This window comes from Leptosomus discolor, chromosome Z, assembly GCF_034619465.1.
Source record: "Leptosomus discolor isolate bLepDis1 chromosome Z, bLepDis1.hap2, whole genome shotgun sequence".
NCBI lineage: Eukaryota > Metazoa > Chordata > Aves > Leptosomiformes > Leptosomidae > Leptosomus > Leptosomus discolor.
The window spans coordinates 52558663-52702841 of NC_141419.1; the positions used below are offsets into that span (position 1 = coordinate 52558663).

Genomic DNA, 144179 nt, shown 5'->3' on the forward strand with positions numbered 1-144179 from the left:
GTCATTAGGAGCTGTCAACATGTCTTTACCAAGGAGAAGTCATGTTTGACCAACCTGATAGCCTTTTATGAAGACATAACCAAGTGGATAGATGATGGTAGTGGAGTGGATGTGGTTTATCTTGATTTCAGAAAAGCATTTGACACCGTCTCCCAGAGCATCCTCGCAGCTAAACTGAGGAAGTGTGGTCTGGATGATCAGGTAGTGAGGTAAATGGTGAATTGCTTGAAGGAAAGAGGTCAGAGAGTTGTGGTCAATGGGACAGAGTGTAGCTGGAGGCCTGTATCTAGTGGAGTCCCTCAGGGGTCGGTACTGGGACCAGTACTATTCAATATATTCATCAGTGACCTGCATGAAGGAACAGAGTACACTGTCAGCAAGTTTGCTGATGACACAAAACTGGGAGGAGTGGCTGACACACCAGAAAGCTGTGCTGCCATTCAGAGAGACCTGGACAGGCTGGAGAGCTGGGTGGGGAGAAATTTAATGAAATACAACAAGGGCCAGTGTAGAGTCTTGCATCTGGGAAAGAGCAACCCCATGTACCAGTATAGGTTAGGGACTGAGCTGTTCGAGAGTAGCTTAGGGGAAAGGGACCTGGGGGTCCCGGTGGACCGCAGGATGACCATGAGCCAGCCATGGGCCTTCGTGGCCAAGAAGGCCAATGGCATCCTGGGGTGGATTAGAAGGGGTGTGGTCTGTAGGTCGAGAGAGGTTCTCCTCCCCCTCTACTCTGCCCTGGTGAGACCGCCTCTGGAATATTGTGTCCAGTTCTGGGCCCCTCAGTTCAAGAAGGACAGGGAACTGCTTGAAAGACTCCAGCGCAGAGCCACAAAGATGATTAAGGGGGTGGAACATCTCCCTTATGATGAAAGGCTGAGGGAGCTGGGTCTCTTTAGCCTGGAGAAGAGGAGACCGAGGGGTGACCTCATCAATGTTTGTAAATATGTAAAGGGCGAGTGTCAGGAGTATGGAGCCGGGCTCTTCTCAGTGGTGTCTAATGATAGGGTAAGGGGCAACAGGTGCAAGCTGGAGCACAGGAGGTTCCACATTAACAGAAGGAAAAACTTTTTCACTGCGAGGGTGTCAGAGCCCTGAAACAGGCTGCCAAAGAGAGGTTGTGGTCTCCTTTTCTGGAGACATTCAAAACCCACCTCGACATGTTCCTGTGTCATCTACTCTAAGTGGTCCAGGTCTGGCAAGGGGGTTGGACTAGATGGTCTTTTGGGGTCCCTTCCAATCCCTCACATTCTGTGATTCTATGATTCTGTGAAATGTGTCTTGCACTGGCTAGCATGCCTGCAGCAGCATGCTCCACAGATGTGGAGCCACCTGTGTGTGGGCCCTGTTCTTGCCCCCATAGCAGGGCCATTCACCATGTCCATGTTGTCACGTATTTGGTATGCAGGTCCTAATCCACAAAGCATCTCATACCGTCCAGTGGTAGAGCACGGTGCAGCCTTGACCCCAGTGAGCCACGCAGCACACTAGAGTCAAACATGGTTTAAGTACCTGGTGTGGCATGGGCGAGTTACCAGGGGCGTAGTGCTGGGACTTCTGACCCCATGGACGGACACAGAGGAAGATGGTACACTCTGCCATGCCCGGGCTGCCCATGGTACTGCCTCCTGGGACTCGAGATGCTGCGCACCGGGAATCGACTCAGCCATCACACCTGCCTTCTGGAAAATAAACCACAGCTAGTTCAAAATCCCGTAGTGCTTTTTGCACTGACATATCCGTTTAATTTCGCTATTTTTCCCGATTCTGCCGTGGGTGTCCTTGGAGCCCTGTCCGAGGACAAGCGGGCGGTGCGGACTGTCTGACTGCTATGAAAAAGCTGCGGATATGGCTTGTGCCGGGGCGGGCCCGCCTGGCTGAGGCCCCTGCATCACGCCGGCTGCCGTGCTACGCGCCCCGCCCCAAGACCCCCGCCTCCAGCCTACCCGGACCCGCGCGGGCCACACGCGACCCCTGGTGGCGGCGTGTGTCACTGCGGACCCTCTCGCCGCGTGTGTGGCTGCGGAGCTATTCACCGCCGCGGGGAGCGCCGGGAGCCACCGCGGGCCGCGCGCGACCGAGTGACGTAAGTTGGCGGCGGGCAGGCGGGGCCAGTGGGCGGGGGAGCTGGGGATACCCCTCCCTCTGAACCAGCTCCGGTCCGGGGGGCGGGGACGTACCAGCTGCACGTCGTGGGGCTTGTCGGACAGGCCGTACAGCCAATGAGAGGCGGCAGGCCGGGCGGGGCCGGGGTGGGCGGGCGTCGTGCGGGGCGGGTGCGGCAAGGGGCGGGAGTCTGCTCTTGGCGGTGCCGGGCCTGCGTTTGCTGGACGCTGCGGGCCGCTGCCGGCCGCTCACCTTCGCTTCCTCCTTCCATCCTTCGCCCGCTCACCGGCGCCTTCCCTTTGTGCTCGTCTCCTCCTGCCGCCATGGCGCGCCGCCCCGTGCCTGCCCCGTTGTAGCCCGGCGGCCTCCGCTCGTCGTCTGAAGGAAAAGGAGGGGGAGGAGGAAGCAGCGATCAGGAGGTTGCCCGTCCGTCGTCTCATGCCGCGGCCCCGTCCCGCCACTGGCCCGGGGAACTGCATGGACGGGCATGGGGAGAGCTGCGCCTTCCTGCGCCGCCGGGGCTGAGCCGCAGCACCGCCACGGGCTGCGACGCCCGTTGCTTCCCGACTTCGGCCTCCTCCTCGCCCTGGAGCTGCTACTGCTGGTGGGCTCAGGTACCGGTGTGGGTCTCACTGCGTGGGCCCGCGGCTCGGCGGAGACCGCCGCCGCGGCGCAGTGCAGCAGCAGCCCCGGCTTGGCCACAGGGGGACCGGGGCGGGGGAAGGGTGTTAGGCGCTCAGGCGGCGCGGGCTGGTGCGGGGTTGCGAGCGAGCGATGTCTGCTTGGGCCCGCCGTGCCCCGCCGTAGGAAGGCTTATGCAGTGCTGGAAATGATGGGAGCGAAGCTGGACAGCGCCAGGCTGTGCGGCGTCCTGCCTGAAGACACGGGGAACTGCTGTTTCTTTTTGCTTTAGGTAGAGCCTGCATTTGCTTGGCAGTTTGGAAACTGTGGAGACAGTGGAAGGTGCTACGCACACTGCAAATGCCTGCTAAAGTGGCCTGTATTTTCAACTCAGAAGTGATCTGAGCAGTTATAATTCTGTGAAAATGTTTCTCTCTAGCTTGAGCGCTTTTATATATTTATAGTTTTAGTGAACTAAATTGTAGGGAGAGGTCGTCTGATTTGGGTCAAATTGCTGTTCATTCCCCACTCTCTGTACATAGAATCCACTGAAAGCAGCAAGTTGCAAGGAGTGTGGAGGGACAGATTTATTAGATTATTTGATAACTTGACTGACTTGCTGAGCTAGACTAATTTATATGTGATTAAAATATTGCCACAAATCATAACTGAAGGTAAATAGAAAAAAAGTTTTGATCCTTTGAAAGTCAGGCTCTGGACCAGCATTGCCTTTTTCATTTTGCTTGATATAGGTCTCTCTTCATGTGTCTGAAAACACAGAATTTGATTGTGTTGGGTTTTTATGTGCTTTTGCAAAGCTACATATCACTTGCACAAAGATCAAGTGAGAAACTTGCTGCTTACTCATACAATTCACGGTTGTACTTGGCTGTAGGTTAGAGACTTCCTCCTTCTACTCTGTGTTATCTTGGGATTTTGACAGATTTGTGGTGGCTAGCCGTCACTGGCAAAAGATGTTGCCCTTACAAATTCATGATTTGGATATTCAGAGTAAGTCATGTGAGTACTGACATGATGGAGTGATGACATCAGTGGACAAGGGAAGACCTACGGATGTTGTCTGTCTTCTCTAAGGTCTTTGATGCGGTCCCCCACAACATCCTTCTCTCTTAATTAGCAATATATGGATTTGATGGGGGATGAGGAATCGATTGGATGGTCGCATCCAGAGGGTAGTGGTCAACAATGTGCAAATAAAGATCGATGACAAGTGGTATCCCTCAGGGTCTGTACTGGGACTAGTGCTGTTTAATATCTTCATCAGTGACATAGATGGTAAGATGGAGTGCACCCTCAGCAAGTTTGAAGATGACACCAAGCTGAGTGGTGCGGCGGGCATGCCTGAGGGATGGGGTGCCATCCAGAGGGATCTGGACAAGCTTGAAAAGTGAGCCCATGTGAACCTTGTGAGGTTCAACAAGGCCGTGTGCAAGGTCCTGCACCTGGGTCGGGGCAATCCCCAATGTCAATACAGGCTGGGGGATGAAGGGACTGAGAGCAGCCCTGCCAAGAAGGACTTGGGGGTACTGGTGGATGAAAACCTGGACATGAGCTGGCAATGTGCACTTGCAGCCCACAAGACAAACTATGTCCTGGGCTGCATCAAAAGAAGTGTGGCCAGCAGTTTGAGGGAGGTGATTCTGCCCCTTTGCTCTGCTCTAGTGAGACCCCACCTGGAGTACTGTGTCCGGCTCTGGAGTCCTCAGCACAAGAAAGATGTGGACCTGTTGGATCGAGTCCAGAGGAGGGCCACAAAAATGATCAGGGGGCTGGAGCACTTCCTCTGTGAGAACAGGCTGAGAGGTGGGGTTGTTCAGCCTGGAGAAGAGAAGGCTCCAGGGAGAACTTACAGCGGTCTTCCAGTACTTAAAGTGGGCCTAAAAAAGTGAGTCTACAGACGAGAGTAATCTTTTTAGCAGGGCCTGTTGCAATAGGACAAGGAGTAATGGTTTTAAACTAAAAGAGGGTAGATTTAGGCTAGAAGAAATTTTTTACAATGAGGGTGGTGAAACGCTGGAACAGGTTGCCCAGAGAGGTGGTAGAAGCCCCATCCCTGGAAACATTCAAGGTCAGGTTGGACAAGGCTCTGAGCAACCTGATCTAGCTAAAGATGTCCCTGATTATTGCAGGGGAGTTGGACGAGATGACCTTTAAAGGTCACTTCCAGCCCAAACTATTCTATGATTCTGTAACTCACAGGAGGGTCAGCTAGGGGGCAAGCAAAAAAATTGCTAGTGTCCTGCCATGACTGTGTGACTTGCGGAAAAAACCCTGTGTTTAAAAATGAACATTACTATTCAGTCCATTTTCCACCGCTAGTGTTTTAATTAGGCTGTTAAAATCAGATTGGACCCATGCCTGTTTTACTTTAAGGACGCACAAAACAAGTGGGCAATGTTCTAAAGAGGGGTTTGAGGGCAGGAAAAAGAGTATCTGTTAGGTATTTTGTATTTACCCTTTTTTTCCACACTTCCATGTATCTTTGTAAGCATTTTTGTGGTGTTGAAAATCTGCTTTATGACAGTTTGAAATTACAGATTAATGTAAGCACAGCTGAATTTTACAGGTTGTAAAAGGAACAACTAAGCATGGCATGTTTTTAGTAGATAGTTTTGCATCTTGGACAGCTATTGCATGAAGTCTTGCATGTGTTCTTTATGAAGGTCTATTTTCTGTTATGGCTGTTTTCAGCTCTTTGGATAGGAGAGAACCCAATCTCTCCTTTGACTGGGGTCCTCCTAGTTTTAACCCCTGTGGAATGCGTGTCTCTGTTTCCTGTAGTGCAGCATGTAGTCTTGTTTGTTTTGTTTCTGCTCCTCATGAGTTCTTGTGTAAAATTTACCTGCAGAACATGAGAATCTGGAAGGATTTCAGATCATGATAGTGAGAGGTGTGGAGGAGAGGGCTGTAAAACTCCAGTTTGTTTGCTGGGATGGTTAATTATGCTTTCTTTGGCGAAATCAGGTGACCAGATAAGGTCTAACTGTTTCGTTCACGTAAACTGAACTGTGTACCTGTTGCATACATCAGGTAAGTATTTCAGGTTTTCATGGGGAGAGGGTTTCTTTGCCCTGTGTCATCTTACTGAATTACACTATAAGAGGTGCTGCTATGGCAGTGTATGGATTCCTTAGCTGGCAACTTGCTCTTCAGACAGCTGTGGGTTTTTCTCACTCGTTAGTCCCAGAAAGCAAGCAGTGAAGCTTTAGCTATTGGCAGTGCCAGAGAAATAAAGCAAACTGGATTTATGGCCTGCCTGCTTCCCTACCCTTCTTTCCTCCCACACTGCTTTCTAGAAGAGAAACTTTGATTTCTGCTTCATTCAGTCTGTCTTTGTCTAAACGTGGATGGCTTGCTGCCTTTACCACATCCTTCTGAGGGGCAGGATTCTGTTTAAAAGTTCAGTAACTTGTGTAAAGCACTGAAAGACTAAATGGAGACTTGGCTTATTGACTAAGTGATTAACTTAAGCACAATGGCGTCACCTTGATATCTGGAAATAAATGCTGGGCTCATACTTGGAGGGAGTTAGTGCTCTTAATTTTCATATAGACAATATCAAGTAATGGATTAAGTCATGCATGGGTCATCTCAGCCTTTGAGGTGGTCTGTATTGCTATCGTTCTGCCTCCCAATCCCTTTTTCTCTATTACGTAGTGTTTCCCAATGGGTGAGCACTCTTAAGTTGTCTTCAAGTTGTTTTCTACAGTACCTGTGGGTGTGGAATGGGGTATTGCAGTCTAAGAGGTTTGCTTGATTTCCCTCTGCTATCTGTTTTGTGCTTAGGTGACTGCCAGCTGCAAACACCTTGTCGAATCCAGAAGTGCACCACCGATTTTGTATCCTTAACTTCACATCTAAACTCTGCTCTTGAGAGTTTTGATTTGGAGTTCTGTAAGGCCCTGCGAGCGTACTCTGCCTGTACCTATCGCAATTCCAAAGTATGCCGTGGAAACCTAGTCTACCATTCTGCAGTGCTTGGGATCAGCGACCTCATGAGCCAGAGAAACTGTTCCAAAGATGGACCCACATCCTCCACCAGCCCTGAAATGACGCGTGATCCCTGCACTTACAGTGGCTACACAGAAGCCAGAGAACATCAGGGAGGTGAGAAGACTTCTCCTCCTACTTACCTATTTTGTGGCTTGTTTGGTGATCCTCATCTGAGGACTTTTAAGGATCACTTCCAGACATGCAAAGTGGAAGGTGCTTGGCCCCTCATAGACAATAACTTCTTATCAGTGCAAGTGACCAACGTGCCTGTGGTCCCAGGATCCAGTGCTACTGCTACAAATAAGGTATGGATTGTTCTTAAACATTGTGCATGCATACAGAAGTAAAAGGCCAAGACAGCAGAGTAAGTCAGTTGGCCCTTAATGGTTAAGAACTGTAGCAGCCTGAGAATCTTCTGTGCAGCCGTCTAAGAAAGCAAAACTGTTAGCCTCTTCTGAGAAGCAAACAAAACTTAAAACAGGTCCTTTTCTTCCTTCTCCTCCCCACCACAAGAAAATCCTGTATGTATCACCACATAAGCCTTCAAAGGTTTTAAATGTAATACTTTAAAACAGTTACCAGATTGTAGTGTCTGTGACTGCCTCTGCACTAAGTAGAAATTTTAGGCAAGGAGCAAGGAAAGAGTGTAAGTCTCCGCTTTTCATTAATTCTCTAAATTGTGTAGCCATAACAGTATAAAACAAAAAATATTGATGGAGTGGCCTAACAAATGAGTTACCAAGATGCTGAGGGTTCAGAGCAGGGACAAGAAGGGGAACTGTGGAGAATTGAGAGGAGGTAGCAAAAAAATTACATTGATGCCAAATGGTTGACGGAAGGTCTTAGTACTCTGGCTTTACTAAAGCAGCAGCAACCTGAAAATTCTGCTGAGAGTCCCTGTTCAGGCTGGCAGGACTTAAGTTTGCTCTTCTCTCAGCCATTTGAGGTGGCTAGAGAAGGAATACATACGCTAGTGTTGATAGTTTATGACATTTCCTTACGTTAAGAAAATTAGTTGTCTCTTTCTGCTGAAAGCAGATAGCAGTTGTGTCTGTAGGAAGAAAATGAGGAGGTATAAAGCGTAAGCCTGGCTAAGGTGTCCCTAGGTTTACCTCCAGAGCCAGGGTGAAAAATGCTCTGAAATGCTTTGGGGGTATCTTTCTATCAGTAAAAGAAGTTACTTGAACATACATTTGAAGCTCCTGCTGTCACATACCTCGTTCCCTTTTTGGAGTGAAATGGCCTTTTTAAACTGTGGTAGTTTAGCTTTTGTATTGTCAAGGTATGTCAGGCTATGTGTACACAGTTTCAAGACCATCAATACCGGAGAATTTTCACAGTTTGTTAAGCTCAGAAGCAGGTTTTTTATTATCAGGGTCAAGAGCAGATGGTGTCAGTCCCAGCAGGTTAGATCCTGCACATCTTCTATGGAGATGGCTGTGTAGTAATATTAATAAGTGAAAATGAGTTTTGCTATTTCACTTCTGCTGGATTCTGAGGTACTGACTAATGTCGATGCTTGTATGAGTGAAGCAAATCTTTTACATTTGCCAGAAGCCGAAGGTCGGACTGATATATCATTGAAATTTAGAATGACCTTTTCTTAACTTCTGCTGTTCCAAGAAGAGTCTGCATTGCAAATGAGTTCTGGAGGAGTATAAAATGAAGGAATGAGGCTAACCTGAGTAAGTTTTGCAGAAGAGTCTTAGGTCCCTTGAAATCTGCTCCAGTGCCTTTTTTTAGACTCTTAAATAAGTACAAGAAAAAGCTGCATTTCATAATCTGCAGTGAGCTTTTATCCTCAGTTTTGCTGAAGTCTTGCAGAATGTTCTTTATTTCCTTGTTTCTTGTAGTACTGGAGGAAAAAGTTGAGTTGTCTTGTGTACAAATTGTGTGGGTGGCTAGGGTATGATGGCAGTATATAAGTGATCTTATTTTACCCTTTAGCCAAATTCTGAAAATGATTGACTGTGGTAGCATGTTATGCCGGTATATGTTTTCTCAAACAGATAACCAGGAGGAGAACTTAGAGATAAATATCTGTATGTACCGGGGGTGTACCTTCTGTCTTTATTTATTCTCAATGTTTGTGTGTTTTTCTTTGACTTGTCATTCTGGAAAAAGTGGTAGTATGTTCTTCTCCTTTCTAATAGTGATTTAACTTCCCTGCTGTTGCACAAGTACAGCTAAGTGTGCAGAAGCAATTAAATAAAATGTATGGTTTAGGATATTAGAAATGTTTCTAATGGTAATCTGTTACATATTGTACAGTCCTTGAGTTTTTTCGTTCTTTGGCAGGTAATCAAACGTATCAGCACACCTCTTTGTAGGAAATGAAGGTGTTTGAATATACAAGTAACTTAGTAATATAAGTTTTATTATCTAATGCATCGTCTTGACTCCTTTGTTTGTTTATGAACAGGCTGCTATAAAAGGCACAGAAAAAGCTTGTTAAACTGCACTGCCACTGCTAGTTTCATTCCTGTAACATCTTTATCTGCAAGTATTCCATTTTAGTTGTGGTGGTGTACTATCTGGTCCTGAGTATACTTTCCTGACTTTGGCCATAGGGTAGCTTAGGGCATCTTTAAAGAGCTACCAAGAGAAGTTCAGTGGCTTTTATCTATGTAGTGGTTTTTCACTAGCTTAGAACATGCACATAGGTCTTCTACCTTCTTTATAAGAAAAGTTTCCAGAACATTATCCATTGTTAGTCTTACTGCTTTTTCATTGCAGATATTTGAGATAGATGTTTAATGGGAAATAATAGCAGAGTTTTATGCTGAACTTAAATTGTCAAGAAGCCAAAGCAAATACTGAATTGCTAACTAGCCTACTTTCGACTCTAATGAAAGACCTGATGAGGGCAAAGACAAAAAGAGTAGAAAATTGTTTGTCCTGAATGCCCTTTTTTTAGGGGAAGCGATTTAAGAAGCTGTAGGTACAGAGTATTTAATCTTTACCCTATATGCAGTGTGCTTGTGAAAGGGGCATACCATTACTTGACCTTGTTGGTAGTTATTACTGTCAAATTTGTCATAGCTTTGAGTTGGGCAGGAGTGTTGATCTGCTTGAGAGTAGGAAGGCTCTGCAGAGGGATCTGGACAGGCGGGATTGATGGGCTGAGGCCAATTGTATGAGATGCACCAAGGCTCAGTGCCGGGTCCTTGCTCTAAGGTCGTAACAACCTCATGCAATGCTACAGGCTTGGGGATGAGTGGCTGGAAAGCTGCCTGACAGAAAAGGACCTGGGGAGTGTTGGTCAACAGCTGCCTGAATATGAGCCGGCAGTGGGCCTAGGTGGCCAAGAAGGCAATAGCATCCTGGCTTGTATCAGAAATAGAACGGCCGGCAGGACTACGGAAGTGATCGTCCCTTTGTACTCAGCACTGAGGCCACACCTTGAATACTGTTTTCAGTTTTGGGCCCCTCACTACAAGAAAGACATTAAGGTGCTAGAGCATGTCCAGAGAAGGCCAATAAAGCCGGTGAAGGGTCTAAAGCACAAGTGCTACAAGGAGCGGCTGAGGGAACTGGGATTGTTTAGTCTGGAGAAAAGGAGACTTGGGAGACCTCATCGCTCTCTACAATTACCTGAAAGGAGGTTGTAGCACAACAGGTATCGGTCTCTTCTCAAGTAACAAGTGATAGGACAAGAAGAAACAACCTCAGGTTCTGCCAGGGGAGGTTTAGATTGCTATGAGGAAAAATTTCTTCACCAAAAGGGTTGTCAAGCATTTAAACAGAGGCTGCCCAATGAAATGTTTGAGTCATCACCCCTGGAGGTATTTAAAAGACATGTAGAGATGTGGTGCTTGGTGCTTGGACATGGTTTAGTGTTGGACTTGGCAGTGCTAGGTTAATGTTTGGGCTTGATGATTTTAAGGGTCTTTTCCAACCAAATTGATTCTATGATTCTATGAAATGCACAGTAAAATAGCAACATACAGTCAGACCTACATCATTGTTATTGCATTATGGCACTAGTGAAGACTAGTACACGAATTCAAGAGTTGAAAGTTTTGTTTAAGGCACACAAGCCAGGCACGTTCTACAAATATGTGAAGGCCGCCTAGAAACTTCACTTTGGCAGCTCAGTAACACCGTCCTTGAAAGGCTTTACTTGTTCAGTGGGAGTTAAGTAATCTTTGTGATCGTATACTCAGTGAGGATGATGTTACTGGCATCAGTAGGAGTGGTACAATGAAGTCCAAAATGAAATATTTGAAGTGTGGATTGAATGTGTGGGTTGGGTTTTTTTGTTTTGATTTTAGTACTCTTAATATAGCTGATGTTTGTGTATTGTATCTTCAGATAAGTCTCTGGAACAACCTTATTTTTATCTTTTAGGGTTTCTCACTGCAGTGAGCTCTGTGTGTGCCCAGAGAACAAAGCTCTGATACTTTCGGAAAAAAATTCCTTCAGCTGAAGATTCTGGCATTTTGATTTTTCTGTTGTAGATTTAGGAAGGGCAGCTAGTTCCTAGTCCATAAATGGTGATATATGAGCAGCTTTGTGGGGGTGTTAACAACCTATCCAAAGTGTAGAAACTACTGTGGGTACATGTGCATGTACAACACGTTACATCTGTTTGAAATAACCTTTTTCATAATTTAATGCTTTCTGTTACCTTGAGAACTTACAAAGAGAAAGCTTTGCAGTGAAATTTGCTTCATCTCCCTTTGCAACAAAACTCTTGAGTATCCCTCAGTACCAGGGTGTGAAATTGAGGTAGGAGTGGGTGATAAGGGAAGGAACTTACAGAACTCTGGTTTTACTGATATGGCCTATGGATTAGATGGATGTCACATGACAGGAAACACAGTATCCAAACCAAATGCCTTGAGCTGCAGTGTTACATGAGTATGTCTTTGGAAAGCCTTAATGGTCTTGGTTGATTCTGTTTGGAGCATCCTTGCAGGGTATGTGGAGGCCTTCCTTCACTTGATAGTCACTCAGCATGTAGTGTTATTGCTAATCTTGCCTTGGGGTGAAGGCTCCTGTTCTCCCTGTCTTGTCCCTGAAATTGTAAGCATTTCATTCTTGCAGAGGAGGGAGCTTTGTAGAGAATAGTTTGGTGGCTGCTTTGTGATGAATTTTGCCAGGTGCTTTAACTTGTTTTATCAAGTAGAGGTTTTATTCGGATTATCTGTAATCAGCTATTTAACCTCTAGCTCTTACTTCAAAGCGGAGGGGCAGGAAACAAAAGCTGTTGTGCAGAAGTGTTCTGGTTAACTGAAATTAAAATGTGAGGTTGCTGTAGAGCAGATTTTAGGAAAAAGTAATGTTAGATTGAAAATGTGTTTTAATATGTTTTAGAGTACTCTGAAACTTGTAGCAGACTGCTTAAATCATAGGTAAGTAATTTTGTTGAAATCACTCGATGAAAATAATGATTAAAATACCTATTCCTGGTGCAAAATTCCCTTTGAACTTTGCAAGAAGTCAGTCCCCTCTAAAACTATAAAGGAAGTAGCATATCTCTTTCTAATATTTATATGTGATTCCTCATTATACTTCTTATTTTAGGAAAAGCCACTGGACACTCCAAACTTGGTCTGCCAAATAGCCTAATTATTCCCTTCAAGTAAGACTGGAGGACCTACTCTTTCTGTTGTGGCTTACTACAATAAGTATAAAGGTTTAAAGGGCCAGTTGTAGTCTCAAAAGAATAAGTAATTGCATTATATGCTCCTAGTTTCTATGTTGGAAGTCCCTCTTCAAAGGCGTGTCTTTCAAAGTCTTGCTTTGTTTTTCCATGGGCACATTTTCTAGCAACAGTGGACTGAAGTGTCAAATCTCCCAGTTCCAAGGACTAATGGTCCAGGAGCCCTAAGTAGTTATTTGACTATTTCTTCCTGGTTATTCATCTCTCTCTCACTGCCTGTTGTGTTGATGGCTGATAAAGCACTAAATATGCCAGTGCTTTTAAAGTAGTCTTACACAGCTAATCCTGGCACCACATCCACCAAGTTTACAGTATCCCAACAAGGGTCATACAGTCACTGTAAAAGAAGTGATGAGAATATTGTGAGTGGAGGAAGTGGAGTTCTCTTGTATCTTTCTGTGATTTTGCAGTCTCATTCTGGTTTTGCTATAGTGGCTAGCATTGTGGGAATTACTTGACACTTAAACTTCCCTGTGACTGGAGGATGCATTCCAAAGTATTAAGAAACCGTCAGGCAAGAGGGACTTTTGATGCTTAATTAAATATAAAGCCTTTTCCTTTCCTGACCTTGTGGCTGTTGCCACATGCTGTTAGTCTTGCTTCCAGGCCAACCTAAGAACAAATTTAACAGTTGCCATCTGGTAAAATATTGCTTTAAGCATGTGTACAGACTGTTTTCCTTCAGTCATGAGTTGAGGACAACTGTCAAGCTCTGAGGTAGTAGGCGGTCTCAGATGTGTTCAGCTGCAAAATGGAAAAGGGGTTGAAATAATGATATTTTTCCACTAACTTTGCCTTTTTCCTTCCCCCCACCCCTCCCCCCAGATAACTGTTATCTTTAAATCCTACCAAGACTGTACAGACCAGAAAGTATATCAAGCAGTGACTGATGACTTGCCGGCAGCTTTTGTTGATGGTACAACAAGTGGAGGTGATGAGAATACCAAGAGCTTGCGAATTTTGGAGAAAGTCAGTGGCGAATACGTTGAAATGCACGCCAGGTACATTGGGACCACAGTGTATATACGCCAGCTTGGGCACTACTTAACGTTGTCCATTCGCATGCCTCAAGAGTTGGTCATGGCCTACAAGGAGAGCCAGGATCTGCAGCTGTGTGTGAACGGTTGCCCTTTAAGTGAACGTATTGATGATAGTGGCCGCTTACCATTGCCTGTGATGGGGCAGTTGCTCCCTCAGGGTGGTGCTGCTCATGCCCGGCCAGTGTACACACTGGATACTGCCACCACCAAATGCCACGAGAAGATGCTGGTGAAGGACATCTATTTTTACTCATGTGTATTTGACCTACTCACCACTGGTGACACTAACTTCACAGCTGCTGCTCACAGTGCCTTGCAGGATGTGGAGGCACTGCACCCCAGGAAAGAGCACTGGCATATCTTTCCAAGCAGTGGAGGTGGTGGTGTGGGCAAGGGTAGCAAATTCTTTCTTGGTCTTGGACTTGTGTGCTTGATCTTTGTTGCATTTCTGTAGGTTTTTTGTCTATTAACAAAGCTTTGAAATATATATTGTCATAATATATTGAGTAAAGGTGAGTATATATGTTTATACCATGTATATGAAGGGATGTTTTGTCTTGGGACACCCACCAGATTGTACATACTGTGTTAACTGTTTTCATGTATGTTTGATGTAATATTCTTTGTATCTATTTGTTTTGCAGTTTATAATGTCCCTGCATTGGGACCTGATAGAAAGCATTTTATTTTTTTATATATTAAATATTTATGTGTGTATGTGAGTAACTATGAATTGTACAGATAAACATGTACATACAATGCTCAGCGTTCCCTGTAAGTGTTGACGGAAGGTCTCAATCATGACAAACTTATCTACCCAATTGCAGAGAAGCAGGAACTTCTTTGTTACAGCGCTGGGAAGCACGGGGGATAGCTCCATCTGATGTGCTTCAAAGTTACATTGAAAATTCAACATTTTGTATCCTTTTTCTGCAAAGTCATGTTCTTTAACATAAGCGTGCGTGTTATGCCCGCTATTAATTTTGACATTTACAGTGATTGGTCCACCCTATTAAATAACTTCATTAATATTCCTATACTAATATAATCATTGGTTATCCTACTGATCAAAATCTCTGATATACAAATTAGGATAGGGAGGATGTGAGGGTCTTCACAGTAACATTCCTTTGTTTCTATGGTTTCATCACATAAGATAAGAAAATGTGCTAAGAATGTGCACTTTCATTCCCTGTGCCTGTCTCCCTGCCTCCCTGTTCTGTGTTCTGGACAATTTCACAATCCGCAGCAGCTTTAGCTTTGACCTTCTTCGTAAGGCCTGCATCTGTTGTCTCTTAGCGTAAGTGAGGTTTTGTATATTTCTTACCATAATGTAAACTGATCAAATCAGGAAATTAATACAAAATGTTAGTTTAGTATCATTAAAGCAATTAAGTTGTTCATTAAAAGCAATTATTTATCAATGAAAAGTAATTACCTATTCAAAATTCAAACCTGATTATAACATAAGTACTACTTGGTTTAACACTTTTTTTAAATGGATTAATTTGTGGAGGTTTTTGTATCACTTCTCTTAGTCTAGGCATCATGTCTCTTGTCTTGTAACGATACTGGTGATTTGCTGGGTTAACTAGTTAAAATCTTTATGAATTGGACTGTATTCTGTCCCTCAAACAAATGGCTGCCCTTTCTTTGGAGGGAGTGAGTGAAGTGCTCAGATGACCATCTTGGATAACATGAATTACAGAATCTTCCTTTAATTCTGAGATTTCCTAGTTTCATGGCATGAGTTTCAAAAGAAGAAAAGGGAATGAGTGAGACTTGTGTAGCTTTACAGAACCACTGGAGAAGATAATTTTAAAAGATGCTAATGGTACAGTTGTGTAAGCATGTAACGTAACTATTGCAGCTGCCTCTAAGCTTGAGGGTTAAGTCATTCTCCAAGATGGACTGGAGAAATCACAAGCCTGAATAGCTTGTGTTTTCCCTAGCTTAGGTGCTAATTTTATCTGTGCACTCAGAAGAAATAGGAGAGATGAGGCCACAGCCTCTGACTACTGAGGAGCTAGGAGAAGAATGATTTGATGGCGTGAAGGTTGGTTTTACTTAGTGTGTTAATCTGCTGCAAGAAGTGGAAGCTTTAATACATGCTACAATAAACCCAGCTTCAAGGTGAGCTTGTTTTGGTCTTAAAGCTGTTCATGAGACTGAACTGATATGTTAGAAGTGCTATCTGAGTAAGTCTCAAAGAGCACTTGCCTTTGTTAAGCAGACTTGTGCTAGTGTTTGCCTTGGTGATGGGAGATGGAGTTTATTCATGGAATGAAAGCTCCTAGTTTTTATGAAGACTCTTTTGGCTAAGTTAAGGATTGTTGATGGGTAAGTAGAGCACTAGTCTTCTCAAATAAACTAATTAATTTGCTGTATGGATGGGTACCTGTGTAGAGGTGTTATTCTGGGAATACTTGAGATGAAAGTAATCAGAACTGAGTTAAGGCTGAAGGTAAAACTTTAGTTTAGACTAAACTATTGGCAGGTTGTTCTGTCTGTGCTGTCTGATGGTGCTGTTTCAGATGAGTTGGACTTGTGGATTTATGGTATGTGTAATAATGTGGCTGCTGCAGTTTTGTAATAATGTGGCTCCTGCGGTTTCACCTAATGATGACAGGCTTCTACCTATTTTGTATGGCTGAATTTCCTCATCAAAGCTCTGAATTTAAAGTTCTCATGGCTGAATGCTGATGGATGAACCTAGTGTTGCTTGTAGTGGTGCACATACTGGGCAGACACCATATACTAATTTCCTCTGTCTCTGGATCCTGCATGTATATACATGTATGTGCTATATACATGTATACTAGCATTGAGTTGTGAGCCTCTCGGGTAAATAATGTTTCAGAAATGTATTAATTCCCCTAAAGAGTTTTCCATTTTTGTGTTCCTACTGTGGGATTTCTTGAGAAAATGTTATTTGCCCATGTTCATTCTTGAAGTCTGCCATTGCCAAGAAAGCTTTAGTTAATGCCAGATGTGGATATCTTGAAGATAGTGAATCATCTCTGGAGAGAACTTAAGCTTAGAGGGAATGCCTTTTTTTTTTTTTTTTTTTTTTTTACAGGCCCTCCAAATGGCTGTCTTTTAGAAGGCTACAGATTTTTTTTTTTTCTTCATGCTTGGAAACCACACAATGTGTCAGTCTTTGCAAAACCTTTTAGATGTGTTTCATGAATATACCAGTAAGTATATGTTTGTGTAAAAGAGTGGCTATGCAGTGTGTACGTACTTTAAATTATTATGATAGAAGAATGAAGTTGCCTACCCTGCTGAGGAACATCTGTAATACGGTGTTAGTGACCCCTGGTGGGGTGCAGAGAAATTTGGGATGTAAGCCACGTACTGGGCAGGGTATCTAAAAATAAAGCCCAAATTTGTCTCCCAGCCATCACTTGTTGGATAGGAATGTGCTGAGTACAATCATTATACTTACTTGCAGATGCTTATTTCCCCTCTGCTAAATAAGCTGTGTGGTGAAATTTGACCAGCAGCTGCAAACCAGGCCAGTTTATTGAAGAAACAATATGTGGGAAACCAACAGCAGGAACAATCCCCTCAGGATCCCACTTGCAGAGTTCTTTTGCAGTGTTTGCAGAGATACTTAGAAGAGCTTTAACACAGTTGATAACTGCTGCGTCCATCTTGAGAGGCATTATTCCTGGAGAACTTTCAGAGCAGAAGAACTCTGGAAGAGAAAATGACTTGCTGTAAAACTGAAAAAGAGATTGAGGCATTGAAAAGACATATAATTATATTAATAGTTATATGGAAGAGTCCATAAGATAGCAGAACTTTGTGTAAGATGATCTGCTAAGTATACATGGGAGCTGCAAGGCTAATGACACAGTATGAAGGTAAATTGAAAGTGCCAAAACTTAAAACAAGTTATGTCACATACATACCAAGAAAGATAGACCTAGTAAACACAACTTTGAATGTTTTGCTTGTGTTACAGCTAGAATTTGAAGTGTGTGGGGAACTAAGTGAAAGATAAGATTATTACAGTGCTTTGTGGAAATGACTGTAGAAAACAAAGGGAGCTTTAAATATGTATATGCTTGGTGATGCAGAAGGCGGCCATCATATCTATAAGGCTTGCTTTCAAAGGTGTTGATCTGTTACCACGAGCTCTGCAGAAGGCAGTATAGCATGATCATTGGTATTTTAATGCAACAACTACTAAGCTGTTGCTGATGCTATGTGTTGTTGGCCTTTGTCTTAGCAAACTTAGCTAATGCCTTGGATATCAGTGGCTTGTTTAAAAGGTTAAGTATCTTCTGGAACATTTCTAACCAGATGATTTCCTGGTCCAATGCAACAGAGCTTTTGACAGCAGCTGAGGATAGTTCTCTGTAGTTGTGGAGTCTGACAACTTCCCTAGGAAGCATTTCACAGAACTGAGCAGAGAATTGGGTGCTTAGTCCTTCATTTTGCATGTATATATGGCGCCTAAACAAGGGTATTATAAAAGGAACTAGTATGCTCAACTGACTGTCAAACCAAAAATTTTTTTCTCTCTTTTCCTGGAAAACCTGTCTGGAAGAATAATCTGCAAAGAGTGCCTGTTAAGTGGAACAGAACCTGAGAGCAGCCTGGCTTTTGTTCTTAAGGTCAAGTTAGGGCCCTTCAAGTAGTGCATTTCCTTTCAAACTGCTGCTCTACTGCAAGAAAATAGATCACCAGTTATTTACATTCTCTTAGCTTAGCATTACGGATACCATGCATTTATAAGGGTTTTGAGGACATGGCTATTTACTTACATACATCCTGCAGTGAACCAAGCAATGTTGCAAGCTTTGCACTGACTAATGAGGGTTTCATTAGTGGACAAGTTTCAAAAAAACACCCAAGTGGCTTCTGGCTTTCTTCTCTTTTGACAGACTCAGCACAGTTTCAAGTCTTGCATTCATTTTTTTCATGGAAGTACAGCTGTGGTGTTTTACACTGAAGTTTCCATGCGGAGGTTATTTTAATTCCCATCTGTGTCTGGACTGATGAAAACTGTATTCCTTTCTGTCTTTCCCTGTTCCAGCTATTAAAGACTGCTAATTATACAATACCTAGACATGACTAGTAATGACTCCTTTTTTTTTTTTTTTAGCAAGTATTCTTTGTTGTTTACAAGATAAGTATTTTCTGTGTTGTGCTGCTAGTTCTCTCCATCTATATTCAAACCAAACAATGATTGTGTGGGTCAATGTTGTTCATTAGATTTTATCATTCTTATTAATTAGCTTGTTTCGGAGATCAACATAGCCACAGATCAAGTACAAGTATACAGGTAAATTTATTGTGTTGCTGATGTAAAACAATTACATCCGATCTGATTCAGAACTCTTTTAATCTCACTACGTTGTGAATTGCACTTCATTGAAATTAAAAAGCTGCTGATAGTAAATCAACTATGAACAGTAAGATTGATTACAGACTTCAGATACATGCAGGCATATGTATCAGAACTGATAACTAGATATAAAAAGGACTTAATATGTCATATGTGGAGTGCCAATAACTTTTATTTATAGGAATTATTTTTGTGATTACTGCAGTTTTAAAGCTTAATTTCCACTTTTTTCTACACCGTAACAGTAGAAGAATAATCCATTGTATACATGAAAGTTGTATGTGTCATTGGTTCTAGTATGTGCTGAGGGCTGGGTCCACAAAACATTTTATGTCTAGTTGGTGTGTGAAGTGTTTAAATCCAAAACTGAGATACACGATAAAGCCTTGTCAGCTTGAACCCAGATGTTTCTTTTAGGATCTTTTGTTCATCTAGTAAAGTCCCTCACGGAACCTGTATTTTTGCTGTGGAGCAGAGAAAACAAATGCAGCCATGAGAGTTTTACCTGCACCCTAGCCAGAGTCAAATGTTGTTCATCTGCCTGGTTTACTTGCAGGACCTTTTTGTTAGGTACCTGACCTCCTCACTCATGTTTGGCAGGTGATGGTAAGAGTTGTTTATAGTATAGGGGTGGTAAGCATTTTGACAGAATTTGGGAGAGGCAAGTTAAAATTCCTTTTCTGCCTTGATATTTCACATCTTGCGAGAGTGCCAATCCTCTAACAGTCAGGAGTTATTACCAAATAAATGTGATTCTGCATTGTTATAAAATGATGGCTTTATCCAAACAAAGATCTTAGGTGCCTTGAAAGAGATTGGAGGCATACTTTATGCTTGAGAGTTATTCCACCTAAATTCAGTAAACTAAACATGTAGGCCTTCTCTGTAGTCAGTGGAGTAAATGTCAATATTGTAGGGTGGATTGAATTGTCGTCTGGGGGTGCCTACTGATATCCTTTCATAGAGGGAAAACCCAGGCAGCTAATTTTTAAGTAGCTGAAGTCTGAAGAAATTAGTCTGGCTCTGATGGTTACATTTTAAATTCCAGACTAGGTTGCTATTCAGGAGCTACCTATGTTTGCTAGAGACAAGCCAGCATTTCCTGCGCAGCACCACATCTGTCTCCCAGGGCTGTGATGGATACACCTTGGGCTCTGAAAGCCTCACACCTTACCTTCTTGGCCTGTCCTGTACACTGAAACTCAGTATCTGATTTCTCTTGAAAGCATATATGAAGAAGGCAACAAAGCCATCCTATCTGTTCTGTACTGGCCTCTTCTCCCCTCCCAACGCAGCTCTATGTGGGGGAAAAAATAGAGAAAAAAGAAGCAGGAGTCAGGGGACAAAGAGGAAGGAAGAGACTGAGTGGGATCATAGTCGGTAAGGCTTCTAATCTTTATTTTAGCCTTTAATTCCCGGACTGTGTACATTTTCCAATGAATGACACAAAATACATAACATAAATCTGCATAGGAGCAAGGGCTGTGTTTTCTAATTAGTGTGTTTTATCTTTTAGGCTGTCCTTTGGTGTCTCCCTTGCTGCCATTACCAAACAAATGTTTTCTAGAAAGCAGAACAGTTCAACAGGTAAGACTGCAAAACCTTAAATACTCTGCAGTAAAATTATTAATATATTTGACTAGAAAGTAAGAGATCTGTGTTTGTTGGAATCCCCACTGTAAATTATGTAAAGGAGATGTTTAAACAAAGGTTTCCTGCCTTCTCGAGTGACTGTAATAATCATTATCCTACTGCGTTTATCAGCTTTTTCTGTTAGTGATAAATGAAAGTGCAAGCTGCCCCCTTAGCTGGGAACTCTTGTGGAGAAGAGCACTACCTCTGAGCTAGAGTCGTCAAGTCCAGTCCTATGAGAATTTTCCCCAGTATTTCCTACTGGATAGCTAAAAGCTACACAGCTCTACTGTGGATCCTGGCAGTCATACTTTCTCCAAGGTCTCGCACTCTCAAAAAGTCCAGCTAGATAGCAGTGCAACCCAAATGTCTGCAAGCTATGCTTCTTAGCACTGCAGTGCATTAACAGTAGGTCCAGAATACGACTTGAGTTGTTTTCAGGGGTGAGCTAGTTTTTAAATCATTGCAGATGCCTGTAACATCCTCAATACAAATAGCTCAGTATCTAGGTATATCTGATTAAATCCTTTAATATGTCTCCCCTTTTATAAGATCCCCAGAGGCCTGATCCAGCAGCTGTCCTTTCTCAGAACAAATGCTCAGCTTTTTCATATTAGTCTGCTTGGAAGCATATGAGACCTACCTTTAAAAACGGTGTTAGGATTGAAACACATCACTCCCACTTTCTATAGGTGGGGTACCATCTCATGTCAGAAGAATACTCCTGTTAACCCTGTGTCTCTGTAGAGAGAGCCCAACAGTGGCAAACTCTCCTGGTGGCTAGGTCAAATTAAAAAGTAATGCACATCACTGTCTGTGGTGCCATCTCTGATCCCTTTGTCCTGACCTTGATGCCATGCCAGTGGCTTGGCATGACCTGCCTTCATCTAGTCTTTGCATCTTCAGGTGCTGGCAGTCATCTTTCCCCAGCTTGATTAAAACACGATGAACTAATTCCCTGTAAAATAAGTAAGTTGATACTAAGCTATGAGAGATAGGTGATACCAGAGTAGACTTTTTGAAAAAATAAAATTTGGGTTTTTTTTAATTTAGTAATTTTACAATACTTTAGCAATTATAAATTCTGTTAAAAGGCCCTAGTCGTTAAACTGTGGCTTGCACAAGTAGTGTTTGTGATTCTTTCGAATGCCACCATTTCAGAATATATATATTTTTCTAATGTGCATATAAAAAAGTCACCGTCTCACCTCTTCTTGCAAATGAGATGGCCTTTCTGTATGCTAAAGACATCAAATAGTCCCATTGAGAAATCAGATCTGGATCTTCCTCTATAATAAGAATAATAGGTGAAAAATAATTTCAGATGCACCTATGTCAATGGCAATCGGAGTCTTTGGCTCTCTCCCAGCAACTAGTTAAGGCTCCTCAGTCAAAAAATACCGAGTCCTTCAGTGATGACCCTCTGTGTTTTGAGTCCTTGAAAGTTTTCTGCAAGTAGACAGAAATGCTAAGACTTTCTTCTTTGTCAGCAGAGCTTCAGCTAACCCTTGTAAGATTATGGATTACTTACCGGCTTTCTCTAGATGCATTGTGTTTTATTGTTGACCTGTTCAGAAAACCTAGTAATCCTGATGTGGCTGTTTCACTTACTGAAATAGAGGCCCCTTACAAATGGAAACATTTTCTACTTCTGGGTTTAGCCTCTGGTAGAAAGTCTAACTTCAATTATGAAAGAAGAGACAAATAGAACTTTGTTCAAAAAAGTGTTAGGATATTGCTTTTACCTTGTCTGATGTGAGCAGAAGTGTATAGTGAAATCTTGAGTTCTGCACATTTCAGAGGATTTTGGTTTGGCTTAGTGCTACACTGACTCGAACAGAGCAAACAGCTGTCAGCCGCTGGAGTGCATTACAGGATCTTCTGGAACACTTCTTTGCCTTTAGTTTCACCAGGAAAGATCCATTTCATCCAGTCAGAGATGTGAACGCTAGTTATAAAAAATGTGTCTCTGTCATATGTGAAGACTGAATAGCAGAGTAAAAGAGAAAAGAAAGTAGATCCTGTTACAAAGACTACCTAATATAAAGTGAATTTACAAAACAAGATGAAGCTAAGCTCAGTAAATAAACATCTTGCCCTTCAACCAGTGCTTTCTGATTAGCAAATAGTGGAGTAGTTTCTGCTTATTCATAAAAGCCTCTCCATATTTTCACCTTCTAAAATCATGTTAAAAGGCAAAACAAAGAGCAGTTAGTGCCTAAAAAATGGTCATAGAAATAATAAAGCACTTGAGAGATTTGAAATGTATGAACAAGCATTTACAGTAGTTGCCACAGGGCTGTTTCCTGGTGATGTATATGAAGGGCAGAAATAATCATGAAGAAGAAATTAGGGTAATCCAACAAAACCTGTCTTTTCAGGATGTTCCACTTAATCAATCAACTGCATTCAATAAGTACTGTAAATTGTTCTGTCTAATATTTTTTTTTCTGAAATGACAGAACAAAGCTTTTTTTTAATATAATACAGAATATTTGGTGCAAATGGAGAGTAACTCACTATCTCATTAAAATTCTTAACTGATAAGCTAAAAGCTAACAATGCCTAAACCAGCTGGTACTGTGGCAATCTTTTCTCATTTGCACCCCTGTATGGGAGACCTGGAGTAACCATGAAAGCATTGGAGTTGGCTCAAAAAGGACAGACATGACATCCCTGCATTTGCTGGGAAGCATCAATCTGACAAGGATGGGGTGTGTGCAAAAGTTTCTCAGTTTTTCTGCACTCTTTCACTGCTTTCCTTAGGGGGAAGAAAAGCTATGTCTACATTAGCAAGTCATGCAGTGCAGTAGGAGTTGATCTGCAGAGCAGAAAAAAAATTAGTTGAGGACCCAACATCCACACCCTGCACCTTTGGGAATGAGGGGGTTACATCTGTTGAGCTTTAGTCTGCTTCTGTGTCCTGGATGCTTGGAGAGTGTCTTCACCTTTGGTTTCATCTGAAATTGACCAGCCCTGTGCAGGGGAAAACTGCTCTACAGTGCATCAAAGTGCAGAGCGTGGTAGGCATCAGGAAATGCACTTCAAAAATCCCCTCCTTAATCTAATATCTTATTGTAGATGCATGGGGTGTTTCAAATACATATTTCACATTTTGTGGAAGCTTCTGTACTTCCACAGCAATAACATCAGGCACCTGGCTCAAATGAGTCTGAGAAAAGTAAGGAACTCAAACCTTTTAAGCCAATGTTGTTAAAGTTCTGAGTTACTGAAAGTAATAAGCCAGAAATGACAACAGATATTTTGGGACAAGAGGATCTGAAAAAAATACAAAAAAACCCCTAACTTAAAAAATTAAGGTATTTCTTCATTACTAGGCTCCCCAAAAGAATATTTCTACTAATAACACAGAATTTCCTTTTACATATGACTAAATGGATATCCTGTTACCCAAAAATCTCAGACTCCGTAGAATCTGAAGCCTCCAAATCTAGGTGGTCGAATGATTATTAAATAAAGTTATAATTACTGACTTGTGGGTGCTATAGCTATTTATCCCCTCCATAGTAATTACGATTCTCAAAGGTGTTGCAGTTGAAGAATTGAAGTTGTGACAGAATGAATAACTTTCTGTAGCATCCACTGGTCTGCTATTTGGGTGACAAGGAGAGGACGTTGGTGGAGGATGTTTTGTGTTTCTTTAAATAGCTGTAACCACACAACTCCTGTCTAAATTCCTGGTTTCTCCCATGCTCCCAGGAAGCATGAATGGAGGGGCAGCTCATGAGAGCCAGGTGCTCTTGGCTGCCACAGAGCACATGTGCTTTTTTCATCTGCAGCTGTGTGCTAGCATTCTCATGAATGAGTGTGGAGCAACTTCTTTCACAACCAGCTGAGATTCAGATTTTTTCACTGTCTCTGTGAAACAGTTATTTCAGGGCCAGTCTTCCAAACCTGGTATCTGCCTTGCAGCTAGGTTCAATATTTGGCAAACATCAAAATATTTGATGCCTTATGGATATCCTTTGCTGTCACACTCCTAAAGCAGATGCAAGATATACTAGAGCAGTCATCCAGAGTGTTTGGTGAGAACTAACTACTTTGAGAAAATGCTTTCCACAGGTGATGCCAACTACATAGCCCAAAGGCTGCTTACTCTCATTCTGTGTAATTTTGGCATCTGGGAATACCAAGGTGTTTGTATGTGGGACACTAACAAGGCCAATAACCCGATGACTAATGTGTTTAGTTTTAAGATTGTATTCAACCACTCGCCACCTCTACTACAGATGGGAAGAGAGAGCCAAAGAAAGTTTGCAGCTTTCTGTATTTGCTCCCTCACAGAGGTAAAGGTACGAGTCTGAGTCTCACTCTTGACTGTGATGGGCATTTCTGTTAAAAAAAAATTCCACAAGAAGCAATTTTACCAGAAAAACACAGGTGCACTGGAACTCTGAAGCTGAACTTTAAAATTCTCATTCAACTTAGCACTCAAGTTTCAAAGAATGAAAAAGAGAGGAGGAGAATTACATATGAGTTCCTACCATAGAGAAACAGGATCACGTCTGTACCCAGTTCGTTTCCAACATTTGTAAAGTGATGTATAACTCAGAACAGGTTTCCCTCAGTATGCCTGCTTTCAGCTTCTTCATTTTGTTTCTCACATCTGCTAGCAGAGTATTTTATTTTGAAGTCAAGAGCAAATGAAAATACTTGGTTTAGTAATGAGAATTCCCACATGCTGTTTTTCAGACAAACAAATGAGCTTGTCTTACCTCCCAGCTTGTCCCAACAGGAACACCTGGCACCAGCCATTTTTGCCTTCCTGCTGCAATTGGAAATCCGTCCTGGAGGGCTTAGAACAAGCTAGAAGAAAAAAATCCTTTGCCAAGAGATCTGAGTCAATCCTGATGGCTGAAAGAAGATATTAAGGGATAAAGAAACACTGAATAAATTGTAGTATTTGGAAACACCAGGTGAGGGTAAAATAAAATACATTAAAGTATTTTGGTATTCAAAAAGTACTACTACTAATGGATGTGTGTCTCATATCCCCCTTTGTTATGCTGAAATAACACCAATTTATCTCATAAAGCATACATTTTAAAGTATTTGCAGTACTAAACTGAATACATCAATGCACCTGAGAAGAAATTATTAGTTTTTTAGTCTGTGATCATACACTGAATAATGATAGAAGAAGTACTGAATTTGCTTAATGCAATCTCTGGAATGTACTGTCATCATGTACTTTTTGTAGTGGATGAAGTGGGCTTCCCTAGAAAAAGTGGTTTGGGGCTATGTCATTAAAATTGCATCATAAGAATTGCATAGAGGGGTCTGAATTAAGATTATGCAAGCAGGAATCTCCTAACTTTTAAGTGATTTGTTTTGCAATTATGCAAAAAAGGTCAATTGCATCCTGGCCTGTATCAAGAGATGTGTGGGCAGCAGATCAAGAGAGGTGATTCTCCCCCTCTGCTCTGGTGAGACCCCACCTGGAGTGCTGCGTCCAACTCTGGAGCCCTCAATACAAGGACATAAACCTGTTGGAGCGAGTCCAGAGGAGGGCCACAAAAGTGATCGGGGGCTGGAGCACGTCCCTGATGAAGACAGGCTGAGAGAGTTGGGGTTGTTCAGCCTGGAGAAGAGAAGACTCCAGGGAGCCCTTACAGCGGCCTTCCAGTACCTGAGGGGGGCCTACAGGGATACTGGGGAGGGACTGTTTACAAGGGCATGTAGTGATAGGACAAGGGGCAATGGTTTTAAACTAGAAACAGGTAGATTTAGATTGGACATTAGGAAGAAGTTCTTTACCATAAGGGTCGTAAAGCACTGGAACAGTTTGCCCAGAGAGGTGGTGGAGGCCCCATCCCTGGAGACATTCAGGATCAGGCTTGATGGGGCTCTGGGCAACCTGATCTGACTCACTGCACGGGGGTTGGACTAGATGACTTTTGGGTGTCCCTTCCAGCCCAATGCATTCTATGATTCTATGAAATATTAAGTCTCTTTTACATTTATGGAAAAAAATTGTAAATACTGTAATCTAAAAATATTCTTGCCTCAGTTTTGACTGTTTACAGTGTATTTATTGAAAACATTTATTTTGTAAAGTAATGATAGGCTTCCAGTCTATCTGTTTATTCTCTATCTTGTTATACTACAAACCCATATATTAAGCTTTTAGGTTATGAATGGAAAAATAACTTGACTTACAGTTAATGTAAGCAAATTTGCAATTATAATGACAATGTCTTTTTGGTAATTATGGAAACATTGGTGGTTGTTGTAATAATAAGGTTTGTTTTGAGTTTCATACTTAAATAACAGTCTGTTCTCCCTACTGATAATTTTCCACCAAATTACAAGTGTGATCTTAAGTACAGATGGAATATTCAAAAACGTAAAAGCAAATTGGATAACTTACAAGGAAATTGATGCTATAAGATACATCATACTTCCTTGTTTTCAGTACTGTAACTTGAAATAATACAAACTCTTTAAACTTCATACATTCTCTGTGACGTGACTTCATAGATGTCTCTATGACAGAGCAACTAGGGTTGTTTTTTTCCCCACTTGCAGTCGTGATTATGGAGTTTCTCTAGAATTTTAAAACTGCAGAAAGGCAGTCATCTATGATTGTCTGAGGCTATGTCCTTGAACTTCGCAAAGGTGACTATGTCAAGAGATATACATACTTGCAGACTGTAATAACTGGCCATACTGCACCTTTCAGATAATTTCATATTCATTTGTTCTAGTAGTCTGTCTGAGAGTAAATATTAGTCACCTTACAATGAATTCACTTAATTAAAACAGAATGGGCTATCAAAGATAACATACCAGATAGAATGGGAATGTATAGTTTTTAAAACTTAATCAGAACATTCTGGAATATGGAGGACCTACAGGGTGATCTGTTCTGTTAGCTGATGGACATACACTCCAAACATCTCTCTTCAGTCACTAGCTAGAGACTGTCTGAGTACAATACATTTGAAGGGAAGAATACATTTTTAAATCACCAAACTAGAGAATGCAGTGCTTCATGTGCATTTTCTTTTTCATTAAAGCTTATGGAGTATCTCTTTTCCTGCACATGTTTCCCTCCAGCATTATGGTTAATGAATATCTGGATCCTAACTCTTCAGATGTATTTATTTCGAATTTGACATGACTTAGTGAGCCCGTAAGATCTTGGGAAAGTAATGGAAATTTTCTAGCCCTGTTTACTTTCATGCCAGGAAAAAGACTGGATTAGACCGTACCCTTCTAGATTTGATAGTTTGATAGTGAGGCAGAACTATACTTTTCTGTTAGAGATATTTTAAACTGATCTGCTGCCTATTCTGTTCTGGATAGAGAATCCATCATCTGCACATTTAATTACAGGAAGAATTTAATCACACACACCCACACACCCAAAAGTAATTTATTTAAAAATTTAAAACAGAAAGCTATCTCTCATATTAACAAATCCTCTGCAAAAAAGATGGAGCAGTTGGTTCCAGACAAAGGAACTGAAAGGCATGTAAGGCTGTAGCCTTCTCATAGGTTTATTATTATGGATGCTCAGTGCCAGGGTAGTTGTGTGTGTTGCTATTCATCAGCTACATTTCACAATTCCAAGATTCACAAGACACAGCACTTAATTATGGTGTTGATAAGCATAGATAGTTTCAGAGAATATATTCTTAGTATCTCCGAATCATCTAGTAAAAGATTAAATTAATCTTCACATAAAAGAGCAATGATTTGATATGCTCACAAAAATCAGAGTTTTGAAGTTCTCCTTGCTCCTTTGTCATTAAAAGGATTATTAAGGAAACATTTGTTAATTTTAATTCGTCTATACACTACAGGTAGTCACTTAACAATACTAGGATTACTGCAAACCAAAACCAGTAGCCAATTTTAAGGAATGAGTGAAAAGATTATTTTCCAAATGCTCCCATATTGCAATTAAAACTCAGCTGAGGTCTTATGAGTACTGCAGTAATAAAAGCATGATTAATTTCTTACCTGTGATTAATGGTATGTGATTTTCTGACATGATTTCTGGATGTTTATTTTCAGAGAAGACATACTTGAGTTTGCTGAAAAACCTGTGACAAATAAAATATTTATTTTTAGCAAATAGCTATTAATAATGTCCAAGTATGTTATTTGGGCTTCAGCCTTAGTGCTCAATCTAGATCTAAATTTAAGCCTTCTAATAGGACCAAAATTTTATTTTTTAAAACCTCTCAAAAATCTGGCATCAGCTGTTTCCTAAGTCTTGAGTAATTATGTATTTTTCAGCTCACGTTCAATAAAGCTCATCAAATGCATATTGACAGTAGCTGCTTTTAGGACAACTTTTTGATTGTAGTATTTCAGCCACCATTAAACTACTTTGATGGTTTGCAGAACTGTCAAAACCAAGGCTCTTGCAATGTTAAGCAGCATCTGTATTGAACCTTTGTGCTCTGGAGCGCACTGGTTTTTACCTGTTCTAGCAGTTTTGCCAGCTCCTTGTTAACAGCCTAAGAACAGACTTGTAGCATATCTCACCTTCTCTTTCTCACCTTCATTCCTCTACATGGTTTTTAGCCTAGCAGTTATTACAGTAAGACCCCCATCTTAGAGGATGAACTCAGCTGTATGAACGTGTCAGATATGACCTCTTCATTACACATTTCCCAAGAACATAACATGCTTCACATAAGTTCTACGTATGTTACATGAATAACTTTTCTGCTGGGATAGCTTCCTTTTCTGTTCTCTGAAAACTCCCTTGCTTGATTTTGGGAAAGAGCCATCTGCTTGGGTTTCCAAAATAGTCACCAATGAGAATTCAAGCTTCAATTTTACAGGGATGCACAAGCTTCACTAACTGCAACAGCCAGCCAGGAGTAAAGGTGGGTGTTGGCTGGCAATAGAAACAGCACACTTCAAAAATTCAGCCGTAGAGAGGCTGCGGGCTATGTGCATGAGTGCACAGAGTTGGAGGCCCTGGAGAAAATAAATTGATTGGAGCGTGCTGTTAAGGGCCTTTGTAGAAGGCTGGAATAGGGTTGGGAAGCAGAAGCAGAGCAATGGTGAGAGAGAGAGACAGAGAGAGACAGAGACAGAGAGAGAGCAGTACCCTGGGGTACCATCTCCCTTCTAACAGGACCAAAAGTTTGTACTTTAAAACCTCTTAAAGTCTTGCATCAGCTATCTACTAGGTCTTCAATATTTATTTCTTTATTATCTGTCCTGTTAGATCTCTTGGCTGGCATCCAAGAAATACATGGTCGCATGACTCCTCTTCCCCACAAAGTGTAGCCACACCCCCCACACACAGTTGTAAGACAGTCATCCTTCCAGCAATTCCTTTTTGTTGGTGCAAACATGTTACCTGTAACTATATGGGATCAACTGTGGCGATGCCCAGCTCTCACAATTACTTACACCAATTTGCTCAAGTTTAGGATTAATATTACTGGCAGGAAATCCTAAAAAGAAAAATATTTCATAAGGCTTTAGTCAGTGTATTTTCACTGGCTTTCATTTCAGCCTTCACACAAAAAGGCACTATGTTGTATTAAAAATTTGCAAATCAGTTCCAGAATCCAGCTGGTACTGCTGGATTGGTTTTCTCGGTAAGAATGGTCCCATGCTGTGGTTTGCCAACCACATCTGGCCCATGCCTTGCAGAGTTCTTTACCAGAGGCTCTTCAATTGTTGCCCAAGATTGACCTGAGTAATGTATGAATTGTTCTGGCAGTCTGTGTCTTGCTGCCCTTTTCTCAAAGTGCTGCAATGTCCTTTGTGGCCATGTGGTGGGAAGCAAATTGATCAGTATCTTTATATTCAGTCATGTAACAGATAACATATGCTGCCAAGGAAGCACTTTAGGGGAGGGCTAGGTGAAATAGACCGCTACTGCCTGACCATTGGTACGTCCATGATATGTGCAAGAGGTGACTTCTATGTTGGTTCCATAATGGAAGAGAGGTCCAGGTGCACAGGAACTTCCGTATGAGGCCATGTTACTTGTTGTGGCCAAAGGTTGTGGGTCACTTGTTACAGAAAGATTAAGCAGTTCAGAGAGCTGCTACCTCACATACAATTCACACATATTACTGTAGACCATTACATGGCTACAATTTTCCTTATAGCTAAAATAAAAGAAGTACTGTGATGAATCAAGCTTGAACTAAGTGGTTTGGAGTTACGGTTAGATTTCAGGTGTTGACTAAACCTAGAACTTTAATTAATCTCTTTAAAGTTTCTTCATAAAAGCCAGATTGCAATTAGGTAGCCCAGAGGACTGTTGCTCAGTTTACTTCCTGTGAATTAAGATTCATGAAGATAAATCATATTATACAATGGAAGAAAAACTTGAAATATGGTCTTGATAATCCACAATAAATGCATGTAAATTTTCTGTGACAATTTATGTAAATAATGAAGTTTTGGAGTAAATTGAAAATTACACACTTGACCAGGACTTGCCACTTTTCTGTAAAACACCCCCCCCTCAATTTTTTTCTACAGTATATATCACAGAATATGAACAAATACCAAAGATCTTTTAAAAATTTATTCAGCTGCTATATTTTAAGAGATTTATATTGACGTAATATAAATCAAAAGCCTAATGCTGAGCTTTAGAGTGTAAAACAAAGTAAGCAGCTTCCACAAAAGGTTTATAAACATGCTACAAAAAATTTAAAAAGCATAATTATTTTCTATGTATGTTAGGTCTAGAAATAGTTATTTTCTTTTTAACAGCAAAATGGCAATTCTTACTTCTTTACACAAATTAAAAATAATCATTAAATGTCATTATTTATCCCAAAGCAATTTTTCACTTGTTAAAAGTTCTGAAAATAAAACAATTAAAGATAGTTACCAATAGATTGGTAGGGCTAGGGGGTTGGAAAATACATGCTAGAAACATTCTTTTAGTATTGGCCAAAGGAAGGTCTTTCACTGACCCCATACAGTGTGAAAGTATAAGGATGGGTGGACCAGAATGTGCTCTCCATTACTCAGTTGTTCTCAACTTTCATATTAATAATTGGACTACAGAGAAAAATGAAAAGGATAAGAAACAAATAATAACTGCCATGAACCTCCTCTTCTGCTCCTAGCAGTGTCTTGCACAATTATACTTCTTAGCTACTTCTTCTGGAGTGTTTTACAAATAAAAGCTTCAGCATCAAGTTTTAAGAACAGAGCTTAAACTTCAGGTGCAACTGCACTAGCTTGTTGGAAGAATGAAGAGATACAAGTGACACCACTACATACAGTCCCAACATAGTTCAGTAGAACAAACCTTGATCTACGATGATTCATACCAGCTGTTGCCTAATTTAATAGTCTTTATTAGTCATTAACGAAAGCAAGAGATTGTCTACATTTATTTCTGTAAAGGTAAAAATGAAAGTACCTCATTCAGCCATAGTACACAAAAATAAACTGATTAATTTGCTGTTCAAATAAAACTTGATCATGGAGAAACTTGCAATAAAATATCTCATCAGGAAGAAAAGCTGTATCAGGATGATGTCCTTTAGTGTCTTCAGTCTTGCCCATCTTCGTAAGTAATCGTGAGCTAATTTACTACTGAAAAAAGCTATTGTCACTGAACACAACACTAAGGATAACACTGGAGATTGAAACAGCTCCTTAAAAAAAGTTACAAGAGTATTTCACTGGGATTTTACACTTTAACTAGGAACCCTGCAGCTTGCTGTTTTAAGGGCTGTGCAGGTGACAAGATGCATTTGTTGATGACAACATCATACAGGGACAAAACAAGTCAACTGAGCTCCAAAAAGAAGGAAGGCAGACATCAAAAGTATTGAGCCTAGGGACTCGGTGCTCTAGGTTGCTGTCCTGTCCATGTCTCAAAGGGCAGTCAGGGTACGCTCCTTTTGTAGAACCATCATGTTTCTGCAGAAACTTGTGGTTGGTGCTTGAGTCCTTTGCAAATCCGGTTCTTGATAGTGGTGAAAGGCTCTCAGAAACCAGAAGCTCTTTGAGTGCCACTCAGACACCGGGACATCTGCTCAAGATGGGGAATACACAGAGTGACTGTGAACTTGTAAATGGTAATGCCAACACGGCAGCTGATGAACTAATGGCGACCAGTCAGAGCATGCATTTCTCTGCCCTTAAAACTAATAGCAGCAACACATTTTTTTAACATGCTTTTTCTGACTGACCAACAACCTGCTCTTTTTAGGTACTACTGGGAATGGTAGACTGGAAACACACAACAGGATTAAGATAGAAATCTTAAAGACTTCTATGCATGGTAGATGTAACACCTGAATCCTTATTAACTGCCATATGAGGAGTTCTCATGCAGTCACCAGACTTCTTACTTCCCAAAACCTCTTACAGACACGGAAAGTTAGTATCTGATGCATGCTTTGGTACTAGACACACTTTTCATTATAAATGAACAACATAAGGATCAAATCTCACGTGCATGGAAAATGAATTCTAAGTGGCTTATTTGCAGAGGATACGGGATTCTCTTAAATAGGAAGATACAGCATAACAGACTGATAAGCAATGGAGGCTCCACCATCAAACTTTATGCTTAAGACTTAATTGAAACCAGAGAAAAATTTTAAACAGTTGCAAATGTGATTTGTAAATCTGTGAATGAGATTGAATAAAAATTAACACATTAAGTAGACTAATTGCCAAAGATCCTAATCATCAAAGCCACCAAGTATTTTGTCTTGCTTGTTTCAGAGACCTGAGATACCTTTAACAAAAATAGATGCAGACTATTCATGTCATGTAAGACATGCTCAGCCATACTGATGGTGAATGAGGCTTACTGGGACTGCTGTATTGATGGATCTGTGCACTACCCAAGCAGTAAGAATCAGTCAGTGGCTAGAGATGCTCGAACTTCTAGATTTTCACCACTGGAAACAGAAGACGCATCGCACACATGCACAACCTTATCAGACATCACTCCACTGCCTAAACATGGCTTCAGCAATTAAGCTCAAAAGCAGAACAACACAAACCCCTCCAGATTCTGGGAAGATAAAGAGTTAAGAAATGAAGTGGCATTAATTAACTGAGTCCCAGACTTCATTAAATAAGCTTAATGTGCAGCAACTGTGCCTGCAGTGAGATCCTAACAGATACTCTGGACAGATTTTGGTTCTGCATTAATGCTTTCATATAAACATGTGTAATTGGAAAAAAATGCTCAACATGGCAAGAGCAGACAAAAATTGGAGCAACAGATATAGCTCTGACCACATGATGCGAGATATCCTCCCTAATTATCACATTGCATATTAAAATTTATTACTTAAGAGTTTAATGTTTTTATGGGTAAACCTGAGAAAAAGTAATGCTGCAGAGAAAAAACACAGCAGAAAACTACAAGAGCCCACATATCCTTTTGGTTTAAATTTAATTTGTCAGATATAAGCTGTCTATGTACAATCAGTGTGCATTGTAACAATTCTGTCAATAAAGTAATTCAGATCTTTTAAAATATTAACTGGCTGCATAGCACATTTGACATTATTGCCCATGTTGAAGAGGGAACACAAATGGATTTACAGTAAATTTTGCTGATTTGGATTCTGAAGTGTTCAGATATTTAACACTCCTTTAAAACCAATGCACCTGAAAAGCTTTCCAGAGCACAGTTTAGCTGCATATTTCTTACCATTTCATTACAATCACAACACTGACAGTTTAATGGAGGAAAGAAAAAAACCCTCACAAACAAAAAACCCCCCAAACCCCCAAAACATGTATTTAAAATAAATGAAAGAAAAGGAACACTAAATGGAATAAAATGTTCCCTTTCCCCATTTTTACATTCTGAACAGCTATTCCATCAAGATACTGTATTAAAACATGTAAGTAGACTGATTTCATTTCATACTTGTGACAAGAAGGCCTGAGTTGGTGGGGAAAGGAACAGTCAAAAAAGGCCTGAGAGGGGAAAAAAGCTCATTTAATTAATTTACAATAATTTACAGCCATTTGTGTTCTGTTTTTTTACTTTTTTGTTTGTTTGTTTTTGTAAAAAGGCATTATAACTGATCACAAACAGGAGAAATCCTGGCTATTTTACAGTTATAGGTACAGAATTTAAATATTCAAGCTTGTGATGAAAAGCGGCAAGGTGGTCGCAGTGTACAATGTAAACAAGTAGCTTTGGAAAGTGAACAAAGTCCTTGACAGTTCTTTACTAAGAAATAAAAGAAAATAAACTCCTCATTCCTTCCTGAAATATAAGCACAGATCAGTGTTTAAAAGTTCATTTACAAACATAATTTAAAACACGTTCAGCCTAAAATCACTCTGACATGAAGAGTTTTATAGTAAGATCCAGTCTGAAAGGGGCAGTGTTGAGGTCCCTGTAAAAGTAAACATCTTCCATTTCTTAAAAAAGAGTGCCACAGCATTTGCAGCACAGTGCAGCATAAACTTTAAATACAAAAATATTTTTCTTCTGTTGGGATAATAGACCTTGCATCCTGGAAAGAAGTAACAATACTACTACTGATAGAACATCCAGTCCATATCTTTCAAGTCATGTAAGGCAATTACTGTGTTAGTTTACTGTATATGGCTAAAAGAAGGTCCAGAATATGTCAGTCTTTGTTATGTTTTCCGGCTACTCCATGTATGTTCAGGTGTACTTTTGTGATCTGATGAGTGTTCAAATGGAGATCTGTGTCCTAGGGGAGATCTTGAACCATAAGGAGACCTCTGATCTAATGGTGACCTTGGGCCACTACCCGAAGCTCTGTGGTCCATTTGCCAGTCTGAGAGGTATCTATAATCTCTAGAAGATTTATGATGGCTGTACTCTGAAGTGGAACGGTGATCTGAATGTATCCTGTGGTCGGAATGGGAACGGTGATCTGAATGAGCTCGGCTGTCTTTTAAACTTCCTTCCGGGTTTGACCTGTGGTCTCTGCTCCTGTAGTCATCTAACTTTCTGTGTTTACTATCACTGTAGTATCTAAAAAATAGAAGTTATTTTTAGTAGTGTTACTGAACACACATTAAGAGCCACAACTATGTCAAATCAACAGAACTGCATTAGAGAGATATCATCATTGCAATTTTGCATTACTCAAAAAAGACGTTTTAGTGCTTGCTACAAGCATACTACAAAAACGGAAAGGGAATGCTGAACAAATTTTAAAATTGCTCAAGAAACTTACCTACTGTCCTGTTTGTAGTGATCCCAGTCTCTGTGATCTTTTCCATTGCTGAAGGCTGAATAGGGCCTTTTCCTAGAGTCACTTTTCTTGTAAGCATCTCCCTGATGCCTGTCTTTAGGATGATCGTGGTATTGTGACAAATGTCTATCAGAAGAGTAACTGTCCCTGCTACTGTCATCATGGTTTGTATTCTCCTTCAGTCTTTCCACATCTGTTTAATAAAGCAGAGGTTCAAAGGAAGTCTCATAAAAGTCTTTTCTTCATCTAATTCAAATGTAAAGCAGTATGAAAGTGACATTATAATTTGACAGAAACAAGATCTAAATAGTCGAAAGACAAATTCATTAACACGAGTGAACTGAAAGAAACCTCAGAAGAGGGGAGCAAGATAGAATGTAGATATGTAGGACTCAGAAACTGAACTTCTCAACCTCTCCATTCAGTCTATGAAGGTAAGTGTGGTCCAAATGAGCAGTGAGTAGAAGTGCCTTTAGTAGAACAATTTTAGACGGAATGGTAGCAACTTCCTCTCTAAAAACCGATGGCCTTAGCATGAGTAAGAGTTTTAAAGGTACACCTTGTTAATAAAAGACTTTCACTGGTATGCCTAAAATATATTGTGATGACTTAAAAGTCCACGCAAATATACTTGAAGATTTACATAACACGAGATAAAGGCAAATATTACAAGGAAAGAGGTGTGGGAGCATAGAAAAATCAGTGAGTTTTTTAACAATAAAAGGCAGCCTATGTAACGAATTATAAACTGTGACTTCAAGGAATAGCTTGCTTTCTTTACATGGTAGTGACTTTACAGCAGCTACAAATAGGCACAGAATTTCCAATAAATTTAAAGATTTTGAGTAGACTTCTCTCCCTTTCCAAAATTAAACAAACAAAAAAATGTTTCAAAAAAATTTATCAAGGATGGCCATATAACTTGCTACTAAAACCAGTAAGTATCAGCTTCAGTCTACACTTTTCTGGATTTCATCAGCAAACTACTGAAGTTTTGCTATCAGCCTGTCTCTATGGTACTCACCAGTGTGGGAAACAGATCTAGGAGACATGTGAAATGAAAAAACCATGAAAACTAAGATATCTAATACAAAAATATACTTGAAGTTTCTTACCTGGATTTCTAGTTACATGTGTATTCACACTGCTGCTAGTATTCTGGTCATTGTGTTGCTAAAAGACACAAATACAAAAACTCATTGCTAAATCCCAAAGTTCATCTGGATTCATTAGAAAAATATCCTAACAAAAGAGACTTGTTTACTACAAACGCAAATGCTACTTGAAGTGTGTTTCTGTGTCCTTATAATCCTTTAAATCTAATAAAAGAGTTATAATACTTAACATATGTATTTAGAAAGGGTCTGAAAATATTACCTGAGACTCTTGGCGTTTTTTGATTGCATGTTTATACAGTTTGTGCAGCTTTCTGGCATCAAATTCTGTAAACTTAGAGACAAAAATCCACAAATTTCTGAGGAAGAAGAAAAGAGAAGTTATAATTCTATACATTTGGTTTTCTTGTATCATGCAAGATAATATGGATTTAACTGAAATTATTTAAGTAGTACTTTAGTAAAGCAGGAACACTATAAAATTTACACAGTAGCACCTAGCTGCACAGCAAACAATACATAGCTTTATTTCAAACATTTGAAAGATTAATTCCTTTAACAATTTGTCACTTTGTAATATTTATCTTAAGTACTTCAGAGTGCAAAGTACATGGAAAGTAGTACTAGTAACAATTGTGCTAATAGAAAGATTTGTGAAACTGATTAAAAATGTAGCTATCAGTTTATGTTTGTCTTCTGAAAGTTTGTTTGAATTTTGAGGGTTTACCACTTTGCAAATAAAAATTCAAGTCAGTAAAGGAAGCAAAAATTCTTCCAAACCTGAAATCTCTTACAGTGCAAGACGTTTGGTGTACAAACCTTATTTCATGAAAATATCAATGAGATAATTTTTCCACAGAATTCCAAAGCCTGGTGAAGGCTTTTGAAGCCAATGAGAACTGTGAAGTGAAAGAGGACTGAAATGGCACGGCAGTAAATTTGTGCCTAATCTGTGCTCGAAGGAATGAAAGAAGAACAAGAGAAATCTTTTGTTGTAAAGATGCCAAAACCCTGAAGAAAATGTTGCTTTTATGATCACAGGTAACAGATCTAAAGTCTAGAATTCTTTTAGTTAAATTTACAGCTGGAATGCTTAAAAGAGATTACAGAATACTGGTGTTCAGAAGAATCTGAAGTGTGCAGGCTCAGGAAGCAACAGTCTGCCCCTTCACTATGATTATTTAAACATTGTAATTTTGGTCTACAGGTCTGCAAAAGTAGACAACCAGTCAATGCTGTGCCTAATGACACCTGTATAACTTCATATATATCAAGTACACTTCTTATCAAAGATAGCCAAAATACATATTTTGTTGATCTACATAAAATATTGTAGCATTATGATGAATAATACCTAATACAAGTTTTCACTTAAAGAAATACAACATTTACCTAAATGTAAGACATGGATCTTGTTTTGCATTTCAGATCACCTTAATACGTTGAAGTAAAGCAAGTAAAAACAGCAGAAGCATTCTACACTAACAGATATCTTCAAGAAAATGAAACACTTAACAGACTTTTTTATATGGAAATGCAGGATATATTTTCAACCATAAAAGATTAAAGTGCACATTCTGCTAAAAGTAACTCAAATTGCATTAAGAACTTAAAAATTAAATATAAGAAGTTTAGAAACCAACATTTTTTCTTAGTTTAAATTGTTACCACATAAAGATGCAAACGCTTCTTTCATGAATGAAATACATTGAGTATGTTATGATACTTTTATCAAGTAACAGTTAATATGTAATATGTAATTTAATTTTATATAATGTTTTTAAAGAATAAAGAATTCTGCAACTCAAAATCATACAAAGTTCAACACAAATTTAAATTGCCTATTTTTAGCAGGAATTAAAAAAAAAAATCCTCAAAGTTGAAAAAAACAGATCCTTAAAGGTAAGAATGCTTTTCCACTAAACACAGTCTAAATAATAAGTTATCTTGTGTTTGCTTTTGGTTGTAAAAAGTGAGATGACGCCACCTACTGGACAAAATGCATTGCGATGCATCTTTTTATAAATCCCTATTTAAAACGGCTGAAAGATACAAGAATCACAGTATCACAGAATGTTAGGGGTTGGAAGGGACCTTGAAAAACAGCTAGTCCAACTCCCCTGCTGAAGCAGGAAAAGGAGGAATAAGAAACAAGAGACATAATTAAAAACCATTCTGCTTAATAGAAGCAATTAGAGATTCTCATTTTTCAAGAAAAAACATCGAGAATAACTTACTTTCTCCACTGTTTAATTTGTTCAGGATTTGTGTACTCCTTTAGACATTCAGTAATGTGATCCCCAATTTTGATTAGACACTGCCTAGTATGTTCCAGCTGCTCTCTTTCAGAAAGGCCTTTCTCTGGTCGATCAAGCTGTTTCAATGCTGCTTTAACAGGCCTCATTCTTTCTTTGCACTGTAAAATGGAAAAAAGTAATGTATTAATTCACAGAAAAAAAAAATAATTCTGAAACATGACCCACCGTTTACTGTGATGCATATACACAGGCAAAAGCAGTATCTGTTACAAGCTAAATGAAACAAGACTTGCTCAGAGCTCTTAAAAACGTTTCACACGTTTCCTTTGGAAAGAGTTGTATTTTAAACCCAGTTGGAAATTTGCCCCTCTATGAAAGCATTAGATTGTATAAAATACAGATATCAAGGATTTAAGAAAGCATTAATTTACTATAAGGAATTTTCTAAGGAAATGGACTCATTACAACTTGGTTTCACAATCATAACTTTCAGTACAAGCATATAGGACTAGACTTAGACTTTTTAGGACCTTGAAAGCTATACAGACTCAATGACAAAATTAAATATGAGAGTCTAGTACATTTCAAACCAATACTTTCTGCAACAGCTAAACCTGGTATTCTGCAGAGGACCAACTCTGCTTCTCTGAGCAGTTTTAAAACCTCAGTCCTATGCAGACACTAGCAGAACTTGGGCTATCTAGAGTAAAACTAGTTTGGATATGCCTAGATAGTAACAACAGTGATGGCAACACAGCCATATATCCCATGTGCATTCTGGAATTTTCACACTTTGAATCAAATGTTTTAATAATAAATCCAGATAAAATGAGTTAGCATGATTTAAATAAAGGACACTTGCTTAGGAATATCATCCAACTACAATGTCATGGTAAACAGATGAAACGCATATTCTACTTGTCACAGAGAGCTAAATTAGTTAAGCCTGAACAACCCAGAGTAGTAATTTCCATTTGAAAGTGTGGTTAAATGTGCTAATTAGACTGCATCTGACCATGGCACAGTGATAAATCATACATTCTGGAACAAAAAGCCTGGACAAAAAAATGGTTTTCTATGCATAGGCCCAACCCAGAATTACTCCCAGTAAGAACCAAAGGAAGTGTGTAGGTCCCTCCAAATTATTATTTTTTTTTAAAAAACAAACAAATGTTTGGAATGGGATGAATTAAATTACCATGTAAGCATCTAGGGACAACTCTGAAAAATCAGGGAAGCTGTTCAATTGCTAGCTCATGCCACTAAGTAATTAAGCAGCTGCATTACATACTGCACTAGCCACAGCCTTTAACAGCTTACATAAATACATAATAATATATAGAAAATATAGAAAAATGTAACTGTACATGGAAATTAAGTGATTTTCTGTCACTTAGCCACCCACACAAACATATACACCCAAATCTCTTGAGGCTCATCCTGGAAATCGCAGGTGAGTTACTTGGAATGTTTGAAATAAAACCATACATAGACCAGTCACTGCCATACCCAGAGAATCTTAGTTGTGCGTCACAGCCAGCACCCACAGCAGCCCCAATATGTCTGGCTGGCAGAAACAAACGACTGTTGAAATCTGAATGACGGAACACCCACAGGAGAGCAGGTCTCAAAGTAACTCATTGATACCTTTCCAAAGGCCCCAGACAACCTATAAAACTCTACAGAAGTTATGTGTACGTACCTTTTTTCCTCTAATATTGATTCTGTTCTTAGTCAGAAGTAATGATTAAACAGAATTCTTTTGGTGTCAGAGACATTGCTCCAGCAAGGTATTTCTAAGGGCTTTAGCACTCGTTCCTTCCTGTGTCTACTAATTTAAGTCTCTAGCACTTCAGAAGGGAAGTACTGAAGCTTAATTTCACTTGTTATCTTACAAAGAAGAAAGGCATATATGGTAAGGCAAAGCCAGGGACTCCAGCAATTGCATTGAAGTTCATTCATGTCTGCTCTTTAAGGAGCAGGATACCCAAGTTATTCTTGAGGATATATCTTTACGGTGTATATTCTAAATCTATTCAGCACGTAGACCACTGGGTAAGTTTTCCCACCATCCTGCATAACTACAGTAAACAACAAAGTAAAACTGCTAGATTAAGACAAAAAATACTACTACAATGTCAATAATATTCATTGGTCTGACACTTTACTAGCAAAAGATCACCTATGTCACTGTGCCAAATAACAGAATCAAGAACATCAGACATTGTCCTCATTTAGCCTATCAAGTATAAACACTACCTTATCAAAAAGGGACTTACCACACTGAAAGTCTTCTGATCCAGTTCTTCAGATTCTTCTGATATAGGAACTGGTTCACTAGTTGCAGTAATATGAACTGGAGTATCCAACAATGGAATTCTTTTAGTTTTTTCTTTATTTTCAGACTTGATTTCATTTACCTAAGAATAAGATATAAAAATATTTAAGTAAACTTTATTTTAGCTCTGGAATTATCCTATAATATATGACAATCCCCATAACTACTGCATTCCCTTCCATAATAATAATAAAAACTATGCTGACATTCAGTCACAGTACATTTTAATTTCTCTGTGGGATGGAAAAGGACAATGGAAAAGGAATGAAAGAATTTCTTGCACACACTGGTACTGTCAGTCTGACTAAGATTCATATCATTGAAGATGCAATTTCCCATTTCAAATGTCTGTCCTCATGGTTTCAGGTAGTAAAAATGAAACTTCAAATGATGTAAAAGACTTCAATGAAACGACAACTGATCAGATCAAAAATACCTTTTAATCACAAAATCATTCACGTAAACCTAGTGGCCTTTTCTAGTGCTATATAAGATAAGTAAACCTAGTTACCTTCTCTTCCTTTACTTCTTTTTCTTTCTGTGTGGATTCTTTTACTTTGTTTTCTCTCTTTTCTTTAATATCTTTTTCTTTTAATTCTTTCTTATCCTCTTTTTCTTTTTTCTCCCTTTTCAAATCCCTCTTATTTTCCTTTTCTTTTGTCTCTCTTTTTTCTTCAGCTTCCTTCTTTATACCAATATCTGGCTCAGGCTTTTCTTCATTTTCTTTTTCTGCTTTAATTTTTTTATGTGGATGTTTCACTGAAACAATCTCATCCTGCAATACGCAAGCATATATGTCACATCAAACTGAGTTTCTATCTATACAAGTTTTGTAACTATCAGATTAAACCATACTTGTTAGCTGTGTGTCTTCTTCTTAACACCTATCAAATAGAACTGAATGCAGTTGTAAAGAAAGATGAGAACTGCTCACTCCCTTGATGTGACAAAGTACTGATTTGGCAGTGGTAGTGGGATGAGAAATTACGTCTATTTAACTTAGAATTAACTTAGAATTCTGCCCCTCTAAAACACAGTTAGGCTCTGAAGAGCTAAAAACTGTAAGGAAGTTATGTCTTACAAAACTGAGCTGATTAATCAAGAAGTCTCAAGTGATGGGTATGTTAGAAGACCTCTGTTCTAGTTAGCTTTGTCCCAGTAACTTTTTACCAATCCCATAAACACTCACAGGAGAAGGTAACAAAGTCCCAACTTTCTGTTTTCCAGAGGTGATCTTTTTATTAGGCTTAAAAAAAAGTCTTAGTTACAGATTGTCTGATAGAGGCCCATTTAATTATTTGAAGGTGAACAAAATACCACTCCACTGGTCTTCATAATACTCACAAGGTTTGAGATGGAAACTCAAATCCTTTCAGACACAGAAAAATACTTATTGTACTAAGTAACAGAAGTCAAACGTACAGGTGCAAGAGTCACTATCATCTTTGAATTTATTTTAATACCTCCTGGAAAGGCATATACAGAATCCATTGCAGAAAAACAGATGAAGGAATGCCTAACACATGAATCCAAACAAGTTATTTAGATGAGGTATCAAGGTATCCAGTAATCAGCTCAACCAGGACTTCAATATTTAGGTATCATGGAAACTTCCAAGTAAAAATCCAATGACTTCAAGAGTTTCCTGAATGTTCTAGCAGTTAAAACAGTTAAGTTTTAAATGTTGCACACAGTATGGCAACTAAGGAGCTAAAGTCAAGGCTTAAGTGGTTATAGTCCATTCTTGTATATAGTCCAGTTTTCAGAAGTGCAATTGTTAGTCTGTGTCCAAAAGTGATGAATAATACCTGTTATTAAATATACAAAAGGGGACAGCATTCTAGGTACTTTCCCAAAACATAACAAGTCAATCAACTGACTGGCAGTGTCTTCAGTTTTGAGTGGAGATGAAGCCTAACACTCATTTTTTAAGTAGTCTGGACACTTAATTTGCTTAGTTTTAGGATTCAGTTGCCCATGTTTATTTACTGGGAACTGTGACAAAACTTATGGTTCATAACATTCCAGACAAATTATTTTATCTACAAACATAAGCCAGTCTACAATAAATTATTTTTTTTTCAGACTCTACATTTTACTCTTCACTGTCCAATTTAAATACATACAGGAATGCTTTAGTTAAAAATGACTATTTCGTTACAGATGTATCATGGTTCTCCTAAGGCTGATTCAATTTTAATTATGTATTTGCATAAGTGTTTCTTCCTCTAGAGTAAGCTGACAATTACAATGGTTTGTAATAGTTTAAAATGGTTATGCAAGACACTTCAATTTTAAACCAAGTAGGGAGTATTTTAATAATACATATAGATTTGCACTGATTTATTCCAACTACTTTCAAAGTCATAAAATTAGGTGTGATATGACCCTAAAATTTACCTAAATTTTTATCTCTAGAGGTTTCTGCTATGTCATGTTAGAAATAAAAAAGCCAAACAAAAGTAGAGGTCTACATCAGAAGTAGAAGATCACAACATGGCTAAATAGCCGGATAGTCTTTTTGGATAATGAAGCCTTAATGTATACAGGAGCTGTTACATGCAAGTCTTCAAATATCATTTGTTCATGTTGCTTTTTCTAATAGTTTGACATTTTTTTCCTGAGCCTGAATAAAAAACTTTATCTGAAAAATCACTATCAGTAGTTATAACACATTAGCCAGAAACATTAGTTTTATAATTACATGTTACATTAGGTTTGCATTTCTAGCACACACGATGATGAAGTCTTCAAAGAATGCTGGAACTGAGCAATGCCACTTACAATTAGACCACAACACTTTTTTGTAATATAATTTGGAAAACTACTCATAATTCCTCAGTTACCAGCCTGTCATTAAATCAAAAGAAGTACCGTCTTCCATGTGCTTATACTGATGCAACATCAACTGTAATGGTCACATTAAAAAGATGATATTCACATACTTCAATTTTATTAAGGCAAGCAGAAGATAAAACAGAAATTGATACTAATAGGAGGAACTGAATAGCCATCTTTACCATATGAAAGGTATTACCTTGTTATCCTCATCATCATCTTCATCAGATTTTTCCGAGGGCTGTGGTGAAGAATCACTTTTTACTTCTTCTTTTATTTTTACAGCCTTTATCACCTTATTCTTCTTAGTTCTTGTTTTCCTCCTCTTTGAATTGCCCTGAATGCAAATTGGTCTCTTTAGTATGTCAACTGACAGGCATTTTTTTTCCAACTGTGGTGCAAAGATTTGTTTTTACAACAGAGGGTTAATTTATTTATTGCCACTAATGACCACAACTTTTCTCAGGACTGGAGACAGAGTGTAGTGCAAAAGTAGAGAATACATACAGAGAGTAATACAATGTGGAACTTGCAATTAATTTCTTGAGTTAGTCTCATGTTATATGATTAGCAATACAGACAAATACTACACAAAGAGAAAGAGCAGAACTAAAAAAGAAAAGTAACAGCAGACATGCCCATAAGCGTATTGTTTTATTGCACTAATGAATGCCAAATTTTACTTACTCCACCAGCAAGCCTTTGTGCTTCCTTTCTTGCAAGGTCTTTATTCAGTAATTTAATGAGGTAGTCTGCACGGGTCTGTAGCTGCTTCGCCTGGGGTTTCTTATCTGGATCATCAGGTAAAATCTGAGGAGAGCAATGGTAGTATCACAGCTATGAGTACATATTATCAAGTATTGCAGATGCTAGCCTGGAACACATAGAACAGAAAAAGCTGCATAAAAGAAGGTGGAAAACAATCCACTTCAACTATACCTAGAAAATACGCCAGCACACTTGAAGCAATGGAGAATTTCTGAAATGTTTTCATTTCACTCCTATCCTGCAGTCCATGAAGAGTCTTGGAAATTGCCTCACAGTTTAAAACAAACTCAAGAAACCAGACTCAGGTTTCTGTTTCCACTCTGACAGTTTATCTAAGAAATTCTGAGCTCCTGTACTAGTCATCCACAGAACTCCTGGCTCTGCCTCATTGATCTTCTAAATGCAGAACTTACTACAGTGTATTGCAGATGCCAAAAATATAAATGGGTAGTTTCACAAAACACGCCAATCAATAGAAGGCAGGAGTAGCAATCACTATTAAACAAATTTGGACACAACCCTGGCTCCTGAAATCCCAAAGCTATAGGTTGTTGGTACTGTCACAAAGTTTACTTTATCGCAGTCTTCCCCTCAGTACCTGTTACTTGCTAGCTAAGGAGCTATTGCACCAATTCTGGTACAGCTATTCTCATGTCGTGAGTGAAAGACAGCTTCAAGTGAAGAACCTGGGGATTAAGCGGGGATGGGGAAACCAAATCAGATCTCTAGAAAAGCCTCCCTTCCAAAAGTTCAAGAAAACTAGAACATTTACAATAGAGAAGGAAAAGACTGAAAAGAGAAATTCAAATGACAGAGGTCCAACTACATGGAAATATGGCAACATAATGGACTGCAAAAAGGCATACTTCTACTGAATACACAAGACCTTAAAATCTAACAATATACCGCAAGAAGGATACTAAGTACAACAGACATATGTCTCCGCAATTCCAGTTATCATAAAATAAGCTCTTTCAGTAACTGTTCTTAGTAGCACTACTACCTAAACAAAAAGAGTCCTTGATGAAATGTTGTACATGACATACCTTCTGTGTCAAACTGAGATCAGGATCCATTTTTATCATTTCCCAGCTGCCATAACCATATTCATATATGCCTATTAATAGATTGGAATCATCTTCCTTACCCCAATCTATATCAAAATGAGCAGCCTTGGTGTGGCACGGGATGACATATCTAGCAGAAATAAATTAGAAAGACAAAAAAGGGGTTTTTACTTCTGAAGCTGATTTATTTTCTCTGCTTAGATGCTGGTATATTTAGGAAATTAATCCAAATATTTATATTTTAACATTTCTATGAGATACTTATTGAAATCAGTACTGAAATGTGTTTTAAAGCTGATCAAGACTAAAATAAGAAGAACAGACATCTGTCTGCGGCCATGTGCTGCATCACAGAGTTGGCTAACCATGAATAAAAGCACCAATCATCATTCAAGTGTAACGATTAAGATAGTTCAGGGATTGTGACACACAATGTGGCAAAGGAAAAAGTTCAGAGGGCAGAAAGAACGACGACTGCACTTTGACAGATACTGCTTTCCCCTCAAGCAGAGATGACACATACAGCAGCTCCTCAACAAGCCTGAATTCTAGTCCCGATTATTAGTAACTGAACTCAGTCCCCAGCGAATGCAATTGAGAAGCCAAAGCTGGTACTGGCTTCTACAGCACAGGAAGAAAGAATGAAGAACAGATGTGGAGCACGTTACTGCTGCCAGTCCTTACAGGGAATAGAGGGACAATGCTTTCACAGTGTGCTTTGACAAAGTTGTCTGAAAATTTCTAATAAAACTTTAAAAGTTTTCTACATTACTATTTCCTCTTAAAAAAAAAAAAAAGCAGTACCTTTTTCTCTCTTCTGGATCTGAAGGAATAGATTTGTGCAATGGTGCCAACTCTTCTTCATGGGAGATGACTAGCTTTGCATTCACCTGCACTCCTGAGATTCGGAATGTTGGGCCTTTAACTTTCCCAAGTCTACCTCCTTAAAACGAATGACAAAGCTATTAAAATGTTTACCTTTATGAATATCACATAGAAAAACATAAAGAAAAGAAGTAAGACTGATGCCAGAGCAGCAAACTTTCAATTATACCAAATGATCTCTTCTTAACTAAACGTTTGAATTAAGCACTCCAGAATCAAAAGGTCTTCCAGATAGTAACAGATTACTTTCACAGTAAATTTCAGTAATTTCACAGTAAAGCAAAACCAAACAGCATTCTCCAATCACAATTTACACATAGAAAGGGAAAAAGAAAAAGTCATCTTACTAGAATCCTCTTTTAAAAATCACTGAGCATGCTGGTATTTTTATCTACATTTTCTCCCAACAAAACTGTTTTCTGATAAGAGTACAAGAATAATTCAGACTTGACATTTTTGATTGCCCCCCAAGCCCTCTGAACCCACTGTACCTGCTCTTTCTTGTCCAGATGAATTGTCCTTTAAAGCTTTAATGCATCCATTATGTACAAGTTCTCCCAAACGTCTAAGATCTGTCTCTGATTTATCAACTAGCTCAGCATCTCTAGCTACAGCATCCAACCTGCAACAAAACAAACATTTTTATATCTCTGAAACTTTAGTAATTGTGAATGACTCCTTCAGACTCTGAAACCAGAGAAATGATCACCTAAGTTATCAGTCACCTGCATTTGCTATGCTGTGTACAATTTTGATCCAAGGAAAAAAAAAAAGAACTGATTCAGGTATCAGAGAACACTACAACAAGAACTGTAAAGGATCTAACGCTACAGTGTTGCATTAAATTACTGTACGTTTCTCTAAAAAAAGAAAAGGAATCATTATATATAATACGTTCACCTGGATTACAAATATTTTTAAGGAAAGTAAGGATGGGAAGTTTTTTCTTAAAGTATGGAATGATAAAGCTTAAAAATAAGAACTGACAGTAAGGAATATGCAAAACTAACTTTGACAGTCACAGTGGATCTAACCGCTGTATGTTCTCTTCAGCCTAAGGTTTCTTGGTGTATTGTTCTAATTTTTATGAAAACAAGGCTTCAAGTTGCTACACAAATAATCATCAAACAAGTTTACCTTTCAAGAGGGCCACCAAATTTCTTGTAACTCTTGATAAACCTAGTAACAGAAAATAATTTTGCAATTTAAAAGTATGCTTAGCTAACTACATTGGTTTTAAAATTGCATTAATAGAATTATTAATCTTAGTATAATGCTATGAGGACAATGGAAAAAAAAAGCAGAGAGAGTAGGGCAGCTTAGTATATCGAGTATAAGCCAAAGTCAGAGATTTCTTGGTTTAAGAACTGATGTAAATAAAACAATAGAAGGTACAATTTAACTCTGAAATTTCTTTATTAATTTCACAAGACAGAAGATTCAGAAGCTGGATGTGTCTAACCATAAAAATTTAATGTAGATTTACAGTAAATAGAGATTTCAGACACGTTATGCCTCATATAGTAAAAGAAACAATCTCCAACAAGCGATTTGAAGATTTTGGAAAATACGACATGAAAGATACTATCTGTAGCAATGTGTAAGTGATGGAAAGAAACTGGAGATGCCCAGGATAGAAAGGAAATTAAATAAAAATATAATAAATAAAAAGAATTTAAAAACTCAAAGAAAAAGTCCTCAACAATCAAGGCCTGAAATTGCTAGTGCAAGCACAAGAATAGCCTTCAAAAAAGTACCAACTTGCCGTGTTGTTAGATGAAATTGAAAGACAAAAAAGGAGCTTTAAAGTTATTTCTAACCAAAAATATTTCAAAAGCTTTACAGCATTTCAGAGAAATAAGCATACTTAAATTTCAGAAGCAAAGTAGCATTTTACAAACCCAAAAAGGTAAACCAAACCAATTCCACCTCCTTTTACCTAAAAAAATTATTTAGCACCAAATATTGAAGGCACCTGCTGTATAAAATTCAAATAGGATTTTATATTTTTTAGTTTTAAAAAAAGCATGATATAACATTAATTCAATTACAGTGTCAAGAAGTTTAAAAAGAAAACAAAATCCACTCAAATTTTTCTAATTGTCACCAAAAAGATTTATATATTCTTTCAGAACTGGGATTTTAGATAGAACGATGGGAAGCAAATTATTTTGCTTGTAAAATGTTAAAAGAAAAGCCCACCCATTGTAAGAATTGTTTCTTTGCAATCAGTGTCTTCATGGATTGCAGGAATTAACAAATTTAAAACAATAAAAAAATATTTTTCAAAACTAATTTTATCCCTCATAAAAATGGGTTCAAATTCTTGCCATGACAGTTCACTATGTCAGCACAAAGTATACAAGGTAAAACATTAAATGCCTAGAATAAAAAAAAATTTCAAAGAAATTCAGGAAAAATAGACTGCCTTCTGTACTTTCAAGCTTAATAATAATAATAATAATAATAATAATAATAATAACCCCTGTCTTGTCCCTTTAAATATGCATGTCCCCCCATATCTTACCGCCTGATCTCTGCATCACTAAATCCTTTAATATTTTCTCGAGGAATAGTTCGTGGTCTTCCACGTTTTTTTGGCCGTTTTCTTTCTGAGATGGAGTCACTATCAGACCCAGAGTATCTTCTGCTCCTACTGCGCCTCCCTTCACTTCCATTAAAGCTGATCTGCAATTTCAGAGTAAGTTCAAATGTACGTGATCAACAAGCATAAGTAAAGTTTTACCTGCCTATCAAAAATGTGTTCAGAAAAGGAAAAAAACAAAACCAAACCAAAACCCAAACTAAACCAACAGCAACATAAAAGTACAAGTCAGTCAGAACCAAGAGACACCTGTTTTGCACAGTTTCTCATCCTTGGGAGCATGTATATTTCTTCAAGTTCTTTCTGTCTTTCCTCTTCTTCTATTCTTCGACGCTGGACTTCCGGAATGATTTCTTCCCAATTTCTTGAATTTTTTTCTGGTTCCAACTCAATATCATCTTCATCCATATTGGAAAAGTTGGCCACCTTGTATAAAAGAATATACATATTTTCACCAAATCAATACATGACTATCTTAAAAAGACTGTGCAACTAATACTTCAGGAAAACAAAGTTCTAGATGGCATATTTTATGCATTTATAGATTTTATGCATTTATATATGCTATTGTTTTATAACATAGATATTTATACCTACAAAATGCTTCATGAAACACTGTCTCTAATGAAAGTATTTTTTTTAATTCATTTATGAAACAGACACAGACTCCATGCAACATTGGCTAAGATGAGAACAGTTGAGAACCTCTTTCTTCTTTTAAAATTTGACTAATACAGATGCATAATGAACCACTTCCCCAATAGCTGTATGATTGTTGTTTAACTTCATTCAAAACAGGGCTAACATTTGAATGCCTGAGTTAATGTGAAACTACAATCATATAAAACCAAACATTAATACACTGTAGAAATCAAAGTATGTTGCAAATGAATGATCAGCAGCAGAGCTATTTAATAATCTGCTGATCTAAACAAATATACATCATGTTCTGCACTTTTTTTTTTTTTTAACCCAGATTATAGTATGTTTAGCTGATTACACTTAAAAATCCTGGCATTCAAGTTTACTTCAGGGCTAAAAGATACTTCTAGAAGTCACTGAATAAGAAATACAATCTTCATATTTTGCATTCAACGATACCACAGCTGCTTAACAATAAAGGCAGTAAATAAAACATAAAGCTACCTAGAATTCTAACTATTAACACATTCATAAATATCTCTTATTTTATTAGCAAAATACATCATGATTTTTAAATGTTTCTACTGGTAGGTACCCTGTATAGATGAAAACACATTTTATTAGAAAGAGATGGAGTTGACTTACTGAGGCGTCTGCTTCATAAAAACAGAGACAGACAGGTATATGAAAGAAAAATAGTACCATTTATGAAGGAAAGTGTTAATTATGGCAGGAGAGAGGGAACAGAGCAATACCTTGAACTGCGAAAGCAACTCATCTCCTACAGTTAAGGGACCTGGCTCATTTTCTCGAGTTTCAGCCCTCTTCAAGATTTCATCTATATCCATTTCCTAAAGAAGAAGAAGTTTCACTTTGCAATGAAATTATTCATACATATTTTCGGTTCTTTTATCTACCTAGTTCAGAAACACTGCTTACCTGGGGCTCCTGTTCTTCCCCTTCAGGCTCTTTAAAAAGTTCCTCAGCACCAAACTTCAAAATCGCTGATAACTCCTCCTTATTAAAAGGTGTTGAGCTGAAATAAGGGACGTTTCAGGAAAAATATTTTATCTTAGTAACCTGAAAAAGTTCTCTATGATCATGAGTCAAGCTTTATGTACATATAGGTTGCATGAGGTTTAACAAGGCCAAGTGCCAGGTCCTGCACTTGGGTCACAACAACCCCATGCAACACTGCAGGCTTGGGGATGAGTGGCTGGAAAGCTGCAGAGTAGAAAAGGATCTGAGGGTGCTGGCTGACAGCCAGCTGAACATGAGCCAGCAGTGTGCTCAGGTGGCCAAGAAGGCCAACAGCATCCTGGCCTGTACCAGAAATAGTGTGGGCAGCAGGAGTAGGGAAGTGATCGTGCCCCTGTACTCTGCACTGGTGAGGCCGCACCTTGAATACTGTGTGCAGTTTTGGGGCCCTAGTGAGGGGGTGTCCACAGGATGGACACTGAGTTGCTGAAGTGTGTCTAGAGAAGGGCAATGAAACTGGTGAAGAGTCTGGAGAACAAGTCTTATGAGGAGCAGCTGACGGAACTGAGGTTATTTAGTCTGAAGAAGAGGAGGCTGACGGGAAACCTTATTGCCCTCTACCTCTACATGAAAGGAGGTTGTAGTGAGGCAAGTGTTGGTCTCTTCTCCGAAGTAACTAGCGATACGATGACAGGAAATGGCCTCAAGTGGCATTAGGGAAACACATTAGGAAAGATCGGACATTAGGAAAAATTTCTTTACTGAAAGAGTAGTCAAACATTGGCACAGGCTGCCCATGGAGATGGCGGAGTCACCATCCCTGAAGGTGTTCAAAAAACGTACAGTTGTGGCACTTCGGGGCATGGTTTAGTGGGCATGGTGGTATTGGGTTGATGGTTGGACTTGATCTTTGAGGTCTTTTCCCAACTTAATGGTTCTATGGTTCTATAATATGCAAATAAAAATCTACAAAGACAATATACTTTGCGTCTTTACTTATTTAACCTTACTTTGCCTTTCATGAACCAAGTAAAATAACTCACACTTTTACTTACTTGTCAAATATACTTAAGGTTACATTAGAATGGAAATAAATAAAATATACCTTGAAGGAGTAGAGCCTGTATGCAGCACGGTTTTCCCTGTAGTGTCCATTCTCTGAATTACTAAATGATCTAACACCATCTTTTTCTTGGCTCTTTCAAGAATATCTTCTTCTACTGATCCTTTTGTGACTAGCCGATAAATATTAACCTATGTATATTTTTAAAAAAGTAAACAACAACAAGGAGAAATTTCAGTCTTCACTACAGATCTTCTGAATTTATTGACTGGTTTCAAATACGAAATACTAGCTCAATCACATTACCACAGTCTTTACACAAGCATTTTAAAAGAACAGAGAAATAAATTCTTGGACCTGTCTTTTTTTAAACTTCAGTGATTTGGCATAAGCATTGCCACAGGCAAAACTGTCGTATTTCCAATTATTACAGTAAGTCTTCTGCAAGTAATAAACCTGAAGAGAACTAAGAAATATTTAAGCAAGGTGGATGTGCCCAGTGTACCAGTTATTTTCTAGAATCACTGATGCCAATGAATGTGGAAGAGACAGGTCCACAACTCTTCTCCCTCTCCCATCCATATACCACAGCTGCCATATTATGTCTCCATATAGGGAGATTTAAAAAAAAAAAGAAACTTAAACGATCATTAGTAACATTTTTGGACATATACAGCAAGCATTAGTTATTCTCAAAAATACATGAAAACTGAATGGTGCAGACAGAGAGCAGATAGGTACTGTATGGAACCCTCCTTCAGGTTTGGAGCTTTAAAGCTGAATGTGAGTACCTGTTTCTTCTGTCCAATCCTATGCGCTCTAGCCTGTGCTTGTAGATCGTTCTGTGGATTCCAGTCAGAATCAAATATAACTACAGTGTCAGCAGATGCCAAGTTGATACCTAACCCACCAGCTCTGGTAGACAGTAAAAAGCAGAAGTCCTGAAATCATAAAATAAGAAATAGTTTTATATACAATAACTGTAATGTTCTTAAAGAAACTTGTTTATGCATCTGTGGCGCAGGCTACAAAATCAAAATACTACCAATTCCATAACTGTTCTATAGTTAAAGCTTCTTTATGTATAAAGCAAACATTGATACCAGTGTCTTTCACAAATAGTTACTGACTTCTCAACAGTTTAAAGGAAGCAGCATCTGTCCTGGCATTGACTAGGATAGGGTTATTTTTCACAAGAAGCTGGGAGGGAGTACAGCCCTGACAGCCAAACCAAAGTAGTCCAGAGGTATTCAATACCATGCTGACATCAATGCCCAGTATATAAGGCGGGGTGGGGAGAGCTGGGAAGGCGGAAAGGCAGGCGGTCCAGGTGGTGAGCCTTTGCCTTGTACATTACTTGTTGTATATATTATTTAATTAGTATTGTTGTTACCATTTTTTCTTTTCTCCTGTTGTTCTTCCATTAAACTGTTCTTATCTCAACCTATAGGGCATTACCTTTTTCTCCCAATTCTCCTCCCCACCCTGCCGCAGGGGGAGGGGTGAGTAAGCAGCCGCATGGTGCCCTGTTCTCAGCTGGGCCTAAACCACAAGTCCTTTTGATGCCCAACGTGGGGCCCGAGGGGTTGAGATAACGGCAGATCTGGCCAGAGCGTGTTAAAGGTTTTGTTACATACATTTCTTACATTAGTTAAACAACCACTGGTCACCAAGCTGGTTCGTTTGTTCACATGGTAGTGTTATGTAAATTTGTACATGCACTATGTGATCCCTGCAGTGACGTTTGTGATGTCTGGGAGAGGGATCAGGACTATCATCTTGCTGCACTGGCTAATGTCAACTTATGACATGACTGCATCACTAGTCATGAGGTTAAGCTGGTATTTGTATACGGCATTGCTGTCATGCCCATTCCTCGGGCGCCTTCTCTTGGAATTTGTTACTAATTGCACCCAGTCCACCGGAGAGACAAAGGGGGATACCATCTCCCACTCTTCCACGTCTCCTTTCTCCTTCACACTAATTACAGCAGCTTTTGAGAATTCTGAATATCCCTGGGACGTCCAAGTCAGCATGTTCTTATTGCCGTGTCTCCTGAATGTGTCCCAGGCACTGTTCACGGTTAAACAAAATATTTCTCAGAATACTACCCAGAGATCTGCCCTGAGGCTGGATAATTATGAGTGGCAGGGTGTGTGGGAAAGTATGGGCAAGTGCCTAGGACAGTGGTCACCCCCAGTGTTTTGGAATTTCACCCCTGAACAAATGCAGAATCCTGAAAAACTAGTAAAACATTTGGAAAAGGTGTGCTGTCACCCTGGCAATTCCAGAGTCACAAATCATTGCAACACGCTGGGGCGTGGCTCATGCCTCCCAAGCCCTTATCAACACTATTCAGTGCCCTCAAGGGGAAGAGAAGGTCTCTGGACCTGAAAACAGACCAACAGGTGCTACAGCTGACTCAGAGAACCAACCTGTGCCGGTATCACTTGCCCCTATATGGAGGAAGTACACAAAGAAATCGGTTCACTTAGTGAGGGATGAAAGTTAGAACCAGGGCCATCGCGAGAACAGAAGGAAGAGGCAGAACCAGAGATAATCACCCAATCCCTATCCTTGAGTGAGCTGTGATATAAGCAAAAGGATTTTGGCCACCATCCAGGTGAGCACTGGGATAACAGGGCCAGTAGCTTGGAATTGGAGGGTAGGGAAGTCAAGCAGCTGGGCTCCCTGTCTAGGAAAGCGGGTATTGACAAGGCAATTGGAAAGCGAACAAAAGCCCTCACAGGCAACTCCTGTGAGGCATGAGGGAAAGAAGATGTTACATGTCACCCAGGCAAGTGGACCACCATGGAGAGAGGTATTCAGTTCCCGAGGGAATTAGCTGTGCTGGAGGTGATTTATAATGATCTGGATAACGGGCAGTCACCTCTAGATCCAGATGAAGTCCGATGCACACAGCCCACGTGGTGCAAGTTTCTACGATGTGCAGCGCCATCGTATGCCAACTCACTGGCAGCAATGTCCTGGAAAGAAGGTGACGGACAAACGCTGGATGAATTGGCTAGCCAACTCCAGCAACATGAAGGAAGACTCTCTTCTTCCCTACAGTCTCTGCCATGGAAGAACTGTCCTGGGAGTTCCAGCAATTCAAAAAGGATATGTCCTACCCCCCAGCTGTACGGGCCCATATCTCAGCTATTAGAAATAGGCACTCCTCTGCTCAAAAGAGAATACAGAAGGTACACACTGTGGGCTACCCTATGGTTTTACCTGTGTGACCATGGAGAGGACACGAGGAAGTGGGATACAAAATCCACTTCAGTCCTAGCTGCACAGGTAAGTGAGTTGTGGGGGAAAACCACCACAAAAGAGGATTCTTCCTGGAAAGATGCCGCTCCAGTTTCCAGTGGTAAATTCCCCAGACAGGGTAGAAGGGCTGATCTTGAAGGGACTTGTAAGTCATTTTTACAAGAAGTGAGTGATTCTGATCAGGATTAGAGGGGCCCTGCCTCCAGCCAGCTGGAGGAAAGGGACAACTGTGTTTATCGGACTGTGTAGGTCCAATGGCCTGGCACGTCAGACCCACAGGAGTATAAGGCTCTAGTAGACTCTGGTGCAAAATGTACCCTAATGCCATCAAGCTACAGAGGGGTAGAACCCATCTGTATTTCTGGAGTGACAGGGGGATCCCAACAGCTAACTGTACTGGAAGCCGAGGGTATTTCAAGGACCCTAGAGAGTACCAGTGGGCCTTTGGTATAGCTGCCTTGGAGACAGAGGAAGTTGAACAGTTGTCCACCGTGCCTGGTCTCTTGGAGGACCCTTCTGTGGTGGGGCTGCTGAAGGTTGAAGAACAATGTGTGCTAATTACTACCACAACAGTACATCAGCAGCAATATCGCACCAACTGAGACTCTCTGATTCCCATCCATAAGCTGACTCGTCAACTGGAGAGTCAAGGGGTGATGAGCAAAACTCACTCACCCTCTAACAGCCCCATGTGGCCAGCATGAAAATCTAACGGAGAGTGGAGACTAACAGTAGCCTACCGTATCCTGAATGAAGTCACGCCGCTGCTGAATGCTACCGTGCCAGACACGCTAGAACTTCAATACGAACTGAAGTCAAAGGCAGCCAAGTGGTACGCCACAACTGACATCGCTAGTGCATTTTTCTCAATCCCTTTGGCAGCAGAATGCAGGCCACAGTTTGCTTTCCCTTGGAGGGACATCCAGTACACCTGGAATCGACTGCCCCAGGGGTGGAAACACAGTTCCACCATTTGCCATGGACTGATTCAGACTACACTGGAACAGAGTGAAGCATCAGAACACCTGCAATACATTGATGACGTTATCGTATGGGGCAACACAGCAGAAAATGTTTTTGAGAAAGGGAGGAAAATAGTTCAAGGTCTTCTGAAGGCGGGTTTTGCCATAAAACAAAATAAGGTTAAGGGACCTGCACAGGACATCCAGTTTTAAGAAATAAAACGGCGAGACGGGTGTTGCCAGATTCCAATGGATGTGATCAAGAAAATAGCAGCCATGTCTCCACCACTAGTAAAAAGGAAACACAAGCCTTCTTAGGTGTTGTGGGTTTCTGGAATATGCATATCCCAGATTATAGTCTGATTTTAAACCCTCTCTATGAAGTGACACCAAAGAATGATTTTGGATGGGGCCCTGAACAACGACAAGCCTTTGAACAAATTAAACGGGAGACTGTTCATGCAGTAGCCCTTGGGCCAGTCTGGACAGGACAAGGTGTTAGAAATGTGCTCTACACCGCAGCTGGGGAGAATGGCCCTACCTGGAGTGTTTGGCAGAAAGCATCCAGGGAGACCCATGGTTGATGCCGAGGGTTTTGGGGTTGGGGATATAGAGGATCTGAGGCCCACTATACTCCAACTGAAAAAGAGATCTTGGCAGCATATGAAGGAGTTCGAGCTGCCTTGGAAGTGGCTGGAACTGAAGCACAGCTTGTCTTAGCACCCCGACTGCCAGTGCTGGGATGGATGTTCAAAGGGAGAGTCTCCCCAACACACCATTCAGCTGATGTTGCATGGATATGTGGGTCGCAGTGATAACAAAATGGGCTCGAATAGGGAGCCCGAGCCACCCAGGAATTTTGGAAACGATCACAAACTGGCCAGAAGGCAAAGATTTTGGAATGTTGGAGGAGGAGGAGGCTGAAGAGGCCCCACCATATAATAAACTACCAGATAATGAGAAGCGATATGCCCTGTTTACCAATGGGTCTTGTCACATTGTTGGAAAACATCAGAGGTGGAAGGCTGCTGTGTGGAGTCCCACATGATGAGTCACTGAAGCTGCTGAAGGACAAGGTGAATCGAGTCAGTTTGCAGAGGTGAAAGCCACCCAACTGGCTTTAGATATTGCTGAGCGAGAAAGGTGGCCAGTGCTTTATCTCTATACTGACTCATTGATGGTGGCAAATGCTCTGTTGAGGTGGTTACAGCAGTGGAAGCAGAGCAATTGGCAACACAAAGGTAAACCAATCTGGGCTGTTGAATTATGGCAAGATATTGCTGCTTGGGTAGAGAACTTGGTTGTGAAGGTACATCATGTGAATACCCATGTACTCAAGAGTAGGGCCACTGAAGAATATCAAAACAAGCAGCAAGTAGATCAGGCTGCTAAGATTGAAGTGGCTCAGGTGGATTTGGACTAGCAACATAAGGGTGAATTATTTATAGCTCAGTGGGCCCATGACAGCTCAGGCCATCAAGGAAGGGATGCAACATACAGATGGGCTCGTGACCGAGGGGTGGACTTGACCAGGGACACTATTGCACAGGTTATCCATGAGTGTGAAACATGTGCTGGGATCAACAATCCAAGCATTTGAAGCCCTTGTGGTATGGAGGGTGATGGCCGAAATATAAATATGGGGAGGCCTGGTAGACTGACTGTAACACACTCTCAAAAACTAGCCAAGGCAAGTGCCATATGCATACAGTGGTGGAAGCAACCACCGGATGGCTGGAAACATATGCCACGCCCCATGCCACTGCCTGGAACACTATCCTGGGCCTTGAAAAGCAAGTCTTATGGCGACACAGCGCCCCAGAAAGGATTGAGTCAGACAATGAGACTCATATCCAAAAGAATCTCATAGACACTTGGGCCAAAAAGCATGGAATTGAGTGGGTATATCGCATCCTCTATTTGTACCTCAATAGAACGGTACAATGGTCTGCTAAAAAACACACTGAGAACAATGGGGGGTGGGGCCTTCAAACACTGGGATACATATTTAGCAGAAGCCACCTGGTCAGTACATACTGGAGGATCTACCAACTGAGCTGGCCCTGCCCAATCAAACCTCCTACATACTGTAGAGGGGGAAAGTCCCTGTAGTGCACATGAAGAATATGTTAGGAAAGAGAGTTTGGGTTAGTCCTGCGGCAGGCAAAGACAAACCCATCCGTGGGATTGCTTTTGCTCAAAGACCTGGGTGCACTTGGTGGGAGATGCAGGAAGATGGGCAAGTTCAATGCATACCCCAAGGGGATTTAATTTTGGGTGAGAATAGCCAATGAATTAAACTGTGTGATGTTAATCGCTAAATAACCCTGCCATTGTATGTTGCCACTACTACAGCTGCTGTATGTCATAACAATGGTGTTACAGTGAGAATCACTCGAATCAATGAAGGATGGACTTTGATGAAATTGAGAGTCAGCAGTGATGGAACTTGAACCGGCTTCAGCAACTTCCTCAAGATCAACACCCTCAACCTGCAGACTGTGAGCATGGCCCATGTGAAACAGACCAGCCACAGGCTCTGCATTCAGCATGCAGCAACCCAACACCACCTCCAACAGATGGAATGCCAAAGTATAGGATCTGTGCATGACATATATGGTATAGAATAAGGGGGGGATAATGTCCTGGGTTTGTCTAGGATAGAGTTAATTTTCACCAGAAGCTGGGAGGGGGCACAGCTGGGATAGCCAAACCAAGCTAGCCAAGGGAATTCGATACCATGCTGATGTCATGCTCAGTATATAAGGGGGGAGCGTGCAGCCGTCTGGTGCTCTGATCCTGGCTGGGCCTAAACCACGACAGCATCCTAGATTATTATCACCGACCAAAAAATCCCAACCAAACAAAAGATCGGCCAAAAAAGTATAAAAACCCTACTTCAAAGCCTTGTATGTCGCAAAGTCTCTCTCCCATGCCCCCTGGCCCAAGCCCTGTAAGACTTGCCATGCTAGAGCAGGGAAGATGCTTAAGCCTACAGCTAACTGATTAAGACACAGGAAGCAACCAGGTTCAATGCTGTTGTTCAAATTCATGAACAACACGAAAATGGGATAAGCAATGAGGTGAAAAAGCCTGTAGATGACATAGAACTATTAATTCAGAGACAACTATGAAGGACTGCGGAAAGATCTTTAAACAAGCAATGAAACAACACATGAAATTCAAGATGAAGTTAAACCAGGTTTTAAAAAAATATTCCAAATTTTCGGTACAATTTAAGGAAATAGTGAACCATTACAATCAGGAATGAGTCCCAAGAATTGTGTTAGAAACTTCCATGTAGCCCTTAGCTCAGTAATGGCCAAAACCATACGGAATGTTCTGAATTTTTAGTAAAGAAAAATGAAAAACCACCAAAACAACTTCCCCTCCTCCAAATCTGCTAGTACAGGACAAAAGACTTAAGCTGACCAAAGGTATGCAATGGCTTGCATATTAGGAATGCTAAATAAGCTACAATCTTCCAACTGAGAAAAGAAAAGAATCTGTAACAGACACACATATATTCACAGGTTGCTCACAAAGAATGGCTAGAAATCAGTTCTTCACTATTTCTTCCAGGGTAAGTAAGCAGGTGGCAACAAAGGAAGACAATAGAAGCCAAATTTGAAACAACTAAAGATTGTTGTTAATGCAAGAATATACAGAAGTTAGTTCTGCTCACTGCCAAAGGATGTTTTCGATGCTAACTGCTTGTGTAAGTTCAATGCTCTTGTAAACATTGTTGGGTTAAGTTCTACACAGCAACAAAGCTGAGGTTAAATTTCTGCAGCATTTATACAGTAATTAAAATGACTTTCAATATAGAGCTTTTAGAAAATAATTACAGCCACACAATTGATTAAATATCATTTTCATAAGTCCTGAGTTTTCACTTGATCTCTTCTTAGAGAAAAAAAATAGCAGATTCTAATCTTATAGTCTAGGCAGTAACAATGAATTTTCAAGCTTATTGATATATTCCTCACTTTTCTCAGCCTTCATTTTTTGTGCATTTTTTTTTTATTTCTTGGGAAAACAAAACAGATTCCTTCAGAAAAAAATACCATACCTCTGATCCTTCTGCATTAAAATGATCCAGTGCTTGTTTCCTTAATTCCCCTTTTATTGATCCATCCAGTCTCTAAACAGATTGAATACTACAGTTAAAAAGTAATTCTTATACTATATTCAAAATAAGAACTCTCAACTGGCAAAACTTGTTATGTGAAGGAAAAAAAAGTAATGCAACACCATATGTTTTTTTAATTAATCTGTTTCATTTCGAGGTACTATTTAGCATATAGCAATTGTCAGTCTTTCTAGAAAAAGAACCCATTTTCTTAAATCTTTTCTTAAGCAAAGTGGTAAAGATCACACAAGCACAAAACAGTAGAGGTTGGAAGGGACCTCTGGAGGTCATCTTGTCAAACTCCTCTACTCAGGCAGGGAAAGCTAAAGCAGGTTGCCCAAGGTCATGTCCAGGTGGCTTTTGTACGTCACAGGAGATTGAGATGTCATAACCTCTGGACAACTTGTTCCAGTGCTCTGTCACCCTCGGAGTAAAGAAAAGATTTTTCTCATATTCAAAATCAAAACTTCATGGCTACTACCACCAAGATTCTTACCTGAAAGGGAAACTGACGATACTTCAGATATTCTGCCAGGATGTCCAGCATCCTCACCATCTGTGAGAAAATCAGAACTCTGTTGCCACGTTCTCGCAGACGGATCAGTAGCTTGTCAAGAAGGATTAGTTTTCCACTGCTACGTATTAAATGCTACAAAAACCAAGAAATACCTATTACAAAGTAAGTTCATCTCAATACTAACACACACATTGCAGTTGGCCAAACATTCATTTGAGATTTGCTCTTCTTTCTATTGCTGTGGGGGAAAAAAAAAGCATCAAATTCTTACATGCTTTAAGAATTTTACAGTTTAAAATGTGCAAACAATATATAGTCTCCTAGAGATATAAGAAAAACCCCACCAAATTCATGTGACCGTAAGACAACACTGCTATATAAATTTACAAGTATGCAGCATTAACTGAACACAGGAGTTTACTCTCAGTTTAGTTTAGTTGATTCTAACTGAAATCAACAGGATTACTAATTCACTATTTTTAAAGGAAATGCATGGTTCAGTTCCCTCTCTTAAAGTCACATCTTAATATCTCATCAAAACATTAAGTAAATGCATGCGTTTAAAAATTTAAGTGGTTATGATGTAGGCACAACCTCTTTCCTCCCAAGTAAAAAATGAAATTCGGTAAGCAGTAAAATGTAAGATTGAGAAAAAACTATCTTAGTACTACTCTCTCTTCACTTCCCATCTCTTGACAAGAAATGGGTTCTGCTGCTTAACCCTCTAAGTATTTTTAAACAAAGCCTAACAATCAAGTTTCTCAGGCAAGATCAAGTGAGAGAAATCTTGTTTGTGGGGTCTAATATTGTAACCCACCTAAAGCCGGTTTCGCCTTCTCAGCTCCATTGGGAATAACTAAAACAGAAACTCAAGAAAAGGTGACATTTAATGTTGAAAACTTTAGGCCTCTTTATATGAAGACACCTGGGACAATTTTGGGGAACGCTAGATTTTGAGTTAGGTGCTTTTACTTTTTATGCCAGAAAGGAGAAGCATATTTGTCACTGCATAAACTAGTAGCTTTGGTAAGGTATTTGAATTATCAACTTGAAAGCTTACAGAAAAAAAATCATCTTTGAAAATATTTATGCTGGTATAAACTGCATCAACCACAACAGCCTTCTTATCTGTTGCTGAGCTTCTCAAAAGTTTTGGTACAAATACTAATTAACCTTAAAAAACCCAAACCAAACCAAACCAGAAAACGAAGAACTACAGACCACCTTTGGTAGTGGTATTTTTTTTCATCCATTACAACTACAATAACAAAATCAGACTGAGCTTTGGATGCTTGTTACTCTCACATTTCCTTTCACTTCGGTTGTCTGCAGGCACACATTTGATTATAAAAAAAGCTTAAAAGCATTCTGCAGATCACTTTCTGCTATCACATAGATTGCTGGTGTATCACTGCCAGACAGATGCATTTCCAATTACACTACTTTTACCTGGTACTTAGCTACTTTATTTTACATTTAAAAAAATAAAATAGGTCCCAAGTTTATTTTGCATGAAAATACACAGCCTATTCAATTATTCAGGAAAGAAAAATTAATTCACTTACCTGTAAAATCCAGGATGCACAGTTTCCAAAGAACCTGTTTTTCTTAATATATTTCAATAAGAATTAATAAACTTCCAGAGCACTATAAAATTGTGTGAATATTACTAGCTGTAAAAGGAACTTTTTTCATTATTTTTTTTTTTAAATTAGAAAGTGACATTACCTGTAAGGCCTCCTGTTTATTATAGAATTCATTATCATCTGGTGGTTTAATGAGGTAGCAATGGTTACAACACTTCTTGAGTTCCATCATGATGTTCAAAAAGCCTGAGGTACTGCCTTTTGAACCTTTACTGAGGGCTTTGTAATTCCTGGTTAAAATCCACCTATGGTATAAAATGTACAATATAAGTAATTTTTAACAGTATGTGGAAGCAAGACAGACATAAGCTCTCAAAATATAAACAAGCTAAAGAAAAAAAGCAGCTCCCAAAAGAGTGTATAAACATGCCAAACAAAAAAATGCCCCATGAATACACATGAAACCAGTGTAATTCTTGAGCCCTTGCTTCACAGAATTTTACTGTTGTGAAACCCTAGAAGCCTCAAGTTCAAATTGCATTAAAAACTATTATACTTCAATAAATTGCTGTCCTGGGTTACAGTGTAAAATGTGCCAAAAGGAAAAAAAAAATATTCTATTACCATCTTCAGGAGCTGTTGAGACCAGGTGGGGAGGTGCTCCCTGCCTCCCCCCTCTGGACTATCTCCTGTTACTGGGCACAACAATGCCTTATCGTCTGACCCATCGATAACTCGCTCCTGGGCTATCTCCTGTTAATGGCCCATCAAGGAACTGCCTCACGACTCCCCATCCCATTGTGAGATGCTCCGCCCGGGGGGCGGGTGGGGGTGGGGGTGTGGTGTGAAGGAGCCAAGCAGTCCATGCCAAATAAAAACGGAGATCTCGAACACCCTAGCAGCCTTCTTCCACTGGATTCCCAGAGGAGTTTTTCCCCCACTGGAGTTCCAGAGGACAAGAGCCACCTACCTACCAGTGGACCTTGGGAGGAAGACCAGACTCTTTTACCTGATTGCTGCTTCCACAGAACTACACCCATCACTTCAGGAGGACTGCAGCCAGCATCTTATCGGACTGCTACTGCCACCCTAACAGGGTGTCAGGTTGTATTCCTGACTCTGTCAGTGTAAACCAGTGGGTTGTTTGTTTTTTCTCTGCCTTGTGTTATATATATATATATATATATATATATATATATATACACATATATATATTAGTAAAGAACTGTTATTCCTATTCCCCATATCTTTGCCTGAAGGCCCCTTAATTTCAAAATTATAATAATTTGGAGGGAAGGGGGTTGCACTTTCCATTTCAAGGGAGGCTCCTGCCTTCCTCCATAGACACCTGTCTTTCAAACCAAGACAATTGCATATAGATTTATCACTAAAACAGCACAACTTAAAAAGTGTTGTTACTTACTTGTAATACTGCTTCTGCAATGCACTCATTTCCATCCTCAGAATTTGCTCAACTTTAGCAGGTAAAGACTTTTCTACATCTTTTTTAACTCTCCTCAGAAGAAATGGTTCAAGTTCTTTGTGGAGACTTGCATAACCATACTCTCTCCCTTTGCCATGCTCCTCTTCAAAATCTTCCCAGGAGGAAAACCTTCAACATAACATAGAATGAGGGTAAAATAGTGACATACTGTGAATGACTTGAAGAAGCAAAATTCAAGAAGAAAGGTAACACAAACACAGAATGTGTATAAATATACCACAAGAGCATACACATATTTGCATCTCTTCCCTACTCCCTTCTGTTTAATTTATCCCATTTCTGAATTTTCGTCTCACAAGATATTCCAAATACTTTCCCTGTAAACAGAATAATGGAATTTTTGCAAAAACATTTACAGAATGAAAACTACAGAGCGGAAACCAAACATTTTTCTTTTTCTGCAAGGATACTCACCTAGATTGTTGCAGAAATTCCATTATTACTTTTACCACAAGCAGCACAAAAACCCAGCTGCTTGGCTAGAGGATGCGCAAGAGAATAAGAGACTACTTGATGTACATTTTGCAGCTTGTATGTAGCTGAAGTTTAACTATCCTCTGTGCTAACAAACTAGGAGAACAGACTTTATGATCAAATGAAGAATGGGTACTAGACCATAGTGGCTTTGTTTGCAAGGTTCTGAAGAAGTCAGTACAATCCACAGCTGAAAATAAATGGAGCTACGGTACTTGGCATTTACAAGATGTCTGACAGGAATAAGTGCTCTCACACATGAGCTCTATTTTATCTTAGGTAAAAGCAGAATTCAGTACAAAATAAGGTCAATACAGTAAGCCTACTGTATGCAAACTGTATGGGAAAACCAGCTATCTGACTGAACTACAGGATGTTAGGCATCTTGGTACAAATTTGTTTTCATTAATAGTACTAACAAAGAAAGATTCCATTCTGTTTTCCTCTTAGGCTAAGATGACACCTTTTTTCCAGGTTCTGACCCATTCATCAATCCACCATTTTTGTGGACTGCTAAAATGGAAAAAGGTGACAACTGCTACCAGTGTTACTTACCAGGAGCAGCATAAAAAAATACATGCATCTGCTTTATGCAGAATATTTAAATTATCTTCCAGTATGATCCTCTACTTCTGTTGATTCTCAAATCACTACACTACTTCACAATAACAAACTTGACCAAAAAATGTTAAAAAGAATCATGTAAAACTCATCCTTACTTTTCCGGCATGATGAAGTGCAACAAAGACCAAAGCTCTTTAAGGGAGTTTTGCAGAGGGGTTCCAGTGATCAGAAGGCGATGGTTAGACTTAAAGTCTATTAAAGTCTTGTACAGAAGAGAGTCATCATTTTTTAAACGATGAGCTTCATCAACTCCTATGAACGCCCAATTCAGACCACCAAGGAATGACTTAAAAGAAAGAGAGGTGGAACATTATTCAAATAAACACATTGCATAATTTCCCACATTTTATAATCAAGCTATAAACACCATCACTTCTTGGTTTATTTTAACAAAATACGGACAGTTATATAATTTTTAGTACTAATTATGGCTTTTACATTTGCCAGATTCAATGAAAGGCTCTGCAAACATTCCAAAAATGTACAAATTAAGTTTAAAAGGTAAAAAATGTCCAAAAGTCTGACCCACATTAATTTTTACATGACAGAAAAAAAATCACTATTGACCTCTTCTTCCCAGCACGTACAAACAAATGAAGTAAAAATGTTCTGCTTCTCGACTATCTATAGAAATTTCCATATACTGTTAGAAGGATTAACAATAACTGTGTGTGCTACCACTACGGAGACAGTATTAATTCATGTACACATACTACTGTTGTCACAGTAACAAAGAAAAAACATATGGGATTTCATAGTTCTGTATCATGTTTGGAGCTAGGGGTTGTGTTCTTTTTCAGTTCCTTGATGGTGGTCTGCAAAGAAGTAGAGCTTTTGAAGATGGGAGAAGATTATTACAGTAATGAGAATCTCAAGGAAACTGGCGAAAAAGAAGTGTTACCCACTTAATGAAATGGGAAAAGGCTGAAAGCCTCACCAGACATATAGAAAACCTAGAAGTGCTTTAAAAAAACCAACGCCCCCCCCAAAGAATTTCCAAAAACCCAATCCACACACTGACACTACTTCCAAAACCAAAAGCTATCACACCCACCATAAATTTAATGACCCATAAACCGAATGCATGCCAGTCTAAAGGGAGTTCTACACTTGAGAAATTATTTTTATCTCCCTGAAGTGTGATTACCTTATCCTTCAGCAAAATTTCATATGTTGTTAGAAGTATGTTAAACTTCAATCGTTTGGTCTGTGGATGCATCCATTCATGAGTTCTTATCTACAAAAAGAATCAAGAGAAAAACAGTCTTGTTGACTGGGATGAATTTAAGTACTGCAGCAATGTAAATGTTTTAATGACATACCACACTATGGTCACAAAACAGAAGCACAGCATATTAACACACACAAGACTGAACTTCCAACTTATCTAAGCACTTCAAAAAGTACTTGTTTAAACTTATGAATAAACAGCAAAGAATTTCTACAAAACATTTTTTACTTTAATGGATAAGTTTACTGACATTCAGAAAACACATTAAGAAAACAAACCAACAACGTGTCAGGAAATAAATTAAGATCATGACTGGCTTGCTTACATATTTATTTTTACTATATCCACCTAAATAATCATATGGCAGAAGATAATTTGTTTTCAAATGCAAGATTAAAATTTAATCCTGCTCTCTTGATTCCACAGAATGTCTTGATAGCAGTAAGGAATCTTTCAAACACCTTTATATCACATCCAAATCCAAGCTTTCAATTTGCATCTTAAACACATATTTGCAGTGTTTCTGCAAATGACAGGAACACGAAGCAAGTCTTGTTTTTCTATAAGCCTTTCCAATAATAAAGAGAAACACTCACCATATTTCTGCTAGTTATATCTCCTAAGTACACTACAGCATTCATCTGAGGAGCCCAAGTTTGAATCTCTCTTTGCCAAGATGTCAAGGTAGAAAGTGGCACGACCAGCAAGAAAGGCCCATACAATTGATGTTCGTGAAATAGGTAGTTCAGAAAAGAAATTGTTTGTATTGTTTTACCGAGACCCATTTCATCTGCAAGAATACAGCTATTCCCTCTAAAAAAAAAATTAAAAAAAAAATAGGGCAGTGTAGAGAGCGTGAAGGATTGGACAGGAAGAAATTGTTATCTTTTGAGCATAAAAAACATTAAAACATTCATTCAAGTTTTCAAGATTTTGCAACTATGCATCTTGAAGAAGTTTATTTCCATTGTTTTTCTATAAAAACAATTACCACACACCCTCCACTCAATACTTGAAATAAATAAACAGAATTAACAAAAAGCTTGTAAGTATTCCTCGTGAGCCTAATTTTAAAATGTAACACTAACGTTGACATTTCAGAAGAGTTTGCTTTGGGTTTTCTGGTTTTACTCTTTTGGGTTTGTTTGTTTTAAACAAATACGACTTACCCCCATAAGAAACTAAAAGCAAAGCAACAACAGAGCTCAGCTGTTTTCTGAGAACAGTCATGCAATGATAAGTTTTGGTACTACTTGGAGTAAAACCACTCCCCTCAGACCTGTACTTTGAGCTTACTGTATGAAACCCTCCACCTTCAAAAAAAACACAGAAAAATCGATTTCAAAGTTTTACAAATGCTTACAATTTATAAACAGAAAAACTCATTTCAGGCTATACTTACTTGCACCATGAGTGAGCAAGCCAATTCAATCCACTTAACTGATAATCTCTTAACTCTAAATTTTCATGTCCCCCAATGTAAGACGGTTGCTTCTTCAGTGCAACAAATCTTGGTCTCTGTTTTAGAACCTGTCAAAAGAGAATTTATCAGTCTTACTACCAACTGAAGTTACCGAATGGCTTCCTAAAGAAGAAACAGCAGTAGGGATCTATTAGGTCACCAAGTCTAGTCTTTATCCAGTGACAAAAAATAGGTCATATAAAAACATCAAGCAATTTGCAAGTTTAAATTAGTTTGATTGCTAATCTAAATTTCACAACAACAGTGACATTAACTCACTCAAAGTTTACTTTTAAAATAAACTACAATACTAAAAAATTGAATCTTTGAATGCCAGTGAAAATGCAGGGGACTGGTATCTACAAAAAGCTACTCTTAATAGTGGTATTTTCCATAGAAATATCACTATGTATCATTGTTACTATTCTGAACAACTTTCAAAAAGTATTTCATAATATGTATCTTTTCTCCGGATTCATAGAATATTTTCACATTTTTACTACCACAACTGATGTGGTGGCTTGAACCTGGATGGCAGCTAAGCTGCCGCCCGGTTGCTTATTCACTCCCTATCTCAGTTGGACAAGGGAGTGAAACAGTGAAAATAAGAAAAACTTGTGGGTCAAAATGAAGAGTTTACTGGGTGAATGAAAAAACCCAATCAGCCAAAACAAAAACCCACAAGCAAAAAAGCCCCCACAAGTGACAGAAATGGAGTCACGCATAACTTACCAGCAGACTGATGACCAGCAAGTCTCCAAGCAACAGCCACCTTCAAACCCCTGGCTCAGCCCACCCAGTTCTATTGCTAAGCATGACATTAAATGCCATGAAATATCTCTTTAGTCAGCTGGAGTCAGCTGTACTGGCTGCATGCCCTCGCAGCCCCCTGCCCACCCCCAACCATAGCAGGAAGGGAAAGCAAGAAACAGAGGAGGCCTTGACGCTGTACAAGCACTGTTCAGCAACAGCCAAAACACTGGTGTGTTATCGACAGTTTTTAGGTCACAAATCTAGAACACGGATCACACAGGCTGCTATGAAGAAAACTAACTTCATCCCAGTCAGACCCAGTATAACTGATTATAAATCCACTGCAAATTACATACTCACCTTGCAGTCCTTAAAGGGAGTGGTTTTGGATTGATTTCTGCTAAAGTACTCATCAATGCATGCCTGAAACTTTTTGGCAATGAGAGCACCATCTTCCCAGCTACATTCTGAATAAGGCAGACCCTGCCATTTACAATAGTAGTCTGGATAACCAGCCGCTGATTTCTGATTTGAATGAGCTGCAGAAATGCACCAGAAATATCTGATCAGCATTTTACTTCTGTATCTTATGAAAACAGTTGATTTAGATAGCAAGACAACATGTGCTAGCTTCATAGCACAGGCAGTATGACAACTTTTCTCTTTACCCAAATTTTGTTTTGGATTAAAAAGTTAGTGATATTCATATTCTAAATTTCTTAACTAGAAATGCAACATATAAGCAGTGAACATACAGAACTCTCAACACTGTTTTCTGTCTGCAAGTTTGTAACATACCGATTATTCTTTCCACTATCTGGTATTGTTTATGTAGGTCATCTGTAAGCTCCTGCTGGCAGTTGTAATATTCCACATCTTCTGGAGAAGCATTTTTCAGCCTGTAATGGGAATTAATTTACAACACTTATTACACCATATAGTTCTAAAACCACAAAAATTTAGCAACTCTCAAGCTCTGAATGTGATCATCACAGAAACATTGCTTAGAGAGCTTCTTTGAAAGGACAGCTTAGAAATTCCTACCACAAAACTGTTGCATCTGGCCTAGGTGCCTCATCATTAATGACTGAGAATGCTTACGAAGAAACACAACAGCTACAGCTACATGTGGTACTAGTCATGCAGATAATTCAGAATACCTATTAGCAAAATAAACAACTGTATTTACAGGGTATTTTCATGGAACAGTATTCAGGGTGGCTCCCTCTCTAAGCTTCCATCTTATGATTAAGTTGCTAAAAATCCCACCAGTATTCACTGATTATATTAAAAACACTAATAAAACTGAACACTAAAAAAGTTACTTTAAAATGTATGGATTTCTCCAGGTTTTTGTTCTCAGGCTTGAACCTCAGGTTTGAGACAAGAAAACCAAATTCTTCAAAGTAATCTGAAAAGGTTAATGCACCAATAATCTCTGCAGTGATTCCTGAAGATCTCTGATCAAAGTGTAACAACAAAATTAGTAAAAGGTACAATTTATTATTTATTTTCAAACACTACCCACCTTGTTAAAACTCCACTTATAACACTCACACACAAATATCTGGTTCAGAAGATTATCATGTACCAGTACAGGCTACGGACTGAGCTGTTAGAGAGTAGCGTAGGAGAAAGGGACCTGGGGGTCCTGGTGGACAGCAGGACGACCATAAGCCAGCAATGTGCCCTCGTGGCCAAGAAGGCCAATGGCATCCTGGGGTGGATTAGAAGGGGTGTGGTCAGTAGGTCAAGAAAGGTTCTCCTCCCCCTCTACTCTGCCCTGGTGAGACCGCCTCTGGAATATTGTGTCCAGTTCTGGGCCCCTCAGTTCAAGAAGGACAGGGAACTGCTTGAAAGAGTCCAGCGCAGAGCCACAAAGATGATTAAGGGGGTGGAACATCTCCCTTCTGATGAAAGGCTGAGGGAGCTGGGTCTTTTTAGCTTGGACAATAGGAGACTGAGGGGTGACCTCATCAATGTTTATAAATATGTAAAGGGTGAGTGTCAGGAGGATGGAGTCGGGCTCTTCTCGGTGATGTCCAATGATAGGACAAGGGGCAACAGGTGCAAGCTGGAGCACAGGAGGTTCCACATTAACATAAGGAAAAACTTTTTCACTGTGAGGGTGACACAGCACTGGAACAGGCTGCCCAGGGAGGTTGTGGAGTCTCCTTCTCTGGAGACATTCAAAACCTGCCTGGATGCGTTCCTGTGTGACCTACTCTAGGTGGTCCTGCTCTGGCAGGGGGGTTGGACTAGATGATCTTTTGAGGTCTCTTCCATTCTGTGGTTCTGTGATCTTACAGAAACATGCCTAAGGAGGCTTCAGCTTTAAAGTTTTTGTCTTCCTGTTGCACAGACACTTGAAATTATGCCCTCAAAAAGAAGTAACAGGTCTCAGAAACACAATAGAACATCTACATTGTTACAAAATAGGTATTGTGGAAGTCTACATAAAAATATTCACCATCGGTTTGTTTCCTGATCCTTTTTCTTATAGTTGTCCAGTTTCTTCATTCCTTTAACATTTTGTTGCTTCAATGTTTCCTCAGTTTCCCAAGTGTTATGGATGTGTGACCAACCTTTCCATTTAATAAGATACTGTATTTCTCCTGGCTCCTTTGACTTTTCAAACCCAGCATTTGGGTCACCATCTGCCTCAACTGCATAGATGGTGGTTGTGGCACCTGTGGCTGAGAAAGAAACCACATCATAAACCTTAATTACATGTACTTGTTGTAAGTTAACCAGCAAGAACTGTAGGGTAGAAAGGAATTAAGCGATACTTTTAGATAAGCATATAATTGACTAGTATCTACAGCTCTCATATCATTACTCTTATTTGAACAATTATAATGCAGATATGTTAACAGATGCACAAGCATTCAAAAGAGAATCAAAAAAGCAACCAAAACTCACAAAAAAGATATCTAACATTATGCTTGGTCAGCCTTGAGACATAAATAACCTCCTACTAGGGATATTATAAAACTCTTTCTTCCTAAATGTGTTTTACTACTTTTTCTGCCTTTGTTATTTTACTTGGGAATTTTTTTAATTAAGTACAGTCCGTATTACAGCTGAAAGCATACTAGAAACAGGAAACAGGCTCATCTCTGTGAGGACAGCCAGGTAAGGAAATGAGCCCAGCAAGCTGCAGGGGGCAAGATAAAGCCACAGAGAGTGGTAACAGCAAAAGACAGCATAAGCAGCAACATCATCTGGACAGGAAGAATAGAAGAAGCTTAGTTCCAAAGGCTTTGACCAAAGCAGTAACACCATGCATTGGAGCAGGATATGCTAGAATTTGGGACAGCACGGGAGAAGAAAGTTGAGAGGAAGAAGAGTGCAAGTTCTGAGGTGGGTCAGAAACTTCTAGAGATTGGTTGTAACCGACGAAGAAAAGCAGCTCTAAAGTGTAAGGGGCCCAGGGTTTGTTTTTTGGTTTTGTCTCTTTGTTTTTATAATTAGAATGCTAATTTGCAGACTCAAACATATAAGCAGAACTGCTAGACACTGCATCCCATTATTGCTGGAAATATGATATGTCTACCACTATTCACAAAATATTTTTTAAGAGTTCACATGCAAGTGCACCACTGAAACTTTAGATGCATTTTTGCGCATTGCACTGTATTGACACAATTTTTTTTGTATTTGTATAGCAATAACTGAAATCATAACCTCAGTGGTTCAGCCTTGCCAACACCATCCTTCAGGGTTCAGGTTACTAGTCAGCTCTCCTATCTAGTCCACTTTCCCCACTCCACTGTATATAACTTATACTGATCAAGTATCACTGAACTGTACAGAGGTATAACAATATGGTATGCATTTATGTAATACAGAGCTATCTTCCACTTCATTTTTATTTTCTACTTAGGTATACAATTCTTCTACATTTCACTTTGCAACACTTACTAGGGATTTTAAAAAGGGATATCCTTATGAACACGAAAAACAAAACAAGATGACTTTTTGGCAACTTTAAAATTATTTGTTTATTGTTTTTAAACCCTACAGGTGACCTACAGCTGAGAACATTTGCTGAAGTTGCACCACAATGCACTCCAGGATTTTAAGACCACCAAAGAAAAAAAATACCTCCTTTTCGACCAACTCGACTATCCATGAACTTCTCTATAGTTTCAAATTCATCTTCTTCAGTTTGTGGGACATCTTCTCCACAAACTTCCAGCAGATCATCAGAATCTGTCTTGGTTTCTTCAGCTTCTTTGTAACTAATGTTGACTGTTGCCTGGCGACGAGATCCTCTCTTATCATAATCATCATCCTCCTCCTCTTCCTCATCCTCATCCTCTGATGAATCAAGTTGCCTCTTTTTCAGTCCCGCACTCTTTTTCCCACTTTTTGGCTTAATTCTTGAAGACAACAGAGTATAACACAACAATGATGTTTCAACAGGGACAACTATAAATCTTTTGTATTGCCTTTTGAATAAATGTATTTCATGAATGCTCAGTTACTCCACTTTCAGTTACAGCAGACAGGAAAAGGTATTCTTCACTAGAAAGCATATTAACATCTTCCACAGCTTTAATAAAACTTCTTTGTTAAATAAGCATTAACGTTTTCATTTGCATGTATAGTAGTAGTAAATACTCAGTTGCTTATTACAAGTAGTACCAGAGTATCCAAATGCATGACTTCTTACCTGCTTGGAGGTTTCCGGCTTTTGACCTTGTTTTTTGGCTCATAGTCAGATTCACTATCTTCACAACTGCTTTTCTCCCTATCTTCCTCTGATTCGGAATCAGAACCTGTTCCTGATACTGACCCTGATCCCGACATTTGCCAGTCTTCACTGTACATATTGAAAGACAAAAGAGTAACTTAGGTGTCGGTGTTTTTTTTTTTTTTAAATCAGGTATTCATCCACAGGTTAACTGCTGTAATTTCAACATAATCTTTTAACAGTTATTTCAGCTAATGAAACAGAAAATGGTCATCAATTAATAACAGATAATTAAAAATGCTCACTGGCTTCAAAGGCAGTTGGACTAAGTTTTCTTATCAAGAGGTAGATTTAAAATAAAAAATAAAATAAAGATCTGGATTTCTATATACATTTCAGCATGAAGAAAGGAGTTAACATGACATTAAGAAACCAAAGCACTTAACAAGTCTAACTGGAAAGATACATATTTATCAGAACTTACACATGCTCAACTCATAAAGCCCTGTCATGTTATATCCTAGTAAGTCCCATATTGTCTAATGCCTATGGTCCCTGTGGCCCACGTGAAGAATCAGCAACTTTGGCACAGGAATCCAAAAGAGGCATATTTGAGAAATGTCCAGAAAACCTTGAATTGCAGCAACCTGTGAGTGGCACTGGCTCCCAAATGCTCCAATGAGCTCCCAAATTAGTGCCTCAGGACATGCAAGCTACTTAGTATCCTTGTGATCTTTGTGACTGACCACCAAGTTCTTGTTTCTGCTTAACTGAGATCTTCTCCTTTGCAACAGGAAAGATGTACCCACTGATGATCAGTATCTTGTTTCAAACTCTGACTTTATAAAGGCAAATTTAATCTCACTAGCTTCATGAAAAAGAAAGGAAAAAAAAAAGTCTTCTATACATTATTGAAACGTTGCTTCATCTTTATACTAACAACAGGTTTAGGTCTACTTCGCCAAGGTGCTAGAGCAGTAATAACGTTAATCAAAGCTGGAATATTAACATGAAATCTCTTCCTTACATTTCCAGTCAGGAAGCTAGGAATCAGTGCTTTGATCCCTCTCTCCTTCCAGGACATTGGGTCCTGAAGGAAATTACATTCCCATTGTTTCAATATCCAAAGACAACACATATGTGTCTACGGTACACACAGCACATGGCCACTGGTACAGAACATCTTATTAAAATATTTTTCTGCAAACAGTAAATTAAAAAAATAATAACATAAATCCATGACCTGTATTTATTTGGAAATATTAAAAAAAAGATATAAAGCACCATCCTCTAAGGCTTGATCATGTACCAGGTTATATATTGAGAAATCTCCGATCGGCACATCAGATAACAATGGCAGACATATCTGTTCAGAAGAGCCATAGGATAAAAGTTCAAGCAGTGGATATATGAAATGATTTGGTTACGCATTCCTAAATTTAAATGTATCTCCTATAATGAAGTATACTATCAAATGCAATCAAATTCTTAGTTAAGAAAAGGCTGTAACATCTCATTGCTAGGAAAGTGCCATTTTGCATAATTAGTGCCTTTTTTTTTTTTTTCAAACTACCATTTTTTTAAGATACTATAGTTGCAACCCTGAACACCGAGGTGATTCATGAACTGCAAGGAGAGGAATGATAGAACAGTTCAATTTCTACACACCATTCATAAAAACACAGGTCACTGCCTCTCACTGCCACAATAACAATGTGTCATCTTTTTCACAAACTTTTTAACTTACCATTTAGGAGGAGCTCATTTTCCGTTAAAATCCTTTGCTTGCTAATATTTAATTACTGTCAGAACTATAATAACGTTTAAACATATCTGAGGGGGGAAAAAAGCAAGCAACCAACAAGAATTTGGCATTAAGGGATTCTAACTTAAATTTGCTGTGAGAAAACCTACTTAATTAGCTTTCTATTTCTACAAGAATTTTTAGGGAAGGCCTTCAGCTGAAAATTAAAACTGCAGACTCTTTTGCTCAGAAATTAGTATGATAAAGATGTTCCTTTGAGAGTTTATTTTAAATATTCCAAAATGTTTCTCAAAATTGGAAATGCAAGATCAAGATGAATTAAAAACGAACTTAAGCATTTCAAGTGTGGAGAATTATGAGCATATGTCACTGACAAAAAATTATGTGATACTACTTATAAAAATATCTTACTCTTTATGTTTTTTCTTCTTGGTTTCACTGGATGAGTCATCTGCAGAATCTTCACTATTTGATGAATCCTGCAGGTGAAGAAAAAAATCCCTCCAGTCATTATCACAAAATAATGAAGTACTACTAACTTTAAAAAGATAAATCAGCTCCCACTTTCAAATTGGAGGTGTATTATTCACATTTTACCCTCTTCATCCCCTGCATTGTTGCTGTTAATGCAGAATGAGATAAAGACTGCTGTTGTTTTCGTATTTATCAATCTATGAATACATTGTGCCAGCACAGCTCTAGAGAACATAAAAAACGAACCCTGGTCTTAAAAAATAACCACTGTGCCTGCATAAAAGAGTCATGGTTTAAGTTGCCCCAAGTTAACCAAGATGATGGTTCTATCAAAATCCTAATAAAATCTCCTACCCTCAGCAGCTTTCTCACCTTCCATATTCTTTCATATTTAAACACCAGTTAAAGAAAATTTTGAGAATAGCATGATGCTTCTTTCTCCATGCTCAAAGAAAAAACAAGAACCCTGTTAAAATGAGATCTTCCTAACACGAACCTCATCAGGATTAAGTTTAGTTTTAGATTAAGTTTTATCCTGAAAAGCGTCTTTCAGAAAGAGAGTACTTAACAGCAGCTGTAAATTAATGTTTTAACAACGGGTGATTAAGTTCTGTGTCTAAGTTTTAATGATGAGCTGCTGAACGAGACAAAACCAGAAATCCAACAAAAAGTGTGTGACTACACTGCATAATTTTTGTAATGACAAGAGAAAAAGTCTGCTTTTTAAATAAATTCCACTTCATAGTCACTAGTATCCTTAAAAGATGTTCCTACTGCACAAAGTCAACATTTCTTTAGCCTATGATTTAGGTTTTACAATATCTAGAACAGCAGTGGTGTTCTTAAAATAATACAATTTTTTTGCACTAACTGTTACAAAATTTGCAAAAATGTAGTTTTCTACTCCATGCAGAGTATTTTAAAACCACAGCAGCTATCTTTATACAAAAACAAGTTGAAAAAAATCTTTTAGCATTTTTAACTGTCTTTACAAAACTAAAGAAGCCACAAATACAATGCAGGTCAGTACTGTGTGGTTTGAAAATTTTGTCCATAAGTCACAGAAAAGCTACCTAAAAATACCATATAATCGAGGTTGCTACAGTTTTAGCACAACTCACTTGAAAACAAGTAACTAGAGATATTTTTACTTTTCCTTATAAAAATGTCATTATTTGAATGTTACTTTTATAGACTAAACCCAGACTTTTACACACACTTGGAGAATATAACTTGGCTCTACGTAATTTTATTCTAACATATTTTAACAAATTTTAAACATCTAAATTATGTTATTCACCTCTTCTGAACCACTGTCTGATGAGGCTGCCTTTTGTTGTTGCTGGTGCTTCTTCAGCACTGCTGATCTTTGCACAGAAAGTATACTTGGACTAGTCTTCCAAAACTGAACAGGAACGGAGATGTAAGAACCAGTTAAACATATTGAAAGTCTCCAGTTTACCACAATATCTGCTTTTCCTGAGTATTAAGACTGATCTTAATTTCATCAATTAAAAGAATTCACTGCAAAATACTGCATGCACTAATAGTATCAGAGAGCTTTTTGAAGTAGTAAGATTTCTGCAGAACAGAATGTTATACAGTAACTGCCAGGACAATTCCTATAGCATGTTTAACAATAGTTGTGTAGTTATTGTTAAGGTAAAACACTTATAAAGTAAATTTTTAAACTGACCCAGTTAAATCCTTTTAGGCTATTTAGCTGGTATGTTTTTTTTCATGCAATAATACTGAAGTACATGAAGAAAAATAAGAGAATCCTTAACTGTCTTCAATTCTTGTGGTAACTAATATATGAGTACGTTTCATAAGTATGTCCTACCATCCCAAGTAAGTCCATGTAACCAGGACAGCACAGGTCATTTTGGTCCACTAGATTTAAAAGATTTCTAAACATCACTTTTTCCTGAGTTTATCTGACTTACTGATGAAGAAAGCCAACTGCATGTAAGCTGGAAGTTTTTATACAATCATTTCTTCATACAAGGAAACTAAACCTTAGAGAAACAATGTAAAAACCAGAATTTCAGAAAGAACGTTATGTGTGCCTTTGTCTTCCAGAAGTGCCAGCAGTGTGTGCTTCTGCATAATGAAATTCAAGTAAGCACTTAACTCAAAATATTTACAGATACGAGAATTTTAAAAGTATCAATTCAAGTACTTATCCATGAGAAACTTAGCCTAAGACAGCTAAGCACATGAATTCATTAACATAACCAAGTTAAAATCTAATTAAAAACACTTCACTACCTCTTTTTATTTTTTTAAATGAAAACTGCTCTTGAAACTAACTGCACAGAAGAACTTTTAAAATTATTTTTTCCTCCTGCACATAAGGCTCATTTATACATTTTGTTTACCTCAGATCCGTCAATTTTTGGTGGTTTAGCTTGAATTTGTTTCTTCTTTCTAGATGTGTCAGACTCTGATTCTGACTGAGTGCCTGACTCTGAACCAGAGTCAGAGTCACTGCTGCCTGACCGGCTGCTGCTTTCGTCACTACTGCTTCCAGAGCTTGAACCAGATCCAGAACCCGATGCTGACCCGGAATCATCATCTGATCGGCTGTAATGAGAAGTTAGTAGGATATCACACAATTGTGAAGGTAACAGGATTATAACAAAAAAGTCACCCTAGCTTCACCTGTAAATCAGCTGTTAAATTCATCCAGACAAACAGACGCAGTTGATTAAGTAAGCTGAGATTAATACAGTTAAAAATAAACAAGAAATGAGAATAGAGAGTGTAATCAGATACTCTTTGCAAAGCCTAAAAAAAGCAAGAACATTCAAATTAATATGGACGAGTCAAGAAAAGGAATTAAAAGTGGTAGAAATGTTTCTTACCCACACAAACTCTCCACCCCCACCCCCTCCAAAATCCTTGTTTAGCTCCATCAAACTCCATATATACATAAACACCTCTTAACAGTTAAGTCTACTCCACAAAGACCTGTCCAACTAAAATATAAAAAATTATTTTCAATCTTTACAGATCAGCAGTACTCCTTAAAAAAAAATAAAATAAAAATATGCAGACCATGTTTTTCCGTTAAAATTACAGCATCTAAATTCCCCATGCAGACAATCCTGAATTTGTCACTGACAGTATGACTTGTGCCAAGGTGCTTTTCTTGGCATACACTTGAGCTGCCAGATTATTCCACCTGTATATGCATTTTATATCAGATGTAACATACTCAGAAAGCATAATAAAGAGAAATATTTATTTTATGACCATTGAAAAACTTAGAAACATCTGGTTTTCTACAACAACTTTGCAAAGTAGCTGAGTTAAAACTTTTAAGATTCCCCATTAAGTTAATACCATCATATTTCAAAGATACCACAAGAAAAAACATTGGAATCACCACCACAGAGCAAAATGACTTCAAATTATGTAAATATACATAAACAGAGTAAACATGAAGCCAGAATCAAAAATGATAAAACCAAAAGCTGGTATCAAAACCTAGCCAATTTCTGCCTGCACAATTGATCTGGCTGACAGCTGGGGGATGAGGGGGAGGGAGAGGGCAGTTTGATCATCCTCCGTCCTCTGCCCTAGAACATACTTAATTGACAACATTTTAAAACCACAAAACAAAGCAAAATTGCTCCTCTTTCTGCTTTATGCTAACACCAACAAAACTCTACCAGTACAGAAGAAACTAAGCTAATTCAGAAACACAATCCTGTAGACTGCACCTCAATCAGCCATCTGCAACTGTCAACTTTGAAAGCAAGAGAAACAAACAGACCATGCTGAAGCTTCCTTGTTCTGAAGGGGGACATATGGAGAAACACACTGCTGCTGGATTTCCTTGCGCTGCCGAGATGAAAACTGGAGAAGCAACAAGGCTGCTCCCAAACTTCCTACTTCTGTCATCAAAGGCCTCCTTCAGGCACGGTGCTGTAACACTAATGTCACTTGCCAAATAAAGCAGGGCACTCACTGCAGAGTATAGCCGGAGTTTAAACTGTTCACCAAAAATTAATGGCGCTCCATGATGACCTTCCAAAGAGATTTTAATTGTAATAGTGTTCTTGTACACAAATGTTACCTTACCTTTAATGCTGGGTAAATCAGACCATTATAAAACAACAGCATTTCTCAGCATAGCAAAGTGCCATAAGTAAATGTCAGGGGGACTGTGGAAGTCAGCACAAACTATAAATGAAGACAAATAGAAGAAAATTCAGCATGGAGAAAGCTTGAGACTTAAGTAAATACCAGCCAGACAAGTCCCAGTGACAAAAAGCCACCAAAACTGTGTAAATCCTACAAAACCTTGGAGGAGAGGAAGGGAATCAAAATACTTCCATGTAGGAGAAGGCTTTCTCAAAGAGGGCAATAATAATGTGGATCACCAAATCTAGAAAAGATGCAAAACACTAAGCCATAAGTATGGTAATTAAGTTTGTTTTCCATGCGCACTAATACAGGTTCAATTGCACATACAGCCAGAGGCAACAAAACCAAAGTACCTCTTTTCTAAGGCAGCATGGAGAAGCTGACACTAGAATAAGTCATCTTGGTCAACCAACTTGCCAACACTGTAAGAAACGCGTAAACCAGCTACAGGAGGGAACAGTGGAGAGACAAGGGGCAGGGGGAGGGGGGCGGATTTTCCAGTTTACTTATCTAAAGGAGCAAAAATCACATCAGTTCGATTCACAGTTGATAGGAAATTTTAAGCAGTTTCATGTTCTTCAACACAGGAATTAAGTGGCAAGTTCAAAATCAAAGGGACTGAGACAGGGGGAAAAAAAAAGTCTAGTAGATAATGCTAGCTGCTCTGGAGTTGAATGCAAAAAACCCCAGTTAATTCCAAATCTTTTCTTTATTAAGAGATCAGCTAGCTATCATCTAAGGTCTCCCTTAAGTAACATCAACCTATCAACAGATGTGGATCATACCATATTCTATAAACAGACAAAACACATGTTTATCTTGCCAACTAGCTCTCAACAAAGCTCGGAGTCTGGGAATGAATTCCCGTTAGGTTTGTAAGCAGGATCAGCAAAGTAAGAGCTTTTATTCTCACAATAAATTGGCCTGATTTGGACATCAGCAGACTAATACAGCCCAACTAACAGTTAACAACTGACAAGAGTAAAAATCTTAAAGTCAATCTTCAATCATGTTAATAAAGGCAAGACTACAAAACAAACCGGCAGGCAGAAATAAAAGGAAGAAAAAGAAAGGAAATTACAAGAAACAGGAAGAAAGAACAAATAATAATGTTCGCCACAACTGATTTAGCGCTGCCCTATCAAAACCATTTATGAAGAGCAATACAGGATCACTACCATAGACTAACAGCTAATTGGTACAGCTAATTTGTACATAGAACAAAGAAAAACAGAAGAATAAAATTTAAAGACTGTAGCATCAATAACATCTTACTAAGTTTTCTTATCCCACAGTATTAAATCAGTACAAGCAAATGGGAAAAGACAAACTGAGTAGTAGCAAGTAATTTTAAAACTCAGGAAACATGAAGGACTTGCTAAAACATGTATAAAATCTTAAGATACTATTAAGATGGCAGTATTCATACATGCTTAAAAAGAGTTTGAAATTAACTAGCAAAAAGCACTGTAGTGTTGTCAAAAGAAAAGGGCTAACAGGGACAAAAAATTTCAGGTTTTGCACCCAGGTGGACTTGTGCGGTTGATGGGGGTGGGGGCATCAGACTTTGGTGAGGCCAAACTAATCTCACACAGACACTGGGAGTCTCAAGATTAGAGAATGGTAAATTTCTGCTTTCATATGTAAAGTCAAGAGTGACAAAACCCAATAATTTACTTTACTGCAGTTTCTTCTTTGTTGTTATTCTGCATACAAGACCCAGCTTATTTCTCAGAAGGTGTGCTAGTTTTGTGAATTACCGCTTAGCATCCTCTTCTGCACACAACTGGAATAAAACAAGTATCTGAACTTTGTGTGTCAACTGGCTTTTGCAGAACCCAGATTTGGGACAGTATCTTTGGCAACCCAGGTGGGACAGCCATAAGGCCTTGCCAGGACTGTCTTGCTGTTTCCTATAGCAGAGGACTGTATCAGCCAGCACTTGAGTATGCACAGACCTGTTTGTTGGGGACTCCTCCAAAAGCCCTCCAGTGTCAGGGCAGTGAGTGACTCAAAGGTGCAATGTTCAAGAGGTATTTGTACAAGGGTGAAAGAGGGGTGAACTTCTGAATTGGTGAGCATTATATTTAACTACTTCTGTTGAAAATATGTCACATGTCACATATAGACACTTTGTACTGGCTACCTTTACTGACAAAATTAGGAACCAGAGCTGAGTATGAAAATGAGGTATAGGTCGTAGCAGGATCAAACCAATCCATAATTTGTTCCCGTAGTCCTCTGGGCTGTATTTTAAAGAACTGGAAGCGGTTCAGGGGAAACCCGATGGCTCGTGAGAAAGAGAAGATATTGTAATCAATGATGGCCAAATTACAAAACAAATTATGATGAACAGTGGCCAGAAAAATGGGTCTTTACAATTTAATATATTACAACTGATGCGTTTTGTCACCAATTTGAAAAATGAGACGATGTGCCTTATGTTGCTGTCTGTATGACTTTGCATAAGGACCCTAATATGAAGAAAAAAAACCCCGCACATTAGGAGATACGTTAGTGTCATGTATTAAGGAAAAGAGGAAAAAGGAAAAGAAATATACAACAGAAAATGAAACTGCGGGCTTCTGTCTTAGCTGCAATGACTGCAGACAGAGGAGGTGAGATAAGAAGATGGGGGAGGCGAGTGGTGGGGGAAGGGGCAGAGGGAGCCCCGGAGCAAGGCTGGCACGAGGGGGCCCTCTTCTGGGCTCCAATCTGTATACTATTTGTAGAGAAGAGGGATACTGGCAAAATGAATGTCCCTGCAGGGAAGAGAAAGGTCAACAAAATCAATCAAGAAACACTGACCTCATCACATTGGAGGATTCAGATAGCGAGTGAAGGGGAGTCAGGGAGAATATCTAAGTATCCACAGCAGATCCCCTGGTTCCAGTAAAGCTGGGTGTCTATGTTTAGCTTATACCCAGGGCTAAACTCTAACAATCGCTCTATCACCCGACCAACCCCTCACCAGCCAAGGAGGAGAACTAGGAAAAATGAGAGCAAACCCGTTGGTAGAAGTGAAACAGATTTAATGAAAATACCACCAATACCAACAGATGTACTCAGCCAAATGAATATCTAGTCATCACAACCGACTGGAGAGCAGTCCCCAGGAAAAGCCAGAGTAGCAGGAGAAACCTCAGCAGGAACCCCACAGGAGCTCTGTCTCCTCAGTAAAGCTTCCCCCTCTATAATGACCATGACATTATGGTATGGGCTACACCTGTAGCTAACTCAGGTCAGCTGCCCTGGCTGGCTTGAGGCTGCCTAGCACGGTTAGCTTATGATTCTATCCCAGCAAAACCAGGACAGCATTTCACCCTGTAGCCCATACCATTTACATCATGCTCACATTACTAATATTTTTTCTCGTTTTTTTTTTATTTTTAATACACATATACATATACATAGACAGGTACTAGTCCTCTGTTCATGGGTTATTTGTCCAAAAGGTTCATTCAGTTTGACCAGTCCAGAATTGTGGATTTTATCTATCACGGCAATCTCTCAGGGCAGGAAAGATGGTATGAATTTCATTGCAGTTCATGCCCACAGGTTGTCAGTCCATCTCAAGGAAGTTGTTGGATGTCATTCAATGAGGCTAGCTCCAGTCATCACCATAATGTCAGCCTGAAAACCACTTATTGAACACTGCTGATTTTATGTAACATGACACCTGACAGCTTAGCACCAAGTGTTCTCACCTAGAGTTAAATTCCCTTGGGGTACACATTGGATTTCACCTTTTCTCATCATCATCCACCCGGTCCTCAAGTGAAAGCAACCCCATGAATGGGTTTGCCTTTGCCCAAATCAGGAAATACCCACACAGTTTTCCTCAACAAATTCCTTTCACACACTACAGGGACTTTATACCCTTCTGCTATCTGTAAAAGGTCAGATGGGGCAGGACCAGCTCGATTGATAGTATTAACTAATCAGGTGGCTTGCACTAAATGCTGGTCTCAATCTTTAAAAGATCCCATTCCAACACCCATTGCTTTCAGACTAGCTTTTAGTAGCCCATCATATCATTCAGTTTTTCCGGAGGCTGGTGCATGACAGGGAATATGATAAACCTTGTTCCCTAGCCCAGTTTGCTCTAAGACTGTTTTTGAAATGTGTCCCATTGTCCGATTCAACTCTTTCCAGAGTACCACGTCACCACAAGATTTGTGTTTCAATGCCCAGGACAGCGTTCCAGGCAGTGGCATGAGGTACAGGATATGTTTCCAGCCATCTGGTGGTTGCTTCTACCGTTGTGTCACATAATGCTTACTCTGGCAGATTTGAGGGAGTGTGATACAATCAATCTGCCAGGCCTCTCCATATTTATACTTTGACCATCATCCTTCATACCATGAAGATTTCAACTGCTTAGCTCGCTTGATTGTGGCACATGTTTCACAGTCCCAGGTAACTTGTGCAATTGCATCCATAGTTAAATCCACCCCTCTGTCACAAGCCCACTTGTATGTTGCATCTCTTCCTTGGTGACCTGAGGTGTCATGGGCCCACTGGCTAGAAACAGTTCACCCTTACACTCCCAGTCCAGATCTGTTTGGAACACTTTTTCAGCCTGATCCACTCACTGTTTGTTTCAATGTTCCTCAGTGGCTCGACTTTTAGGTACATGAGTGTCTCCATGGCATACCTTTACAACTAGTTTCTCTAGCCAGGCAGCAATGTCTTGCTGCAATGCAGCTGCCAAAACTGGTTTGCCTTTGCACTGCCAGTTATTCAGCTTCCATTGTTTCAGCCATCCCCACAAGGCATTCGCCACCATCCATGAGTCAGTATAGAGCTAGAGTACTGGCTACATTTCTCATTCAGCAATGTCCAAGGCCAGCTGCATGGCTCTTATCTCAGCAAACTTGATTCACCTTCTCCCTCCACTGCTTCTGTGACTTGTAGTGTAGTATTCCACACAGCAGCCTTCTACTTCCAACAATTTCCTACAAGGTGGCGGGATCCATCAGTAAATAGGGCATGTTGTTTTTCATCTTCTGATAGTTGACTATACGGTGGGGCTTCAGCAGCACATGTTACCGCTTCTTCTTGTGGCATTATGAAGTCTTTGCCTTCTGGACAATCAGTGATCACTTTCCAAGATTCAAGGATGACTGGGATTTCCTATTTGGGCCTGCTGTGTGATTACGGTAATCCATTTACTCCCATAGCATCAGTGGCACGATGAGTAGATGGAACCTTACCCTTGAACACCCAGCTCAGCATTGGTAGTCGTGGTGCCAGAAGGAGCTGTGCTTTAGTCCCAATCACTTCTGAAGCAGCTCTAACTCCTTCATACCCTGTCAATATTTCTTTCTCACTGGGAATATAGTCGGCCCCAGAGCCTTTGTATCCTTGACCCCAAAACCTTAGGGGTCAACCTTGAGTCTCCGCTTTCTGCCACAAGCTCCAGGTAGGACTATTATACTTTATACTGCAGCTGGGAATATTTTTAATGTCCTGTCCTGTTGGGACTGCATCTGCAATTTCTTGTTCGATTTGTTCAAAGGCTTGTTGCTCTTCAGGGCCCAAATCAAAACTATTTCTCTTTCGAGTCACTTCATACAGAGGTTTCACGATCTGACTGTAAGTGTGAATACGCATTCACCAGAAACCCACACCTAGGAACACTTGTGTGTCTTCTTGTTCTTTGGTGGAGACATGGTTGTTATTTTTTTATCATATCCATCAGGATCTGGCGATGCCCATTATGCCACCTGATTCCCAAAAACTGGATTTTCCTTGCAAGTCCCTTGACCTTGCCTCTTCTGAAGGCACAATTGGCTTCCAGAAGGCGGCAAATTTTGTCCCCTTTCTCAAAAGCTTCTTCGGCTGTGTTACCCCATACAATGATGTCATTAATGTATTGCAAGTGTTCAGGAGCTCCACCCTTTTCCAGTGCAGACTGAATCAGTCCACAGCAAATTGTGGGACTATGTTTCTGCCCCTGGGGCAACCAATTCTGGGCATACTAGACACCTGTCCAGGTGAAAGCAAACTGTGGCCTGCACTCTACTGCCACCGGAATAAAGAAAAATGCATTAGCAATGTCAACAGTGGCATACCACTTTTCTGCCTTTGACTCCAGTTCTTACTGAAGTTCTAACAGGGCCGGCATGGCAGCACTCAGTGGTGGTGTTACTTCATTCAGGTCATGACAGTCCACTGTCAGTCTCCACTTGCCACTGGACTTCCGCACTGGCCATATGGGACTGTTAAGCGGTGAGTGTGCCTTGCTGATCACCTCTTGGTTCTCATTGACAAATCAGCTCACGGATGGGGATCAGGAGTCTCTATTAGTATGATATTGTTGCTGGTGAACTGTTGCAGTGGCAATGGGCATCTTTTGTTCCTTGACCCTCAGCAGCCCTGCAACAGAAGGGTCCTCCGATAAACCGGGCAAGGTAGACAGCGGCTTAATTGCCTCTGCTACACCAAATGCCCATCTGTACCCTCTAGGGTCCTTGAGGTATCCTCTCTTAAGACAATCTACTCCCAGAATACATACGGCATCTGGGCCATCATAATAGGATACCTCTTCCAGTCACGTCCAGTCAGACTTATCTCTGCTTCTACTATCATCAATTCCTGTGATCCTCCAGTTACTCCAGAGATACACATGGAGTCTGCTCCTCAATAATTTGACAGTATCAAGGTGCATCGTGCACCAGTATCAACTAATGCCTTACATTTGTGTGGTTCTGATGTGTTAGGCCATCGAACCCACACAGTCCAATAGACACAGTTGTCCCTTTCCTGCCCCTGGCTGAAGGCAGGGCTCCTCTAATTTTTAACAGTGTCCATCGTCAACATTTGCATGCAAGCAGCTTGCATGGACTACACTATCACTATTACATCTCTTAAATCAGGATCTGAAGCCCATCTATGCTGTCTGCAGGTATGCCCTCTGGAAATTCAAGCAGCACTTCTCCTGACAGGGCCTCTTTTTGTGGTGTTTTTACCTTTTAACTCATTGACGTGTGCCTGTAGGATTGAGGTAGGTTTCCCATCCCATCTTCTCATATCCTTCCCATGGTTCTGCAGGAAGAACCACAGGGTGCCTCATGAAGTGTGTCTCATCACCTGAGCAGGCCTTACAGGAAGACTCCTTCTCCTGACAGCCAAGACAGGCATTGGTTCAGATAGGGAGTACAATTTATCCTCTAAGCATGACAATTACACCAACACTTTACCCAGCAATGCTCAGGATTTAGCAGATGTCTGTTCTACTGTAGAAATACCAGCCTGCTGGGAGGCAGTGAGCTTCTGGCATATTGTCACAGACAGTCATCCATTTCACCTACAGCTGGTGCCTTGTCATCCCTCCAGCTACATAATGTCAATGTGCTGGCACACAAGGGTGGCATGCTCAGCATCCACTTGCGCCACATGAGTCCAGTGAGCCTGAGTTTGTATGGGTCGACTGGTGACTGCAGGTTGACCAGGTCAGAGAAGAACCATTCTAGCATAGCTACTTCTCTCAGGTAGCTCATACCTTTCTCAATGGTTGTCCACTTGGTTGGGCAGTACCTGACATCATCTCTGAAGGAATACCTGTTCCTTCCACTTAACAGGAGTTGCCTCCGGAAAGAAAGAGGATGTGCCACTCTTCCAAGACCTCTGTCAATACCAGTTTCTTTTGCTGTTGGTCCCAGTTCTTTGGTTTCTCTACGTTCAAGTCCACACCATTGGCTCCATTATTGCAGTAATGGAGCAGCCAGGTAACAAGTGGCTCTTCTTCATGCTGGCCATAATCCTTGCAATCTCTCCATCGACCCCAAAGATAGAGATCACGTTGTCACCTCTTCATCTGCCCAAGATGTTCCTGTAGGACCTGCTGTTTTCTTGTATTTGGTCTTCTCTACCAGCACAACTGGTACCAACTGAATCCCTATATCCACTGCATCGCTTATCATTGGGGGCTGAGTAGTTGCAACACTTTCAACAGGGGCTAAAGTATTTGCGGTTTTCCTTGTAGGAGCTGAGGTAGCTACACCACACCCTCCTTTATAGCAGTATTTTCCTCTAAGCCTGACCAAGAACTGAAAGATATTCAAAAGGGCTGATAATAGGAACATGGTATTGGAAACATCCCATGGGTATTTCCACTTGTCTTTGCCCATTGCCATTTCACAGAAATCAGAAATTGGTATAACTACAAAAGAATTTATAATACCATAACCAACTGCCAGAGTACCCAGCAAAGTAGCACCTCTACTCCTACACCCAAAAGTGATCACATGCAGAAAGCCAGTAACAAGCAGTGGTAAAGCTGCACATAGCTGAAAAAGCAAATCTAAGACCAAGTAGCTAAGAACTTCATCACATGCAAACAACAGCATAGTGAATGACTCCATCAAAATCTATTGAAACTTCAGCCCTTTGACACTCTTAAATGAAAGGTTTACAATTCTCCCAGGTGAGCTATTCAAGTCCCAAACAAATATTGGGTGCAAATAGACTGTCTATGTTCAGCTTATACCCAGAGCTAAACTGTTAACAGTCACTCTATCACCTGACCGACCCCTCACCAGCCAGGGAGGAGAATCAGGAAAAAGGAGAGCAAACCTGTCAGTAGAAGTGAAACAGATTTAATGAAAAAACCACCAATACTAACAGAGATATACTCAGTCAAATGAATATCCAGTCATCACCATTGACTGGAGAGCAGTCCTCGGGAGAAGCCAGAGAGGAGCAGGAGGAACCTCAGCAGGAACCCCACAGGAGCTCTCTTTCCTCAGTAAACCTTGCTCCTCTATAATGACCATGACATTGAAGTATGGGCTATACCTGCAGCTAACTCAGGTCAGCTGCCCTGGCTGACTTGAGCCTGCCTAGCATGGCTGGCCTATGATTCTATCCCAGCCAAACCAGGACACTGGGGACTGAAATCATAGATTTTTTAGTTGATAGTGGGGCCACTCATTCAGTAGGGACTACCTGCAAAGGACTTTTAAGTAAAGTTACTATACCAATTGTTGGAGCAATGGGGAAAAGAACATTAAGGCCATTTTTACAACCCATGGAGTGTACAATCGGTGGTACTAAACTGACTCATGAGTTTCTATGTATGCCAGAATGTCTCCTTTCGTTATTTGGATGAGATTTATTATGTAAATTAAATGACCAAGTAATCTTTCCCGATAATTCTGTACAGCTTCACATCTCACCCAAAATGGCCTGAAACAGCTTTGCCTACTGACAGATAAAACTTCAGAGGACCTTGAAGACAATATCCCAGATGTGGTACTGCATCCAGTATAGATCCTCTGGTATGGGCTTCAAAGAAACTTGGTAAAGCAAAGAATGTAACCCCGATTAAAACAGAACTGCAACAAGGGGTAGGGCTGGTAAGGGTAAATCAACACCCTTGAATCAACCCTAGACTGGAAGCATGAAAAGGACTGGAGCCTCTGATAAATACTTTTGTACAATATGGACTATTTAGAGAATGTCAATCTGAATTCAACACACCAGTCCTGGCTGTACAGAAAGCTCATTCTCAAGGCTATCAACTAGTGCAGGATTTGAGAATAACAAATTAAATAACTAAACCACCATACCAAAGCTTACACCTTGCTAGCCTCGGTACTGAAGACAAATGTTTATTTTACTGTGCTAAACTTGAAAGATGCTTTCTTTTGTATTCCAGTGGATGAGCAGAGCCAGGCAATTTTTGCCTTTAAATGGGAAAGCCCTAATACAGGAAGAAAGATGCAGTGCTGTTGCTTCCCCAACGAACAGAGTTATGTGCTTCCTCAAGGATTTAAAAACAGCCCCACTCCATTTGGTGAGGCATTGGCTAAGGAATTAGAACAGTGCAAAGTGATAACAACAGTATTAGTCTTTTACAGTATGTGGATGATATTTTGATTTGAGCTGAAAAGGAGCAGATATGCATGAGGGCAACAATAAGTTTACTGAACTTTCTGGGACTGGCAAGATACCAAATCTCCAAAAGAAAAGCCCAGATTGCCAAGGAAGAGGTTTGTTATCTCAGATTCAATGTACCTAAGGGACAGCAAGCACTGGCAGAAGAAAGGAAATGCTCTATCTTTAGCCAAAGACTAAAAGACAATTAAGAGGATTCCTGGGAATGGCAGGGTTTTGTCACATATGGATTCCTAATTTCAGACTGACAGCCAAACCTTTATAGAGCACAATCAAAGGTCTGGGAGAACTGTTGGAATGGACCCCAGAATGCCAAAGCAGTTTCGATGAAACAAAAAAATAAACTAATGGAAGCCCCAGCCTCAGGCCTCCCCAATATGACTGAACCCTTTCAACTGTATGTACATGAGAGAAAACATATGGCCTCTGGTGTAATAATGCAAATGCTTAGAAGTTGAAGACAACTGGTGGCCTACTTTTCAAAGCAGTAAAACACTGGCTGGACAGCCAGGCCCAGCGAGTGGCGATCAACTGAGTTAAATCCAGCCAGCGACCAGTCACAAGTGGTGTTTCACAGGCATCAGTACTAGGGCCACTTCTGTTTAACACATTTATCAGTGATCTTGACAAAGGGCTAGAATGCACCCTTAGTGAGTTTGAAGATGACACCAAGTTGGGTGGGAGTGTTGATCTGCTTGAGGGTAGGGAGGCTCTATAGAGGAACTCTGACAGGCTGGATCAATGGGCCGAGGCCAACTGGATGAGCTTCAACAAGGCAAAGTACCAGGTCCTGCACTTGGGCCACAACAACCCCATGCAACGCTACAGGCTTGGGGAAGAGTGGCTGGAAAGCTGTCCAGCAGGAAAGGACGTGGGGGTACTGATTGACAAGGGTCTGAATATAAGTCAGCAGCGTGCCCAGGTGGTCAAAAAAGCCAATGGCATCCTGGCTTGTATTAGGAATAGTGTGGCCAGCAGGAATAGGGAGGCGATCATCCTCCTGTACTCAGCACTAGTGAGGCCACACCTTGAATACTGTGTTCAGTTTTGGGCACCTCAATACAAGAAAGACATTAAGGTGCTAGAGAGAGTGCAGAGAAGGGCAACAAAAATGGTGAAAGGCCTAGAGAATACGGGAACTGGGGCTATCTAATCTTAAGAAAAGGAGGCTGAGGGGACACCTTATTGCTCTCTACAACTACCTAAGAGGACACTGTAGAGAGGTAGGTGCTAGTCTCTTCTCACAGGTAATTAATGATAGAACAAGAGGGAACAGACTCCAGCTGCACCAGAGTAGATACAGGCTTAACATTAGGAAAATTTTTTTCACTGAAAGGTTTGTCAGGCATTGGAATAGGCTGCCCAGGGAAGTGGTCGAGTCACCAACCCTTATTGTGTTTAAAGGTCGTTTAGAGGTGGTGCTTGGAGATATAGTTTAGGGGTGTACTTGGTAGAGCAGGGTTGATGGTTGGACTTGATCTCAAATGTCTTTTCCAACCTGAATGATTCTATGATTCTGTGATTCTATGAATTGACCAAAGGATGGTCTGCTTGTATCCAAGCTGTGACAGACACTGCCTTGTTAACCCAGGAAGCCCAGAAGCTCACTTTGGGACAACCTACAACAGTGTTGATTCCACAAGCTGTGATAGCCATTCTGAACAAGTGACATCACTGGATTTCCCCAAGCCAAATGGCAAAGTACCAGGATTTTAACAGATCAAGAGGACATGGATCGAAGCACTGTATCTGCCTTGAATGCAACTACCCTGTTGCCTATAGCCAAACAAGAACCCTTTCAACATGGCTGTCTGGCTACTATTGAGCAAGTTTAAGCAAGCAGACCAGACTTAAAGAACGAACCATTGAAAAACGTGGACTTCGAACTATATACAGATGGTAGCAGTTTTGTGCAGAATGGGGACAGAAAAGCAGAATACATGGGATGAAACAGAAGTTTTGCCCCTACCTTGCAACACCTCAGCACAGAAGGCAGACATTATGGCTCTTGCCAGAGCCCTTGAAATTGGGGGTGGGGGTGTGTCAAAGTTAATATTTATACTAACTCTAAATATGCCTTCGCGGTTGTACGCACTCATGGAGCTATTTGGAAAGAATGAGGACTACTAAACTCTCAAGAGGAATAGCATAAAGTATGGGCAAGAGATCCTAAAATTACTACACACAGTAGCAGAGCCAAAAGAAGCAGCAATAATCCACAGCAAAGCCCATCAAAAAGGTCAGGGAGAAGTAATTCAAGGAAACAGAAGGGCAAACTTGGCTGCAGTTTCCTTGTGTGAACAGATTCAGAGCCCTGACACCTGGCAGAAAAATCAACATGAGACCTCCCCAGTATTCAGAGAAGGAGGATAGACTGGCAGAGAGGCTGAAATGTTCAAGGGATATAGATGGATGGTGCGTAACTCCAAACTAGCAAGCTCTCACTATGGCCAAAATGATGGAAGTCCTCCTTAAGAAGTTACATGAAGAAACTCATGTGTGAGCCAATGCCACAATAAGAAGCATTAAGAGATAGGCTATAAAGGCAAAAACGCAATCAAGTATGGATACAACTGTGAGTAGACACCAGAACTGCTGTGCCAATAACCCTAAGATCCAAAGGAAGCCACCTGCAGGCAAAGTAAAAAGGGGAATACCCCCAGGGGAATACTGGCAAACAGATTCTTCTGACTTACCAAAATGTGGGCAATATAAATATCTACTTGTTTTGGTGGATATCTTTCTGGGTGACCTGAAGCTTTCTCTTGTCACAGCAATGGGGCTAGGGAAGTTGTTAAAATTCTGTTGAAATAATTGCTAGGTTTGGAATCCCTGGAGGTTTATCCTCTGACGATGGGCCTCATTTTATGTCAGTAGTCGTCCAGGGAGTGTCAGAGTCTTTCCAATTTAAGTGGGGTCTGCATAACCCCTGGAGACCACAGTCTAGCAGGAAAACAGAAAGAATGAACCAAACCCTTAAGAAGCAACTCTCAAAGTTGTGTTGGGAAACTCAGCTTAAATGGATGAACGTTTTGCCAAGTGCCTTGATGAAAATTAGAATCACTCCACAAGTCAGGGAAGGATTGAGTCCTTTTGAAACACTGTATGGGAAACCATATCCGGCTAAAAGTCTAGAAACCTGAAGGGATCAAATGCATATTAAGGGGGAGGGAATGCTAAGAAACTATTTGCTGTCTCTTTTGCATGCTTTATCATCCTTACACAGGTATGTCAATCAGCAAGCTCCTTTGCCCCTGGATTCACCAGAGCACAACTTTCAACCTGGAGATTTGGTTTGTATTTGTACCTAGAAAGACGAGCTGCTGAGAGAAAAGTGGAAGGGACCCTACATTGTTCCACTGACCACCTATACTGCTGTGAAGGTAGAAGAAATCAGCTCTTGGCTCCACTACACGCAGGACAAACCCACCCCTCCACCAGGACCCAAAGACAAGTGGAGAGCCAGCCAGCTGGACCACTAAAGACTGTACTGTCATGCAATTGTACGGTAAAATGAAGAGTTATACATTTGTGTTTCTTTTCCAGACTGTAGGGTCAACTGTGTTTTTCTAAAGGTGGGATTGGTCAGAGAATGTGTAGGAAAATCTGGTTAAGAATATTGTAAATATTATTCTGTTTAGCTGTAGAAGTGTTAACATCATGTTTAGTAGGAGTACCGTCTTCCTGCAGCTTTTCAAAAACTATACTATTATTAGAACTTTAAAAATTAAGATGAATTATAGCCAAATACGTAATTGGGGAAAGATTACGTACCGACTTATGCAAACAAATAGTAAGAAATAGGAACCCTTAGCAAAGAACGATGACCAAAGCAGAGGACAAACTCTTTATCCAAGAAATAGAAAAAAACTAATCTGAGGAAAAATTCCTTTAGGTGGTGATCAAGAAGCATATGAATGAGACTTACAGAACGTGTAAAACATATCTGTAAGTCTCAAAGAGGAGATTAAATGCCAAAAGAAAAGGGTTAACAGTCACAAAAAATTTCAGGTTTTGCAACCAGGTGGACTTGTGAGGTTGATATGGGGGGGAAGGGGGGGGGGGGCGGGGGTGGATCAGACCGTGTTGAGACCAAACTAAAATCACACAAAGACAGTAGGAGTCTCAAGATAAGAGAATGGTAAATTTCTGCTTTCATATGTAAAGTTAGGAGCGACAAACGACTAACCAATCATTTACCTTAATGCAGTTTCTTCTTTGCTGTTATTTTGTATATAAGACCCAGCTTATTTCTCAGAAGGTGTGCTAGTTTTGCGAATTACAGCTTAGCATCCTTTTCTGCACACGACTGGAATAAAACAAGTATCTGAACTCTGTGTGTTGACTGGTTTTTGGAAACCGGGCAAAGAACCCAGATTTGGGACAACAGGAGTTCAAGCACACACGACCAGCTTACGTTGGGCAGAGCTTACTTCAAACTCTAACCATCCAAATTAATACAGACGCATGAAACCACACTACAGTTTCTGCTTGTATACTTCCTCATGTGCACCACGTACTCAGAGGTCTTGATGCAACTACAGCGTATACAAAAAATTAGGCAAGATTAACAGATGTGACTTCATTTCTACTGAATTGTGAAGAACTCTCCTGCTCACTGGACACAGGACAAGTAATTTGATAGGCTCTGAGGCCTGCCAACACATAGTATATCCTTTCATACCATGTTTCAACCTGAGCTTCAGCAGAATGTTGACTCTGAGGCATAACCTCTACAAAGACAGTACTATAACCCAGAAACCTAAAGATCCTGTCTGCAAAGGAGGTAGGAAGTGGGGTAATACACAAGTAAGTTCTGCATAAACATATGCAATAAAGACACATTGCAGGTCATTGAGACAGTACGGAGCAGCATTGCATGATATGTAATAGCTACAAATCTCCAATAGCTGCAAGTCCATACATCAAAGGACTTTCCTCTGAGAAACTTAAAGGATTTGAACCAACAGTAACAGTGATGGGGACCCTAAGGCAAAACACACATCATGCAGTAAGAGCTACAAATTAAGTGCTCATTTTTCAGCATGAAAAATATTTTCAAAATTAGAGAGAAAATTCACATTTTTCTTTTCATCACTTAAGTCACTACAGTCAAAGATCCAAAAGGGAACATGTTTTTGCCAAGATCAAAATATCACACACTTCTGGGTGCAGACCATGTCCTTGCTTTTCCTGTACTAAAAAAAAAAAAAGAAAAAAGTTTGGTCTAGAACTTCTAATGATAATTTTCTTTTGCAAGGTGTAACACTAATACATCATCATTTCAAACTATGATGCTGATTTTTACTTTTTTAAAAGCAAAACTCACTACTAGCTAGTTCAAGTGACTTTACACTAACACTGGTGTCATCATGAGAAGGCTGAAGGACAAGGAACTTAGTTCAGCCATTCCCTCTATCAAAGTCACTGCCTCTACTATCAGAGAATTTTTTTCTTATATTAGGAAAAAAAAACAAGGAAGAAAAAAAAAAAGAAAAACGCATTCCTTAAACTATCTGGAAATACCAGCAGTTAAAAGAAAGCCTTCTGTAACAATGCCACAAAAAAACCCTCTATTGCTTAACAGGACTAGACACCTATTCAAACAGAAATTGGACAGAAATTTTCAGCTAAGACCTATTTCTTAATTATCTCTAAAGGTAAGCATCTACAAGGCAGTCAGAAAGAAAGAACAGACTTGATTATTAACTGGGTTTTTTCTTGGTTTTATTAATGTCTCATGGGAAACAGCCACCAACATATGCAAAGACCTGCTTGGGACAAAGGAAAAAGTGTTACATAAAGAAGAGAATGAAGAACTACCTTTCCCCTCAGAACAAATGAAAAAGTAAAATGTTTCTGTCATCTTCTAGTCATGACTTTTAAACAGTGTCTGCAATGGAAAAAATGGGGTACTGAAAATGAAGTCTTACTGAAAAACTACTTTAACAGTAGTTTTCAGTTTCGGCTTCTATTCAGCATAGATACTAGCAGTTTGCTTCACCCTATCAATTCAACATCCAGAGACCAACCTTTTCTACCACTTAGCTTCTGCAGATGTAAAAATCACTGGGACATTATCTGTACTTGTCTTATTTTTATTTCACATGTAGGCTGACCTAGACAAAATTTAACAATGAGTCATTACTTCTCATTATCACATGAGCAGGACCCAGAGTCACCCTGCCTCAGGACTTACCTAAGAAGCACAGCTCTGAAAGCCAGAGCCCCCAGTGAGAAAGACAATCCACACTTCTACTAACTGATGTGAGGAATGCCAGGATTTAACCTTTACCATCCTCTAAGAAGCCAATTTTTTAGCTGCAGTTTTTGCCCTAAGGTGTTCATGAAAGAGAAACAGCTCCCCCCTCTCCCAGCCTCACCACACTTCATCGTCAAGATAAAGCTACCGGCACAGGAAGGCAGCAGTCTCCAAACAGGGGTGCATACACCCAGGAGGTGCACGAGACAACTCATAGGGATATGTGAAGAAAACACTAACTTCTATTTAGATTTATTTTTAATCTAGAAAAACCAAAACTAAACCAAACAAAAAAAAAAGCCACAACAAACGAACAACCTAGTCTTCTTTTTGAAAACAAACCCACCAATTCAGCTTTACAAACATGTAATACGTGGACTGACACTGACAATGTCATTCAGTCTGCACCTCTAAGAGTCATGTGTCACATATGGTAGGTGAGATGTCCTGGGGGAAGTATGTGCTCCACAAAGCAAAGGCATGACAGTGGCAAAATCACTCCTTCAGGCCCTTTCAGTGCACTGCAACATATTGCAGTTTGCCTCTGCCCAATACGAGGATTTACGGATTATATTACCTAGTTTTAACCAAACTAACCCTCACAAAATGGAGAAGTGGTTTAAAAAGATTACTGCAAAGAAACAGGAGACTGAAGGTAACACTAATACTGTGAGTACAAGTGAACAAGGAAGTGGCAGAGATGACACTTCTCCTGTACAAACTCTTCACCAGCCACATTGCAAGGTAGAAAACAATGACAATCTAACTGCATCTGACACTAAGTTGGACCAAAAACCCGTAAGATTTATCAACACTATTTGAAATATATTTGAAATATATCTTTATATTCACTATCATTAACAATTAACCTCACCCTAAGTGTATATTGTGCCTTGAGATACCAGCTAACAATAGTATATATGAAGCCATCACTATCAGCAAGACATTTGAAAACTTAACTGAATTTGAAAAAATCCAGAACACAAAGACAAACCTGCTTTTTCCAGCAATGTTTCAAGTCATGTGAAACTCAATCCTGTACTTCACAAGATTTCACTAATTTAATGATAAATGTTTAGAAGCCTCTTTTGAGGTTCTTTTACCTAAGAGCAAGGGACAAAAATGTCACATGCCATGAGAGAATTTACTTCTTGCTTTTGTAAAAATGGTTAAAATAATGCGTATAAAAAACAGTGACAAGCTGAAGTGCATTTCTTTGTCAGCAAATGCTGTTGAAAGATGCATAGAAAACATTTGTTAAAATTTGAAGAAACAATTATTAGAACAAATAATGCATTGTAGGAGGCTTGCTGTATGGTTGGATGAAAGTACAGATGCTTCTAACATGTCCCAACTTACGGTATCTGCTACATTCTGTTTCAATGATGAAATACACGAAGAACTGCTCTTTTGTGAGCTACTAAAGGAAACATAGACCAGAGAAGATATGTTCTCAAGAGTAAAAGACTTAATCTAAAAAAAAAAAAAAAAAGTTTTATGGAAAAATTGTGCAAGTGTAACCACTGATAGAGTGGCTGGTTTTGATCAGAATAAAAATCAAAATTCTAACAAAGGTGATCAAAATAGCACCACGCATGAAATTCATCCACTGCCTCAATCATAGGCAAGCTATTGCAGCAAAGAATCTGGAGCCAGAAGCGTACCAAGTGTGAAAGGATGCCATAGATGTCATAAATCTTATGAAAACAAGACCTTTAAATAGTAAAATTTTTACAATGCTTTATAATGAGATGGGGTGTGATCATAAAAATCTTTGTACCAAGAGAGGTTTACTGCTTAAAACCACTGTTGACATTGAAGATTCGTTTTTGGTGGGGTTTGAGACTTTCGTTTGTTCATTTGTAAGGAGAAAAAAAAAAAAAAAAAAAAAAAAAAAAAAAAAAGAGAGAGAGACAAGCATTCCAAATTTGCTGACCTTTTCTGTGACCACATGTAGTCACCAGTAGTATGCTACCTAGCAAGTATTTTCAAAAAAATAAACACATTTAGTATGTCCCTTCTAGGTAACAATTTGTTAATGTTAAAAATATTAATTTTAACAATAAGAAAGCAACTGCTTTTCAAGAGAAACTCATGCTACAGAGAGAGCATCTTGAAAACAAGTCTTTGTCTTTGTAAAGGTTTCCATCATTACATGACTTTATTGTCAAAACCAATGTGTATCACCATATCTGTACTTTAAAATTTGGAGACAGAAATTTCTAACCTATTTAAACATCTTCCAAAAAGTTTTACAGGGTTTTAAACCCATGTTAAAAACATAAAACTGCAAGCCCTTCTGATTAATTTGCAAAACTGACTGACACTAGTGCAGATGAAAATTTACTAGCCAAATTAAGAAAAAACTTTGCACAATTAGTTGATGAGATTGAAAACATTAGTATGATGATTTATGAATGATGCACTTCTTCCATTTGGATCCATGTATTTTTGTGATGTATCTTTTCCAGCTATGCCAGACATTAAAATGGAGTACCAAAATAAACTGAGCTTAGAACAATACCTTCAAACCACTGTATCACAAAATGTTAAATCAAGATTTTAAGAAATAAGATCATTCATAATAATTTTTACTGAGTGCAAAAAGGTTTTTCGTGCCATTAACAAAGCAAAATGTTTTCAGATATTATTTAATCTTTATCTCATTCTTTTAAAATTTCTACTTCTTGTGTATGTTTTATAATGTAGGTATTAGTACAGCAGTACATCTATATAATTTATAAATGAACTATGCATACACTGGAAGTGCATGATCAAATATTTTTTGATAGGAGTGTGCAAACAAAAATTTTGGAGACCACTGCACTAATGCATAAAAAAAACCCAAAACATAATGGGGAGAAGCTTTCCTTTCTCCCTAACCCAGACACATTAAGCAAGCCTTGGCTATTAAAAATTAACATAAATTTGTAACCCCTTTCATGGGATTACCTATGACCCTCTTTCACATATAGCAGTAATTCAGATTAAATCCTGGTATGCTAGATGCTAACCCTAAGAATAAAGATGGAATTATTTAAGAAAAGGTACACACATTTACCCATGCACATGCATTCAAGAAGAAAATTTACCTATGTCATCTCCTCATAGTAAAAGTTAAATTTCATTAACTGCTCCTACCTTTGCTCTGAGTTTCAGCAATTTGCACACAATTTGAACAACAGCACAAGCACTAGAATGAGCTACCACACTCTCAGTCCTCACCTGTTGGTTACGGTTCTACAATTCTGACATTGTTAGCGCTGCCCTATTCAATCCCCCCTGTTGTGTCAGTCCCATCTACAGAGGGAACTGATTCTACTTTTTACAACAGCCTCTGTTTTCATAAACATTCTAAAGGGCTGACAAAGAAACAGAACAAACAAGCAGGAGTGAACAGGCTTTCTTGAGACTGCTGTCCTGAAACTGAAATATAAACCAGTGCAAATCAATACAGAATTTAGAAAAAACTAAATAGACTTCAAATTAAAATGTTGGTTTTCTGGTGATTTTCAATTTTAGTACAGACACATTCCACACGGCATCCTGACATACTGCAAATCATTTTTCCAAGTGTTTAAACTGCTACATGGTGTAATACCTTCTCCTCTTTCCCATGGAGCATGGCATTGCTAATGTAACTAAGAAAAAGGGCAACAGCACACAGAACCCCTACTACACTGCAGTGTCTACCAGCATCACTGGAAATGTAGAGAGCTTGTTTGCCAGAGTTTTTAAAACATAACTGTTGGAGTTTTTGAAGTTCATAGGAAATGACATACAGGATACAGAAGTTTCATACAGGTATCTGATGAACATGATGACACTTTCTTCATCTGTTGAAATGGGTACCCTAACAGCCAGCTCTAACAAGGGAAAACCAATCATAATCAGCTTGAGGAAGGTCTACAAGCTTCTCGGAGCTTGAAGACAAGTAATCTCTTATTTTAACAACTTGTATCAGCAGAATTACAGAAGTGGTTTAATCTTCCTTGAAGTGGAAAAGAGATACAATCGAAGATGAAAATATGTATATTTTCTATGCATAATCAATGGAAGCAAACCAAATACATGAGAGCATTTCACACTGTACTAAAATTTGACTTTTAAAATAGTTGCAGTATTACAGACAAAAAACTCTGTCTGATTGCAAGACAGTTTACTCATATTAAAGAAACAGAACCTAAGTTCTGTAATAAAGATGGTAAAACATAAATTCAAGGAAATAATAGCTGTGAGGCACAACTTAACAAGCCTTTTTCCTGTGCATCTGTATCCTCTTTCTCCTTCTTCCAAAAAAGCCTGATTAAACAGGAAAGCAAGACAAAATCTCCACTGTTTTCAGGCAGCTAGCATAAATTAGGACCCTCCTGTCCTTCTCTCACCCTTTCTGAACATAGTCAAGATAGTCTCTCTGCAGGACAATCCAGAGCTGGAGCCTACCTTCTTTGTTCAACTCTTCCGGTAGGAAAGTCATACATAATCAGTGAAGTCTTGTATGCTGACTGTTTCTTTCTCAGCTAACTATTCACCCATGTTTGTCAAATTTACCCTATTCCACTGTGTCACACTATGTCTTCCCTTTGCTCTGGTCTTGTACTGCTGACCTCTGCTAACCAAGTCTATTTTGTGGTCTAAATTGCTTTTTTCCCTACCTTCTTCACTGATGAATGGGCTTCCAAGAAACCAAATGCCAACAGAAATTATTATAAACACCATCAAGACTAGAATAGGAAGCATAGACAGAAACAGGCAAAGCAAGTTAAGGTACAGAATAGAGGTGTTGCTAATATAATGTATACAGAAATACACTATTTGCTAACATTAACTGTTGAATATCATTTGTGCTCTTTTAGGCACTTAACTCCATTACTTAAAATGGAATTCCTGGTTTTTTAAGTCCCTCTTGTAAGAATGTGTCAGATAAGCCTTCTTCCTCCGGCTCCAAGCAAATTATATGTATCACTTCTTAAAAGAAAAAAAAAAAAAAAAAAAAAAATCAGTAAAATGAAAACAGCATGATGTGTTTAGAGGTGTCCCTGAAAAAGATATTTGATATTACATTCACTGTACTTTGTTCAACTGAAAAAAAAACCCACCCAACAACAAAACAAACAAAAAAACATCCCAAACCAAACCCAAAACTAAATAGACAGCAATACACAGGACTCTGCAAAACACTGGAGCATCATAAGACAACGGACACAGAAACAAACATGATGGCTAAAGCAATAATGATGATCCCTTCAGTACTGTTGGAGTAAGACTATTTCTATACCATGCAAACAAACCACAGCAATGATGACAAAGTTAGCTATCAATAATAACTTGCAGTAGCAGGCATGCAACAGTATATACTAAAAACGAGTAGTATGTTCTTAAAATGGGATTTCTACATGAAAAAGTATAGTTTCATACATGCTGACTAGCTGAGGAGTCAAGTCTATAAAGAGTACCTTCCAGGATATGTAGTCAAGAAACCTCTCTCACCCCTAGCCCTTGAGTCAAGTAGTTGCATTTGTACAGCAACACATGTCAAATCTGATTTGCCAAGGGACTTTGACACACTGAAGTAATTCGTCTGTTCTTTTTTATAACCACTATCTCCGGATACTCCCTACATATTCAAGACAAATTTATGTCTGAATGCAGTATGTATTTACAAACTACTTTGTAAGAAAACCAACACAGCTTAATGAAAGTACTAAAGGAGGTAATTTTTCACTTCCGTTTTTACCTGTTTTTTTTTTTCAACCCTCCCAATAAACACCTATGCAATGAAACTGGAGAATGCTTTGGGGAGATGACAGGCTTAAGGAGCCAGATCACTGAAACAGATTAAAAGTGCATATCCTGTCACAAAGTCATTAGTTCTTCTCAATAGTCTTAAATTTAGCTACACTAGCCTACCCCTTAAAACAAGGTGCCCCTGACAGGATCACACACAATCAGGAATAAAGTCTGCTAATTTACACAAGGCATTAGGAAGAGAAATTGTAAAATGGAAAGCTACACAAGTCATACTGTAAAAGACCTGACTGAGCAGTTAGACTCCTGTGTAAGGTCTAGGTCAATAATGGATCAAAGAGCAGATAATTTATCACCACCAATTTCAAGTGCATTCATTAGGTTGGGCTACCTCAAGCATCTCCTGTTTTAAGAAAAGCAGGAAAGAAAGTACCAATCTGAGCAAAATAAAATTTAACATGCCAAAAAAAAAAAAATTACTTTCTGTGAGGTCTCTGAAAAACATCTGAGATTACAGTGGACTGCTTGGGCGTTTTTTTGATTGTTTTTAAAATGAACCAGAAGTCGAAGGAAGGTCACTATTTGAATAGGAAAAGCCCATTCAAAACGTGCAGAAGTAACAGACACTAAATGCCAAACTCTTAATATTGCAAGTGCCTTTAGGCAAATGCTATGTAAGTTTTGTTTTTAAAGAAATCTTAATTTGATTTAGATGCCTAAGGAAGATTTATTTTATTTATCACCACCAGTAAAAAGCAGAGGGAACAGATTTTATATAAAGTTCAGACTACCAAGTGTTATTTCCTGTCCTCAGCTATTACAAAGCATGAACTCAATTGAATTTTCCTGATAGGGTCTAAGAGTTTCTAGACAAAACACACATCTGGGTTTTGATATATATTCTATCTGAACTCTTCCAAAAGAAGCAAAAAGATGCTTTTAACTTGGATCAGGACACCTTATCATACTTTAGTATGCTTAATTCTGTAAAAGATCATTCCTGATAAAATAGCAACTTACTAACCAAAGAGAAGATTACTGCTACCAGAAGTGAAGATCTCGCTTTATCCACAGTAAGTTTTACCAACAGTTTCCTTTACCATTGAGGTGTTGATCTGAAAATTCCTGTGCACTAACATATAAGTATGTATATGCTCTTTCTTGCTATATGCACACGTTTTTATTAATATTATCTATTAAACTTCTACCAAAAATAAGACAGCGCATGGGAGTAATTCTGAAAATTTGCTTGGGGAATCTACGGTTTAACTCCCACTTCAAAGTGAGATTTCTGGAAAGTGAGAACCTAAAGCCATAGCTTTCAATACATCCTTTTTACCTCCTACGGAAGGTACGAATTTATACGGTAAATTGAAGCCTACTGACAAAGTCTTTAATCTTCACAGAACTATATTTTGTGGTCCACAGTCTATTCAGTCCGCAATGCAAGTGAAATCGCTATCTTCTGTTAACATTGCTTTCAAGTGTGTAAAGAACAGTAAAAGTCTTTGGTGTAATCACCTGCTTTCTGCAAAAATGGTAGTACAACACATTCCAGCCAGCTACTTTCCAGTTAAGCTGCACTGAGCACACCCCTTTTTACCTACAGAGAAGGAAGGCTTGCTCAAGTCCTCTATACCTTGTTCTGCAGGAAACATAAGAAGAGCAAAGAAGTGGGAAATCAGATTGTTAGTCAATTAGCACCAATGTTTCACTTATGCAGTCCCTGTTCTACCTGGAGCTTGTCTTGCAGTTCAGGTATAACTGCCCTTCCTTGCTGTTAAGCTTTCTTATTACTATATAACTAGAATGAATATACTCACACTTAAGTTTGCAACAGAATGCTTTCAAAAACATTACACAAAGGGGCTTTGTTTCACTTAAGAGTCAGCATCTCAGAGCATTGCTATGAAGTTATGCCTACACTCACTTGCTGTCTGGATGAACAATATCTGTGGTATTTTAACTTGAGCTACTTAAAAATATTCCAGAGTAGCGACTTCAAGTAAACAAGAATCTAGAGTAGACTCCACTGTAATTGTTACACAGAAATCAGAACACCAAGCAACAAGAGTAGGTAATAGTGTTTATGCTAGTCTATGATTTCCATCATGCTTGGTTCTAGTACCAATTTATACAATCAGAGGTTGTTGAAATAGGCAAGTAAAGCGCAAACAGTACAGCCAGTGATTCAACCATGAAAATACAAGGGGGACACTTTTCTACCTGTAGCAAAACAGAACTTCAGGTACAACACCTGCAGAAGGGAAAGCTTTCTGCTCATCTAACAGACAGATGAATAAATGCAACATTGGAAAGGAGCGCAGGAGCATGGCAAACTGGCCATTCCTTTCACACACTTCAGAAATACTTCACCTTCACAGCCAGTCAAGAGAGAGTAACAGACAGCTACAATTCCTTACCACAATGCCAACCAGTGCATAAAATGGAAGGTTTATGATTAGTCCCTTCTCCAGTGCTCCTACTGCTGAGAATACTACAGACTTTCCACAACTTTTCCAAGCCATAGTATTACCATAAAACAATACAATGCAGTATCCATGAGGCCTGTGTATTTCTGCAAATCCAGCCTTGATCCACTGTTTCTCTTAACTTTCTAAAGTAATAATGGCAGCTCCCCAACACCAGGCTGTATTTGTTATCAAGACTGCCACTCCAGAATTATAGCCATGGAAGTTTACACCAGATATCAAAGGGAAATTAATAGCTTTACTGCACTTAAAAAAATATCTCTGTTTCCATTCTGATTTCTATTTCCATTCTGCAGAATTCACATTTCCAGATTTGAAAGCAACACTTCCCAATTTACAGCTAGCTATCTACCTGCTAAGTTAGCAGCTTGCTAAGGCAACTCCCCTCTTAGTAAAAACCATCTAGAGTTCTGTAAACTTACAAAGAAGGAAAAAAAAAAATTAAACAACAAAGGCAAGTCATATAAAGTTATTCTATAAGTATCACACTCCTCTTAAAATAGATACTTTAATAACGGAACTAGGCTAGACAGAAGAGGGTTCCATCATTGTAAATGAAAGGTGAAAGCTCTCCATTTTAAAAAAGTTTTCTGATAATACATGGCAAACATGAAAATAAGCTTTCCAAGACCTGCCTGTGAATTAGGTTATGGAGATCGATACAAGCCTAGGAAAAAAAGTTTTTAGCATTTTAACACTTTTTAAAGATTTCAGATGTGCTCAGCATGACGTTTAAGATGAAGAACGAAGTCTAAATTCACAAGCAAGTATCAAGTTTTCAGTACTATGCATCCTCCTGATATTCACTTCTAATGAATTACTGGGAACTTTATGAAGTTTAGCTGGTTTAGTCTTATGAATTGCTACAGCTTGTAAATAACTGATACTGGTATTTACTGGCAGCCACAGTTCAATACAAAGTCATTTTGCCACACATCTGTAGCAAGGTGGCTTGTTTCAAGTAGCAAAGAAATTCACACACAAAATTATCAGACTTGTCCCTGGTAAATTCATGTTTGTTGGAGGTCTTATAGTTCTGATGACTAGCCTTGTTCACACTATTTCATTTGTTCATGTTTCTCTTCCCATCTGAGAAGTATCAACTTTCTTGGAAGAAGAAATCTTCAAGAATGATTCTGTATCAGAGCTTACAAATTATTCACAAGACTGGAAGTTTACTGCCTTTCTAGGACATTCCTTTGTGCAACAGAAAGCTTGACAAAAAAATACAAAAGCTATTAAAGTTTCTTTAGTTTTACTGTTCACAGATTTCCTTGTGATTTGCACCCAAAGTCACCTGAACAGCTGTCTCTCCCTCTTCTTCCCACTCCACCATACAATGTGCTACGTGTAAGCTTAATGGCCAACATGTGCTGACCAATCAGCTGACAATGATGCTCTTGCATTTCTTCACTTAGGGCAATAATTTACATCTTTCTCTACCCAACTGGAAGTTTCAATAAAGTCTGCAGAACACAGTTTTCTTTATGACCCTCTGACTGACAGTATCAGCTAACTGGTTCAACAGGCTGTGATCAGAAAGAGTGGCAGAAAGACAGATGGGTAGACTAACAGCACAGTCACAATCACCTCTTAAAAGAGAAGACTAAAGCCACTTTTCATTTGCAAGTATACTTTTACTTCTTAAACTTTCACAATTCAAGTTTACAGTTTTAGCAATCTAAACTTTCTAGCACAGGAGGGACTTTTTGATCTTAGCTCTGTTCTAGAAAGAGAATTTAACTCCACCCTCAAAAATTGGCTGTTAATCTGCATGGGAAGTTCTAACCAGGCTTGGACACTGCACATGCTAGAAGACCAGCATTCAATATTACAGGACTGATTTTTTTTAATTAAAAACAGCTGGAAAACTGTACTTTCGCTTCAGAAAACAAATACAAAGTTAACCCTTTTCAGTTATACTGGTCTGACAGCTCTACAGAAGTAAGAATCATTAAGTACTCTACATCAAAAACTAAAATGAACAGCCCACAACTCCACCTTTGGAGACAGACTCGTTAGGGTTTTATACAACTCATTATGTATGTGTGCCTTGCGCTTTATATAGTTTTATTTTAACATTCTAAATCCAATGTTTCAGCTTTGACACTTCAGACTTATTTTTTCCTCAAAAGAGTAATACTATTCTGTTGGATGCTAACGCTGTTTTAATACTATTTAAGCTCTATTATGTAAGGTGTACACAAGATCATCACAATTCTTAGCTGAAGCGATGTGAACGTAACAAGCAGATTACGCACCTGTAAGAAAGCACATCCAGTCTGCCTAATCAGGAAGCTTTGGCACCAAGTTCAAATATAAACCAGTTTTAGTAAACAAAATACAGGAGAATAAATAGCCAATAATGGAAATAAGCAGGAGCTTACCTTGACTCTCCACTACTGTTTCTTAGGCTTTCTTCATCACTGTGCCCATTCATTGTAATATTAATAAGTTTAAAAGATAAATAAAAGTCCACGCAAGTTACAGGGTGGATATCAAGAATCTACTTCTTGGTACTCTGTATGTTTTTCAGGTAACGTGTTCGCTTTAATGTTCTCCGCGTGTATTCAAGATTTCTCCCAAAACACCTAAAACAGTAAAGGAAAATGTTGACATAATTTGAAAGTATGTTTGCAAGATGTTAAAATGATACCAAAATTAACTTAGATCTTTCACTAACACTGAAAGGGGGCACCATGTTTGATGCCATATTTTTAACTGAAAAACAGCTTTTTGTGTGTTACCTGTTCATGGTTGATCACTTCATCACCATTTTCTTGTCTGAAAAAAAAAATTAAAGTCTTTCCTGATGTCTGTGAAAACCAGAAACAGGAATATTCTCAAAAGAACAGGTCTTTTTATTAGTTACACGTAAAAAAAACCCACCAAACTGAAATAACTAAATGGAAGAACAAAAAGCATGAAAGGAACGACCTGTTTAGCTTTTTGTTCAACTGTAGTTGGGTCCCAGCATACAGGCTGTTTTGCTTCTTTATGCGACGTTTTACTGATGGTGCTATAAAGATGGCAGTTTCTGCTGAACCACTAGATGCAGAATAGGAAATGTTACGGAAATAACATTCTCTTTAGCATTCTAGAGTGAGCAAAGTTTACTGCATGTCTGCACTATACCTTGTGGCTTAACTTTTGCCATAGTACTGACTTCAGGACAAAGCAGATCTAAATTTTAAAGAAAAACTGCCTACCTGAACACATAGGTAAAACATAGATATTAAAGTTCTACGATCTGCTTAGTAAAATGTATTTCATGCACAAAACATAGTGGAAGCATTTCCAGATACACATACAATGTTTACATTCAGTTGTGGGTAGAGACAGGAAGATAAAGCCTGTCCTGTTTAAAACAACTGTTCGCCAAATCAAACCAGCAAGATCCCACAGATGGAATGATCATTATTTTACATACAAAAGGATCTTCAATCAGATCACTGCAATATACAATGCAGCCAGAGAAAGTTTAGGCTCACGGTAAATAGACTGCAAGTATAAACTCACTGATAATCAGATAAAGAGCAGCGCCTCTCGCAGATTTAGTGATGTGAAAGCGATTAGCGGCTCGCCTGCTGGCTGCCTGGCCCGAAGTGCTCTCCTCTAACACTCAACAGCCTAACCCAGAGCTGACGGGTGGGGGGGGGGCAGGAAGCCACGCTCCAGAGTAGGAAATGCCCTGCGCTAAGGCACTATCTCAGACAGCCGAGCCACCCCGGCCAGCAATCAAAGGCTATGAAGGAGGGGAAAGTGATAGGAAGGAGCCCTGCAACCACGAAGGGGCCGCGAAGCGAGGTCGGGGACCCCGCGCGCCAGAATCGAACCGGCCGGCTCCCCGCGGCCGGCCCGCGAGGCCACGCTCTGCGCCGCGCTCTGAGCCGCCCGCAGCAGGCTCCCCGCCGCCTGCCCTCCCGTACGGCCAAACACCCCATCCCCTCTGGGCCCGGCAGCCTCTGGACCCCGAGAAACACCTTGAGCGGCGGCGAAACTTTCTCCCTGCTGCCGGCTTCCTGCTCTGCGGCGATCCTCTCCCGAGCCCTGGCCGCACACACCTCTCTCCCGCGGCCTCCCACGGCCGTTCTCCCTCTACCCGCCCCCAAGGCGTTCGCGCGGGAGCCCGGGCCAGGGCTGCCTCCCGCCCTCGGAGACGGCCCTCCGCTAGCGGCGCGGCCTGCACAGGCGCCGCTCCCGGCCAAGGCTCCCTGGCAGCGTCTCCGAGGCCACCGCTTGTCCTCCATGCTCGCTTCCCCCGGCGCCCCCCACGGGAGAGCCACGGCCGCTCTCTCGCCTCCCGGGCGGATCGACACTGGCTCCCCCCGCAGGAGCCAACGAGAGCGGCTCGACCCCAGCTGCCCGCTTCGGCCTTCGCAGCTCCCTCCCTCCGCGGAAAACAGCGAGCGGGCCCAAGAACCCAGCCCCGCGCCAGGCATCCAGCCCTCCCTGGCCGACAGCGGGCCCCGGCCCCTGGGCCCCATCTCCTCTGCACCGGCCGCCCCCCCTTCCATCTTCGGAAGCCGCACAACTCTCGGCCGGCGAAAGAGAGGAGCTATGGCGGGCCTCTGCCTACCTGCGTGCGCCCGGCCGGGCCAGGCCAGGCTTCCCCACGGCCACCCCGGCCCAAGACTGCGCTACACCCCACGAGGAGGTTCGTGCCGCAGCCTAGGGTCTGGGGCTGCTCCCGCGGCCGCGGCGGGGCCTGGGCCACCGCTCCTCCCGCTGGCCGCCGGCTTCTCGCAGCCCCGCGCGGTAGGCTCACTCGCCGGCTCGAACAATAAGGCCCCGAACCGAGCAGGGAGGGGCGCAAGGAGAACCAGGATGGGCGCTACGCCGCTCTGCTCCGCCACCGCTTCTTAAGTCCTCCCGACGGCCGCCATCATGCTGCCGCTCCGCGTAGCCTCCCCCTCCCTCGGTCGGATGGAAACCCCGGGCGTGATGTCAGCTCTGCGCCTGGGACCGACCGGCAGGAGGAGGAGGAGCCACGGCTAGAGGCGACGGGAAGCGCCGCCGGGGTGCTCAGAGTCGGTGGGCGAAGGCAGGATAGGTCAGTGGCCGCGCCGGGGGCCACCAGGGCTGGCGGCAGCGTCTGCCCTCTTTGCCTGCCTGCCGCACGGAAGGAGCGCGGGGGCCGGCGCGGCTGCAGCTCCTACCACCGTGTGAAAGCGCAGGGCGCGGCGCGGCGCGGCGCGGCCCGGCCCGGAGGGCCGCCATGACCTGAGCGGCGGGGCCGCAAATCCGGCTCGGGATGTCCGTTACCGTTCTGGGGCGGCGTGGTTTTTATGTTTGCTGTGGGGTTTTAGGAGTAAAATCATAGCCTGGCAACAAACACGCAGTTAGAAGTGGTACTGGCACGTCTTTAGGAAGGCTTGGAGCGTTGCTGCTGGAAGGACGCTTGTCTCTGTGAGGACTACCGCCTGACTGGGGGCCGGTCTTTCTGTATCCATTCCAGAACGTAACGCCCGCTCTTTTCAAAGTGATTAACGTGAGTCGTTTGTTTGACATGCCTCACGTTCGTCACCAGGGAAAAAAAAAGCAAACCTCAAAATAAAACACACAAGAAGAAAGCCATGTAAGTTTTGTGTCCAAATGTTCCCAGAGTGGCAAAGGAAACTTGTGGCAGTTGAAAGAGCATGCCGTAAACAACACAATGCCGTGGCCAAACACTGTGTTGGAAAGAGGAAGCAACTTACCTGCCTTCTCTCTTTCGGAGGCACACATACCACATAAGCAATTAGACTGTCACTCTAAAGGAGGATTGTGGGGTCGTTACTGACTGACATCTGGCACCTGATCATTGGACATTTATTTGTTTGGCACCTTGCAGGAGTTAAAGAGGTCAAGATCAGCATGAAAACACAGTTTGCTTGTCAACAAAGGGAAGCTTGAAGAAAGCGAGTCACTGTGTGGGTATACTAGAGGAAGGTGGTTAAAGCAGCTGTCAAATCAGTTCAGGCTTCAAGAGTTGTGTTGGCCAGGAGCCAATGTCTCAGCCACAGTCAGTCAGCTGGAGACCTCTCGGGCCTATAGCTTACCTCATGGTTACTGTTCCAGGGTAAGCAAAGCTGATTGCCTCAGCGCTCAGTGGAAGGTGGCAGCCAATGTGCCCACCACCTTTAAAATGGGTTGTTGGGGTCCCTGGATCTGCACCTTAAGCACACCAAACAGGTTGTGGGATTTGCTGCCACACAGAGTGACTCTCTGCCTGAGGAGCAGCAGAGGCTAGATGAGGCATATACACTAGCCCAGCTGTCAAGGAGCAGTACTCCAAAATCTCAGTGGTTGATGGCAGAGAATATTTTTTTCCCCTAGAGTTAGAAAAATGCACCAGGAATTGCTCAGACAAGAAAACAGATTTAAAGTTTACAAGTGGGCTGTATTACAGCATGTTTCTTATTAAAGCATTGAATTTTGCCTAAGCTTAAGGGAGAATATTTTACTGTGATAGACAAGAGTGCTGCAAGATCAATAGACTGAAGTTTAAATGCACGAGTGTCAAAATGAAAGTAACTTTTAAATTAAGGTAATTAATAACAAATCACTCTACCAAAGATAGTTCAGACCCTAATAGAAGGATTTTTATTACTATTAGTGATTTTTTAATTTTAAGAAAAGAGTATCTGTATGATTGGAACACCTGAACAGAAACATTGGATGAGTGCATTGGCTGAATGTTTTGCTGAAAAGACCGAAGAATTGAAATGGTGGCATTTAAATGGTTATAATGAGGCTTTAAAGTTAACATCCCTCAGGACAGCTGAGAAAAGTTCACACTTTTCTTTAGACTACTGTATTGTTTGGTCTGTGCAAATTACCATTGATTTGTTGGAGTTAGTAATTCTCTCCAAAAGCAGCTGCAGGGTGTAGACCTTGCCTACAAGTTGCCCGTTAGTGTTATCTTCTCAATGTTTAGCTAGAGAAAGTGTGAACTGAGATTGAAGCAAACTTTTTTTCTCCCTCTTATGCAATAACCCTTGGGATTTTCAAGATAAAGGCAAACGTGTGGCTATTTCTTGCAGAGACAACAGTAGACTGCTTTAGACTATATTCTGGAGTAGAAGAAAGACGTTAATTCCTGGAGACTTAATCACAGTAGAGCACTTATGTGTTTGCAGATAAAAATAATAAATCTAGCATCCAGAGTCAAAGAAGAAACTTGCAGTAATGATCCTTCAGGCCACAAGTAGTCTTTGTACAAAGAATTAACAGATGATAGTTTTAAACGTGGCTATTTTCTTGTTACCATTCCATTTTATAAACTTTTTTCTTTCAAGTCAGAGTGATCGTGTACATAGTAATTCTTTCAGAGGATTTTTAAAATAAATAAGGAACTTTTCTGTTGAGAAGAAGAGAAGCTTGTCATGAAGTCAATCCTAGAATTTTCATTTGTTTAGTTGTGCTTTTTTAATGGGTTTGTATGGCAAGGTTTTGGTAGCGTGGGGGGTTACAGGAGCGGCTTCTGTGAGAGCTGCTAGAAGTTTCCCCTATGTCTGGTACAGCCAATGACAGCCAGCTTTAAGACGGATCTGCCGCTGGCCAAGGCCGAGCCAATCAGTGACGGTGGTACCACCTCTGTGATAACGTGTTTAAGAAAGGGGAAAAGTTACTGCGCAGCAGTAATTGCAGTGAGAGAGGGGAGTGAGAGTATGTGAGAGGAACATTCTGCAGACACCAAGGTCAGCGAAGAAGGGGCGGGAGGAGGTGTTCCACGCACCAGAGCAGTGATTCCCCTGCAGCCCATAGGCGATGGAGCAGATGACTGCCTACGACTCGTGGAGGACCCTACGCTGGAGTAGGTGGATACCTGAAGGAAGCTGTAAACCCATGGGAAGCCTGCACCGGAGCTGGCCCCTGGCAGGACCTGTGGCCCATGGAGAGAGAGAAGCCCACGCCTGAGCAGGTTTGCTGCTAGTGACCCCATGGGGGGACCCACACTAGAGCAGGCCATTCCTGATGGACTGCACACCATGAGACCCACACCGGAACAGTTCATGGAGAACTGTAGCCCGTGGGAAGGACTCACACTGGAGATGTCATGGAGGACTGCCTTCTGTCAGAGGGACCCAATATTGGAGCAGGGGAAGTGTGTGAGGAGTCCCCCCTGAGGCGGAGGGAGTGGCAGAAACAACAGTATGATGAACTGACTGCAACCCTCATTCCCAGTCCCCGGCGCCACTCTGGGGGAGGAGGGAGAGAAATTGGGAATGAAGTTAAGCCCGGGAAAGAAGGGAGGGTTGGGGGGAAAGTGTTTTAAAATTTGGTTTTATTTCTTTTTACTCCTCTCTGGGTTAATTGCTAATAAATTACATTTTTTCCCAAGTCGAGTCTGTTTTGCCAGTGACAGTAACTGTTGAGTGATCACCCTGTGCTTATCTTGACCCACGAGCCTGTTGTTATATTTTTCTCTCCCTTGCCCAGTTGAGGAGGGGAGAGTGATAGAGCGGCTTTGGTGGGCACCTGGCATCCAGCCAGGGTCAAACTACCATAGTTTTGGAAGCTGATAAGGAAAGAAGTAAACTATTTTCTCTTAAATGCTTTTGATATCTTCATACTGTGATGATACCAGTCTTTAGTTTCCTATATTTTTGGTCTGTCTGGAAAGGGAAGGACATTTTCTGATGTGAATGGAATGTGGATGGCCTTGCTTTGTTATCAATTTATTTATCTTCGACCTATGCTTTCAATTCTTCCCACTCTGTTTTCGACAGTCTTAGGTTGTTCTGCTCATGAAGGTGCAATTATACCGGTTACTTTAATTATTAAAAGTTGTAGTCTTAGCCCACGTCCATATTATGAACCTGATGGGTTTAGGTCTGTGGATTGTTTGGTTTTGGCATTTTTTTGGTTTTGTTTTTGTGGGTCTTTTTGTGGGGGAGAGACATGCTTACAAAAGCCAGGAGGCTAGACCTATCAAAGGCAGAGTTCTTGCTATTTTAATTTGTGAATCTAGTAAAGCCTTCTTTGTTGCTGGTAGGTAGGGAGTAGTAACTGTTCTAACAATGACCTCTACTAAGTTCTGGTTTATTGCTGTCTATCATACGTGTGTATTCAGTTAGCCTACAAGGTAACTGAAAGAAAACTTTTAAAAGCCGAAATAAATACTGTAAATGCCCAGGTGAAATGAACAAGTTCCTGTAAAGATGTATGTTTGGAGTAGCCAATACTTCAACTGGCAGGCTTTTTGGTGCACTGTTTGAGGCTGGAGCTAAATACAGTAAAGCCTGATTCTAGATAGGTGGGTAACATTAGCAAATCTTTTAAAAATGGACCAATATATTTCTAGTATATTTACTCTCACTTTGAGTCTCTGACATTATTTATTTTCAAATGGTCTCACTTTTTGAAGTGATTATATTCATAATTAACTGATTTTGTGAAGTGTTCTGGATTTGCTTTCTAGTTCTAATTTTAGTTGAAAAGTAGCTCATAAATTAAAAAGTAACAAACAAGTCATTGGTATATCTAAGTTTTGGACAAGACAAAAGAATGAAGAGAAGCTGAAGAAAGGTGGGGAGCAACAGTCAGCTAAATAAAACTAATTTCAGAATATTGTAATCTCCAAGCCTTACTGAGGCCACTCCTTTGCATGTGATAATCATCACTGTAAGTAAGCAGCCTAGTAATACCTTATCTGTAGGTGTATAAATGGTTAACGCTGTGATTATGTTTCCTGAACACCAGAGCAGTTCTAATGTGGGTGGCAAGCCATTGCTGAGCAACAGCAACTTCTTCAAATTATGTTTCTACTTGCCACCATTTTCCCTTTAGGACAGGTTGTGCTTTCTTGCACTGTTTATTGAGTGTTTCAATTACCCAGGAGAGTATATAGATTCAGTAGCAGAATCCAAGACGACATACAGCTTGTTTTGATTTTCACCTATTGCTTTGAAAATCAGTATCTAGTTTCAAAAGAGCACTTTGGTTTTAAAATAATTCAGGTTTTGAATGTAAAAACAGAGCTGGCTATTTTTGGAAAAGAAAACGTGATGACATGCGCAGCCTTAAGCACACCAGCTAGTAGATACCTTTTTGTTGTATACAGAGTGAGACCAGTTACATTTGTTGCACGTTCTTACTGCACTTGGCAGTCTCCAAGTACTTGAAAGAAGAAAACCAAATAAGTGTTCTGGGAACAGCTAGCTAAGATCTTTATTTCTACAAACTTGTACCCCGTATACCACCATCTCAATCTCTGTTATGATCCCTGACCTTTCCCACTCTTCAACAGCTGAAGTTCCTTTTCCTGTCCACTGGCTGTGCTGTGCTGTGGGGCAAGACAGGGGGAAGGCAGTAGGAAGCTGATACCAGATACTAGGGGCATTCATTTAGACTTCTGTTTATAACCACAGTCTTCATATTTTCGCAGCCCCAGCACTTTTGATAGACTTGGTTGCACTTGCTAGCTGATTTCAAAGGTTATTGCAGAAGAAGATAGGGAATGAAAAAGTAGATAGAGTCAATGCAACCATATGTTTTTTTTCATTAGGAAGCTCTACTAGAAAAAGAGTACCAGTAATGTGTGGGAAAGAAACTAGCCAGTCTTTTGAAGACTGTGTCTACTGTCTGCTTACAAAACACCCCTAAAAATCTAAGTTTAAAGTTACTTAAAAATATCTCTTGAACAATCAAAAATTGTTAGTTCCTACACGTAGACTTAAACATCATAAGTCTTTTAGAGAGCTGTTATACTGTTTCTAGGGTAGTTTGCCTTTTTCAGGGTTTGCAATGGTAATACCATGCAGGTCTTGTTCATCTGGCCCCTTTTGTGCTTCTCCTGTTTGCGTGCTCATGTATCATGAACTTCTAATGGTCTCCTTCCTGATCAGTCCTCTCAAATTCAGCTGACTGGAGAGCTGGCCTGGTTGGTAGAGCATTGGCCAAATACACATAACAGGTGGAGTGCCATAGCAAAAGGCATGATGCTGGGCAGCCATCAGGAAATATGAAACTTTGTTTAATGTCCTCCCACCATAAGGCATTATTGTTGTGTGACCTTATGCATAAAGTGCCCATTCTTTGTAACATGCCACTGTAGCCTTAGATTTTGTAATTTACTGGAAGTTATGAGGCATGAAGTGGCATAACTATATGCTAATATATATAACATTATATTTACACCTGGAACTTTTGTCTGCACAAGCCTCCCCTACTCATATCCCAACCTGACATAGTTTACATTTACAAACAGTTACAAATGCAGATGTTCGGAGCTTCCCCTCAGCTACAGGAAGGCTACCCTTACCATTCAATTTTAATAAAACAATATATGTTACACTGGTATAAGTATTATACTTGGCCAAAACCTTGAACATTGCATGCTGAATTAAAGTAATTTTCTTACTAGAGCAACTAAAATAATGTATTGTCTTAGACTTGGTCCAAGTTGTATAACACAGTGGTTTTTTTTTTCTCTCTCAGTTGTACCAGTATAAAGGGTAGGTCATGCTAGCAGTTATACTAAGTAGTAATCTTTTAGTACTTCAGGACTTTTAGGTGTAAATAAGTTTATAAAAAGTAACTGAGTGTTTTCAGTGATGAGTCTTCAGTTCAGACTGTCTCTGTGAGTAGTGGACAGCTGACTATAATTTGAGCATGCAGAAGTTCAGCTCAAAGCTAAGGTTTGTTAGTAGCCTTACTGCTGATAGGAAAAATAGACCAAAAAAAAAATCAAAGGAATCATATGTGAAATAGTAAAAGGAGGGTAAACAGGAGCTCTGTCTGTAAGAGGAATCATCCTTCTGTACTTAGCCATAAGACATACAAAACATGCAGAGTTCTGTTGAAAGGCCTGCGCTATATTGCTGTATAGAACAGTAACAACTGGGATTAGACCCATAACTTGCTCTTCCATGTAGAGAGTGGTGAAAAGCAATGATTCTAAAGCTGAGGAGAGTCACAACAAATGCGAAATACATTCATTCAAAGCATTTGTACTGTTATTAAGAATTTGATCCTCAAAATATTCCTGTGAGGCAGTATTACCCCAGGTTTTAGTAAGAAAACGAAGACTAAAAGTACTCACACAATAAATAAGAATTAAAATGGTACAACAGCAGTACAAGAAAAAAAGTCTACAGAATGTTAATCTGCAGGGACTTCACAGCAAGACACTAAAGATATAACAGTGTCTGACTGTGTCTATTTTTTTAAGACACTAATTGCATAATTAATTTGCTGCTAATGTAAGTGAAAAAAGAGCAATGGGACCTTCTCAAATTTTTAAGGCCGTGTTCAAAACAGTTCATTAACATATTGAAATGTAGATCTCTGTCTTAGAGTTTTTCCTACAAGGTGGGATAAAAGTTCTTTCTGAAGTTAACGATGAGTTTTAATTCTTCTGCTGAAAGATTATAGAAGTTAATGATTGCGAAGCTGAGAGCTCACTTTGTCAGGAAGAAACACTGTAGAGCCAGGAATCTGTTAACTGAGGTAGAAGAGGGCTAAGTCAACCCTAAAACCCACAGAAAGGTAAGAAAAGTAACTTTGCGGTCAAGCTATCATTTAAGACTCCACTGTCCAATCATAAGAAGCAAGGAAATAGGAAGAGAGGGTTTACATCATGTGTTAGAAAATATTGAGCCATATGTGAGAGCAGGAGCAAAAAAGAAAAAGTTCTGTGAGTTCATGGCAGGTGTGAATTGTAGAGGCAAATTAGAAATCCTCATAGAATTGCTTAGAAGGTGGTGTGGCTAAGGAGAAATTGTAATGTGAATATTAACATTTTCTTTATTGTGGGGGATTTTTTTTGTGCTACAATCTGCAGTTTTAAGTAAACAAGTTATTTTGTCCATATAACTTGTCTGTCAATGAAATGGAATCCTTTTATCTGACTTTTCTGTTTCTTCATAGTGACAAATTCAACCTGTGGAGGGGTTGGCCTTGGCTGCTGCCAGATAGCCACTTTGTCAATCCTCTCATCAGCACGATGGGGAGAAAACAAGATGAAAATCTCGTGGGTCAAGATAAAGACAGGGAAATCACTAATTGCTGTCACAGGGGAAACAGACTAGAGTTGGGAAAAATTAGTTTAATTTACTGCCAGTTAAAATAGAGTTGGATGGTGAGAAACAAAGCCAAAATACCTAAACCACCTTCCCTTCACCCTCCTGGTTTTTCACAGACTCAACTTCACTCTTTCATTCCAGTCTCCTCTACCTCCTTCCCCTGAGTGGTGCAGGGATATAGGGAATGGGAGCTGGTATCAGTCCATAACAGTTCCTCCTTCCTCCTCACACTCTTTTCACCTGGTCTAGGGTGGGTCCTTCCCATGAAATACAGTCCATCACAAACTGCTCTAACATGGGCCACAGTTCTTTCGGGATAAACCTGCTCCAGCATGGACTGTCCATGGGCTGCAGGAGAATAACACTTCCCCTGAGGTCTCTCCCACAGGGTGCAGGGGAATCCCTGCTCCGTTGACTGGAGCACCTCCTCTCCTTCTTTACCGACCCTGGTGTCTGCAGGGCTGTTTCACATATTTCTTACTCCACTCTCTCAATGGTTGTACAGATTTTTTACCATTTCTTAAATTTTCCTAAAGGCAGCACCATCTTGGCTGAGGGGCTCAGCTGTGCCTTACGGTGGGTCCATTGGAGCTGGCTGGAACTGGCTGTGTCCAGCACAGGGCAGCCCCAGCTTCTCCTCACAGAGGCTGCCCTTGCAGTCCATCCCAGCTACCAAAATGTTGCCTTGTACAATATACGAAGATACTGAGTCACTTTCACAGTAACCAGAACTCCAGTATCTCCAAAAACTGTCATATTGTACTCCCACTTGAGCAGCTCAGGCTGCTTGAGACTGGTACTCCAAAATTCTGAAAGTAACAAGTTTTTTTTGGTGGCTTGACAGCATCTGGATATGCATATAGTCTCTCAGCTTGAGAGACACAACTCAGGACTGATTTTTGTCCTCTGGAGGATCATGAATCATGTGGGTGCCAAGAGGTAGGTTATGCAACAGACATTTAGCAATTACCTCTTCCTTTTGATGGCCCTGACAAAGTCATTTGCTGAGATGCTCCTCCATTTCCTGAGGAATGTCTAGTAAATTGCTGTCTGTGTGGCAAGACTTTGAGGGATCTGATGACCAGAACTAAGAACACTGTGTTGTATTGGAGGAACTTGTGTTCTTTCATCCTTGCATTTACATGTGTAATATGTAAAAAGCTGTGTAGCAGCAGAAAGCAGGAGATACAGAGCTAGCTGTGAACAAAAGCTGTGCCCTGCCTGTCTTTCCATCAGAGAAGGCTGGGAACAACTGGCCCTTCCATGACTAACAGAACTCCCTGTCCTTGTTTAAGACATACAAGATCTGGAGGGAACAAGCAAAAGTTTTCAACCTGTTTCAAACCTGAATAAGAGTGTTTGAAATTTAAAACATTCTCCTAAAATGGGTGGCAGTAAGGAACCAGGAACTATGTTTTGGTTTATATATATATGTTTGTAAGGTTGGGCATGTGTTTGCTTTTAGCATGATATTCAAGACAACAGCATCACTAAACTTACGTGTCGGGATGATGGCAAATCAGACTCTGGATTTTTCAAATTAGGCATGCAAAATTACTCACATCTTGTGTAAGATTCTGCAGAATGGCTGAACAGGTGCAGAACAGAACTAAAATCATTGCTGTACCTCGTAGATTTCATCAAGTTCAGTAAATCATTATGAAACAAGAAGATGCAATAATATTGCTTGTTAAAGAAAAACCTCAGAGGAAATTAATATATTTCTATTTATGCAGGAGTGCGTTTGGCCATTCTGTGTTTTTAAATGGAGAACGTTCGGTAACATGGACAGCAAACATTCCTCTGCCACAGTAGTAAAGCCACAGTGTTCTGTCATTTCAATGGGTGACTGTCTTTAAAAGGCCCTTAATCATTTAAAGAAACTGACAACTTAAAATTTAGAAAGTATCAGATCAAGTATATATGGACAGCTTTAGTCCAGTCCTTTAGATGGGAAATACATATACAAATACATCAATTAGAAATCCTACTGCAAAAACACATCTACAATTTTTGGAATATCCATTTTAAAAAAGAAAAAAAACCAAACCCCAGAACTTTGTTATTGACGTTTTTGTTTGTTTGTTTTTTCGTTAAAGACATGGGGAATATGATAATATGACCAAATTAGTGAACCATACCAGATGTCTTTGTTTAATATAAAGCATTAGTGCTCGGTTAGTTAATTCTCCTTATCTTTAGCTGCAGTATATGGTATCATGATGATTCTCACTATTATTACAGGTATAAAAAATAAATTCACATTAAGTGACACACCTCAATTCAGCTTTTCATGCAAAATGCTGCTTTAAATTATTTTTTTTGTGATTGAAGTTACTTTCATACACAAGAAATTCTACCACATCTTTCTATACACACAGAACTCAAACACTCTCTCTGCTCTCCCCTCTTTCAAAAAAAAAAAATTGGATTATTGAATTTGGAATAGACAAAGTGCTGAGTTTTAATTGAAGAAAAGATAAAGTCTTAGATCAGGGTAAAATGGCAATGTCTGTTTCAGAAATTGGAAATTTCTATATTTCTATATTCAGGAAATATAAGTCAAATACAATTTGACTTCATCTGTAAATACCAGGCAGAAAAATATTTTCACCATATTAAATACTGTGATTGTGTAGAAAAAGAATGAGTGCTACCTTCAGTTTATTTTAATTTTATATGGTATACAAACCAGTTTGATAAATCATTTAAGATGTATGCTGACATTAAGGAAGCACATGCATACATATTCAAAGGGAGAAAGCTATTTGCTTGTTCTGTATTTTATTAAATATTATTCCTTAGCTCCAAAACTGAGACAAATGTTAAGACTGGTGAGGAAGATGGAATACCTCAGGTTATAAGGAGAAGTATGTGCTTGTGCCTTGCTTTGGTGTACTCTGTTTCTATTAAACAATTCCAGAGTTGCATTTATGAAAGTGGGAAGGTAAATAGTGATTGTGCATTGCTTGAGGTCACACAGCTGTGTGAGACAGATCTGGCAATTAAGAAAAATTTTCCTGGATACAGGAATAGAGATGGATTATGCTTGATGAAATATCCTATGGTGGACAGCAGAGATTTACTTTCAAAACGATGTAATTGGCATTTGCTCATAATGATTTTTAAAATAATGTTGTAGTGAAATGCGAGGCTTGTAAGGTTTGCCTTAAGCAAAATAAAGAAATGTGTTTATCATGCCCAGGGTAGAGCAAGGACGAGAGCTGAGCAACTTGCTCATCTGGCAAAAAACAGCAAAAGGTTAAGAATGCTGGGACCTGCTTCTCCCTTCTACAAACCTTGCAAGGGGAGATAACAGCTGAAAGAGGGAGCCTTGTGGTGGCAAAGCAGCTCTGTTTTGGCTAAAGAGAGCAGAAAAACAGTTCCAGCACAAAACTTTGAAGGCTGTGATGCCCTGGAGTGAAACCTTTGCTTAACTATCTAGAAAATAAATATTGCAGTTAACACCCTTGTGTATGTTAATGAGAATTAGAGACATCGTGCTATGCATATATGACTATGTTACTCAACTCTCCACCTAAATCATGCTTTACATAACCTGTGGGAGGGGAAACAAAAAATTAGAGAATAAAAAGACGAGAATAAGGGGTAAAAATTGAGAGAAGGGGACTGAAGATCTAGAAGATACAGTTGATGGGCTGTTCTCCTCTTCCTCCATCCAAGACAGGGACACATTCTTGGTAAGAATTGTGCCTTTGCTCCTGGCAAAGAATACCTGGGAAAACTTGGCCAGCATTATTATAGCATATTAGTGCCTTTGCAGTAAGCGCATTTATCAACGGCAATTGTATGCTTGTATCTGTCACCTTAATAAATTACCTATATTTGCAACTTTGCAAAACTGTTTCAGTGAAAGCCCCTGGGAGGGCTCTGACAGGCAAATGTCACATCCTTACTCTTAATGCGACAAATGTCTATTTGAAAACTTTTTTTACTTGATATATCACAGACTTGAAAAAAGCTCTCTGCCTTTATTAGAGAAGCCTGGATTGTAATATGGATAAATGTTGCTTCCTTGAATACACACTAATTCTTTCAAATCTTTAAAGGATCTAGGATTCTGAAGTAATTGTATTATGCATAAGGGAGCATTGTGGAAAGTTGCTTGCAAAGGATGATATTAATGCTGGTTCTCCTTTGTATTTACAAAGCATATCTTCACCAAAAATGAACCAGAATATGATATAATTTTTTCCTTTTGGAAGAATGCCCCCTAGGGAGTCAACTGGAGGAGGGGCAAAAGTAGTTTGAGTATGGAAGGGAGAGGTAAGAGTAATCAGAATGGTAGTAAATCCATTGTTTGCATCCTCAATTGACACTTAAAATGCCAGCTTAGTTCTTTGATCTCTGATTCAGAAATAGGATTTGCACATACATTTTTCTTGTGTGGGAACCTAGACTTTAGACTGTTAGATCTAAGTTCTGGTAGACTTTTCTTGTAAGATTTAACCTTTTCATTATGAACTCAGATTTTAACTTCATTTTGGGGTAAAGAAGGAAATCCTAAAACGTTATTTTTCTAAGAAAATTCTTTTCCAATGAGTCAGAATCAGCACATGGGGAGAAAAAGAGACATGGGCAATAGCAGGGTTGTGTTTTCTAATTAGTGAGTACTGCAGCCTTCCAAGAATGGTTAAAGACTTGAGGAAGGATGGTATAAAAGAACAGGCAAACTGAAACTTGTGAGACTTCAGCTCTCAGCTGGAGTGAATTTTTGTGTGAGAAACAGACCTCATCACTTCCATGGCTTTGAGGATTGTATTAAAGAATTGAATAGTCATTCAAGAATGTCAAGAACATGACAAGAAAAGCAGTGCTATCATTTAAAATCTTAGGGAATTGTCTATTTCATGCTTATATGGGAACTCTAAGTAAGCATGTGATCATGGTTCGCAAACCTTAATTTCCAATTTAAATTGCCTCCAGCAAGGTGGATTAGTCCTTGTATTGCGTCTTTCTTTGTACTATAAATTACACTGAGTTCTACAGTTTGTACTATCCTGCTGGTCATCCTTAAGAAGAAAATAGGATTCTTACAGTGGCTAACATTACCCAATGTTTAAAAAAAAATAATTCATTGTGCAGCAGTTCCACTCTTGGAAGCTCTTGGAAAATTAAAAATAATACTTCTTCACTTAGGGATTCATGATTATTGTGTAGCTGTTGTGCAAAAGCCTGTATTCAGTGCATTCCAGTACATCTGTGTGCATGCAATCTGAGGTGCAGTTGTTAATCTATAGAATGTCAAAGTGTGAATTCATTGCATTAGTAAAAATTAGTAATTAGTAGTATTTGAAATGAAAACTCAAACTTCTTTAATACAATACATTTCCTTTAGTAGCCTTCCTTCTTACTTTTTCAAGTAACTTGTACTTCAGTGGAAATTCTACTTGAAAACTGATTCCATGTAGGCAGCTTCTCCATGATTTAAAACTCTTTCAAGTATGTAACTACTGAGTTTCAGTTTACAAAGTAGTATGAGGGTTTAAATTTGTCTGAAATAACATGTGTTATGAAAAACTAGTGAAATTCAGGGCAAAAGGCAAATAATTTACAACTGTTATGAAACAAACTCTAGAAAACCATAGGTGAAACAATCAGCATTTGTTAAAACTATAACCATGGATGTTCTTGAGTGACAGCGTAACTTTCATTAACTATGAAATTGATATAGTTCTGTAAACTTGAAAGAGTCTACACTAGCAGAGCATCTGCGTTATTTTATTTGATAATGGCTAATAGTTTGTAACTATAGTACTGTGATGGTGGTCTTCAGTGTATATAATCCCCTTTATTTCTTTGAGCCTCACTTTTCAGCTGCATTCTTTCCTCTGAGCTATCCACTGTTCTTACTGTCTTGGAACAACTTAAAAATTTCTTGCTGAGATTATGGTTTTGACCTGTTAAACATGTGTGAGTTGTTTAACAACATCTGACACATAAAATTGTCATACATATTAAAATAAAACTAAATTTGTTATTGTTGCGACAGTTAATACTCAGTGACCAGATAATGTCTTTCTAAACAGAGGGATTGAAAAGTGGCACATTGTCATCAAACAATTACTTTCACATAATGGAAATTTTTTTTGTAATGGTTTTTACATCTGGTGTTTTCAACATTGATAAGTTACAATGTGAGACACTACTGATACTTGAACTTTTATTCAAACTAGATGTAGTAATTGGAGAAAATCATGTTCTAACATGTTCTTATGTTTGTATTCTGAAATTCGATTTTGTCCAATTAGTCAGTGTGCATTAGATAAAGCACCAGTGAGAATCTCAGCCAGACCTGATACAATTATTTAATTGAATCTTCAGTATTCTTTGAAAGTTAGATTGACATATCTTTATAGTCCTTTATCTTTATAGTCCTGAAGCCATCATAATTGACTTGTCATAACTCACAGTTGCTGTTCTATAGAAGGTACTTATTATATTAAACTAGTATGTAGGACAACTAATTCCAAATCACTTCTGATGACTTGCCTTTTCAGTTTCTTTTCTCTTTCCCCTTCCCTTCCCTTCCCTTCCCTTCCCTTCCCTTCCCTTCCCTTCCCTTCCCTTCCCTTCCCTTCCCTTCCCTTCCCTTCCCTTCCCTTCCCTTCCCTTCCCTTCCCTTCCCTTCCCTTCCCTTCCCTTCCCTTCCCTTCCCTTCCTTCCCTTCCCTTCCCTTCCCTTCCCTTCCCTTCCCTTCCCTTCCCTTCCCTTCCCTTCCCTTCCCTTCCCTTCCTTCCCTTCCCTTCCCTTCCCTTCCCTTCCCTTCCCTTCCCTTCCCTTCCCTTCCCTTCCCTTCCCTTCCCTTCCCTTCCCTTCCCTTCCCTTCCCTTCCCTTCCCTTCCCTTCCCTTCCCTTCCCTTCCTTCCCTTCCCTTCCCTTCCCTTCCCTTCCCTTCCCTTCCCTTCCTTCCTTCCCTTCCCTTCCCTTCCTTCCCTTCCTTCCCTTCCCTTCCCTTCCCTTCCCTTCCCTTCCCTTCCCTTCCCTTCCCTTCCCTTCCCTTCCCTTCCCTTCCCTTCCCTTCCTTCCCTTCCCTTCCCTTCCCTTCCCTTCCCTTCCCTTCCCTTCCCTTCCCTTCCCTTCCCTTCCCTTCCTTCCCTTCCCTTCCCTTCCCTTCCCTTCCCTTCCCTTCCCTTCCCTTCCCTTCCCTTCCCTTCCCTTCCCTTCCCTTCCCTTCCCTTCCCTTCCCTTCCCTTCCCTTCCCTTCCCTTCCCTTCCCTTCCTTCCCTTCCTTCCCTTCCCTTCCCTTCCCTTCCCTTCCCTTCCCTTCCCTTCCTTCCCTTCCCTTCCCTTCCCTTCCCTTCCCTTCCCTTCCCTTCCCTTCCCTTCCCTTCCCTTCCTTCCCTTCCCTTCCTCCTTCCCTTCCCTTCCCTTCCCTTCCTTCCCTTCCCTTCCCTTCCCTTCCTTCCCTTCCCTTCCTTCCCTTCCCTTCCCTTCCTTCCCTTCCCTTCCCTTCCCTTCCCTTCCCTTCCTTCCCTTCCCTTCCCTTCCCTTCCCTTCCCTTCCCTTCCTTCCCTTCCTTCCCTTCCCTTCCCTTCCCTTCCCTTCCCTTCCCTTCCCTTCCCTTCCCTTCCTTCCCTTCCCTTCCCTTCCCTTCCTTCCCTTCCCTTCCCTTCCCTTCCCTTCCTTCCTTCCCTTCCCTTCCCTTCCCTTCCCTTCCCTTCCCTTCCCTTCCCTTCCCTTCCCTTCCCTTCCCTTCCCTTCCCTTCCCTTCCCTTCCCTTCCCTTCCTTCCCTTCCCTTCCCTTCCCTTCCCTTCCCTTCCCTTCCCTTCCCTTCCCTTCCCTTCCCTTCCCTTCCCTTCCCTTCCCTTCCCTTCCCTTCCTTCCCTTCCCTTCCCTTCCCTTCCCTTCCCTTCCCTTCCCTTCCCTTCCCTTCCCTTCCCTTCCCTTCCCTTCCCTTCCCTTCCCTTCCCTTCCTTCCCTTCCCTTCCCTTCCCTTCCCTTCCCTTCCCTTCCCTTCCCTTCCCTTCCCTTCCCTTCCCTTCCCTTCCCTTCCCTTCCTTCCCTTCCCTTCCCTTCCCTTCCCTTCCCTTCCCTTCCCTTCCTTCCCTTCCTTCCCTTCCCTTCCTTCCCTTCCCTTCCCTTCCTTCCCTTCCCTTCCCTTCCCTTCCCTTCCCTTCCCTTCCCTTCCCTTCCCTTCCCTTCCCTTCCCTTCCCTTCCCTTCCCTTCCCTTCCCTTCCCTTCCCTTCCCTTCCCTTCCCTTCCCTTCCCTTCCCTTCCCTTCCCTTCCCTTCCCTTCCCTTCCCTTCCCTTCCCTTCCCTTCCCTTCCCTTCCTTCCCTTCCCTTCCCTTCCCTTCCCTTCCCTTCCCTTCCCTTCCCTTCCCTTCCCTTCCTTCCCTTCCCTTCCCTTCCCTTCCCTTCCCTTCCCTTCCCTTCCCTTCCCTTCCCTTCCCTTCCCTTCCCTTCCCTTCCCTTCCCTTCCCTTCCCTTCCCTTCCCTTCCCTTCCCTTCCCTTCCCTTCCCTTCCCTTCCCTTCCCTTCCCTTCCCTTCCCTTCCCTTCCCTTCCCTTCCCTTCCCTTCCCTTCCCTTCCTTCCCTTCCCTTCCCTTCCCTTCCCTTCCCTTCCTTCCCTTCCCTTCCCTTCCCTTCCCTTCCCTTCCCTTCCCTTCCCTTCCCTTCCCTTCCCTTCCCTTCCCTTCCCTTCCCTTCCCTTCCCTTCCCTTCCCTTCCCTTCCCTTCCCTTCCCTTCCCTTCCCTTCCCTTCCCTTCCCTTCCCTTCCCTTCCTTCCCTTCCCTTCCCTTCCCTTCCCTTCCCTTCCCTTCCCTTCCCTTCCCTTCCCTTCCCTTCCCTTCCCTTCCCTTCCCTTCCCTTCCCTTCCCTTCCCTTCCCTTCCCTTCCCTTCCCTTCCCTTCCCTTCCCTTCCCTTCCCTTCCTTCCCTTCCCTTCCCTTCCCTTCCCTTCCTTCCCTTCCCTTCCCTTCCCTTCCCTTCCCTTCCCTTCCCTTCCCTTCCCTTCCCTTCCCTTCCCTTCCCTTCCCTTCCCTTCCCTTCCCTTCCCTTCCCTTCCTTCCCTTCCCTTCCCTTCCCTTCCCTTCCCTTCCCTTCCCTCCCTCCCCTCCCCTCCCCTCCCCTCCCCTCCCCTCCCCTCCCCTCCCCTCCCCTCCCCTCCCCTCCCCTCCCCTCCCCTCCCCTCCCCTCCCCTCCCCTCCCCTCCCCTCCCCTCCCCTCCCCTCCCCTCCCCTCCCCTCCCCTCCCCTCCCCTCCTTCTCCTGATCTTATTCCCTTCTAGAAGGATGAACTCTGCAGATAATTGAGAAATCTTGTCATTAAAGCATAATAACTAGACTAAAAATCAAGAGCATCACCCTACATCTTTCATTGTTGATCTTTTTGGTACTTAGTACAATAAAGCAGATACTGGAAATGGACAGAGAAACTGGCATATTGATCACTAATTGGAAAAAATAATTTGATTTTTAAAAATGCAAATACTCCTCTGATCATTGGGGACATCATGGTAGATTTATTTTGGAATAAGTATTTTACTAACACTGTCTCTTTTAGAGTGTCATCATGCTCTTTCTTGATTGAATGAAGAGCTCTGAACAGTTACCACTTAGCATGGTGAATTGATGGTAGGAAAGAACATAATGTGTTAAAATGCAGGTGGCATTAAGACTATAAATTAATTAATAATTAGTTATCTATGTAGAATATCAGTATGTTTTATGTTCTTTACATGTTCTGCAGTAGAGGGAGGAGTTTCATGTTTTGAAACACCACTTGTTGTATAAAACCCTGCCAAAACAAAGCTTTAATGGTTTTGTTAGAAGCAGTCATCAATCTTTCTACTAGAATGTAACACACTTCACTCTTTTTTTCCATCATAAAGTAAAAAACCTTGATAGTGAAAGGCCTTACTTATGTCAAAACATAGGATCCAATACTGGTAGCTCAGATGAGAAAAACTTAGAGCAAGGATATTCCCTAAAATCTCTAAAATAAACACTATTTCAGTCAACAGTTCAGCTTAAAATTCTTCTTTTGCTGCTGTAGCTGAAGTATAAAGGCTTTTATAAAGTACAGTTTTGTAATAAACTATGAGTACAGCTGAAGTAGTAAATATGGTTCTGGAGGACTAAGCAACTTGGTATGTATAAATGCAGCAGAGCTATCAAAAATTGTTGAGACACCATGAAAATGGGAACTTCTCTGTATCTGCCTGAGGAAACAAGGTAATTTTATAATGTTTAAAATCCTAGATTAAAACAAGTGCACTTCTAATAAGTGTTGGAAATCAAGAGCAAAGTCAACAAGAATTTTCACATTTATCAACCACTAATGCCCCATGCTAAATTTGTTAGTTAACTTTTTTTTTTTTTGTAGAATATAAGGTGGGAAAAATGCTTTTCTGAATAATTAATTTCTTACGTCCAAGAAAATGTGAAGAGTCTGCATATTCATTTGATCTAAAAAAGAAATACACCATTCCTCCACCCTCCCAGTATTATAATAAATTTTTACCTCCTGAGCATGTCATTCTTTCATCCCTGCCTCTTGAGTTTATATGATTCCATTGCCTTTGGTAAACTTTCTGTCTCTGCTCTCCCCCTCCCCACCCCTCCCTGAGTTAGGAGGAAAGAAAGAAAATTTGAGTAGAAAAGCTTTTCTACTAAGAGATTTGAATGAGAGCAAATGATTTTCACCATCTTGGAGATCTTGTATTACATCGCAGCCTGTGCAGAAACTGGTGTCAATTTAATTGCACATCAAAATGGTACCCTAAAAATACAAAAGCTTGCAAAGATCTCTTCACAGTTTAGTCTGGGAATAACTTGTTTAAAGAAGAGGTTAAGATGCAACTTAATTGTTGTCTACATATATTCAAGGAAAGGATTTCTGATAATAACCAGCTTTAGATTCACTTGAAGGTAAAGAAGCATTTTGAAAACTGTTTCTGAGGAGATGAAATTAGACATTCAGACTAGAAATAGTGTAGCTTTTTGAGAGCAATTGTTACATACAGTATAAAGAGATCATATCTTTATATGATATCTACCTAATGTAGAAGTGCCTATATATGTGCAATACGCCTAACTTGCAAATGTCCTAGGTTCGGACACATGACATTTGACACAGAGAATGTTCATTATAGTGTTTTGGTCTGTATAGCATAAAGTTTTGGACTAGATTCTCGAGATGGTTCCTTACTGATCTTAAATACCTGCGTTTCAGTATTTTGGCACATCCAAGGCACATGGGTTTCTATATGGCTTATTATTTATGGGTGTCAAAGTTTGACTCTGAAGGAGTATTTAACTTGCTTCACTGAGGGAAATTCCACCACGTTTTCTCCTTTGCTCTTTCTCTTTCTGCTTCATTGTTGCTCAAAAAGGGATTTCCTCCATTGGCTACAGAGTTTGCCTTCCCTTGCTTTTAGGTCATGATTGCCGTCCTCCGTTTTGAAGATCATATCACTAATTCTGATTGTTTTCTGCTGTATAGTGGTGTTTAGGTGGGGCAGAGAGTGTATATAGAAGCACTAGAGTGTTGCCACAGTTAGAGGTGCTATCTGTGGTGATACAAATAAAATACAAAATATTTTTTAATATTTATTACCAAATGCTCCGGAATTAGTTCGGAAGGGAAGGCAGCATAGTGAGTATTTCTCTACTATTTGCTGTTCATATTCTTTATTTTTTTAATATTTCATCAATGTTGGAATATAAGTGGTCTGATTTATGAGAGTAACTATCTACAAACAGGAGAACAAATGTTTGTTTCACATGGTAGTCTCATGTCATTCCCAAGTATTCCAACCCATGTGACACTATCAAAATAGTAGTTGTAGTCATAAGGGAATTCTTGTTTTGCTTTTCTTGGGTTGTGGTTATGTAGAGAAAAATCATGTTAAGGATTGCAAAAATTACAGAATGAATTTTTAGAATACTCTGGGATTACTGCCACTCTTTCTTTATGTGGCTGAAGACTTCAGAAGTACAGAAGGCTGACTGCTGATCTCCATACGGCTTTACTGAAAGCAGTTGTTAACCAGGGATTAAACCAAGGTTTATGCAAAACTTTCTGGGCTATTTATGTATGTTTGCTAGAACAGTGAATGCTATTATTTTTGTGAGAAGTATTGCTTTAATGTCTGCCGGTAGATTTCAAAATGATGGCACAGCAAAAGTATAAGAAGTGATGTGCTGATTGCTGTTTTAGCAGGTGATCTGTGAGTGCATAGTATTTTAAAGAACAGCTTTCCCATTGTTAATGTTCACTGCTGAACATTTGTCTGACCTTGAGATGTTGTGGTGTTTTGACCCTGGCTGGAGGCCAGGTGCCCACCAAAGCCGCTCTATCACTCTCCCCCTCCTCAACTGGGCAAGGGAGAGAAAAATATAACAACAGGCTCGTGGGTCAAGATAAGCACAGGGTGATCACTCAACAGTTACTGTCACTGGCAAAACAGACTCGACTTGGGAAAAAATGTAATTTATTAGCAATTAACCCAGAGAGGAGTAAAAAGAAATAAAACCAAATTTTAAAACACTTTCCCCCCACCCCTCCCTTCTTTCCCGGGCTTAACTTCATTCCCAATTTCTCTCCCTCCTCCCCCAGAGTGGCGCCGGGGACTGGGAATGAGGGTTGCAGTCAGTTCATCATACTGTTGTTTCTGCCACTCCCTCCGCCTCAGGGGGGACTCCTCACACACTTCCCCTGCTCCAATATTGGGTCCCTCTGACAGAAGGCAGTCCTCCATGACATCTCCAGTGTGAGTCCTTCCCACGGGCTACAGTTCTCCATGAACTGTTCCGGTGTGGGTCTCATGGTGTGCAGTCCATCAGGAATGGCCTGCTCTAGTGTGGGTCCCCCCATGGGGTCACTAGCAGCAAACCTGCTCAGGCGTGGGCTTCTCTCTCTCCATGGGCCACAGGTCCTGCCAGGGGCCAGCTCCGGTGCAGGCTTCCCATGGGTTTACAGCTTCCTTCAGGTATCCACCTACTCCAGCGTAGGGTCCTCCACGAGTCGTAGGCAGTCATCTGCTCCATCGCCTATGGGCTGCAGGGGAATCACTGCTCTGGTGCGTGGAACACCTCCTCCCGCCCCTTCTTCGCTGACCTTGGTGTCTGCAGAATGTTCCTCTCACATACTCTCACTCCCCTCTCTCACTGCAATTACTGCTGCGCAGTAACTTTTCCCCTTTCTTAAACACGTTATCACAGAGGTGGTACCACCGTCACTGATTGGCTCGGCCTTGGCCAGCGGCAGATCCGTCTTAAAGCTGGCTGTCATTGGCTGTACCAGACATAGGGGAAACTTCTAGCAGCTCTCACAGAAGCCGCTCCTGTAACCCCCCACGCTACCAAAACCTTGCCATACAAACCCATTAAAAAAGCACAACTAAACAAATGAAAATTCTAGGATTGACTTCATGACAAGCTTCTCTTCTTCTCAACAGAAAAGTTCCTTATTTATTTTAAAAATCCTCTGAAAGAATTACTATGTACACGATCACTCTGACTTGAAAGAAAAAAGTTTATAAAATGGAATGGTAACAAGAAAATAGCCACGTTTAAAACTATCATCTGTTAATTCTTTGTACAAAGACTACTTGTGGCCTGAAGGATCATTACTGCAAGTTTCTTCTTTGACTCTGGATGCTAGATTTATTATTTTTATCTGCAAACACATAAGTGCTCTACTGTGATTAAGTCTCCAGGAATTAACGTCTTTCTTCTACTCCAGAATATAGTCTAAAGCAGTCTACTGTTGTCTCTGCAAGAAATAGCCACACGTTTGCCTTTATCTTGAAAATCCCAAGGGTTATTGCATAAGAGGGAGAAAAAAAGTTTGCTTCAATCTCAGTTCACACTTTCTCTAGCTAAACATTGAGAAGATAACACTAACGGGCAACTTGTAGGCAAGGTCTACACCCTGCAGCTGCTTTTGGAGAGAATTACTAACTCCAACAAATCAATGGTAATTTGCACAGACCAAACAATACAGTAGTCTAAAGAAAAGTGTGAACTTTTCTCAGCTGTCCTGAGGGATGTTAACTTTAAAGCCTCATTATAACCATTTAAATGCCACCATTTCAATTCTTCGGTCTTTTCAGCAAAACATTCAGCCAATGCACTCATCCAATGTTTCTGTTCAGGTGTTCCAATCATACAGATACTCTTTTCTTAAAATTAAAAAATCACTAATAGTAATAAAAATCCTTCTATTAGGGTCTGAACTATCTTTGGTAGAGTGATTTGTTATTAATTACCTTAATTTAAAAGTTACTTTCATTTTGACACTCGTGCATTTAAACTTCAGTCTATTGATCTTGCAGCACTCTTGTCTATCACAATAAAATATTCTCCCTTAAGCTTAGGCAAAACCTTGCCACACAAACTCATTACAGATGTAGACAAATCTAGTAATTATTCTTGATATTACTAATTTTAAAGTATTTAGTGGCCCAAAACCACTAAGAAATGGACACTCTACAACATGATCCATGGACTGAATAAGCGAGCTGGTTAAAGAGGTGCTTCTTGCTGTTTGGACTAATTTGCTGTCAATCATAGAACACATAAAGAAGTGACAGACAGGTAGACTATACACTTGATATAAAGATGTGTTGACACTGGCCAGCAACTAAGCACCCAGCCAGCCACTCACTCTCCCACCTACCTCTCCCCTTCCTCCAGTGGGTTGGGGTACAGTATTGGGAAATCAAAAGCAACAAAAAGTTATGGGTTGAGATAATAACAGTTTAATAAGTGAAGAAAAGAGGAAAAAAGAACAAGCAATGCAAAGTTGATTACTCCAGCCAGCACTTCAATGCCCAGCTACCCTTCGAGCATTGACTACTTTGGAAAGACTGTTCACACAGTTTTTAATGCTGAGCATGTCATTATGGCATGGAGTTTCCATCTGATCAGTTTCAGTCAGCTGTCCTGGCTGTCTCCTCCTAGGCTCCTGCTTATCCTGGGCCTGCTCCCTGGGGGGACAGAGTGAGAAACAGAGGTGGCCTTGATGCTGTGCAAGCAATGTTCAGCAATAGCAAAAATACTGGTGTGTTTTGGTCATAAATGCAGAGTACAGCACCATATGGGCTGCTATGAAGAAATTTGACTCTACCCCAGCCAGAGCCAGTACAAGTATGCATTTACCCCTAAGCGAAGTTTTCAGCCTGTAATGTATAACTATTATTATTGAGAGAAGGAGTTAAGGGAACCTTAGTAGATAAGGCGTTGCTTAATGATTACCTAGATTGCTGTATAGTCCAGGGGATCAAATTAATAGATGTTGCTTAATGTTTCTGTTAGCCATTGTACAAATGAGTTTGAGCAAGAAATCCTGTGGCCCCCTACAATAGACAGTCCCTAATAAGAATTATGAACCTGTCCTAAGAACCGGCTGAAACTGACTCTGAAGTTTGGGCAAGAGCCGAGGAGCAACTGAGCCTGCGCAAGGACAAGGGGTTAACAGCGGTGACGAAGAGGAGCCATCAGCCTTCATCTTTACGACGCCCAATGACCACCACAAGGAGGCACTGCGCAAGCGCAGATGGGAGAAGTTTATGGAAATGACTTCTTGGGACTAATTTTAATACGAAGCGGGGACAGGTCATACATATGTATAGGCGTATTGGGAAACCTTATGTATATGGAACACTTAACTGTATAAATCCAAGACAAGTTGCCGCATTGAGGCGCCACGACTTTGGTGGAGCTACCCGCCGTGCTGCCCAGCGCTGAATAAACATACCTACTTTACAGTCTCACAGATTGTGGAATCTGTTTTCCGCCCGTCATTATGATGCAACTTATTAGACAGTCTTAACATCTTTACTGCTTAGTTGCTACTTCCTGTTTTCTGTAAGAACAAAGCTTTATTAGATCTCTAAAGTGCTTTCAAGTACAGTTCTTATGCAAAGTAAGTTAAAGTTTCTGTATGGCTCACTGAGACAGCTTCCTTTCAAATTATCCCCAGGTGCATTGTGTTTATACTAAGACTTATGAAATGTGAAGGTGAGTGATAGAGGAGACAATGCTTTTGCTGTTGTGCCTTCGAGAGATATTCTAGACAAGGAAATTGTATAAACAATAGAGGCAGATAGAAAGTGCTTTTAACTTCACTAATACAGTGGAAGACCTAGAATGACTCTCACAAATCATTAGGGTAGAGGAGCTGAAGCTGGGACTAATAGTTACTTAATATGCAGACACCGATTAGGGATTCGCAATCCAACATTGCCCAGGTGGGGCAAATGAAAATTGAAGGAATTTTGGATACTAAAGCCAATATTATGTATTTCTCTTTTGCTTTTGTTTGTGCTATGATTAGAATTGGGCAACTTTTTAAAATACTTTAAACAGGTGTTACCTGCCATTAACTCCTATTATCTGCAGGAAATGTGCATTTTTACATTTTTCTTGAAACCAACTTAAAATCTTATCAAAATTTTGTAAATATGTGACTGCAAGATCAAAGAACAAATGCAGTGCAATTCAGATGTCAAAGTCTGCTTTCAGTTTCTGAGGAATTCTGTCTACCTTAATTTAAATTATCTTGGTTGTGGATATGCTGTCCATTTGCTACACTAGCAAATCTATGAGAGTTACTTCCCTGTGGTAAGGAGTAATTACTTTCCCTACTCTCTTGCGTTTTTTCCCCTCCTAGGCAATGAGATTGGATGAAAGGAAAAACTCGTTTACTTAAAAAAATCAAAATTGACTAAAAAAACCCCAAAACCATTCAAGTAAGGAGCATCTGAATGATATTTTGATCTGGGCAATTAATATTTCCCCTGGAACAGCATGGTAATTTCCTTCTTTATTAGAAGCCAAGAAGGACATATTGCTTTCCAGATTAATCAGTGCTCAGAGTCTATCTTCTTTTTTCTAATGTCCCTTGTATCCCTTTCATATGGTAAATTGTCTAAAGAAACAGCAATGTATGATGCTGTATATATTACAGTTGATCTGAACTGTTCTTAGTCCTAGATAAATTATAGCTAACAGTGAAGATTGAATAGGAAACAGAAGAGCATAGCAATCTAGGGTAACATGAAAACTCTCTTGCATCAAATTTTTTTAGAGGGATAAAAAGGATTATATAGTTAAGTAAAAGTAAATTTTATTTTCAGTAACTTAAAGGCCTTAATATCTGTAGTTATTAAGAAAAAAGAAAACCTGAAAAAAACCCAAACTCCCAAGTCCCTAAATCCAGTTCCTTCAGTCTCCTTATGAAATGTTTTGCCAAACAGAAGTCCAATTTATTATTGCAACTCACTAGAATCATCACAGATCCATATGAAAAAAATGTTGACCTTTTTCCACAGTATCAAAATGATGGAGAAGATCAGTTATTCAGCCTAAAAGCACATTTGAGCATTCTTCTTGTTACACTCAAAATGAGTACTATGGTCTCTAGCTGAACGTTGTTAAGCCAGGTTTGGTTCTGTAGTTTCCTGTATGCTTGCTTGGTGAATAGTGCCTTTGGGTTAGTAGAAAAGGTACATCTCAGACCAGCTGCACTAACATTCTGTCATGGCTGATCCTGTTCCTCATCTGCTCTGAGATGCTGTACAAAATCTTTCTACGAGAAGGAATGGAAATGTTGAATGAGGAAAGACTTACCCTAATTCTTAGTTTGTTATACTGTTCCTCGCACCTTTTTTCTTCTGTGTAATCAATATACCTTGCTTTGCCTTGGCTCCTCAGAAGGCAGAATTAAAAAAAAAAAAGATAGATCCAATTCTGGATGGAGTACCTGCACACCAGCGAACATGAGCTGGAGGAATAGGAATGCAGTTAATTGATTTCCTTAAAACCATTAGACTCTATTTCACTTTTCTCCAAGGTCAAGGGGAAGAACCTCGACAATCATTTTTATGAGACACATTAGTAGTGTGACTGCTGAGGAAAGGAAGAATAAGAGTTTGCTAATCAAGAAAAAAAAATGCAGAGTGACAGTTGGATAATTAAGCTGTGTGTCCCACAAGTCCACAGAAATGTGTATCAAGTATAAAAGCTGAGAACTTAATGTAATAACTTACCTATATGTCTTTGCACAACACATGGAACTGCTTCCAGGAAAGTTATTTTTTCTCCTGCACCAAACAGAAGTAAGAGTTCACAAAAAGAAATATCTAGGTAGGATTTTTCTTTGAGTGAGAGAGAGAAGTTTAAGCCTGGACTTATCAGAAAACTGGTTACTTTGTCTTAGGAAACTGCCTGCCTACAAGTGAAGGTGCCAGTAAGAAAGAGTTCATCTTGCAGTTTACTTGTGGTTGGACCTACATATGTTGAAAAAGAGGAAAGTTGATTTTTAGTTCTACTAGGAACTTGGGAAGCTGTTGAGTAAATGGGTAACAAGTTTGATAAATGACTGAGCGAGGCCCTCCTGTTGAAGTGGTCGACAGTTTATGTCTAAAAAGGCGGGGGTGGGGGTGGGGTGTGTGGGGGCTAAGGAAAGCCCTCCTATTGAGCTGGTCAACGGTTTATGTCTAAGAATACAAAGAATAAGGAGACCCTTCTGTTGAGTCACAAAGTTCACAGTGGACGCCCTTGCTCTCTAAATTCCTGCTCAGAAAGGAGCCTAGGTGCAGCTAGATCCACCCTTAGTCACAGACTCGGTCAAAAGTTTATGGCTAAGGATACAGAGAAATGAAAGGGGTAAGAGAAGCCCTCCTGTTGCATCATGAGGTTCAGAGAGGCCTCCCTTACTCTCCGAAGTCCTTCAGAGTAGGGTAGTTCTAATCCTAGTCCCAGACTTGGCCAACAGTTTATGACTAAGGATTATATGCGTATAGCCACTTATTAGGGTCCACGTTTGCCTGTCTTACAGTCCTGTCTATGGCTTTCAGTGAGACAGATTCGCAAAGTTGCAAAGATAAGTAATTTATTAAGGCAACAGATATAACTAGTTCAGAATTGCTGTTGATAAGTACACTTACTGCAAAAATCAAGCTTGAGTTAGTAATTTCCAGGTAACATCTGACAAAGTTGGAGGCGCAGGTCCTACTGAAGAGGCATCCCTGCTTGGGGAGGAGGCAGATTCAGGCCTGTCGACTCATCTACTAGTTGGAGTTCTTGTCCTCAAAACAGAGGACTCTAAATGCCAGGTTTATACTCTTGGTGAGGCTCGACTAAGACAATTTATCATGTGCTGATTGGGTCTTAACAAGGCTTGTTGCGTTGTTGACCAAAGAATGTGGGGAAGTGACAGAGAACAAAGGCGTCTTGCACAGAGGCACGAGAGTCTTTTCTGGCTTTACTGAAGTAGCATCTGGAAGTGTGGAGGTCTTCTCTGACTTGACTGAAGCAACATCAGACTGTGAGGCCTCTGCCTCACCACAGGCGCCAACTCAGTCTGTTTCTTTTCTGTGAAGCCAGCTGCTCATCCCTTGCTTTTGTTCAGGTCCAGCACTTGTTGGTGCAAGATAAGCTTGTTGTTCAGGCTGTGCTCTCATTCAAGTTGGCCCCCACTACCTTCTGCTGACTCACTGTGATTCGATACCAACAAGCCCAGTGTCCCACAGAAGAGCATATAAGATCGTGGCAATTTGAAGTAAAGCCTCAGATGGCGAGCTGTTCATGACAAGCTGGGCTTTTAGTTAAAGGTAGAAGAGCAGACTTGGGAACTTGGTCATGTTTTCTTCCGAGACAGAATGACAGTGCTAGGTTTTCCTGCTGTTTGAGTAGGAGTGAATTCAATACAAGGAAATGAATTTTGTATGAAATAAAAGGTAGCCCAATTGAAAACTTTGCCTGAAAAAGAGTATCAATTGATACTTGCTACTCAGCAGTGTGTAATAGTTGTTGACAGTATACAACAGAATAAAGCTGAAAACCAAAAGTAAGTTTAAGTTTGATTTCATTGTGGTAATTATAAAAGTGGAACAAAAAAACCCTTCTTCTGACAGGTGAGATTTTAACAATAAATAAAGATGAGGGAAGACGATGAAAACTTTGTGTATCATACTGAAGCTAGTTTGCAAATAATTCAGTAAATACTACAGTGTAGCACTATTTTAAACTAATTAAGCCTATTCTGATGTGCTTTATGTGGGGCGGTATTGTAATAATTTGTAATAACATTTAGAAGTTTAATAAAGCAACTTGCCTAAGAGCTTAAGATACTTAATTGCCTGCTAAATGTTACAGAAATTAAAATGAATTTTTCTCTGTTGTTTGTGAGCTTCAATGGTGCACCTAGATTACACTTTCCACCACAATCAAGGGACTGAAACTGTCTCAAGGGAGCTAAAAGTAGAGTTTGTGAGAGAAATACCAAAGGCGGTATAGCTCAGAACTAAAAAAAAAAATAAAATGTTGGCAATGCAGAGTATCCAAAAATATAGTACTTGCGCACGGTGTAATAATCACAGGTCTGACTGGAATATTATCAGTCATTAACCATACATACACATTCTCCCTTCATTCAGAAAATGACCCCTAGATTATATTAACAACTTCTGTTTCTAAGAATTAGAGAATCACATTGCAAACATTGCTGGTGTTTATAGTGGCCCCAGTTAAACAGTAATTGGACAAAGCTAACAGCTCTGAGTAGTTGTTAACTTGAGCCACATGGGTAATACCGGTCCTGTAATAACTACAGTAAAAGAAAATACAGATATACTAATTATAAGCTTTAGTAAATTCTGAACTATTTTTTCCCTAGGACTCTGAACAAACTGAGTGTTTCTAATTTATGTACCAAACGCCAGCCGGTAGACAGGGGATGTGCAACAGGTCTTGATGCTAACTGTCAGCTGCGGTGCCAGGGAGTGAAATAATAGTGTCTGAGGAATAAAAAAATTAAAGATGGGAGAAGACATAATGGTGCAGGGGTGTTTAAAACCCTGGAACTTCATACAAACCGGATATTGTTAAACCTAAGGTATAATTTAATGGAAGCAGGAAAAGACATCTAGTTGAAATGAAGGGCAAGGCTTTTTTTTTGTTTCAAGGAGTATTATGAGTTGAAGATGTTGTAAATAGTAGGTTTATGTATGATTGACATGTTGTGAAGGACAGTCTGAATTTTTGCCTTAAACAACCTGTTTTGCAGATTTTATGTATCTGTCTTGAACAAACCTGTTTTACAGTACAAGTTCCATGTATTAGCCCTAAAAACAGCCTGCTTTGCAGTGCAGCCTGCTCCAGAGAGGGAATAAGCCCTGTGAAGGCGGAGCAGTGCTCCCTCCTCAGAGATAAGAGGTTGAAGCAGTGCTCCCTCCTCAGAGATAGGAGGGTGGAGCAGTGCTCTCCTTCAGAAACTTTAGTTGGGGCAGTCTGTAAAGGGGGACTTCAGCTGGAGCAAGCTACCCAATCTCCCCTGTCCAAACAAACAAATCATGCAGAAGAGGAGTGTTTCTGGACTTGTGGAGGCCCACTCCCTTATCTACAGGTGTACACTCCCTTACCTATACTGGACAGAACCCCTTTGGACCCTCCAAAATGTTGTATACTGCACCTGCGTCACAATTAGCATGGAGACCGAGAAGAGGAGGGGATAATGTGAATAGGACTTATAAATATTAATGCAAAGGGACAATAAAAATGCCAATAATCAAGACACAGGTGTGCACTCACCACTGAAGAACCAAAGCTCAGACTGGTCCTGTGAGTCGGTGGTGGAGATATCTTTCTTTTCTTTTCTTTCTTTCTTTTTCTTTCTTTCTTTCTTTCTGTCTTTCTCTCTCTCCCTCTCTCTCTCTCTCTTCCTCTCTCTCTCTTTATCTCTCATTCTCTTTTTCTTTCGCTCTTTCTCTCTTTCTTTATTTCTCTTTTTTCACTCTTTTTTTTCTTCTCTCTCCATATTATTAGATAGAGTTAGGGAAAGCCATAGTTTTAACTGATCTGTGAAACATTTCCTTTATCCAATCTGTGAAATATTATTACTATTAAAGTGTGTTATTTCTGCCAATCTACTGACCAAAGAGGGTTGTTAACTTGCTACCTTTGCTGAGCAAAGTGTCTCTGCCTTGTAGAGGAAAACTTTAAAAGAGAGTATACAAAAGAGTCACCTACCCTGAAACCCATCTAGTGGGACGGGACACATCTGGAGGGAGGTAAATCAATAACTTAATCTAGGTCCCTCAGGTAATTTACAGCTTATCCAGTGAATAAACATCATTGGCCTTGTTACTTAAGTTTGTTGCCAAATTTAGTGCTTATACACTGTGCATCAGTTAGAGCAAACTGCAATTCTGACCCCTCCGGATTTGTCTGGAATATACTCTTTCTTCAGGTGCTGGCTTTAGGTCATCTTCACTCTCTGGGGTGGAATTATGTAATTAAACTTCTATTAGACTAGGTCCTTATCTGCAGTGATCAATTAAGATTACCTCACTAGAGCTGATTTTCTTTCCTGTAGGAGCAGTGACAGCAGAAACCAGGATTAGATAGCCTACTCCAGTTCTGAAAGCAAGTAAGAGAAAGATGATCTCAAACCATATGCTGTATGAGAAACTGTCTTAGCTTAAGCCTTTCCTTGAATCTGGAAAGGGCCAATGTTCCTTGATTTTGCTGCTCAGAGCCTATCTTCATGCTAGGTTGTCTCCATCAACAACCTCCAGCCGTGGACTTTCCTGTGTGGCTTTCTATATGCACATCATCTAGTTAGCTCTTTGCATTCACAGAACAGGTCTAGACATATATGTGGAAATATGGTGCTGTGATGAATTTAGTCCCTCCATTGTTTCACAGGAAGACTTTTTCCTCTTTTTTTTTTTTTTTTTTTTTTTTTTTTTTTTTTCCCCTATGGTTAGATTGACAGATTCATAGAGGAAAAATCTCACAATCCAGTGTAATTAAAATACATCTCCATTTACTGTCATAAGAATATTTCATACAGTGGAAGAGAATCCATAGTGCCTAGTTAAGGCATGTCTATATTACCATATTATTTTTCTAATTAAAATGTTGCTTTTGCAACAAGGTAACTTAAAGATACATGTTTTCTATATGATTTCTGTTGCACACTAAAATAACTTCTACACCTGCAGGAAATAGTACTTTAAATTTTCTGTAATTTGTATTTTTATATAAAGTAATTTCTGTTCAGCAAATTCATGGGCACTCCTTTTTCAATAAATTGATTCAACGTACCATTTTAATATAATTTATTAAATGAACATCTCAAGACAGCTAAACTTTCTGAAACAGTCTCTTCCGTCTCCCCAGAACAGAAACTCCCTCCTCCCCACAGCTTGGACTGACGTACCACCTCTTCTTAAGAAACACAAACCCATTAATTTTTAAAATTAATTAAAATTAATTTAAAAAATGCATTTTACCTGATTACTGCCTCTCTAGTGTATCACGCTATTGTCTTATGAATTAGAGGATGGAGCAATTTCCCTGAAAGAAGAGACTGAAAGGTCTGGTAGAATAACTATTGTAGAATAGAAGACCAGGGGCAATATAGTCAAGGTTTACAAAATCATGAATATGGTGGATAAGGCAAATAAAGTAAGTACTATTTTTGTCAAGTCCTACAAGTCCAGTGACAGCTGGACAACATGGATTACTGCTCACATTCTTAATAACCCCCACCTTTTTCTAAGGAATCCTCTTATTCTTGAAAGTTACTTCTAAGCACTTGTTTTTTATTGGATTTCTTTCTATACTCTTCAGACTATCACTCTGCCAGTGACGCTGTTCCTTTTGCATACTTATGTACTGTTTGGTTTGTGTCATCTGCTCAGAAGCAAGGTGGGTAACTATTGAAAACCTTGAGCAGATGCCTAACCCACTTGGTACGTACTTCTGCTATGACAGCCGACAGAATTTGCAGTAGGTGGACCCAAGACGTGTTAGGGGAAGTGCGTGAAAATGTAGGTCTGCTTTCTACTCATCTCTGCCCTTTATTTTTTGTCATCTACAGTTCATTTGTAAGCAGGACGTTCTCTACTGCATCCTTATTTTTCCTGTAACTGAAATTAGATTGGGTTTTTCTTTGTGCTTATAGAAATTGTGGAATAACTGACACAGATTTGAAAAAAAGCACAGTTAGAACTGGGAACCTGCCTGGGTAGAGTAGAATATGGTTATTAAAAAAGCATTTTTGAGTAACTGTTACACCATTAAACTTTTACCAGCTTACTGACTAGGCAACACAATAATTTCTGTTTCTTCCTATAAAATATCGTATCTAAGTTAAACACTATTTGGAAACAAAGGAATTCAGGTATTGTTTATATTTTGCAGATTACCTTATTAGAGCTTTGTTACAGTCTGGAAGAGGTAAACTCTTACCAGAACAGCTGATTCAGGTACCAGCCGAGAGATTAAGGCATAAATGAGGCCAAATATTGTCAATACCACTACAAAGGTTTCTTAAGAGACAGAGCGAGAGTGTGCAGCAATAGTCACCACCGAGGATCTGCAGCGTCCTGCCATTCCAATTGGGTGATCTTTTCGTCAAGTGGTGGCCCAGTCCCAGACAGGTCCCCCAAGAGTCTGCCAAGAGTCCCTTTTATGCCATAGTCTCAGGCCAATCCAATGGCGATGTGCTGCGGTCGAGTAGTGAGATCCAATCCAGCAACGGCATGCTGCTTTTGTGTGCCAATCATGAGCCAGCAGTCTATGCAACCTTCATTACACAGCTTGTGAGCTTTAGCGCATTAGCCAAAAAAAAAGTCATGGCTTTAGCTGTTACAGCATAGCGACAAGCAAATATTTCAAAGCAAGTGCTCTTCCAAGAAACCATACCACCTAGCCCAAAGTCATAAACCACGTCCCTCTCCGAGGCAGTATACAAAACAGGTGTTCTTCCAAGGAGCCATGTCTGGCCTCGTGGCAGAGTGCCATTGTTGCCATATCCAGCTCCGAGGTACTGTTGTTATGTCAACTTGAGTCTCTACTTCCTCTTCAAAACTACCAAGATACAAAGTTCAAGACAAATATTCCTCTTCGAAGACCACCGAGATACAGAGTTTGAGACAAACATAAAATTCAAAGGTCCAGATTTGTACAAGCTAGATTCAATAAATGATTTTTTTTTTCACTAAAAATTGTCATCATGAAGTAAGCCATCATTTGTATTAGCAATAGGAAGCAGATTTGGATATCTGTACAATATAAATTAATGGAGTTTCAGGAGAGATTGAATGGATTGAATACTGCTACTTATTTTCTTCTGATTATATAGAAATAAACAGTTATCTCGGACTTTACTATCTTAGCTTAGTTCATTCCATAGGTATTTATGTGGATTTTAAAACACCAATATATCTGTACTACAGTGGCATTTTTAAGGGAACGTCAATGTAAAACTTGCAGAGTATACTCACTAGTATTTATTTGACAGTTTTTTGTCCCCTTAGATTAATTATTTAAAAAGCTTAGTTAGATTGTGTTCTGGAAAACTATCTCTGATATTAAAGTTTTAATTTCAAAAAGGATGCTTGCACCTGGTTTGATCAGGAGTTGCACTAATGGAATGCACAGCAGAAGAGTCAACAGCAGCTCTGTTAGGGTGAAGTATCTACTTGCTCTTTCAAAGAAATTGTATTTTCCATTGCTCTGAGGTGAAGTTGCAGTATTGGTCCCTCCTCTGAAAGTTGTTTAACATACAGTTATACAACACTGCCTTAACAATCTTGGGACTGAAATTTTTAGAAGCTCTACTGCACATGCAATTGATGTTACCGAAGGGGAGGTTTTGTTTTTCTTCCTCTGACATCAGCCCTGATTCTTCACCAAGTTGACCTAACTCACTGAAATGGCAGGATATTACCCACTGGTTTACTGAATAAATTCTCTAGCGCTTTGGTCAGTAAGCCTGTTTCACAGAGAACACAAATCAAGCAGTGCTTCCATGCAGCTGGGAAGACAGAAGAGAGAGCAATACGTAAGAAGTGAGATGTCTTCCCCACTGTTTCTTGTAATATTTGCCTTGCTCATGTCTACCTGAGGAGGAGGTGCTTCTGAGGACATAGAAATCAGAAAGAGTAATACCTCTGATCCAAATACATATAGGCAGGGACTAAGTGTAGGCAGGTATTAGGTTTAGGTTGATTATGGACATGAAAATGGATCTTGCTGCTTCATTTGGGGTCTCCTGAACACTCTATCTCTTAATCTTCATGTAGCTCATTTCTCATCTATAAATCACTTCATTTCCTTATGTTTACAGTGATACATGAGGATAAAATGAAATCTACTATCTGAAAGGGCTGGGAAGGACTCTGGTGGTATGTAGTCATCTAAAGTTTCTGAGATACAGGTTGTCAGGTGGCAGATAATTCTTTATCAGGTTGCCCATAGCTGATAAGCATTAACAAAATAACCATTAGACTGTATATACTCTTCTGAGCAATTGTGTTTTATTCAGCAGGAGTTTGTAAATAAATAGGAAAATGGTTTTACAGTGTTGACAGTATTTAGCAAATGCAATGTAACACAGCAGCACTTGAAATAAAGCCATACAATGTGTACTAAACATTGTGCTACAAAATGGCTGGGGAAGTGCTTGTATTATGCTACTCATGGTTCTGTTGAATTGATTTCTGGATGAGACATTAATCATCTGCTTAGTATCCCCAATGTGGCAAGATTTTATCTCCTTTATTTTTGTATTTGTCAAATGCCTGTTTTCACATCATATACTTAAAAGACCTTGGAGAGAGAGGTATTATGTTGGGTGTTCAAATAGAGCAGCGTTCACATGTGATCTAGTCAAGCAGGCTTCTAGGGCTCCTTGCTATTGTAGAAATGAGCTGCTGTTTTCTCCTTGTCCTTCAGATACGATTATATATATATGGTTTAGTTTTACATAGTCCTGCAAGGAGCAGGGAGTTGGACTCAATGGTCTTTATGGATCCCTTGCAACTTGAGATCTTCTATGACTCTGTGAGTCTGTATGTGCTGCCAAAATGTCATTGTTCTGTGAATCACTTGTGAGGAAAAAGTAAAAAAACACATGTCCATAACAATCAAGAAACTAACTGCGGTGTAGGAATACCACAGCTAGTTTACATGCAAATTCTGAC

At 40.0% G+C, this 144179-nt stretch overlaps 3 protein-coding genes across 3 annotated transcripts; 2 read left to right on the forward strand and 1 right to left on the reverse strand.

The window, feature by feature from the left end:
- Nucleotides 1-2593: 2593 nt before the first annotated feature.
- Nucleotides 2594-13903, forward strand: RGMB (repulsive guidance molecule BMP co-receptor b). The gene is made up of 3 exons (XM_086479810.1): nt 2594-2720; nt 6535-7046; nt 13235-13903. The coding sequence occupies exons 1-3, from the start codon at nt 2594-2596 to the stop codon at nt 13901-13903; spliced, it is 1308 nt and encodes a 435-aa protein (XP_086335936.1).
- A 2679-nt stretch (nt 13904-16582) lies between these two features.
- Nucleotides 16583-25849, forward strand: LOC147413286 (uncharacterized). Its single transcript, XM_086480290.1, has 5 exons — nt 16583-16646; nt 20035-20188; nt 20325-20395; nt 25197-25377; nt 25812-25849. The coding sequence occupies exons 1-4, from the start codon at nt 16598-16600 to the stop codon at nt 25259-25261; spliced, it is 339 nt and encodes a 112-aa protein (XP_086336416.1). The 5' UTR covers nt 16583-16597; the 3' UTR covers nt 25262-25377; nt 25812-25849.
- An 8518-nt stretch (nt 25850-34367) lies between these two features.
- CHD1 (chromodomain helicase DNA binding protein 1) lies at nt 34368-106638 on the reverse strand. Its single transcript, XM_086480106.1, has 36 exons — nt 106586-106638; nt 78020-78224; nt 76939-77043; nt 75576-75643; nt 73379-73528; nt 72808-73085; nt 71171-71396; nt 69499-69599; nt 69061-69239; nt 67888-68015; nt 67082-67298; nt 66402-66491; nt 65350-65540; nt 64076-64264; nt 62795-62957; nt 61046-61198; nt 60490-60561; nt 52974-53123; nt 52225-52373; nt 51081-51177; nt 50897-50992; nt 49749-49925; nt 49422-49582; nt 48032-48073; nt 47386-47516; nt 46814-46952; nt 45989-46139; nt 44862-44984; nt 44374-44511; nt 41848-42111; nt 41278-41418; nt 38978-39156; nt 37003-37099; nt 36741-36798; nt 35608-35818; nt 34368-35402 (listed from the first exon to the last, which is right to left on the reverse strand). Exons 1-36 carry the CDS (start codon nt 106636-106638, stop codon nt 35039-35041), a joined length of 5436 nt encoding a protein of 1811 aa, XP_086336232.1. The 3' UTR covers nt 34368-35038.
- Between the last annotated feature and the right edge of the window lie 37541 nt (nt 106639-144179).

Excerpts from the sequence above, each read along its gene's own strand:
- CHD1 (XM_086480106.1), bottom strand. The coding sequence starts at position 106,638 with ATGAATGGGCACAGTGATGAAGAAAGCCTAAGAAACAGTAGTGGAGAG. Across the intron at positions 67,299-67,887 it reads CTTGCTCACTCATGGTGCAA|AGGGAATAGCTGTATTCTTG; the intron begins GTAAGTATAGCC and ends TTTTTTTTTTAG. Across the intron at positions 53,124-60,489 it reads TTAATGCAGAAGGATCAGAG|GACTTCTGCTTTTTACTGTC; the intron begins GTATGGTATTTT and ends TTATGATTTCAG.
- LOC147413286 (XM_086480290.1), top strand. The coding sequence starts at position 16,598 with ATGTGTCAGTCTTTGCAAAACCTTTTAGATGTGTTTCATGAATATACC. Across the intron at positions 16,647-20,034 it reads TGTGTTTCATGAATATACCA|CATATATGAAGAAGGCAACA; the intron begins GTAAGTATATGT and ends TTCTCTTGAAAG. Across the intron at positions 20,396-25,196 it reads AAAGCAGAACAGTTCAACAG|GAACACCTGGCACCAGCCAT; the intron begins GTAAGACTGCAA and ends TTGTCCCAACAG.
- RGMB (XM_086479810.1), top strand. The coding sequence starts at position 2,594 with ATGGGGAGAGCTGCGCCTTCCTGCGCCGCCGGGGCTGAGCCGCAGCAC. Across the intron at positions 2,721-6,534 it reads GCTACTGCTGGTGGGCTCAG|GTGACTGCCAGCTGCAAACA; the intron begins GTACCGGTGTGG and ends TTTTGTGCTTAG. Across the intron at positions 7,047-13,234 it reads GTGCTACTGCTACAAATAAG|ATAACTGTTATCTTTAAATC; the intron begins GTATGGATTGTT and ends CCCTCCCCCCAG.